The 121,896-nt window shown below is 41.0% G+C and overlaps 2 protein-coding genes across 2 annotated transcripts; both read left to right on the forward strand.

The window, feature by feature from the left end:
- The first annotated feature begins 33,139 nt into the window (after window positions 1-33,139).
- On the forward strand, window positions 33,140-39,766 carry LOC133128844 (prepronociceptin-like). The gene is made up of 2 exons (XM_061242651.1): window positions 33,140-33,265; window positions 38,874-39,766. The coding sequence occupies exons 1-2, from the start codon at window positions 33,140-33,142 to the stop codon at window positions 39,498-39,500; spliced, it is 753 nt and encodes a 250-aa protein (XP_061098635.1). The 3' UTR covers window positions 39,501-39,766.
- Window positions 39,767-57,880: 18,114 nt separating this feature from the next.
- On the forward strand, window positions 57,881-120,301 carry LOC133128532 (serine/threonine-protein phosphatase 4 regulatory subunit 3-like). Its single transcript, XM_061242137.1, has 15 exons — window positions 57,881-58,845; window positions 76,424-76,479; window positions 76,689-76,787; window positions 90,314-90,931; window positions 93,838-93,915; window positions 94,462-94,578; window positions 95,560-95,673; window positions 95,773-95,904; window positions 96,099-96,201; window positions 107,887-108,045; window positions 108,842-109,011; window positions 114,622-114,764; window positions 116,627-116,817; window positions 118,136-118,371; window positions 119,493-120,301. Exons 1-15 carry the CDS (start codon window positions 58,704-58,706, stop codon window positions 119,610-119,612), a joined length of 2,478 nt encoding a protein of 825 aa, XP_061098121.1. The 5' UTR covers window positions 57,881-58,703; the 3' UTR covers window positions 119,613-120,301.
- Window positions 120,302-121,896: the final 1,595 nt, after the last annotated feature.

Below are 121,896 nucleotides of genomic sequence, written 5' to 3' on the forward strand. Positions count from 1 at the left end.
GCCATTTATTGGCCAAAAGTTGTATGTTTCCTTTTATCTTGGTTTAATAATTTCTCTACGAAGTGTCGGATAATATTGCACGAAACGTCTAGTTAACCAGCATCATTCTTTTCCATTTCACTGGTAATTATGCTGCCTGAAACGCATTTGTTCAGCCAAATCTAAAAGAGATGCCAACTCTCTGCCCTCAATACAGTATTTTCATATTAATTTACCATTCCTAGCGAAATTGTATGTTCTCTTAATTCGTGTTTAATGACAAGCCTAATAAACTAACATAGCTGGCGATTTAACTGAAAGTTTTCTATTCATGTAAACCAACGTAGCTGACCTGTTTTTTGACTCACACAGACAGTGGACTGGCTGGCTGCTGTTAGCCCGTGCGTGTCATCTCGCAACGACCTGCATGTGATATCTTTGTTGAACTAAAGGGTCTCATGTTAACACAGCGTTCGAGCAGAGCCACCTCAGACGCTAAAGTTTCTTTTTGACTTCATGTGTTAATCTTTTAAAAATATGATACTCTCCTGCCAGTTAAAGCATGTCTTTAATATTTATTTTAGTTATTCAATTCATGTAATGAAAATAGATGCAAAGAAACGTCGGGCTGGGTGTTGTCAATACATTTTGTCACGTAGGCTGCAGCTGTAAATCATACATCGTTATGCCTACTGGCTCGCTAGAAAGAAAAAAAAAACCTATCGTTGAAAAATCACTTGAAGGAAGAAAAAAATGAAAGTACCACTTTCTGCCAATTAATTGAATCGCCATATCAGAAATGGGGGGAAGTTACAGCGACGCAGTTAGTCTGTGAGTAGAACAGATTGTGTAGACAACTTCACTGTTTCCACAAAGGAAACAAAAATGTGCTTTTTAACAGGACTTGGTCAGTGTAATGATATAAATGCTAGCATTCGATTATGGTCAACGGTACCGAAAATGCCCGTTGCACCAGCCATCATAACAAATGTCCCAATATAGGATCGATTTAAACCTCTATATATTTTTATTTCACGTTGACAGTGTAGGCGATTGTGTGTATTCCGACGCGAATTACATTTAATTGGGTTACGGCATTCACTTCAATCGAATGAAGTCAAATAGAAACGGCTCGAATTCCTTAATAAGGCTTCTTGGTTTTCAAGCTAACTTTCCGAACAGCTGTTTTGTATTGAGTCCTTAAAATGCTACAACACGGTTTTTTTAAACCAAATAACATTGAACGTCATTGCAAGATATATACAATACCAACCTTTGCCAGTAGATGGCAGTCGCGTATTAGAAATGGGAGAGTCATTTGCGACTTGCGTTGAAGTTTTAAGACTGGATATAATGAGTCTCCATCGAAAATAGTGAACTATTATTGCTTAATGGATGTGATGACACTCCAACAATGAACATATGTGAAAAGTTGTAGCCTCAAAATCAGGCAATGTAGAATTTAATACCTTTTTGAAATTATTTAATACATAATTGTATTAAAACATGAACTGTTTGGGCAGCATTACAAGTTAATTTTAAGGCTGACCTTAGCCATACCATTCCAAGATATTAAAAATCAGTTGATAGTTGTGTGTCAGGGCTATAATATCATGCTGACCACATTTTGTGTGAATGTGATGAACCCCCTAGGAAGAGTATTTCCAAGTTTGGTACGTGAAAAAACACTTAAAAACACACAAAATCCAAAATAGCTCACTTCCTGTTGGGAAAAGTTAAGGGATGCAAATGAGAAATGTGTGTGTCTTGAGGAGACCCTTATGCCTACCAGACGTGGTGCATTTACGTGAAAGTATATGTCCACAATATTAGAAAAAAGCCATAGGGGGCGCTGTGTAGCCACGCCCAGATGAATGTGGATATGGATGTGATTGCACTCCAAAAGTGAATATATTTGTAAAATATCAGCCCGATCAGATGATGTAGAATGGAATTAAGCCCAATTCCTGTTTTTGGGTGTAACGTGTGTATTATACGCCTCGCCATTGCCAAACCGTTTGAGATATCAAAAATCCTTTTGTCATTTAGGATCAGGACTATTCTAAGATCATGATGACTTCATTTGGTGTGAATGTGATGAATACCCTAGCAGGAACGCATACAAACATGATAAAAACCTCACTTCCGTTGCCAGATGGTGGCGCTATAACATTGATTTCTTCTTGGTATATGGATGTGATTACACTCTAACAGTGAACATATTTGTAAAATATCAGCCAGATCAGACGATGTTGACCATTAATTTATGGCTACTTCCTGTTGGCGCGGCGTGACATGAAAATTTTACGCCACGCCATGACCATACCGTTTGAGATATCAAAAATATCCTTTGGAATTAGTATCAAGACTATCCTGAGACCACTTTGACCACATTTCGTGTGAATGCAATGAACCCCCTAGGAGGAGTACTTAAAAGTGTAGTACATGTAAAACGCACAAAATTCAAAATGGCTGACTTCCTGTTCACATTTTTGATTTAATGCGAATGAGAAATGTGTTTGGCAAGAGGAGCCCCACATGCATACCAAATTAGGTGAAGGTAGGTCAAAGTGCCTGTCCACAATAGAAGACAAAGCAATAGGGGGCGCTGTGGAGTCCCTCGGCCACGCCCATGTCTGCGGATATGACAGATCCTGAAAGCTGCAACTCCTCATGTGTGTGCAAAATTCTGTGAGTTTTCATTTATGGCAAGCACCTCAAAAATGCAAAATACATTGAAAAAAAAGAGAATAATAATTATAGGGGGCGCTGTCTAGCCACACCCCGATTGATATGTATATATCTGATATTGTACTGCTACAGTGAACATATTTGTAAAATATCAGCTAGATCGGACGATGTCGAAAAAAAAGTCATTTTTTTTGCACGCAATATGTGTACTGTACGACTCGCCATTTCCATACCGTTTGAGATATCAAAAATCCCTTCACAACTTAGCGTAAGGACTATCTTAAGATCATGCTGACCACATTTGGTGTGAATGTGCTGAATGCCCTAGCAGGAATGCATACAAATATGTTAAAGACCTCACTTCCTGTTGCCAGATGGTGGCGCTATAACATTGACTTGTTCTTGGGATATGGATGTGATTATACTCCAACAATAAAAAAATTTCTAAAATATCAGCCAGATCAGACAATGTAGACCATGAAATTATGGCCACTTCCTGTTGGCGCGGCGTGACATAAAAATTGTACTCCTTCCCATGACCGTCCCGTTTGAGCTATCAAAAATATCCTGGCAATTTAGCATCATGAGTATCCTGAGACCATTCTGACCACAGGTGGTGTGAATTCGATGAACCCCCTAGGAGGAGTACTTAAAAGTGTAGTACGTGTAAAACTCACAAAATCCAAAATGGCTGACTTCCTGTTTGGATATTTGATTAGATCCGAATGAGAAATGTGTTTGGACCGAGGAGCGCTATAAGGCCACCAAATTAGGTGAAGGTAGCTCAAAGTGCCTGCCCACAATAGAAGACAATGCGATAGGGGGCGCTGTGAAGTCCCTCGGCCACGCCCAGGTCTGAGCATCTGAGAGATCCTGACAGCAACCACTTCTGATGTGTGTGCAAAATGTCAAGACTTTTTATGCATGGCAAGGCCCTCAAAAAAGCCCATTTGCCTGAAGAAAAAGAATAAATATAGCTGCAAGCAGCAATGAACGGGCCCAAGCACCATGGGCGCAACCGCCTTGGTGGCATAGTTGTGCCAATGACATGTTTCACAATATGTACACACTTTGGAAATAATCACCTTCCTGGACAACGTATAGTGTGCACAGGAATTCCCCTTTGATCAATGAAGATGTTGCTGCTGCTATTGGAATGCATCAATGATATAAGCCTCACTTCCTGTTGCCAGATGGTGGCGCTATAATATTGAGCCGTGTATGGTTTATGGATTTGATTACACTCCAATAATTAACATGTTTGTACATTTTCAGCCAAATTGGAAGATGTCGAGTAAAATTAAAGTCACTTCCTTTTGCCAGATGGTGGCGCTATAACATTGAGCCATTTTTGGAATATGGATTTAATTACACTCCAATAATAAAAATATTTCTACATTTTCAGCCACATCGGAAGATGTCGAGTGAAATTAAGGCCACTTCCTGTTGCCAGATGGTGGCGCTATGCCATTGAGCCTTTATTGGTATATGGATGAGATTACACTCCAAAAATGAACATGTGTGAAGTTTCAGCCACATCAGACAATGTAGAATGAAACAAAAACAACAAACACATTGTGATAACGTGCTACAGTCCTGTATGGAGAGCAGAGATGAATTAATTTCCATAGATTTTACAGCGAGAGGCACATTTTATGCTTGAAAAGTCATTCGGTTATAAATATGCACTCAAAATAAAACCATTGGCTTAAACAAACTATTCAACTTCATTGTGACCGCACTGGGGATAGAACCGCCGACCTTGCATGTCTTCATCCACTGCCTAAACCATTTAGGTATACTGCCCTCTTATACACGGGCGCCATCTATTGGCCAAATGTTGTATGTTTCCTATCATCTTGGTTAAATAATTTCTCGCCGAAGTGTCGGATAATATTGCATTAAAAGTCTAGTTAGCCAGCATCATTCTTTTCCATTTCACCGGTAATTATGCTGCCTGAAACGCATTTGTTCAGCCAAATCTAAAGGAGATGCCAAGTCTCTGCCCTCAATCCGGTATTTTCATATTAAGTCAAAAATTCCTAGCGAAATTGTATGTTCTCTTAATTCGTGTTTAATGACAAGCAAAATAAACTAACATATGTGGCGATTTAACTGAAAGTTTTCTATTCATGTAAACCAACGAAGCTGACCTGTTTTTTGACTCACACAGACAGTGGACAGGCTACGCAACGACGTGCATGCGATACCATTGTTGAACATAACGGTCTCTTGTTAACACAGCGTTCGAGCAGAGCCACCTCAAACGCTACCGTTTCTTTTTGACTTCATGTGTTACTCTTTTAAATATATGACACTCTCCTGCCAGTTAAAGACAGTCATTAAATGTCTTTAATATTTATTTTAGATATTCAATTCAAATAATGAAAATAGATGCAAAGAAACGTCGGGCTGGGTGTTGTCATTTTGTCACGTAGGCTGCAGCTGTAAATCATACATCGTTATGCCTACTGGCTCGATATAAAAAACGAAAACCTATCGTTGAAAAATCACTTGAAGGAAGAAAAAAATCAAAGTACCACTTTTTGCCAATAAATGGAATCCCCGTTTCAGAAATGGGGGGAAGTTACAGCGACGCAGTTAGTCTGTGAGTAGAATATATTGTGTAGACAACTTCACTGTTTCCACAAAGGAGTCTAAAATGTGCTTTTTAACAGGACTTGGTCAGTTTAATGATATAAATGCTAGCATTCGATTATGGTCAATGGTACCGAAAATGCCCGTTGCACCAGCCATGATAACAAAAGTCCCAATATAGGATCGATTTAAACCTCTATATATTTTTATTTCACGTTGACAATGTAGGCTATTATGTCTATTCCGACGCGAATTCCATTTAATTGGGTTACGGCATTCACTTCAATCGAATGAAGTCAAATAGAAACGGCGCGAATTCCTAAATAAGGCTTCTTGGTTTTCAAGCTAACTTTCCGAACAGCAGTTTTGTATTGAGTCCTGAAAATGCTACAATACGTTTTTTTTTTTTAACAAAATACCATTTAACGTCAATGCACGATATGCATTATATGTGTTAATCTTTTAAATATATGATACTCTCCTGCCAGTTAAAACCTGTCTTTAAGTCTTTAAATGTCTTTAATATTTATTTTAGATATTCAATTCATATAATGAAAATAGATGCAAAGAAACGTCGGGCTGGGTGTTGTCAATACATTTTGTCACGTAGGCTGCAGCTGTAAATCATACATCGTTATGCCTACTGGCTCGCTAGAAAAAAACAAAAACCTATCGTTGAAAAATCACTTGAAGGAAGAAAAAAATAAAAGTACCAATTTCTGCCAATAAATGGAATCCCCGTAACAGAAATGGGGGGAAGTTACAGCGACGCAGTTAGTCTGTGAGTAGAATAGATTATGAAGACAACTTCACTGTTTCCACAAAGGAACCAAAAATGTGTTTTTTAACAGGACTTGGTCAGTGTAATGATATAATTGCTAGCATTCGATTATGGTCAACGGTACCGAAAATGCCCGTTGCACCAGCCATCATAACAAATGTCCCAATATAGGATCGATTTAAACCTCTATATATTTTTATTTCACGTTGACAGTGTAGGCGATTGTGTGTATTGCGACGCGAATTACATTTAATTGGGTTACGGCATTCACTTCAATCGAATGAAGTCAAATAGAAACGGCTCGAATTCCTTAATAAGGCTTCTTGGTTTTCAACCCAACTTTCCGAACAGTTGTTTTGTGCTGAGTCCTTAAAATGCTACACTACGTTTTTTTTTAAACCAAATAACATTGAACGTCAATGCAAGATCTGCATTATATGTGTTAATCTTTTAAATATATGATACTTTCCTGCCAGTAAAAGCCTGTCTTTTATTTTAGTTATTCAATCCATATAATTAAGGTAGATGAAAAAAACGTTGCTATGGGCTGGGTGTTGTCAGTACATTTTGTCACGTAGGCTGCCGCTGTTACTCATACATCGTTATGGTTACTGGCTCGCAAAAAGAAACAAAACTTGTCATTGAGAAATCACTTTATCCAAGAAAATTAGAAAGAATACTAACCTTTGCCACTAGATGGCAGTCGCGTATTAGAAATGGGAGAGTCAGTTGCGACTTGCGTTGAAGTTTTAAGACTGGATATAATGAGTCTCCAGCGAAAATAGTGAACTATTATTGCTTAATGGATGTGATGACACTCCAACAATGAACATATGTGAAAAGTTGTAGCCTCAAAATCAGGCAATGTAGAATTGAATACCTTTTTGAAATGATTTAATACATAATTTTCCTGTTTGGGCAGCATTACAAGTTAATTTTAAGGCTGACCATAGCCATACCATTCCAAGTTATTAAAAATCAGTTCACAGTTGTGTGTCAGGGCTATAATATCATGCTGACCACATTTTGTGTGAATGTGATGAACCCCCTAGGAAGAGTATTTCAAAGTTTGGTACGTGAAAAAACACTTAAAAACACACAAAATCCAAAATAGCTCACTTCCTGTTGGGAAAAGTTAAGGGATGCAAATGAGAAATGTGTGTGTCTTGAGGAGACCCATATGCCTACCAGACGTGGTGCATTTACGTGAAAGTATATGTCCACAATATTAGAAAAGAGCCATAGGGGGCGCTGTGTAGCCACGCCCAGACGAATGTGGATATGGATGTGATTGCACTCCAAAAGTGAATATATTTGTAAAATATCAGCCCGATCAGATGATGTAGAACGGAATTAAGCCCACTTCCTGTTTTTGGGCGTTTTTGTTTTTGTGTTTGGCCTGAGGAGTGCTATATGCATACTAAATATGGTGCAGGTAGCTCAAAGTGCCTGCCCACAATAGAAGACAATGCGATAGGGGGCGCTGTGGAGTCCCTCAGCGACGCCCAGGTCTGAGCATCTGAGAGATCCTGACAGCCACCACTTCTGATGTGTGTGCAAAATTCCGTGAGTTTTCATTCATGGCAAGCACCTCAAAAATGCACAAAACATTGAAAAAAAAAAAAAAATAAAAATAATAATAATCCTTCCAATAACAATAGGGTCGTTCGCACCCTACGGTGCTTGGGCCCTAATAATAATAAATATAGCTGCAAGCAGCAATGAACGGGCCCAAGCACCATTGGCGCAACCGCCTTGGTGGCATAGTTGTGCCAATGACATGTTTAACAATATGTACACACTTTCGAAATAATCACCTTCCTTGGCAACCTATAGTGTGCACAGGAATTCCCCTTTGATCAATGAAGATGTTGGTGTTGCTATTGGAATGCATCAATGATATAAGACTCACTTCCTGTTGCCAGATGGTGGCGCTATAATATTGAGCCGTGTATGGTTTTTGAATTTGATTACACTCCAATAATAAACCTATTTCAAATTTTTCAGCCACATCGGAAGATGTTTAGTGAAATTAAGGTCAATTCAATGTTCTAGTTTCCAGATGGTGGTGCTATAACATTGAGTCATTTTTGGAATATGGATTTAATTACACTCCAACAATATACATATTTCTAAATTTTCGGCCACATCGGAAGCTGTCGAGTAAAATTAAGGCCACTTCCTGTTGCCAGATGGTGGCGCTATAACATTGAGTCATTTTTGGGATATGGATGTGATTACACTCCCACAACGAACATATCTGTGTAATATCAACCAGATCAGACCATCTAGAATGAAATTACGACCACTTCCTGTTGCCGCGGCGAGACCTCAAATTGTACGCCTCGCCATAGCCGTACCGTTTGACATATCAGAAATATCCTTTCAATTTAGCATCAGGATTATGCTGAGACCATTCTCACCACATTTGGTGTGAATGTGATGAACCCCCTAGGAGGAGTATTTCAGAGTTTGGTACGTGAAAAAACACTTAAAAACACACAAAATCCAGAATAGCTCACTTCCTGTTTGGAAAAGTTAAGGGATGCAAATGAGAAATGTGTGTGTCTTGAGGAGACCCATATGCATACCATATTCGGTGAATTTACGTGAAAGTATATGTCCACAATATTAGAAAAGAACCATAGGGGGCCCTGCGTAGCCACGCCCAGATGTATGTGGATATGGATGTGATTGCACTCCAACAGTGAATATATCTGTAAAATATCAGCCCAATCAGACGATGTAGAACGGAATTAAGCCCACTTCCTGTTTTCGCTCGTAACGTGTGTATTGTACGCCTCGCTATTGCCAAACCGTTTGAGATATCGAAAATCCATTTGGCTTTTAGGGTCAGGACTATCCTAAGATCATGCTGACTTCATTTGGTGTGAATGTGATGAATACCCTAGCAGGAACGCATACAAATATGATAAAAACCTCACTTCCTGTTGCCAGATGGTGGCGCTATAACATTGACTTCTTCTTGGGACATGGATGTGAGTATACTCACACAATGAACATATTTGTAAAATATCAGCCAGATCAGACGATGTAAACCACAAAATTATGGCCACTTCCTTTTGGCGCGGCGTGACATAAAAATTGTACGCCTCGCCATAACCATACCATTTGAGATATCAAAAATGTCCTGGCAATTTAGCATCATGACTATCTTGACACCATTCTTACCACATTTGGTGTGAATGCGATGAACCGCCTAGGAGGAGTACTTAAAAGTGTAGTACATGTGAAAACGCACAAAATTCAAAATGGCTGACTTCCTGTTCGCATATTTGCATCAATGCGAATGAGAAATGTGTTTCAATTGAGGAGCCACACATGCATACCAAATTAAGTTCATGTAGCTCAAAGTGCCTGCCCACAATAGACAACAATGCAATGGGGGGGGGGGGGGCAGCGCAACAGGGGGCGCTGTGGAGTCCCTCGGCCACACCCTGGTCTGAGCATCTGAGAGATCCTGACGGCCACCACTTCTGATGTGTGTGCAAAATTTCAAGACTTTTTAGCCATGGCAAGGCCCTCAAAAATGCCCATATGACGGAAGAGAAAGAATAATAATAATAATAATAATAAATATAGCTGCAAGCAGCAATGAACGGGCCCAAGCACCATGGGCGCAACCGCCTTGGTGGCATAGTTGTGCCAATGACATGTTTCACAATATGTACACACTTTGGAAATAATCACCTTCCTTGGCAACGTATAGTGTGCACAGGAATTCCCATTTGATCAATGAAGATGTTGGTGCTACTATTGGAATGCATCAATGATATAAGACTCACTTCCTGTTGCCAGATGGTGGCGCTATAATATTGAGCTGTGTATGGTTTTTGAATTTGATTACACTCCAATAATAAACCTATTTCTAAATTTTCAGCCACATCGGAAGATGTTGAGTGAAATTAAGGTCAATTCAATGTTCTAGATTCCAGATGGTGGCGCTATAACATTGAGTCATTTTTGGAATATGGATTTAATTACACTCCAACAATATACATATTTCTAAATTTTCAGCCACATCGGAAGATGTCGAGTAAAATTAAGGCCACTTCCTGTTGCCAGATGGTGGCGCTATAACATTGAGTCATTTTTGGGATATGGATGAGATTACACTCCCACAACGAACATATCTGTGTAATATCAACCAGATCAGACCATCTAGAATGAAATTACGACCACTTCCTGTTGCCGCGGCGAGACCTCAAATTGTACGCCTCGCCATAGCCGTACCGTTGGACATATCAGAAATATCCTTTCAATTTAGCATCAGGATTATCCTGAGACCATTCTCACCACATTTGGTGTGAATGTGATGAACCCCCTAGGAGGAGTATTTCAGAGTTTGGTACGTGTAAAAACACTTAAAAACACACAAAAACCAGAATAGCTCACTTCCTGTTTGGAAAAGTTAAGGGATGCAAATGAGAAATGTGTGTGTCTTGAGGAGACCCATATGCATACCATATTCGGTGAATTTCCGTGAAAGTATATGTCCACAATATTAGAAAAGAACCATAGGGGGCGCTGCGTGGCCACGCCCAGATGTATGTGGATATGGATGTGATTGCACTCCAACAGTGAATATATCTGTAAAATATCAGCCCAATCAGACGATGTAGAACGGAATTAAGCCCACTTCCTGTTTTCGCTCGTAACGTGTGTATTGTACGCCTCGCCATTGCCAAACCGTTTGAGATATCAAAAATCCCTTTGGCTTTTTGGGTCAGGACTATGCTAAGATCATGCTGACTACATTTGGTGTGAATGTGATGAATACCCTAGCAGGAACACATACAAATATGATAAAAACCTCACTTCCTGTTGCCAGATGGTGGCGCTATAACATTGACTTCTTCTTGGGACATGGATGTGAGTATACTCACACAATGAACAAATTTGTGAAATATCAGCCAGATCAGACGATGTAAACCACAAAATTATGGCCACTTCCTTTTGGCGCGGCGTGACATAAAAATTGTACGCCTCGCCATGACCATACCGTTTGAGATATCAAAAATATCCTGGCAATTTAGCATCATGACTATCTTGACACCATTCTTACCACATTTGGTGTGAATGCGATGAACCGCCTAGGAGGAGTACTTAAAAGTGTAGTACATGTGAAAACGCACAAAATTCAAAATGGCTGACTTCCTGTTCGCATATTTGCATCAATACGAATGAGAAATGTGTTTCAATTGAGGAGCCACACATGCATACCAAATTAAGTTCATGTAGCTCAAAGTGCCTGCCCACAATAGACAACAATGCAATGGGGGGGGGGGGGGGGGTCAGCGTAATAGGGGGCGCTGTGGAGTCCCTCGGCCACACCCAGGTCTGAGCATCTGACAGATCCTGACGGCCACCACTTCTGATGTGTGTGCAAAATTTCAAGACTTTTTAGCCATGGCAAAGTCCTCAAAAATGCCCATTTGACGGAAGAGAAAGAATAATAATAATAATAATAATAATAATAATAATAATCCTTCCAATAACAATAGGGTCCTTCGCACCCTACGGTGCTTGGGCCCTAATAATCCTTCCAATAACAATAGGGTCCTTCGCACCCTACGGTGCTTGGGCCCTAATAATAATAATAATAATCTTTACAATAACAATAGGGTCCTTCGCACCCTACGGTGCTTGGGCCCTAATAATAATAATCTTTCCAATAACAATAGGGTCCTTCGCACCCTACGGTGCTTGGGCCCTAATAATAATAATAATAATAATAATCTTTACAATAACAATAGGGTCCTTCGCACCCTACGGTGCTTGGGCCCTAATAATAATAATAATAATAATAATAATAATAATAATCCTTCCAATAACAATAGGGTCCTTCGCACCCTACGGTGCTTGGGCCCTAATAATAATAATAATAATAATCCTTCCAATAACAATAGGGTCCTTCGCACCCTACGGTGCTTGGGCCCTAATAATAATCTTTACAATAACAATAGGGTCCTTCGCACCCTACGGTGCTTGGGCCCTAATAATAATAATCTTTACAATAACAATAGGGTCCTTCGCACCCTACGGTGCTTGGGCCCTAATAATAATAATCCTTCCAATAACAATAGGGTCCTTCGCACCCTACGGTGCTTGGGCCCTAATAATAATAATCTTTACAATAACAATAGGGTCCTTCGCACCCTACGGTGCTTGGGCCCTAATAATAATAATCTTTACAATAACAATAGGGTCCTTCGCACCCTACGGTGCTTGGGCCCTAATAATAATAATAATAATAATAATAATAATAATAATAATCCATCCAATAACAATAGGGTCCTTCGCACCCTACGGTGCTTGGGCCCTAATAATAATAATAATAATAATCTTTACAATAACAATAGAGTCCTTCGCATCCTACGGTGCTTGGGCCCTAATAATAATAATAATAATAATAATAATAATAATAATAATAATAATAATAATAATAATCTTTACAATAACAATAGGGTCCTTCGCACCCTACGGTGCTTGGGCCCTAATAATAATAATAATAATAATAATAATAATAATAGGGTCCTTCGCACCCTACGGTGCTTGGGCCCTAATAGTAATAATAATAATAATAATAGTAATCTTTACAATAACAATAGGGTCCTTCGCACCCTACGGTGGTTGGGCCCTAATAATAATAATAATCCATCCAATAACAATAGGGTCCTTCGCCCCCTACGGTGCTTGGGCCCAAATAATAATAATAATAATCCTTCCAATAACAATAGGGTCCTTCGCACCCTACGGTGCTTGGGCCCTAATAATAATAATAATAATAATAATAATAATAATAATCTTTACAATAACAACAGGGTCCTTCGCACCCTATGGTGCTTGGGCCCTAATAATAATAATAATAATCCTTCCAATAACAATAGGGTCCTTCGCACCCTACGGTGCTTGGGCCCTAATAATAATAATAATAATAATAATAATAATAATAATAATAATAGGGTCCTTCGCACCCTACGGTGCTTGGGCCCTAATAATAATAATAATAATAATAATAGTAATCTTTACAATAACAATAGGGTCCTTCGCACCCTACGGTGGTTGGGCCCTAATAATAATAATAATCCTTCCAATAACAATCGGGTCCTTCGCACCCTACGGTGCTTGGGCCCTAATAATAATAATAGTAATCCTTCCAATAACAATAGGGTCCTTCGCACCCTACGGTGCTTGGGCCCAAATAATAATCCTTCCAATAACAATAGGGTCCTCCGCACCCTACGGTGCTTGGGCCCAAATACTAATAATAATAATAATAATCCTTCCAATAACAATAGGGTCCTTCGCACCCTACGGTGCTTGGGCCCTATTAATAATAATCTTTACAATAACAATAGGGTCCTTCGCACCCTACGGTGCTTGGGCCCTAATAATAATCCTTCCAATAACAATAGGGTCCTTCGCACCCTACGGTGCTTGGGCCCTAATAATCCTTCCAATAACAATAGGGTCCTTCGCACCCTACGGTGCTTGGGCCCTAATAATAATAATAATAATAATAATAATAATAATAATAATAATAATAATCCTTCCAATAACAATAGGGTCCTTCGCCCCCTACGGTGCTTGGGCCCTAATAATAATAATAATCCTTCCAATAACAATAGGGTCCTTCGCACCCTACGGTGGTTGGGCCCTAATAATAATAATAATAATAATAATAATCCTTCCAATAACAATAGGGTCCTTCGCACCCTACGGTGCTTGGGCCCTAATAAAGTCCTGCCTCGAATACAAGCCTGCCCCAAATAAAGGCCTTTGCTTTGTGCAGCCTAAGTAAATAAAAGACCCCGGGCACAATTAGAGGATTTACGGTAATTGTGACCTAACCAATTGAATAGGTTAAATAATTGGCATATGGAAAATGTGTTTTGCCATTACAACTGCCGGTATAATGTGGTATATGCTGACGGTAAAGAGAGAGAGGAACAACTTTGAACAGAGTGTAGCTGTGGTTGAGTTTCTTAGTTTATTGTGTTTTGTTGTCTTTGTATATATGGTTTTTCCTTATTTTTACTGTATTTTTTTAAATACTTATTTCATGTTCATTTTGTCACCTTTTTTACCTGGTTTGGATTTTGTGGAATTCTAGCACTGTAATCTTGCATCAAAGTGCTACTGCGGTGGAGCCATTCTTTTTTTGTGGAGCCTAGACACAGCCAGCTTGGCCCGTCTTAGACAACATCTGGCGTCAGAAGTGGGATGGCCAGCCTCAAGTCAGTGCAGCCTGTGAGGAGGAGGATGGCCCTTAGGTCCCAGAAGGTGAGGCTTCCAGACATTAAGGAAGATGAGGCCTAGGATACCATAGAGGGATACGGGTTTTTGAGAACCAGAGAGCATGCCCAAAAACCAGCACTCCACAGCTGGTGCCTCCCAGACCAGCTGCAGCACCCAAAGTAGATATGAGGCGACATTGGCTCAGGCGGTAAGAGCAGTTGTCTGGCAGTCAGAGGGTTTGCCGGTTCAATCTCGCCCTGGGTGTGTCAAAGTGTCCCTGAAGACACCTAACCCCCAACTGCTATGATGAGCTGTGTGTATGAAGATGCCCACCTACCAACAGGGTAAGGACATTGAGAATTACCTCCCGCAATTTGAATGCATGGCCAGGACTTTGGTGTGGCCAGAGTGGCATAACCCAGACGTGGGCGTGACATAAACCGAAAGTATGTACTGTGTGTGTGCATACTTGTGTGTCTATATGTTTGACTGTATGCAAGGCTCATGCGGAGGTTGGCTAACAATCTGTGGCCGCTGGTGGCCATTTACCTGGGTGGGGCACCATACACAACCATACAGTCTACAGCTCTGGCCAATAGATCTAATACAGTGCATCCGGAAAGTATTCACAGCGCTTCACTTTTCCAACATTTTGTTATGTTACAGCTTTATTCCAAAATGGAATAAATTCTTTTTTTCCCTCAAAATTCTACACACAACACTCCATAATGACAGGCATTTTTTTTAAATTTTTGGCAAATTTATTAAAAATAAAAAACTATGAAATCACATGTACATAAGTATTCACAGCCTTTGCCATGAAGCACAAAATTGAGCTCAGGTGCATCCTGTTTCCACTGATCAACCTTGAGATGTTTCTACAGCTTAATCGGAGTCCACCTGTGGTAAATTCAGTTGATTGGACATGATTTGGAAAGGCAAACACCTGTCTATATAAGGTCCCACAGTTGACAGTGCATGTCGGAGCACAAACCAAGCATGAAGTCAAAGGAATTGTCTGTAGACCTCTGAGACAGGATTGTCTCGAGGCACAAATCTGGGGAAGGGTACAGAAAAATCATCATGCTGTGGGGATGTTTTTCAGCGGCAGGAACTGGGAGACTAGTCAGGATTGAGGGAAAGATGAATGCAGCAATGTACAGAGACATCCTGGATGAAAACCTGCTGCAGAGCACTCTTGACCTCAGACTGGGGCGACGGTTCATCTTTCAACAGGACAACGACCCTAAGCACACAGCCAAGATATCAAAGCAGTGGCTTCAGGACAACTCTGTGAATGTCCTTGAGTGGCCAGCCAGAGCCCAGACTTGAATCCGATTGAACATCTCTGGAGAGATCTGAAAATGGCTGTGCACCGACGCTCCCCTCCAACCTGATGGAGCTTGAGAGGTGCTGCAAAGAGGAATGGGCGAAACTGCCCAAAGATAGGTGTGCCAAGCTTGTGGCATCATATTCAAAAAGACTTGAGGCTGTAATTGCTGCCAAAGGTTCATCAACAAAGTATTGAGCAAAGGCTGTAAATACTTATGTACACGTGTTTTCTTAGTTTTTTATTTTTAATAAATTTGCAAAAATTTCAAAAAAACTTATTTCATGTTGTCATTATGGGGTGTTGTCTGTAGAATTTTGAGGAACAAAATGAATTTATTCCATTTTGGAATAAGGCTGTAACATAACAAAATGTGGGAAAAGTGAAGCACTGTGAATACTTTCCGGATGCACTGTATATTACTTATTAGACAACAAAACATAGATGTTCAAGAATCACAAGCCATCAAAGACAAGACACAGCAAGACCTATTCTCTCAAATTAGGTAGTTATGAGTTAATATTGGTATTGAGTTAATAAATTCATTATGTTACATTATACCATGGTCTAGGTAAATAAAGCTATTTGCATTGAAAAATTGTGAACCGGCATCTGATATAACTGTGAAGTACATTAACGTTACATTGAAATATTAGCCAGCTCTCGTAATGTGTTGCTAGTTTGCTAAAGTTATGTGGCATCCTGAAATGGTTGTTTGTAAACAAACTCTCAATTAGCTATATTTTCCCCTGATACTGGCTATTTCCAACTCAAAATAGAGAAGCTGGCTATGTTGGCTCAATTGTGTTATATTTATGTAATGTGTGGTCCAAATTTTTTTTCTGAAACTGCGAATAGGCAAGAAAGTGCAAATAAGAAACCAACTTAAAATGCCTATTGACCAGGGGCGCAAAAATGTGCACCCTGCTAGGTTTTTGGCAGCAGCCAAATCCGTCACAAATACGTCACAAATACGTCACCCAAAAAAGAAAAATACACCCCTCCAATTGAACATCTGTGTTAACTTTATGTTACCATTTGTCACTGATGTACAGCTACTGCAGCCAATGTAAAAAATAAATAAATCAGATCACGGATAATGATCCAATTACTCATACAACACTTGTGCTCTGAAAAAAGCAAATCATTTCCAAACATAAGCCAAACTTGTGTGAGGGGGGTTTGGGCAGAGAAGACACACAAGGTGGTCTCATATCAATTGGAATGTGACACAACCTTGTAAGATACACTAAGTTCTGAATATTCGAATGAATCAGCCCACAGCTGTTTGTGCTGCATGCACACACACACAGAATGAATGGTTTAATCAGGAGCACAAAATAACATGTATAAGTGTATTAATTTGACACTGGCAGTACTTCTCCATTTCACCAAGCATAAGAATTTTGAATACATGTTTTGCTAGCACACAACACTTAAGCATGTATATGAGATATACTGATACACACAAAAATATATAAATGTCTAAATTAATTCATAAATTATTAATGCAAAGTATTTCTATTTCACTTTTTGCTTGTTGATTAAAACCATCTATGAAATAACCCCTCTCATAAGTACAAGTGCTTTTTATATGGTCAAAATATTTTTCTGCTCTATTGACATGCTCATCAATGTCATGAAGAAGTGACATCAGCACTGCCTCTTGCAGAGCACTTCCCATGGTCACCCAAAGCCAATTGGTAATGGGGGCAAGCAAAAGTACAAAAACAAATCATAAGGCCCAATGTAATCAAAATAGGAATAAGGATTTACACAACCTTGGCACCCCAGGGACCAAACAGTGAAGTTAGATGATCACTAAAAGAATATCCAGCACTCTTTGAGGTCCCAAAAGCATCTGTTATCCTATCGAAGGCATCAATCAACATGGTAATGTTGTCACTTGGGACCTAACCTCACCTTTATGGCCTTATTACAGAAGTATTCGTCAGTAGAATTGTTGGCCATCATCCAAGGCTGTTCACATAACTGCAAACATACAGTCTAATTCACGGCTGTAATCTGCATTGGGTAACATTCAGAACACCTTTTGCATCCGTTGCATTTTGTCCCATTGTCAGTACACACTTGGTTATATCCCCGGATACCGGATTGTCGTAGAGGGGCAGTTGTTCATTGCTAGACAATTCTGATGGCAGGCAGGCCAAACAGGTGCCATTATGGTGCATCTTGGTGTCAAACAGCATGCAGTCGTACCATACATTGTCCTGCCAGTCTGGGGGAGCTCCGAGGTCAGCTGGAGTGTACCAGCAGAAATAACTTTGTGGTGTACTGCTGCCTTTTCTGGATCATCGGGATGTAGTGAAAAGAGCTGCAAGCAAGTCAAAAAATCAGAGCCCTTCACATGTACAGCAGGCAAGACGCCTGAATGGCCCTTGATTTCTGCTTGTTATCACTCCTCCTTGGGCTCAGGTACAATTTGGTGATGCGTGGAACCAGATGTCTCTCTCCGCCACTAGCAGCACCTGGTAGAGCCCTCTCCACCGGGGTTGATGCCAATGCTTCCTCCTGAAATCCTTTACCACCACCCAATCTCCTGGTTTTATGGAATGCTGGGGTTGTGTGGCCGTATCTGGAAGGCCCGCTTTCACCTGGGAGTGAATAGATCTGAGAGAGAGGATTAATGCTCGACAGTGTCTTACCATATACTCTTCTGCTCCATGCAAGGTGACCTTCGCTGGTGCCAGGACCTGAAAAGGTGCAGGCATGGGCCTGCCCATTAGTACTTCAAAAGGTGAGAGACCTATAACAGAATTATTTCTGCCATGCATTGCCAATAGCACAGAGGGTAGAGCAGACACCCAATCTGTTAAGATATACAGCCCGGCATACAGAGGTACTTGCCATACGGTGAACGCCCTACATTGTAAATGAAGCCATGAAGAGTGTAGAACTTGGCAGCTAAGGATAAGCGGTTTCATTGTATTAGCACTGAGCCTGTTCAATCGTAAAAGCTAGTCATGTTGACATTCTTGACCTCAGTGTCTGTATGACCATATCACAAAACACAATCTAATTTTGTCTGCTCCATTGTAATTTCTCTTAGCCACAGACCTCGCATCGCTGGTTTGTGCTTTGCACTTTGGAAATAAAATAGCTTCAAATAAATTCTTTACCAATTCATTGTGGAATTCATTAATTGGAGTCATGCCAGCTGTAATACAACACCTTTGTTTCCAGAGCACTCAAAAATCATGTACTACTCCAAATGCATATCTGTGTACACTTTTACCTAGGTGACATGCTCTGGTAGGCGCAAACAACTCCACGGCTTGGGCGGACAAATCTGATAGCTGTCTAGCACTCTCCACCACTCCATGCAGTGTTACTACTGCATAGGCGATGCGTGGCTCTCTGGTGTCAGGGAGACGCAGGGCTGATCAGTCTACAAAATTACTCAGCATTCTCATTAGGTTCTTCAGTCAGGTCAGGCCTAGGAGACAAGGCTACTGTTATTACAGACAAACAATCATGTGGTTCACCATCATCTTCTGTAGGGAGAAGGGTAGCAGTTTTGAGTACAGTACACCTTTTTAAAGTAACATGAGGCAGAGTAAGCAAAACATTATTGAAGTAATTCTAGCTGGAGTGAGATGAGCCCTCTTAGCCTGTCATAGAATAGCATGAACTGCATGTGGGACATGTACAGTGAGGGGAGAATATAGCACAATGTCATGCAAAGCTTGAACTGCCTCCACAGCTGCAGCCACAGCTTAGAGACAGTAGGGGAGGCCCCATGCTACTGCATCCAGCTGCCTAGAACAGTAACCCATAGGATGTTTCCCCCCCCCCCCCGTGGCCCCATCAGAACAGAAGTCATGCAGCTGTTCTTTTCATCAACAGACAAGCTTTTTACAGTAGACGCCCAAGCAAGTTAGTTGCTTTAATTTCTGAACGGCATCAATCATGTCAGGAGTCCATGTCAGTCCGTCAGTAATTTTTTTTATCGAATTGCCATGAATGGCTTCCTGTAATGGGCGGACAAAAAAATAAGAAAGCCATCATCTGTTTTTTTCGTTGGCTTTGTTGCCTCCAGTATAGCTTTGATCCGGTCATCAGCCAATGTTTGACTGTTTACATTTAGCATGTGACCAAAATATAACACAACACACATACAAACTGCTTCTTGTGTATTTTAATTTCTTTTTGCAAAGAAATAGTAATTCCAATATATCTGCTTTGCATGCCTGCTCAGAAGGAGCACATGAAAAAAGATGTCTACACATTGAATTCAAGTGTTCGCTTGTGTCAGTGCCTTGGTGGTGCACAGCTAAAGCAACGGATCTTGATGCAGGCATCAGTTTGTTACAGTTGCACCTGCCGCTCCCAGGGTGGGGGTAGGGACTCGGTAGGGACTATAGGATCACCGTATACAGTAGAGCCCTGATTGCACTCACCTCAGAATTACGGTCACAGGAACTTGAGATAGGGGCGGCAAGGATGGTGCAGTGGGTAGCACTGCCGCCTCACAGCAAGGAGGTCCTGGGTTCGAATCCCCGTCGGCTGGGGCCTCTCTGTGTGCAGTTTGCATGTTCTCCCCGTGTCTGCGTGGGTTTCCTCCAGGTACTCCGGTTTCCTCCCACAGTCCAAAGACATGCAGGTTAGGCTGATTGGAGAGTCTAAATTGCCCATAGGTATGAGTGTGTGAGTGAATGGTGTGTGTGCCCTGCGATGGACTGGCGACCTGTCCAGGGTGTATTCCTGCCTTTCGCCCAATGTATGCTGGGATAGGCTCCAGCCCCCCTGCGACCCTGTTCAGGATAAGCGGGTTCAGATAATGGATGGATGGATGGAACTTGAGATGATGTGGCTTGTAGAAGGCATATCACTCTCTCATATCCTGATCCTCCTGTATCTATAGCAACATGGGTGAGTGGAATAGATAGGGCACAATTGGCTACCAAACTGGGAGAAAATGGAGAAAAATCTATAACAAAATAAAGAAAATAAATAATCAAAAAATGATATACATATACAGTGCATCCGGAAAGTATTCACAGCGCTTCACTTTTCCCACATTTTGTTATGTTACAGCCTTATTCCAAAATGGAATAAATTCATTTTTTTCCTCAAAATTCTACACACAGCACCCCATAATGACAATGTTTTTTTGAAATTTTTGCAAATTTATTAAAAATAAAAAACTAAGAAATCACATGTACATAAGTATTCACGGCCTTTGCTCAATACTTTGTTGATGAACCTTTGGCAGCAATCACAGCCTCAAGTCTTTTTGAATATGATGCCACAAGCTTGGCACACCTATCTTTGGGCAGTTTCGCCCATTCCTCTTTGCAGCACCTCTCAAGCTCCATCAGGTTGGATGGGGAGCGTCGGTGCACAGCCATTTTCAGATCTCTCCAGAGATGTTCAATCGGATTCAAGTCTGGGCTCTGGCTGGGCCACTCAAGGACATTCACAGAATTGTCCTGAAGCCACTGCTTTGATATCTTGGCTGTGTGCTTAGGGTCGTTGTCCTGCTGAAAGATGAACCGTCGCCCCAGTCTGAGGTCAAGAGTGCTCTGGAGCAGGTTTTCATCCAGGATGTCTCTGTACATTGCTGCATTCATCTTTCCCTCAATCCTGACTAGTCTCCCAGTTCCTGCCGCTGAAAAACATCCCCACATTGGCCAGGTGATGAGCGGTGCCTGGTTTCCTCCAAACATGACGCCTGGCATTCATGCCAAAGAGTTCAATCTTTGTCTCATCAGACAAGAGAATTTTGTTTCTCATGATCTGAGAGTCCTTCAGGTGCCCTTTGGCAAACTCCAGGCGGGCTGCCATGTGCCTTTTACTAAGGAGTGGCTTCCGTCTGGCCACTCTACCATACAGGCCTGATTGGTGGATTGCTGCAGAGATGGTTGTCCTTCTGTAAGGTTCTCCTCTCTCCACAGAGGAACGCTGGAGCTCTGACAGAGTGACCATCGGGTTCTTGGTCACCTCCCTGACTAAGGCCCTTCTCCCCTGATTGCTCAGTTTAGACGGACGGCCAGCTCTAGGAAGAGTCCTGGTCGTTCCGAACTTCTTCCATTTACAGATGATGGAGGCCACTGTGCTCATTGGGACCTTCAAAGCAGCAGAAATGTTTTTGTACCCTTCCCCAGATTTGTGCCTCGAGACAATCCTGTGTCGGAGGTCTACAGACAATTCCTTTGACTTCATGCTTGGTTTGTGCTCCGACATGCACTGTCAACTGTGGGACCTTATATAGACAGGTGTTTGCCTTTCCAAATCATGTCCAATCAACTGAATTTACCACAGGTGGACTCCGATTAAGCTGTAGAAACATCCCAAGGTGGAAACAGGATGCACCTGAGCTCAATTTTGAGCTTCATGGCAAAGGCTGTGAATACTTATGTACATGTGATTTCTTAGTTTTTTATTTTTAATAAGTTTGCAAAAATTTCTAAAAAACTTATTTCATGTTGTCATTATGGGGTGTTGTGTGTAGAATTTTGAGGAAAAAAATGAATTTATTCCATTTTGGAATACGGCTGTAATATAACAAAATGTGGGAAAAGTGAAGCGCTGTGAATACTTTCCGGATGCACTGTATATGAGACGGGTGCGTGGGGGTTGGACCCAAAATGCACGACTCAGAAACAATAGTTAAATAAAGTCCCGTTAGGGCTTTATTCGGGACGAGTCCCAGGAGCGTAGTAAACACAAGCAAAGTCCATACACAAAGATCCAGCCAAACAAATATAAAACAAACAAAAAGCACGGTGCCGAGGGAAGAGGCAATCTCGTAGTCGGTAGACGTGCAGGGAGGTCCGGTAGCAGGAGAGCTGTCAGCGGGGCAGATGAACAGGCGGACGGCAGGCAGAGGCGTAGTCGTGGGCGAAGCGGGAGTCGAAACCATGAAACAATCAGCGGGGCAAAAGTACAAAAACGGTAGGCGAGGACGTAGTCAAAAAACAAACGATGGTCACAAAACAGAAATCAATAAACTATGGTCGGTAAACAGGCTTGGATCGTAACGTGTAATCAAAACAGTAAATGCTCAAGAGTTGCGTGGAAAACAGAGGCAGACAATTTCGCAGTGAACAGTTGCGCGACTGGGCTATAAATGCAGGTGTAGACAGGTGTAGACAATTAGTTAGAGCGTAGCAAGGAAATGGAAAACAGGTGCGATGGATGACAAGTTTAACAAGGAGATTAGTAATCGTTAGTAATAAACCTATCCTGCCCTAGCATTAGTAAATTAGTAAATGACATGCACGAGAAACGTAAGGTAACATGAACACATGATTAGTTTGTTAGTCTCTACCCAATCCTGATCTAGCGTTAGTAGTTTTAGTAAATAGACAAATAGAAACAATTAGGAAGTGAATGACAGAAGGAGAGAGAGAGAAAAGGCGGAACGCAAGGTTTGCGGAAAAACATGTAAAAGTGTATGCATAAACCGTGACCAGTTAACGTAACAATAAACATAAATCAAAACATGACACAACGCGAAACTAAGACGATAACCACTAAACATAACTAGGTAATAAAATCGTACGAAAACATAACTAGACATGACAAGAAAATAAATCGTAACGAGACATAACTAAACAACATGACGAACCTAGACAACATAATACATGATAAGACACTACGTGACTAAGATAACATAAATAAACATAAATCAACATAAAACATGGCGAGACAGACCTGAAACGTGACAGTATAGGCATATACACTCACAGAGCACTGTATTCGGAACATTTTTACTTTATTACGCCTACGTATTAATGCGATTACCTAATCAGCCAATTGTGTGGCAGGAGTGCTCTGCATACAGTCATGTAGATATGAGTCAGGAGCTTCAGTTAATATTCACATCAACCTTCAGAATGGGGAAAAATGTGATCTAAGCGACTTGGACCGTGGAATGAATTTTGGTGGCAGACAAGGTGGTTTGAATATCTCAGAAACGGCTGATCTCCTGGAACACACACAACAGTTTCTAGAGTTTGCAGAGAATGGTGCAAAAACATTTCTAGAAATGTCTGGGCAGCTGTGTTGACTGTGATTTCTGCTGGGTGGCTTACGCCCGTTGTTTTCTGTTATTTAAATATTTACCAATCAGCCACAACATTAAAACCACTGACAGGAGAATTGAACAATGAACAGTAACAGTGAAATTGGCTGGTGAATTTTGGGATGAATTAAAATGTTTTCTGCCCTTCCTGTGCTCATATCAAAGGAAACTCTAAGAAAGTTTGCTGAACAAGATCCTCATTTAAAAACTTTTAAACAAAACCATTATACACATTAGATTTTTCTCTCTCTCTGAGTTAACATTAGCTTGCTTGCTAACAAGGTCCAATAACACTAAAACTTAACAAAAGCTCCAACATGCCTGGGTATTAATGTGCAAAGAAAAATATTTTCTCACCAACTGTCCAATAAAAGGAAATGCCCCTCAGTAAGTGAGGAGGTTCTGACAGGCGCCTCCCTGGATAATATCTTATCTTGGGCGGCCTGTAGCGTAGTGTTTAAGGTAAATGACTGGGATATGCAAGGTCGGTGGTTCTAATCCCGGTGTAGCCACAATAAGATCCGCACAGCCGTTGGGCCCTTGAGCAAGGCCCTTAACCCTGCATTGCTCCAGGGGAGGATTGTCTCCTGCTTAGTCTAATCAACTGTATGTCGCTCTGCATAAGAGTGTCTGCCGAACTTCCAATAATGTCTACACCCCGCTCCATCATGCATACCCTGGTTTCCTGGAAGGGAGCCCAGCAGCAAGTATAGGTACTTCTCGACTCCGGGGCCGACTCCAACTTCATGTCCCCTACTTTGATCAGTCAGTTGAAGACCTCTCCGCATCACTGGTGTTCTTCTGGCTGAATTCGACTACATCACCTCCCCGTGGAGATCCTGGTGCCTGGTAACCATCGTGAAGAGGCGTCCTTCTACATCATGAAGTCCTCTCATGGTTCCCTTGGTGCTGGGCAGACCCTGGCTACTGTTACAACCTGCAGATCGACTGGGTCCAGGAGACGATTACCGGCTGGCTGTCATGTCTCCTGTCTCCACTCTGCTTCCAGCCCTTTGGCTCCTGTTCTGCCAGAGATGGGGCTTCTCTGGGCAGAAGCAGCTCGGGGACTGGAGACGGGGCTTCTTCGGGCAGAGTAAATAAGAATTAAAAACAATAACAACAATAAGTTAGAGGAAAAAGAACAATTAAAACAGTCTGCAAAGATTTAACTATATATAGCGCAGAACATATCTGCTGGGAGTTTGTTCCAGCTGTGTGTAGCATAGTAACAGAAGGCTGCCTCTCCATGTTTTGTTTTAACTCTTGGAATAGCACTGACTCACAGTCTTTTATCCTGCGGACCGAAAAGAATTATCTCTTTGTTTTATTCTTGTTTAATTGCAGAAAAAGTTTCTGCATCCAGGTGTTAATATGTTCGATGTATTGATGAGCCTATTGGACCATTATTATTAGAGAGCTATGTTGTTGACATTATTGTTAATGATTTCAGAGAAAAAAAGGCATTTCTAAATTGTAAAAAGGAAGTGTCTCTTTATATATGTCATAGTGAATTTGAAGGTTTGATTTTCGCCATCTGTGCTCTGCCTTTCGGCACTCACTCTTCATAGCTTTTACCTACATAGCATTTCTCCATGGACCAGAATTTTATTTAAAATAAAATGGCATTCATATAGCATCTTTATCCAAAATGCTGTACAATTGATGCTTATCATTCACACACACACACCAACGGTGATTGGCTGCCATGCCAGGCACCAACCAGCTCATCAGGAGCAATTGGGGGTTAGCCGTGTTGCTCAGGGACCCTTCGGCAAACCCTTCGGTGGGATCGAACCAGCAACCCTTCAACTGCCAGACGTCTGCTCTTACCTCCTGAGCTCATGTCGCCTGAATTTAGTCCTTACAGGTGCAATAGTATCAATAATTTCACTAATTTCTTTAAAATGATCCAGAAGATCGTTTACAGTTGCCAAGGTGGGGGGTTCAAGTCAGAGAAAAGGCCTCCATAAACAATTCAGTAGTATTTTCATTGATAAACTGATTATGAGTTGGCTCATTTACGTGTTGAGACAGTTCAAAAGTATTCAGTAGCATGGAGTGTTCTTTAGCGGAAACGAAATGTATGCGCGGTGCGTACAGGATTACGGCTGCTGGCGCCACTGTCTCCAGCCACTCACTATAATGCTAAATCGTACAAGGTCTTTTGTCATTACAATAAAGAACACAACACAATTTTTAAACGAGAATATTTTTTATGCTGAAAGTGAATGTAAATATCAATGGGCTGGTAGTATTACAATGGCTCACATGGAAGCAGTCGGTTGGCAGTCAGAGGGTTTCCGGTTCGAATCCTGCCCTGGGTGTGTCAAAGTGTCCCTGAGCAAGTCACCTAACCCGCAAATGCTCCTCATGAGCTGGTTGGTGCCTTGCATGGCAGCCAATTGCTGTTGGTGTGTGAGTGTGTGTATGAATGCAAAATGAGATGTTTGTTTCAGATTAATGGATAAAAGGCTAGTCATTTTGGAGACACTAAGAAGGGGACAACCAAAGTCTCAAAATATTTCTAGTACAATAATTGAGTCTCAAGACAAAAAACAGTTATAAAATCTTAACATAATAGGAGGGTTAAATCTTAGAAAGATGCTAGATTCAGGCAAGCACATATCACATACTGTAGGATAATTGAATATTTATCATATGGCAATGTTGGTTATTTCTCTCTCCCTTCAAAGAATTGCATTGTAGCCATCTGGTTGAGATGTTATCAATGTTCCACTTAAGCAAGAAACTCTATCTGTATTTCAAAAATATTTTGCGTTGCAAAATTAAACGAGCAGCAACAAGATCATGCATTAGCTCTTATGGTCAATTTATTTCCTCTTTAGTAAACAACACTGATGATAAAAGACTCTTCTCTCTCCGCCATAAATGTAGCAGTTCTCTATCACAGATGCTTGAACATAGTTGTATACTGTAATTATTTTCAGTAAGCTTACATTAGGTGACTGGATAAGAAAGGACATTTTAAGATTGCCTGAGAAAAATACTAGATCATTTGCACCTACCGCCACACAGTAAACAGAAAACAAAACTGTCCATGATAGTGCTCTTTTTTATTTATGCTATTTACAGTGGTGTGAAAGTGTTTGCTCCCTTCCTGATTTCTTATTTTTTTGCATGTTTGTCACACTTAAATGTTTCAGATCATCAAACAAATTTAAATATTAGTCAAAGACAACACAAGTAAACACAAAATGCAGTTTTGAAATGAAGGTTTTTATTATTAAGGGAGAAAAAAAATCCAAACCTACATAGCCCTGTGTGAAAAAGTGATTGCCCCCCCCTGTTAAAACATAACTTAACTGTGGTTTATCAAACCTGAGTTCAATTTCTCTAGCCACACCCAGGCCTGATTACTGCCACACCTGTTCTCAATCAAGAAATCACTTAAATAGGACCTGCCTGCCAAAGTGAAGTAGACCAAATGATCCTCAAAAGCTAGACATCATGCCGAGATCTAAAGAAATTCAGGAACAAATGAGAAAGAAAGTAATTGAGATCTATCAGTCTGGAAAAGGTTATAAAGCCATTTCTAAAGCTTTGGGACTCCAGCGAACCACAGTGAGAGCCATTATCCACAAATGGCGAAAACATGGAACAGTGGTGAACCTTCCCAGGAGTGGCCGGCCGACCAAAATTACCCCAAGAGCGCAGCGACGACTCATCCAAGAGGTCACAAAAGACCCCACAACAACATCCAAAGAACTGCAGGCCTCACTTGCCTCAGTTAAGGTCAGTGTTCATGACTCCACCATAAGAAAGAGACTGGGCAAAAATGGCCTGCATGGCAGAGTTCCAAGACGAAAACCACTGCTGAGCAAAAAGAACATTAAGGCACGTCTCAATTTAGCCAGAAAACATCTTGATGTTCCCCAAGACTTTTGGGAAAATACTCTGTGGTCTGACGAGACAAAAGTTGAACTTTTTGGAAGGTGTGTGTCCCATTACATCTGGCGTAAAAGTAACACCGCATTTCAGAAAAAGAACATCATACCAACAGTAAAATATGGTGGTGGTAGTGTGATGGTCTGGGGCTGTTTTGCTGCTTCAGGACCTGGAAGACTTGCTGTGATAAATGGAACCATGAATTCTGCTGTCTACCAAAAAATCCTGAAGGAGAATGTCCGGCCATCTGTTTGTGACCTCAAGCTGAAACGAACTTGGGTTCTGCAGCAGGACAATGATCCAAAACACACCAGCAAGTCCACCTCTGAATGGCTGAAGAAAAACAAAATGAAGACTTTGGAGTGGCACTCACTCCAATGTGGCTGAATTACAACAATTCTGCAAAGATGAGTGGGCCAAAATTCCTCCGCAGCGCTGTAAGAGACTCATTGCAAGTTATCGCAAACGCTTGATTGCAGTTGTTGCTGCTAAGGGTGGCCCAACCAGTTATTAGGTTTAGGGGGCAATCACTTTTTCACACAGGGCCATGTAGGTTTGGATTTTTTTTCTCCCTTAATAATAAAAACCTTCATTTAAAAACTGCATTTTGTGTTTACTTGTGTTGTCTTTGACTAATATATGAATATGATAACAATATATGAAACTATGCTCGTATCTGCCCGACTGACGCATTGTAAACGGCATCAGTGCAGCGCAATTTGTCCGACTGTTCACCATATTATTTATGAGAATACATTTAATAACATGAAGTATTGTTTAACAATTCTTCTACATATTTGAGGGATTATTTTACAACAACATCTCCGTTTATATTTATCATCCTAAATCATATTTTTTGGGCACTCCAGGGAGCATCAATCAAACAGCTGTTTGTTTATTCGTTGTAAGAGAGGCTTTTATCCGTTTTTGCAAATTAACTCTTCGTATATGATACGTGAGAGGTAATATTTCATTACATTACATTGCATGGCATTTAGCAGACGCTCTTATCCAGAGCGACGTACAACAAAGTGCAAATTAAACACAAGAACAAGTGCAAATAGGACCTGGGAGGACAGTATAGTTCCGAGTTCTAGTGTAAACATGCAGAAAATCAGAACCCTTTTAGAGTACAATCAACAACAAACTATTTCGATTTATTTTACATTACATTACATTACATTACATTATTGGCATTTGGCAGACGCTCTTATCCAGAGCGACGTACAACAAAGTGCATACCCATAACCAGGGATAAGTTCGCTGAAAGACCCTAGAGGTAAGTACAATTTCAACTGCTACCTGTACAACAAAGAAAAGGACAAGGGCCTTTTTTTTTTTTTTTTTTTTTTTTTTTGAACAAACAAACAAACAAACAAACAAACAAACAAACAGAGCAAAAGTCACCAAAGGTAACTATCCAAACACTGCTTACCTAGCCAACTAAAAATACCGATACACAAAGCAAGTCACAGAGACAACAATTAAGGTTCACAGGGAGGTAGGGAGGGATGGGGAGAGGTGCTGCTTGAAGAGGTGCGTCTTCAGCTTGCGCTTGAAGGTGGGGAGAGATTCTATAGTTCTGCCAAGCGGCCTGTGGAGGCTGAACGAAGAGGTCTGGCAGGGGTGTAGGGTCTGATGATTTTTTGCAGATAAGCTGGGGAAGACCCTTTAACTGCTTGGAAGGCTAGCACCAATGTTTTGAATTTGATGCGAGCCATGACAGGCAGCCAGTGGAGGGAAGTAAGCAGGGGGGTGACGTGTGAGTATTTGGGAAGGTTGAAGACCAGACGAGCTGCTGCATTCTGGATGAGTTGGAGGGGTCTGATGGCGGACGCTGGGAGGCCAGCCAAGAGGGAATTGCAGTAGTCCAGGCGGGACAGAACCATCGCTTGGACCAGGAGCTGGGTCGAGTAGGGGGTGAGAAAGGGGCGGATTCTCTGTATGTTGTATAGGAAGAACCTGCAAGACCGGGTCACCGCCGCAATGTTCTCGGAAAGGGACAGTCTGCTGTCCATCACCACGCCGAGGTTCCTTGCACTGGGTGACGGCGTGAGTGTGGTATCCCCGAGAGAAATGGAGAGATCCAGATGGGGAGAGGTATTAGCAGGGATGAATATCATTTCAGTCTTGCCTGGGTTGAGCTTTAGATGGTGGTTGTCCATCCAGCTCTGGATGTCCCTCAGGCAAGCAGAGATACGGGCTGAAACCTGCGTATCAGACGGCGGGAACGAGACGAAGAGTTGGGTATCGTCCGCATAGCAGTAGTAGGATAGCCCATGTGCAGTGATCACAGGGCCAAGGGAGCGAGTGTAGAGAGAAAAAAGAAGTGGGCCAAGGACTGAGCCCTGGGGAACCCCTGTGGCGAGGGGCCGAGGTGTCGATACCGAACCAGCCCAGGCAACCTGGAAGGAGCGACCAGAGAGGTAGGACTCAATCCAGTCCAGGGCTGTGCCACAGATGCCCGTTGCTGACAGGGCAGACAGGAGGATGGAGTGATCCACAGTGTCGAAGGTAGCAGAGAGATCTAGAAGAATGAGGATAGAGGAGAGGGAGGCTGCTCGTGCGGCATGAAGTGACTCACTGACGGAGAGGAGCGCAGTCTCTGTCGAGTGGCCCGATCTGAAGCCAGACTGATGGGGGTCTAGCAGGTTGTTGTTAGAAAAGAAGGAAGAAAGTTGAGTAGAAGCGGCTCGTTCTATAGTTTTAGAAAGGAAAGGAAGAAGAGATACCGGGCGGTAGTTCTGGATGATGGAGGGATCCAGGGTAGGCTTTTTTAGCAGCGGAGTGATGTGGGCCCTCTTGGAGGATGCCGGAAAACAGCCGGAAGACAGGGAGGAGTTGACAAGGGAGGTGACACAGTGATATCTGTTGTATATCATTTTTGACTTCTCTCGTCGCCAAATGTTGTGTTGCACTTATGAAGGGAGAGAACCCGTATAGCGAGATTCAACAACACAACACTTTAATAAGTATAACAGGGACGAAGCACGTCCTTACAGCAGCCATACCCACTCCCGGCAAATCTTTATACCTTTTTAAATCCTGTTTCACTTCCCGTTTTCCTGGTCTTACATCACGAGCATTAAAGGCACAGTTTCTCATTTCTCCAGTTAATGTGCGTACGCATGGGTCAGAGTTTCCGTGGAGGACCGCACATTTTCCCGTCAAGTTCGTTTTTTATAAATGCCAAAGTTTGCTTAGAAAGTGGCGTACGCATTCTTTTGTGCCTACACAACGTTTATAAATGAGGCCCCTGGACTCTTCTTCGGTTGTTGTGGATATCTGTACCTCTGGCTTGTTGGACTGACCCCCTGGTTTTTGACCCTGGCTTGTTTTTTTGACTCCGCTCTGTCTGCCCCTGCTTTTGCTATTAAACCTGCCATTTTTTCTTCACCCCTGTCTGCTTTTGGTTCCTCTGTTCCCTCAGGCGTAACAGGAACATAACGTTCACTTTTATTGATTTTGAGATGGGACAGTCCTGTTCACTAATGACTTTTATGGAAGTAAACTTGCAGACCTGGGAAAGTCCAGGGTCTGGTGTGAATGGCGAGGACCCAGAACCATTGTGCAATGTGAATGGGTCAAATGTGGGTCGATCCTGGGTTTTCTGTGAAAGGGGTACAGTAGACAGATAGAGCCCGTCCATGGCAGGTATTTTTGCATTTTTTTCAAAGATGTTGTCCTTTAGCCATGAAGTAAGAATACAGTGTATAATATATTACTTTTTTGTGAGATTAGGTCCGGTGGAGAAGTGGATGGTCTCGGGCTTGCCTGTTGGTGGAGATAGCACATGCGCCTGGGTTGTGTGAACTAATCCGCACAGGTGCTTAGAATTTATTTTGTGTTGGTGTGGGTGCTCTCTCTCCATGCGACAACAGGGAAAATTGCGGAAAAGTGCTGCTCCTTCCCAGGACTGTGTGTGACAATTGCTTATAAGAAAAAAATATTCGACAGTTAGATTCAATGAATATAATAAGGCTCCAACCAACACTGCACAATGAAAACCAATTCAATTCATATAATTCATATGTTAACATTGTAAATGAAGTTGCAACCTTGGCCTAACCACTTCTAGGTAAATGATGCTATAATTGTGGAATAATGACCCTCCTCCCTACCTTTTACAGTGGGATGAAAAAGACAACTAGAATTGTTGCTCCAGTTAGAGGTAATAACACACAGGCAGTGTTATCTTCAAGCTGCATATTTTCTGTGGAAGGGAAATTTACTTGATATATACTTCTACACAGTGGTGGTGATATAGGCAGTGCAGCAGGGCCTGTGTCTCTCCGTGTCTCATATCAGTACAGCCGTTTTTTTACAGGTCTTTATAGTTACTGCTTTTTACTTACGATTCACCGGAAAATAACAAGCAGACAAGTGCAACAATGGTGTGTGTTTATACATTCTTAAATAAGCAAACTGATCTCGGTCATGGTTATTACACTTTCTTTGTAGAATCGTCTGTGATCATGCTAAATTTAGACCATGTGTCTGTTCTGCAGACAAAATGTTATATTGTCTAAACTATTTAATGAAATAATTTGTGGCAGGCTAATTAATTTTGTGTTGGTATAATTTTCTCATATGCAAAGAGTGCTGCCGGGAAATATGGTTGTTAGTCTAATGTGTAAAATATTGAGCGCTATTTAGCTGCCTGGTTTGAAAATGCCCTTAAAGCACAAAAGTAGTTTGCAGAAAAGAAAGGATAAAACGGACCAGAAGGAAAAGTTAGCAATGCTACCTAAACTGGATGGATATTATGGCACCCGGAGGCAGCGAAACCTTGCAGGTAGGATAGCAAGCTAGATATATATAGCCTACTGTACTTTTTCAGGTGAAAAGCTGGCAACATTTGGTTGAAAAGTGAAAGTTTTCTAGCAACTAGGACATAGCCATGCTATATCCAGGTAAATCCTGAGCTGTAATGACGTTAACCTAGTCTGTCAAAATGACTCTGAATCTATATTTCCACCCCCTCTCTCTGGAAATCTAGATTCAGGTTTTGCTCCCAGCAGTTACTGTGAATTACATTTGTTTGTTCAATTGCTGGACTGAGTTTCCACCGTGAACTCAGCGTTCCAACAATGTTACGTGAGGGGGCTGTTTTTAAAAACCTTATGACATAGAAAGTATAAATTGTATCGCTTAACATAGAGGAAGCGACCAAATAGCTGTGTGGACATTTCAGTGGCAAGTTTGGTCCGTTTAGTTTTTATCAACTGCAGGAGGAGTTACGTCCATAATAAGAATAAGACCAATAAGTACCTGCAATAAATAGAAATATACTGTTAATTGTTTAAATAATAATGAAAAAGACAAGTTAAAAGATAAAACAAAAGCTATGATTTCAAACATTAATTAATCTTTTATTTAAAAAAGCACATTTAATGAATTAGGCATAAGTGTGTGTGTGTAGGTTTATGCATTTGAGTGCACCTGCGTTGCGTGCACCACTAAAGAAAGAAAGAGCTAGCTTTTTGTTTTTCCTTCTGTCCCCACCCCAGGCTGTGCCCCTCCCCTTCCGTCCCTGTGAGACATGAAGGCACCCCTGTGGACCCTGGTGCTGTTGCTGTGCCTGTGTGTGCCACGACCCTGTGTCTGCCAGAGAGACTGTTTCTCCTGTGGGAAGCTCTTTCCCCAACACCACACCTTCAATTTGCTGGTGGGGCTCCCATCCCCATCATGTACCATCATCCATTCCATCCATAGGCACTTTGCCTGCTCATGCCCAACAGCCAAACACACTGCTGCCCCTCATACAACATATGCCCTCATTCCACATGTTGTATCCTTTAATGCCATATATTACACAAAAATGCATGAAAAATACGTGCTGTATGACACAGTTATTGTATTCCTCTCAAGCAACACGTTACCTCCTCTTATACAAGAAACTTCTTGATCTAATTGTCCCTCACACAACACACATTCTTACCTCACACAACTGACTGTCTCCCCTCACATTACTTTCTCAAAAGTGGGGTAAGTGACCACCTTTTGCCAGTACATGGCATCCGCATATAAGAAATGGGGAGTTAACAGTTAGGGAGTGGGCCGAATAGATTTAATATAAGCCAAGTCTCTGGCAAAGGTTTCATTTTTAATGCATATTTATAATGACCTATCAAGTATTCATTCAGTATTCAGGGTGTGCTGGCTTTTGTTGTTACTTAGCACTTAATTGATCAATTAAAGCAGTTATTTACACAGTTAACCCACCTCACCTGGTTTCTGGTCATTGTATTTAAGGTGAAAACAAAAACCAGCACACCCTGTGGCTCTCCAGGACATAAAATATAGTTTTTTGTGTTTTTGTTTGCAGCTATATGGGTTGCAGGTTGGTTGAGGATATATTTGGCACCTGCACTTCTGAAATGATTCTGGAGCCCCTGACTAACACCCTACTGGTGCCTCTCCAGTATTGATTTTCAGCACACAATTCCTTCAGCCCTCACTCTAACCTTTACTTAACACCTAACCCTTTAACACATCAAAAAAACACCTGTTGTATCTGCACCCATGCACAACTATGTAGCAACTAAAGTGCGGTTGATTTTGTGAGGGCATATTTGTGTTCCTGTTTTAAACTGAATTCCAGCCATTGAGTTGTACCTTGGATTACAATTCCCAGCAAGTTACGAGGAGAAGTATTACAGAAGTCTGTGAAGTATTACAAGTATGGAGAAATAATGATGATTTTCTAATGATTGTTCTGACCCAAACAGCTGTGGCTGCCCTGATTCAGTAATCTTTCCACACAATTACACTGAGTGAAATATCAGCTGGTGAAGTTGGCAGTAATTGACATACAGGTTGGTTTTGGTTGAATATAGGCCGGTCTCCCTTGGGTCCTTTCTTCATGAAATGAGTGATTCCTTCCTAACTCAGAGAAGTCCCCCTGGTATCCTTGTTTAATTTATGCCAGATAATTTAATTTCCAACAATAAATAAGCACTGGTCACCCCTTCCTGCTGACAAGGGTTTTTTTGCACAAGTGACCAGTTGACACATTTCAGAATGTATTGAAACTGAGAAATCTGATGTGAACACTAACCTTTCTGGATCCAGGTTAGTGGGTTCGGTCTGCAGGACTGGTTTTTCAAACAGGCATCTTCCAACACTCCCTCAAGAATATTGATCCACACTCCAATTCGCATTATGAAGTGTACTGCTTGCATGCATTGGTCAACATTTCTAAACCAATCTCAGTGCCATTTTGCAGGTGGGCTACAATCGCCACAGGCTTGCCAAATACTGACTTTGGTATAGCTATTTTGCACCATGTTGTGGATACCCCGAAAGAATTGCATAAAGAATTTTCTTTTTCAAAATAACACATAAGATTTGAAAATAACATTATATCCAACAGATCTTGACACAAGACCCCTCATCCCCTCATTTTGAGGCATGCCTGCTTTTTATACTTTCATGGTTGTAGAATCTATTGCATAAGAATTCCAAATCTTGACTATGTCCCATAACATAGGGAGACCCTTGCTCTGTTGCCAACTACACAAGTGAAGCTGGCCAGGAATTACAGACTTATAACAATCAATATCCAATTGCTTGTGTTTGAAATTTTAAAAAGGTTAACAGGCCACATACTGAAAAAAATTATTTAAGGGTAGACGCTGTTAATGTAAGCTAAAAATGTTAGTTTGGCATGGGTAGTTGATAGCCTGCTGTCAGTAGAAGCACAATGACTTATCTCCAGTTTACAGTGCATCTGGAAAGTATTCACAGCGCTTCGCTTTTTCCACATTTTGTTATGTTACAGCCTTATTCCAAAATTGATTAAATTCATTTTTTCCTCCAAATTCTACACACAATAGAGATTTTTGCTAATTTATTAAAAATAAACAACTAAGAAATCACATGTACATAAGTATTCACAGCCTTTGCCATGAAGCGATGTTTCTACAGCTTAATTGGAGCCCACCTGTGGTAAATTCAGTTGATTGGACATGATTTGGAAAGGCACACACCTGCCGATATAAGGTCCCACAGTTGACAGTGCATGTCGGAGCACAAACCAAGCATGAAGTCAAAGGAATTGTCTGTAGACCTCTGACACAGGGGAACAAATCTGGGGAAGGGTACAGAAAGATTTCTGCTGCTTTGAAGGTCCCAATGAGCACAGAAGCCTCCATCATCCATAAATGGAAGAAGTTCGGAACGACCAGGACTCTTCCTAGAGCTGGCCGTCCGTCTAAACTGAGCAATCGGGGGAGAAGGGCCTTAGTCAGGGAGGTGACCAAGAACCCGATGGTCACTCTGTCAGAGCTCCAGCGTTTCTCTGTGGAGAGAGGAGAACCTTTCAGAAGGACAACCATCTCTGCAGCAATCCACCAATCAGCCCTGTATGGTAGAGTGGCCAGACGGAAGCCACTCCTTAGTAAAAGGCACATGGCAGCCCGCCTGGAGTTTGCCAAAAGGCACCTGAAGGACTCTCAGACCATGAGAAACAAAATTCTCTGGTCTGATGAGACAAAGATTGAACTTTTTGGCGTGAATGCCAGGCGTCATGTTTGGAGGAAACCAGGCACCGCTCATCACCTGGCTAATGTGGGGATGTTTTTCAGCGGCAGGAACTGGGAGACTAGTCAGGATTGAGGGAAAGATGAATGCAGCAATGTACAGAGACATCCTGGATGAAAACCTGCTCCAGAGCACTTTTGACCTCAGACTGGGGCGACGGTTCATCTTTCAGCAGGACAAAGACCCTAAGCAGACAGCCAAGATATCAAAGGAGTGACTTCAGGACAACTCTGTGAATGTCCTTGAGTGGCCCAGCCAGAGCCCAGACTTGAATCTGATTGAACATCACTGGAGAGATCTGAAAATGGCTGTGCACCGACGCTCCCCATCCAACCTGATGGAGCTTGAGAGGTGCTGCGAAGAGGAATGGGTGAAACTGCCCAAAGATAGGTGTGCCAAGCTTGTGGCATCATATTCTATAAGGCTGTAATTGCTGCCAAAGGTGCATCAACAAAGTATTGAGCAAAGACTGTGAATACTTATGTACATGTGATTTCTTCGTTTTTATTTTTAATAAATTTGCAAAAATTTCAAAAACTTATTTCATGTTGTCATTATGGGGTGTTGTGTGTAGAATTTTGAGGAAAAAAATGAATTTATTCCATTTTGGAATAAGGCTGTAACATAAAATGTGGGAAAAGTGAAGCGCTGTGAATACTTTCTGGATGCACTGTATATTATTCAATTCAATTCAATTGTATAGCGCTTTTAACAAAGGGCCTTTGTCACAAAGCAGCTTTACAGAGAAACCAGGCCCCAAGAGCCTAGGCCGACAGTGGGAAAGAAAAACTCCTTGACTAACACTAAGAAACCTTGAGCAGAACCTGATTCAGTTGGGGAACCCATCTGCCGCTGGTTGACACCAGTTTGTAGAAAGAATGGTTTTAAACAGATAAGAACCAATATGTCTGGGTAAGATGTCTTTACTTCTTACCTTATCATTGGACAAAGAGCAACGGTGGATGTTCCTGGCCAGAGAGGAGCTAACCAAGGCTGTCACCATTAGTGTGGCCAGTACAGCCTTCGCCATACTACTTCTCTTAAGTATGGCCATACAACTTTTTGTTCAGAAGTGAAACATTTTGTCATTGGTAAATTATGTGAATGAGTGGTCCCTTGTCCGCTCGCCCACTCCTGGTCCATCCGCTGTGTTGCGACTGACAGCTGAAGGGGCACGATCAGATTCTTTTCAAGAGCCAACTGCGTTAAGAATGCAGTTTGTAGTTATTCCAGTTAAGTTAGCCAGTTATAGTCCAAGTCTTCATTTCATTCAACCCAAAAACTACTGTATGTACTATAATTGGTTCATTTTAAATGGTTGAATCAAAGAGAATATTTGATTGAATCCTCAGCAGCCTGCCCAGTTGTACATATTGTTTGAAGTAGACTACCACAGCAGGTATTAATACATTGTGTGTTGGAAGCCTTGTCAGTGCATAGGTCAAGATAATGTTCTTGGTGCTTCTGTGAATTTCCTGTCTTTTTCGGCTTTTGCCAATCATTATCTCTTCTTTAAAACATAGTTTTTGGGTTGAATTTCCTGTCTTTTTTGGCTTTTGCCAACCATTATGACATTATAGTTGAAGTTATGGTAATTGTCCGGAAGCATTGCGCTTTCAGCTATCTTTTGGCTTGTGCCATTGCAAATGTTTTTTTGTTTTTTTACATTTGTTTTAAACTAACTAGTTAGTTATGTCACAAAACTAGTGCAAAAAGCGAAGAGATGAAAGAGATACATGCACTTTACTTTGTATAACTTGCAAATATTATGATACTAACTACAACACATGCTAGATGCCGAAAGCTGATCGACTTTAAAACACATTCAGTTATTTCAGGGTCACTTAGTGTGTGGCAGCAATTATTCCACAGGGTCAGTTGCAGTTGCTGTAGCTTCACAAATCAGTACCTTTAAATACAACAAAGTTAACCTCAAAATATCTGCTTGTTTGGAAAGCAAGATACATTTTTTCCCTGCATATATAATGCAGAATACTGCATTAGAGTGACCACTGATATAAAGACATAATCAGTAAATATAGGGTGTTACATACACCAGTCAGCCACAACATTAAACCCACCTGCTTAAATCAGTTTTTTCATGATTAAAAATTCTTTAAACTGTATAACCTTGTCCATAAACACTTAATATGTCATTATATGTTATGTGTACTTATATAAGCAGATAATCATAACTGAATTACATTCAAAAGTTTAATTTCTAAATTAAAATTGAAATCCTGTAAGCTCACTGGGCCAGGGGGTGCATTGTTTTATTTAAATATCTTGGTATGTACTAGTGTTCATGATTGCATCTTAACAGGTGCTCCAGGACATGTCAAATTTTGAAAAAATGATGACCACCCACCATATTAAAAATGCATCCATCTAATCCTACATCAGTTTCACCCTTCTTCCCTTACATGGCACTGCATGCGGTGAAACTTCTGTAAGGTTGCGTGAGCATATTAAGTTTTTTCTTTCCAGCTTGCCGTAGCAATATTGCCCAAAGTGAAAAAAAAAACAAAACCCAAAAAACCCCAAAAAACAAGGATAAAAACCAGAATTTCAGACCTGGCTTTAACTCTCAGAGGCACTAGGGGGATGGCCAGCCTTATTACAGAGCATTGCAGGACGCAATTATCGTTTTACACAACATTGCTTTAATAGGCTACGCTGAGCTAATGGCTCTCCTCTGTGTGTCTCTCTGCTGCCATCTCCTCTGTTGGCAGGTTTGTTTGGTGGCATGTGAGGACAAGGTCTCCCCAGTGCTCACCTGGGATCTGTGCCGACAGGCAGCTGAGCAGCTGCAGTTGCCCTCCCGGCCATTGGGGTGCGAAAATCTGACAGGCCAGGAGGAGGCTCAGGCCCTACTGCCAGCAGACCTGGGGGATGGTGGGTTGCTGTACTCAAAGGCTCTGGACCGCTTTCGTCATGTGGTGCAGACCCTGAGTGCTGACCAACCAGGCAGAGAGAGGCAAATGGCCAAGCTCAGCTCTGCATTCCGTTCCCAGCAGCTTGGACCTGCTGAGGAGGAAGGGTTGGAGGAGCAGGAGGGAGATGAGCAGAAAGAGGAGGTAGAAGCTGAGGTGGGTGCTGAGCATGAGGGGGCTGCCATGAGATTTTCCAAGCGCTTTGTGGGATTCCTAAAAGGCAAGCATGGATACAGAAAGCTGATGGAACCTGGGCGGCCCCTGTACAAGCGCTATGGTGGCTTTATTGGGATCCGCAAGTCGGCCCGCAAATGGAACAACCAGAAACGCTTCAGTGAGTTCCTCAAGCAGTACCTGGGCATCAGCAGCCACTCCAGCAAGTACAACAGCCTCTCAGCAGATTTCAACCGACAGAATGAAGTGTAACAGCCAACTGGGGTCCCACCCCCAAAGCCACTAATATCCCCTTCCTTAACTCAAAACAACAGTCAATCTTACAAATTGAAAGTTTACAATTGTCTTGTTTTTTTTATTAATTAATTAATTTAAATTCCATCCGATTTATAAATTCTTTAAAAATACTGTTTGAATAATTTTTTAAAAAACATCCAAAGCTTTCTGTCACAGTCAGTATGAAGATATTAGAAGCCCACACTGTAGCATTGTGTAGATACAACTGATTACCCCTCCAATGATGCATCTGGTGAATAATTACATAATTAATACATTATATGAAAAGTGGATCATTTTCTCATATTTAATATTATGTACACAGAACCTACATTCCTGAGTTTTTCATAAAATCAAATAAAGTACTTGGTTTTTCTTCTACTGACTGGACTGGTGAAAGCTGAAGTAGTACTTGTACAAACACCCTCTTTCAGTTCCAGTCATCGTTCCAAAATAGAGGTTTTCTATTCCAATGTTAATACTGCCCTCTGGTGTTTAGGTATAAAATATTTTAATTGGTTCATTTGATCTTGTGGATTTCTACAGTCCATCAAAAAACAACCGTCAAAAAATAAATTTAGCATTTCTGCAAATGGAACTATGGTTTCAACCTGAATTTTACAAGCATACTCAGTGGAGAGAAGGATTCATTGTGCATGTGCATCAAAATCATTGTATGTTTACCTGTAACTATACGCTGTAGGCTGGATTTGACCTCTGTGACCTCAAATTAAACAAAAACCATTAAACCAGTGTTCCCAGATACAACTTACTCTAGGACACACAGTTTAAGAAAGCAAAAGGAAGTATTGGTTTAAACCAGGGTCAACAATGGAATGGAATGAACAACCAATTTCAATGTGATGATTTATGAAGTAAAAGCTCCTTATTGTAATTATTATTTAATAAAGCTTTTTGTTTGCTCATGACAAAACATGTACATAGGTGATGTTAAAGGCATTAATTAAATAGTTTACCATTTATTTTGGGGGCTGCTATGCAGAAATTAATTGTGTTCTTACACAAACCATTTTTCCAAAAGCAGTCAACAAGAACAACACAGAGGTCATAAATATAAATATTTGTAATCAAGTTTATTAGTTACAATCATGCCAGAGTCGGGATGATAAATGAATCACTGTCGTGGCATTAGGATGGTCCAATTATGGAAAATGTATCAATATGAAAGGGAAAGCATTATAGGAGACTGCAGGGTTGCCAACACGCTTTCAGACTCTGTCTCATGCTTTCATGCAACCCAAACACATCTCACACCAATTAAACACCTTAACAAAGTACAAAGCCACTCCCTGATGAAAGCATAGACAGTCCCCTCCAAAAGTATTGGAACGGCAAGGTCAGTTACATTTGGGGTTGAGATAAAAAGCTGAACATGAAACAAGAGTTCAGAATGTCAGCCTTTGGTATTTACACCTAAATGTGTTGGCCCTCTGCGGCCTGAGGGCAAAATGAGGAAAACTGCTGACTGTGCCATGCTCTGACATTTGTGTCATTTTAATCAACTTTGATTGACAGTGATTCCAAAGTGTTTCATATCATTGTTTTCAGTAAAAACGCTACAATAATATGCCAAGAGTAAGTAGGTCAGAATCATATGTTGGTTGCAAATTGCCCTAGAATCACACAAATTGTAAACAGTAGTTTTGAACACATACAGAACTGTTGTAAAAACACACACTAAACTATTTTTGGATCACTGAAATGTGTTCATCTAGGTCTTGGGTATCAAAATATAACAAAATATTGTAGGAAACCCATAAAATAAATTACAAAACCTTAGTGTTGTCAGTACTATTTTTCAGTACCAGTTAACAATGGGAGAGCTAATGAATATTTATGAGGTATGTGGTCCTTTCAGATAAATAGGCTTTTCACACCTGGCCTGACCACTCCCTACCTCTAAGACAATGCCTTTTCACTTTTCACAATACTCAGTGAGCCATTTAGAAGAAAGAAACAAATTATTTGCTTCAGGAAATTGAAATCTTGAATCTTGAATTGAAATCACCACACAAACTACATTTGATTAGATTAGATTCAACTTTATTGTCACTGCACAGACTACAAGTAATATGCCAATGAAATACAGTTTGGCATCTAAACTGAAGTGCAAAATAATGCAATGATAGTGCCATTCACAAAGACTTCAAAGTTTTGCATGCCATTTTTGGAAACAGTTCCTGTTTTGCTGCAAGTACAGGGGAACATCACACTCTTCCACTGAGTGCTCTGTCTTGCGACCATGACAGTTTTTTGTGCAGAATGTAGGAATTTGTTGCAGCAATGACCAAAAAATTTAAAAACAATTTCTGGTACCATCTCATCTTTTTGTGCTGTGTTGTGTAATACTGTATCAGTTGGTCGGACAGATCAACACCCCCCATGTGTGCATTGTACTCGATGATAGGCGACGGGCATGGAAAGTTCTTGGAACTCCAGTAACCGTCTTGCGTCTCCCTCCATTGAATTGTGTACACAGTGAAGGCTGCATGGATTGTGGAACAGACCAACACCTCTCGTGTGTCCATCCACTTCACAAACACCAGACGACTATCCCTTATCCACCTCAAAGCTCCTCCTCTTGACTTCTTATAGACAGTGCGTGGACAGTCCTTCCTGTTGTCCCTATATGTCCCACAAGCACCAAAGTTTTGTCCATGCAAGTCCCTGAAGAGCTTTGGGCTTGTATAGAAATTGCCAAGGACACATTATATCCAGAACCCGAGTATGCACAATTCACAAGTGACATTACAGTGTTATATGAAAATCATAGTCCTGTCTGAAAGCTGTTCTTTCCTGTGTACACTACAAAATCCATAGTATATCCATTGCTTAAGTCAATCAAGCACAATCAAATTGAAACCCCACTTTGTTGGCTTTTGTTTCATATACTGTCGCAGACCAGTCTTTGCTTTAGTTGCTACCATTCTTTCATCCACTGCAAGGTTCCTGCGTGGATGATAGAAGGCTTGGCAGGCTTGCTGAATTGTCTCCATGAGAGGTCCGACCCGGAAGAGCTTGTCCTGCTGAGGTGTTCCCCGCTTCCTGTCATTTTCTTGGTCCTTGTCTGGATCACTCGTGTACATTCCAGGAAATGGACCTGTATCTGTCCCTTGACATTATGGTTTGCTGGGAATGTGACATAAAAAATATTTTCCTGCCGTCAGTAATCTCTGATTGGTCTGATTGGTTTACATGGCCGTGTAACATATTAGTCCAATGTACTTGAAGAATTCCTCTACTCCAATGTCAGTCCATGTGTACTTGCTCCCTTTTGCACATCACGTATGCATTATTTTGAGATGCAATGGTAAGAGTGTTGGAATTTAAAAACGCACATTTCTGAATATTCCGAATATTCAATTTGAATTACCCACACAAGAAATGCACTTACGCATGCAGTTCATCCTAAACTGGTGGTATACTTTGTGTTTCTTTTGCATCTTCATCTCTGAAAATAAAATAAAAACAAAATTGTTTGGAAATGTGACATAGTTACATCATATAGCCTACAAACCAAGATCACCTCTCCCCATCCCTCCCTACCTCCCTGTGAACCTTAATTGTTGTCTCTGTGACTTGTGTATCGGTATTTTAGTTGGCTAGGTAAGCAGTGTTTGGATAGTTAACTTTGGTGACTTTTGCTCTGTTTGTTTGTTTGTTCAAAAAAAAAAAAAAAAAAAAAAAAAAAAATGGCCCTTGTCCTTATCTTTGTTGTACAGGTAGCAGTTGAAATTGTACTTACCTCTAGGGTCTTTCAGCGAACTTATCCCTGATTATGGGTATGCACTTTGTTGTACGTCGCTCTGGATAAGAGCGTCTGCCAAATGCCAATAATGTAATGTAATGTAATGCCTCTTTACCAAGTAGCCTATGTCTAAGACAAAAATGCAAGGTATTATTTTGAGATGGTGTAGAACCCGCACAGCTAGACCAATGAGGGAATAGCTGGAGGGGAAGGAGCAATGTGTTTTTCCTCTGCGGTGTTGCTGATGCAAACAAGAGATGTTAGTTATTTATCCTCCATTCAGCACAATTACATTTAAGAATATACTGGGTCCATCACCACGAGTCAGATATGAAATTGCCCTGCTCCATATCCTGCTTAAGACAGGCCTGAAACAGATCAGGAAGATTCTTAATATTCGCAGTTCGCAAACAGGGCCATGCTGTCACAGATATATATCCGATCGGTCATCCATTTGTTGAGTGAACAACTACTGGCCTGTCTCTCTTCTTCCCTTTCTCGCTAAAACTCTGGAACGGGCGGTCTGCTCCCAACTGTCCACTTATCTTCTCCACAACAATCTCCACGATTCCAACCAGTCCGGCTTCAAAAGTGGCCACTCCACTGAAACCACCCTGCTTGCGGTCACTGAGGCACTCCACTCTGCTAAAGCCAAACCCTTTCCTCTGTCCTCATCTTCCTCGACCTGTCGGCTGCCTTTGATACAGTCAAACATGAGATTCTGCTCTCATCGCTGACTGGGATGGGTGTCACAGGATCTGCACTGGCATGGTTTTCTTCCTACCTCTCTGGTCGTTCCTATCAGGTGACTTGGAGGGGCTCAGTCTCTGACCCTCACCCCCTACATACTGGAGTCCCGCAGGGCTCAGTTCTTGGTCCTCTCCTCTTCTCTCCATACATCATGTCTCTTGGTTCTGTTATCTCTTCCCATGGCTTTTCTTACCATTCTTACGCCGATGACATGCAACTCTTTCTTTCCTTCCCCCCCGATACCCAGGACACCACACAGATCTCTGCCTGCTTGGCTGATATCTCTGCGTGGATGATTTCCCACTACCTGAAGCTTAACCTGGCCAAGATTGAGCTTCTCTACATCCCTGCTAAGTCCTCTCCAACAATCAACCTCTCACTGACTGTTGAGGACTTTGTAGTTTCCTCCTCCCATACGGCAAAGAATCTTAGGGTGACTCTTGATAACAGCCTCACCCTGGCTCCACAAGTATCGTCCACTGCCAGAACCTGCAGGTTCTTCCTTTACAATATACGCCGCATCCGTCATCTCCTGACGGAGAAAGCCACCCAGCTCCTAGTCCAGGCGCTCGTCATTTCCCACCTGGATTACTGCAGTTTGTGCCATCAAGCCCCTCCAGCTGGTCCAGAATGCTGCAGCCTGCGGTCGAGCTGCACATTCACGCCTGTTTTCCGTTCTGGTTCCTCAGTGGTGGAATGAATTGCCTATCACTGTCCGGATAGCAGAATCCCTCCCCCTATTTCGATGCAGACTAAAAACACACCTTTTCAAACTGTACCTTAGTCCTACCTCCTGACTCCCCGCGCCCCCTTTCCGATATCCCTATCCCCTATCCCTCTTGTCTAACTGAAAAAAAAAAAAATGATTTGAATTGAATTGATTTGCACTTATGATGACTGTATGTTTAGAACAGCACTTCATGTGGATGTGTTGCTTTAACTTGTGGAAGAACCTATACACTTGTAAATCGCTTTGGATTAAAAGCATCTGCCAAATGACTAAAATGTAAATGTAAAAATATATATCCGATCTGTCGTCCATTTGTAGAGTGGTTACCCCCCCCGACTCTTCCTTGTGTGCTGCCATTACCCAATATGTAGCACAATTGCTGAATCTCAGTTCGTTGGAGAACACAGAGGTTGGGGGTCTAGCCAACACAATACATGCATTATATTTTACAAAGATAGTTGTGGGCCCAGGTCAGCATGCATTCAGAAGGCTCCTTAAAGCTAATTTGACAAGAACCGACGTAGAACGTCCATGGGTTCTCTTCACATCAAATCACCAGAACCATGCACCACCAATCCCATTTTACTGGCAGAACTTGGCTGCCTTTCCCAACTTGGGGACTCCACTAAAGTACCAAGCCACTGATCAGTTGGTTTTTGGTCAGAATTGTTCCTCTGAGTATTCAGTCGTAATTTAGGCTGAAAAAGGTATAAGATGGATTTGAGTCATGGAGATCACACAAGTTAAAATCAGAGCAATTTATTAACAGGCAGGTAGGTCATTAGCTTAGAATTCATCAATCAATTACAAAATGCAGAAATTAAGAATAGAAATACAGAGTAAATAATCTTACCCAGCCTGCTTCAGCTACACACAGACACAGAATATGCACGGTGTGGGAAGTCGGATCTTCCCAGATTGCTTGCTTTAGTCTCCTTAAATCCAAAATCAGGTATTTGATCTTAACTGGGTCTGCAATTAACCATCTGGTGTTTATAACCATTTGGAATTTAGAGCCAGGCCTCCCCAGGCAGTGAGATTTTGGTCAGGGGGTGAGGCCAATGGCACAATGACCCAGTTACCTTGCCCGGAAAAGGGAAACCGGGGCCCCCTGCTGGAGCCAGACCCGGGAGGGGAGCTCGTCGGCGAGCGTCTGGTGGCTGGGCCTTATCCCATGGGGCCCGGCCGGGCACAGCCCGAACTGGTCATGTGGGGTCGCCGCCCTGTGGGCTCACCACCTGCAGGGGTCGGCATCGGAGTCAGGTGCTTTGCCCAACGGGCAGTAGGCAAAGGCGGGGATCCAGGTGTGCTGATCCTCGGCATCGCAGACTGGTTCTGGGGACGTGGAACGTCACCTCTCTGGTGGGGAAGGAACCGGAGCTAGTGCGGGAGGCGGAGCGGTACCAACTAGATATAGTTGGGCTCACCTCCACGCACGGTACTGGTTCCGGAACCAAACTCCTGGAGAGGGGCTGGATTCTGTTGTTTTCTGGAGTTGCTCAAGGTGAGAGGCGCCGGGCGGGTGTGGAGATGCTCACAAGCCACCGGCTGAGCGCCACCGTGTTGGAGTTCCACCCGGGGAACGAGAGGGTCACCTCTCTGCGACTACGTGTCGCTGGGGGGAAAGCTCTGACTGTCATTTGTGCTTATGCACCAAACGGCAGTTCAGAGTATCCGGCCTTCTTGGAGTCACTGGGCGGCATCCTGGAAAGGGTGCCACCCGGAGACTTCATAGTTCTGCTGGGCGACTTCAACGCTCACGTGGGCAATGATGGAGAAACCTGGAGGGGGGTGATTGGGAGGAATGGCCTGCCTGATCTGAACCCAAGCGGTGTTTTGTTATTGGACTTCTGTGCTGGTCATGGATTGTCGATAACAAACACCATGTTCGAGCATAGGGTAGCTCATAAGTGTACTTGGTACCAGAGCACCTTAGGCCAAAGATCGATGATCGACTTTGTGGTCGTATCATCAGACCTGCGGCCATATGTCTTGGACACTCGGGTGAAGAGAGGAGCAGAGCTGTCAACTGATCACCACCTGGTGGTGAGTTGGATCAAGTGGCAGGGGGGGCTGCCGGACAGACCCGGTAAACCGAAACGTGTGGTGAGGGTGAACTGGGAACATCTGGCGGAGGCCCCTGTTTGCAAGGTCTTCAACTCCCACCTCTGGAGGAGCTTCTCACGCATCCCGGGGGAGCTGGAGACATGGAATCCGAGTGGGCCATGTTCAAAGCCTCCATTGCAGAGGTGGCAAGCAGGAGCTGTGGCCAGAAGGTCATCGGTGCCTGTCGGGGCGGCAACCCAAGAACCCGCTGGTGGACACCAGCGGTGAGGGAGGCCGTCAAGCTGAAGAAGGAGGCCTTTCGGGCTTGCCTGGCCCGGGGGTCCCCTGAAGCAGCAGACAGGTACCGGGTGGCCAGAAGGGCTGTGGCTTCGGCAGTCGCCGAAGCAAAAACCCGGGTATGGGAGGAGTTCGGGGAGGCTATGAAGAAGGACTTTCGGTTGGCCTCGAGGAAGTTCTGGCAAACCATCCGACGACGAGGGAAAACAGGGCTTGTCTCAGGCTGTTTTCAGCAGGGGAGGAGAACTGCTGACCCGGACTGGGGATATTGTCGGGCAGTGGAAAGAGCACTTTGAGGAGCTCCTGAACCCGAACAACACGTCCTCTGTGGAAGAAGCAGAGCCCGAAGACTCGGGGGAATCTGCACCTATATCCCTGGCGGAAGTTGCTGAGGTAGTCAAAAAGCTCCTCAGTGGCAAGTCGCCGGGTGTAGATGAGATTCGCCCTGAGATGCTGAAGGCTCTGGACATTGTTGGGCTGTCTTGGCTGACACGCCTCTTCAGTGTCGCGTGGAGGTCGGGGACAGTACCTGTAGAGTGGCAGACCGGGGTGGTGGTCCCCATTTTCAAGAAGGGGGACCGGAGGGTGTGCTCCAATTATCGGGGTATCACACTCCTCAGCCTCCCTGGGAAAGCTTACTCTAGGGTACTGGAAAGGAGGCTCTGACCGACAGTCGAACCTCGGATTCAGGAGGAGCAATGTGGCTTCCGTCTTGGTCGTGGAACAGTGGACCAGCTCTTTACCTTGGCAGGGTTGCTGGCGGGGTCATGGGAGTTTGCCCATCCAGTCCACATGTGCTTTGTGGACTTGGAGAAGGCTTTCGACCGTGTCCCCCGGGGAACCCTGTGGCGTGTACTGCGGGAGTATGGGGTACCAGGGCCGTTGACACGAGCCATCCGGTCCCTGTATAACCAAAGTGAGAGCTGTGTCCGCATTCTCGGCACAAAGTCAAGCACATTTCCTGTGGGTGTTGGACTCTGCCAAGGTTGCCCCTTGTCATCAGTCCTGTTTGTGGTATTCATGGACAGGATCTCAAGGCGCAGCCGAGGTGAGGAGAGTGTCCGGTTTGATGACCTCAGAATCGCATCTCTGCTTTTTGCGGATGATGTGGTTCTGCTGGCTTCATCGGACCGTGGCCTTCAGCACGCACTGGAGCAGTTTGCAGCCGAGTGTGAAGCGGCCGGGATGAGAGTCAGCACCTCCAAGTCCGAGGCCATGGTTCTCTGCCGGAAAACGGTGGATTGCTCCCTCCGGATTGGGAACGAGTCTTTGCCCCAAGTGAAGGAGTTCAAGTATCTCGGGGTCTTGTTCACGAGTGAGGGTAGAAGGGAGCGTGAGATCGACAGGCGGATCGGTGCAGCGTCAGCAGTAATGCGGGCGTTGCACCGGACCGTCGTGGTGAAGATTTACTGGTCAATCTACGTCCCAACCCTCACCTATGGTCACGAGCTTTGAGTAGTGACCGAAAGAACGAGATCGTGTATACAAGCGGCCGAAATGAGCTTCCTCCGTAGGGTGGCTGGGCTCAGCCTTAGAGATAGGGTGAGGAGCTCGGACATCCAGAGGGAGCTCGGATTAGAGCCGCTGCTCCTTCGCGTCGAAAGGAGCCAATTGAGGTGGTTCGGGCATCTGATCAGGATGCCTCCCGGGCGCCTCCCTTTGGAGGTTTTCCGGGCTCGTCCAACTGGGCGGAGACCCCGAGGGAGACCCAGAGCCCGCTGGAGAGATTATATATCTCTCCTGGCCTGGGAACGCCTCGGAATCCCCCAGGAGGAGCTAGAATGCGTTGCTGGGGAGAGGGGCGCCTGGAATACCCGGCTTTGCCGACTGCCACCGCGACCCGACTCCGGATAAGCGGGTGATGATGGATGGATGGATGGTGAGGCCAGTGGCTTTCACATGGACAGATTTCCGCTCAGTTTTCCCTAGGTTCCTGGGTGGTTATGATGTCCTCAGTATGCTGCTGTGGAAACTAGCCCATTGAACCAGTCGCACTGAAACAATAAGAATAATACCAATAATACCAACCATTACTATGTTCTGATCTGGGATTGTCATGAAACATGTTTATGCCATATACACCATTTTAGCGCTCCAACCCTGAAAGGAATGTGAGAGGAGGGGGTGATTTACAGGGGGTTCAAGAAGATAATCTGTTTTGGGAACAATGGAGTTTTCCCCCCTCAGGCCCCCACCTGTATGGGTGCTGAGAAACTGGGGCTAAAGATGTATGCTCCTGGGGGGAGAGTTAAATTACTTTACCACCACATATTGCCACCATATCAGAGGAGGTCAGCAAAACTGACGACACCAAATTTAATCATTTCCGCCTTACAATGGTTAAAATCGTTCATAAATTGGAAACTTACAAATGCATATTACTGAATATTCATACGAACACAGAGAGAAGTTGCAATACAGCACACCAATATCATTGTAAGAAATACAGTTCCTCTTGGAGTTGGTCTGTTTAGCTAAGTAATTTTTTCAGCTATTCTGCTACTCTACCACACATCACGTATGTATTCTTTTGCGATGCAATGGTAAGAGTGTTGGAATTTATAAACACACATTTCTGAATATTCAATTGTATTACACAGGCAAGAAATGCACTTACTCATGCAGTTCATCCTCAGCAGTGTACTCAGCTGGATCCTTTTGCTGTTCAAAATGGCACCACTCTTTGTCAGTGTCCCCTTTAGTGTTGGTACAAGGTGAGTTGTTCGCTCACCTGCTGGTGAATAATTATCACCTTGTTTCAATGTAAATGAGATGGACCGGAATTTGTGCCAAACAAAACTCACATACTCATGAGTAAAGATTAAGAAATCGCAGTGGTCTTATTAATCTATTTTCAAAGTTCATGTTATCTGTCAATAGGTGCATTGGGAAGTCAAGATTCTAAGGTTTCTGTCAATATGTTTATTGCATATGTATGGTAAAATCTCACAAAGTTAATCATCCAAATACAAAGGAAAGTTGATTTGATCTTGTCAACCCCAGAGGATTAAACTACTTCGAACATAGCACCTTTGGTATCAGGCCACCCAATTGTTAGGTGAGCAAAAGTAATGGACCAGAGAGTATTTAAGTAAATTAAAGTAAATAACACTTAATATTTTGTAGCATATCCCTTGCTTGCAATAACTGCATCAAGCCTGTGACCAATTAACATTACCAAATTGGTCCATTTCAGGGCGTTCAGAAAAAAAGTCATGGGGATGTACTCGGGGATGTACCTTCAGGATATAGCGGATGGTGTAAACTGGGTCGCCATCAATGAGTTGCAGGGGAAGAGGAGGTTTGGCAGGTGGGCTAAGCCTGGAAGGAACATAAAAGGGCCAATGAATGTTGAGATGGTAAAAGGGCCAATGAATCTAGGGGAATGCTTGTGGCAGGCGGAACGGAGGGGAATTTCTTTAGATGACAGCCAAACCTTCTGGCCCACAGTAGCAGGGAGCAGGGTGATGGCGACGGTCCGTAAACTTCTTCATTTCAGTAACGTGGTGGAGCAGAGTGGTCCCTCCCTTTTCCAGGCCCGGTAATTGTGTTGAACAAGGAGTTCAGCAGCTGGCTCTTCTATGTCCCTTTCTTCCTCAGGAAACAAGGGTGGCTGATAGCCCAGACAGCAGGCAAAGGGGGGCAGAGAATTGTGGGCATATCCACTTTCATCCACTGTCCTATCATTGGACTTTGAACACTTTCAACGTCTGTGACGTCTTGCTTTCATTAAACACTATCGACCCTGGAATCTTGATATGAGGCAAAGGCAATTCTACTGTTGAGCTGGGGTATTTCTCTTCTTATTATGACCAGGCATGACCAGGTATATCCAAGAAGGAAATTATGTTACATATTACATTACAAGGCATTTAGCAGACACTCTTATCCAGAGTGACGTACAATGAAGTGCAGATCGAACACATGTACAAGTGTGAAGAGGACCCGAGAGGACGGTTCCGAGTCCGAGCATGACCATACAGTTATAAAAATCTGTATGGTCCCAAACCAAACAGATTTATGTATTTCTCCACAGACATAGTCCAGTACATACACACAAGGTGGTCAAGCATGAACTGAAGAGACGGAGGCAATCTCTGCCATTTTATAATGGCGGAGTGCCGTTACACCCCCAAACTGTGCCAATATCCATTATATACCACAGGATCTATTTCCATAACGTTTTATCTTTAAAAATGCATCTTTTAAAATTTCACTAAAGAATATATTTTAATGGAATTATGTTTGATGGTAAATGTATTCTTCTGCTGAACAGTAGTTTATTAGTTGCTAAGCAATGGTATTGTGAACGTTAGCAAGCAATAATGTATCCCCACTTGTCGAGGACCCGGCCCTAGGCCCCCCTGATGAGAGATTGACGGGGGATGGGTTAGAAAGGAATGCATTGTTAACCCCTCGCACACGCCATCGAGGTGGTTCAGAGAATATGTGGTTCAGAGAATGAGCAGCCATGCTTGTCAGTAGAGGAGTCTGAAGTCGGGGGACTTAGATTTAGGGTTTTAAGGAGCAAGGTTAAAGTTCTGACTGAGAATACCCCAACCCTACAGGGGAGGGGCACAATGCCTGGCTAAAGAAAAACAAAAATAAGGAAAACGGAAGGGATGTCAATACCGAAAGAAAATGAATGATTAATGGCGGATGATTTACACTCAGCTATTGGCTGGATGTCCTTTGTAAATCCCTTAAGGCGCCGCGGAGAGGGGCACCTGAAGAGGGTGTTGGGATGGTGGCAGGCTTTAACGTCTGGCTTACATGAAATCAAAGTTTGGAGGAAGTCAAGGAAAGATTATGAAACTGACACAGACACCAGTGATGAATAGGTTCATTAAAAACAACATAAGGGCTAGTGTTTTTCCACTCATATATTAAGTTGGGGGAAATTCCCAAACCAGAGGGGCCCATGAAATAAAATATTGGGGACGGTTCTTTGGAGGTATGAGAAAATGACAATTGGAAAAACAGAAATAATTAATATGGTCATTAAAAAACAGGTTATATAAAAGATAAATGTCTTCCCGCTTGACATAATGGGGGCATTTCTTATCAAAAAAGGTACACTTTTGTATGCAAAAAAGATATATAAGGGATAAGCTTTTAGACCTTAGAGCGGGATCCCAGAATTTGGCTTCAGAAGATATCTACGAGCTGGTGAAGAGAGAGCAACACAAGACAGCTGTAGTCAAGCTGGAGTGGCGCGCTCCCTCTGCGCGCCACTCCAGGATATGGATATGGAGAGAGGAGTGACGTACGCGGTGCGGACTCAGGTGAAGAAAGAGCCACGCAGAACAATTATAACAAAGCTGGAGTGGTAATTATAATCTATATTATTTGTAGAAGTAGGAAAAGTAACATATTATAAGTTTACTTTTATATATCTTTTATTTCTTATTAGGATACTATATAAAGTAGAAAAATGTAGAGAAATTATCATATTTAGATAAATATAATATTATAGGAATAGTTTCTTTTTAAACGTCAAGAAGGGGGAGCTATAGGATAAGGCTAAGGCCAAAGAGGATGGATATAGGAAGGGTGTACCTTGATTTTTAAACATCGTGGTGGAAAGGTAATTTAGAAAGAGCTAAGAGGGGTATATGTAACTTGCATGTGATTAGCAAACTGCAAAAGATGATATGTACACTGTAATCTGTACAACTCTATTCTTTTGATTGATTATAATAAAATATATCTTACTATAATCATATGTGACAAAGAGTCTTTAGAGTAAATACATTGAATACAGGACATCGATTACCAGATTTGCATCACACCCTTCACTTCGAGACTGGGCTGGAAGTTCAGTAGAACTTACCAGGGCTCCAGGACGTTCGGAGTACTTGAGTTCGTCCCCGAGACACCTCATGGTGAGGTACTGCTCGTGGGAACGTGAGGTCTGAGCTCGGCAAGGGGTCCGTGGCTCACGACACACTGCACTAACCTTAGCTTAGCAATGCTATTGCAATAATGTATCCCCACTGTATTAACATTAGCTAGCTTGCTAGTATATGTTACACCAGATGACACTGACACACACAAGTCTTTTTTTGTATTGGGACACTGCCAGATAACATGCAGTTAGTGAAATAACTCATAGTGTCATTATGAGTCATCATTTGCTTCGCCTGGGTTTGGTAGTCTTGCTGGTATTTTGATCCGAGGATGTTGCCTAAGTTGTATTTTTTTTGTTCCTATTCCTTTCCAAATCAAAGGACACTTTAAACTCACTCATTTTATTTTACTTTGGTGGGCTACTAGTGGTGAGATGATGATATAGTTACGTTACGTTCATTTTGATAACAAAGTAGATAACAGTGATCTACAAACAACAAGGTGTAATTTTAAAAGATGTGTGAACATTCGATTTAGCTATGCGCATATCGTGGATATTGGCACAGCTGGAACGCAAACTGACCAATAGAGACAGTGGATCAGACCTATCCGTTGTATAAAGACACACCCACACAGATGCAAGCTATATTTTGTCATTTGGTTGGCATTGGGCAGATGAGAGAGAGGTAAATAGAGAGGCCCACATTCCTGGCCTGGATGGCCTGCAGTCTACTGCTTCTCTGCCTCTTGAGGATTGAGAGAATTTAGTGCCCGTATAGAAGTTTCAATTGGTATGTACAATGACTATATACACTCACTGAGCACCTTATTAGGAACACCTGTACACCTATTTATTCATGCGATTATCTAATCAGCCAATCATGTGGCAGCAGTGTGATGCATAAAATCATGCAGATATGGGTCAGGAGCTTCAGTTAATATTCACATCAACCATCAGAATGGGGAAAATGGTGACCTTGACCGAGGAATGATAGTTGGTGACAGACAGGGTGGAAACTGGGGATCTCCTGGGATTTTCATGCACAACTGTCTCTAGAGTTTGCAGGGAATGGTATGAAAAACGTAAAAAATCCAGTGAGCAGCAGTGACTCGTGAACAATAAGAGTCTACCAAATGCCATTGTGGAATGACAAAGTGAATAATCTCACAGCCAATTATTATTTTTCAATCATTTATATTAAAAATTCCACACCCAACATCGTTTTATGCACCACACCATGCACCTTTTAGTTGCAACCATAGCAACACCCCAAGTTGTATTTCTTACAGCATAGCTCACTAAAATTACAGTTCCGCATGTTGCCGCCTTTGAGTTTAAATAATTCAGGCTCATTGAGCCAAACAAAATGATTGCAACTGGCAAAATGTGGAGAATGTGAAGAAGATTCAACAGACAAATTTCAACAGACAATTGAAAACTCATATGGAAAGGTAATTCAGTTCACCAGCACTGGAGCTGATCCCACCGCTGTTCACTGTTGCGTTAATGTAACTCGGTTAAACTGTTGTGTTGGCAAAATGACGTGTTTCAGTATAATGTTCATGTCACAGTTTAATCATCATAACAGAAGTGCATATTTTCTTATTTTGTTGACTGCCAAGTTGTAGCAATGTTAGCTTGCATTTCAAATGGGATTTTGATCTGGAGCCTGATCAGGGGTTGCACTATTTTTAAAACCTTTCAGTATGGTCTTTAAGTTCGATATGCAAGCAGGACAGTGAGTGATTTTAAATTTCTTGTTAGGTGACGTTATGTATTAGTTGCATGGACATTCTTTGGTATTCCAGTGTCATACAAATATGAACTGTATTTTCAGGAGAGCTTGTTTAACATGAAAAGGTACCATAGAACCCGAGTTTTGCATGTAATGTAGTTACATGCAGGTTTTAAATTATTTATAATTCTACTATGCAATCGTGGAATGGCATTCCTCAGGATTCAAGGTTTTCCGATAGCATAATGTAAATGTAGTCCCAAAAACATAACACATCTTGCATAAACAATATCTAGCCTCATTTGATTTTTTTGAATGATTAAAGTAAATGCTTAACAGTTACCTTTCATTTAAAAATTAAAATGTAAGAGTATATTAATAAACCAAGACCTGCGACCAACGTGGTCACTTTGTAACTTTGTTTACAAATTAAGTTATAATTATTCGCAAAATCACAGATGTAGATTAAGCCAATTCCAAGACTAAATTTAATTGGAGATTATCCATACAAAGGTGCATTTAGTCTTGGATTAAGATTAATCTGTGTTCATGTTACTGGCCCCTATTTTGTTATTGACCATCATCTTATATTACAGCCCAGGGTAATGCTTACATTATGTCACATGAGTGGCACAGAGTTCTTAAAAAATAGAGGACGGTTATTCATTTTATCTTGTTTATTGATATATCAATTACCTACCACACCAAACTTGAAGTTTTGGCAAGCCTTTCTCCAGCCATGTTGAGAAAGGCTTTGCCAAAACGTTGGCTCAGGCGTTGCCCCTGATAATACTGCTTCTTCAGTTGTCACACACTTGTTGTCATGTACAAAATATGTTTTCTACACTTCTGGTTTCTATATCTTCAATTAGCATAGGAATCGTGATGAATTTCTATAGCCATACTGTTGCTTAGGCTGCACCATTCTGGAGACTTGAGACTTGACTCTGACTCTAGCTCACAGACTTGAGACTTAACTTGGACTTGCATTTGATGACTTGTGAACATCTCAGTTGAGAAAGGTCAGTTGAGAATGACCAGACTGGTGACAGGAAGGTAACAGTAACAAATAACCACACATTACAACAGTGGTTTGCAGAAGAGCATCTCTGAACACACAACACATCATAACTCTAAGTGGATAGGCTACATCAGTAGAAGTCTAATAATAATAATAAGTCTAATAAATACCTAATAAAGTGCTCACAGAGTGTATACATTTATCAAGTGGCCTCTCTCTCTCTCTCTCTCTCTCTCTCTCTCTCTCTCTCTCTCTCATTGTGGTAAGGTCGCCTATTTGGGCTTTTATTATTTTTTTCAGTCGCTTCGTTTGGGCTCGTTTCCATAGACCTGGGGCCTCATTTATAAAACTGTGCTTAGGATTCACGTCAAAAGGTTGCCTAAGCATGAAACCTAGGACGTGCGTACGCAAAAAAATATTCTGATTTATAAAACAGTGCATACGCACGTCCCACGCCAGTTTTCCTTTATAAATCACAATCAACTCTAAATGTGGCGCAACTTTGCCAGCTTCATATCCCGCCCACAGTTGCCTATAAATAGGCAGTGAAACACCCCTAATGAATATGCATTTCACGAAGACGACAATGGCAAACGCTGAAAAGAAGGCCAAGAAAAGGGATTTCAGCCATTTGATTGCCTCTGAAAAGCTACAGGTGTGGGAATTATCCTGATTGATTGTAAATGACGAACAGTTCTGCACAACGAATGTGATGATGACGATGATAATAATAATAATAATACACGTTATTTGTCTAGCACCATTGAAAACACAGTTACAAAAATGTATAACAATAAACACATTATAAAACATAATATATGAATATGATAACAATATATGAAACTATGCTTGTATCTGCCCGACTGACGCATTGTAAACGGCATCAGTGCAGCGCAATTTGTCTGACTGTTCACCATATTATTTATGAGAATACATTTAATAACATGAAGTATTGTTTAACAATTAGTCTACATATTTGAGGGATTATTTTACAACAACATCTCCGTTTATATTTATCATCCTAAATCATATTTTTTGGGCACTCCAGGGAGCATCAATGGTTTTTTAGGTTTATTTATTTAGCACAAATTTTAGTACAAATCTGTGCAAGGTGGGAGCGAAGCCCTTACAGGCTTGTACAGAGCTCCACACCTAGCCAACACTTATTACATTTAGTACATTTAGCGGGCGAAATAAAATGTAGCCAATCCAAATCCAACATAGGATGATACGAGAAAGAAAAGAAAATAGAATGTTTAAGGATTAAACATCAGTTGATACGAGAAAGAAGAAACAGACAACATAGGATGATAATTAAATATAAGATGATATAAGAAAGAAGAAACAGACAACATAGAATGATGATTAAACATAAGATGATATAAGAAATATGACCATCAATCAAACAGCTGTTTGTTTATTCGTTGTAAGAGAGGCTTTTATCCGTTTTTGCAAATTAACTCTTCGTATATGATACGTGAGAGGTAATATTTCATTACATTACATTACATGGCATTTAGCAGACGCTCTTATCCAGAGCGATGTACAACAAAGTGCAAATTAAACACAAGAACAAGTGCAAATAGGACCTGAGAGGACAGTATAGTTCCGAGTCCTAGTGTAAACATGCAGAAAATCAGAACCCTTTAAGAGTACAATCAACAACAATCAATTTCGATTTATTTTACACAGTGGTGTTGTTGTATATCATATCATTTTCGACTTCTCTCGTCGCCAAATGTTGTATTGCACTTAGGAAGGGAGAGAACCCGTATAGCGAGATTCAACAACACAACACTTTAATAAGTATAAAAGGGACGAAGCACGTCCTTACAGCAGCCATACCCAGCCACAAATCTTTATACCTTTTTAAATCCTGTTTCAGTTCCCGTTTTCCTGGTCTTACGTCCCGAGCATTAAAGGCACAGTTTCTCATTTCTCCAGTTAATGTGCGTACGCATGGGTCAGAGTTTCCGTGGAGGACCGCACATTTTCCGGTCAAGTTCGTTTTTTATAAATGCCAAAGTTTGCTTAGAAAGTGGCGTACGCATTCTTTTGTGCCTACGCAACGTTTATAAATGAGACCCCTGGTTTCTTGTTTCTCTCGCGAGATCTGGCAACACTGATTATTATGCAGTTGAATGAGTGAAACAAATCTTTCGGGGCAATTTTTGAAGGGTGGGCAGTTGATTTGACCGACGTCAAATGGGAGGGGGGAGGGCGTCAAATGAGAACGCGGGCTGCTGTGTAAAATTGTATTGATTGGAGGGGAACAGAAAACGGACAGAAGTTTGATCGACGTCTACGTCCACTGGTACAGGATGATGTAAAATGTGTAGTTATCTATGTAATTCTTTGGAATGCACGAGAGATCAGGCGCAGTAATTGTATTGGTTACGCTCTATGAAATTGATTTATTTTAATTCTGAAGTTTAACGATTACCTAGCTACCTGAATTGATTTTATTTTATTCTGAAATGTTAAATTACAGAGGAGAGGCTTCTCTCCACGGCCCGAGGACAGAACATGGCGGAACTGTCGGCCAGGATTTAACGCTAACTAGCAACTAACTAGCTCAATAATATCAACAGTAACACATAGCTAGCTAGCCAGATAATTATACATAATACTTGAAAGTAAAATTGTCTTCGTAGTTTACACAAAGAAATCGCGTCTTTGTGAGAAGAATGAATTCGACTTATCCAGTTGACTGTGGATCCACGTTAAACGTGGCTCGCCTACTAGCTAGTTAGCTTTCGAAAGTGCATTGAAGTGGCCTGCTAGCGCTAGTTTGGCAGTATAGTTCACATAAAACGAGTGTAGCTATGTGGTGGTACTGCTAGCTAGATACATGGGGTTATATTTTCTTGGAAAGTGGGTAACTTAACCTAGTTAGCTTGTGGTGAGCTTGGAAAGCGCTGCAAGACTCGGAAGATAAGAAACTTCGGTAACGTTACAAACCACGAAGTCGATCTGCACAATGACAGATACACGTAAACGAGTGAAGGTTTACACCCTCAATGAGGACCGACAGTGGGACGATCGGGGAACGGGGCATGTCTCATCCGGTTACGTTGAGAGGCTGAAAGGCATGTCCTTGCTGGTTCGTGCCGAAAGCGATGGTAAGTCGATAGTGTCTTTCATCTGTGGAGTCTTTGGTTCTAATTTTAAGGGTCGATGCGAACAATGAACTTGTTTTTTGCGTTGTATCACTCTTTCTTTAACTGCAGTTATGTGACGGCAAGATAGCAGTCTTACTCAGTTGTTGGTTCCCATGACGTTAGCTCGCTAGCTTGTGAGGTAAACAATCAGGACGAGTATATTATAGTTCAGCCGTGTAATGTTAACATTAGATAGTTGGCTTTTTGCATGAGCTAACGTTCGCTATTTACAATTAGTAGCGCACACTGCAAAGGAACTAGTAGGTAAATGAAGACCTCACGATTAGTGATTAATTATTATGATGAAGCCCCCAAACACCTGTGTGACAGATCAGAAACAGTCTTCAGGAGGCAGGCATGAATATTTCAGTGACTATGGTGCGCAAAAGACAAGGACTACAGAGGCTACACTGCAAGATGCGAACCACTGATGTTAGTTTGCTGCAAAAACAGAATGGCCAGGTTACAGTTTGTACATAGACAGATGAGACCAATGTTGACTTGTATCAGAGTGATGGAAAGAGCAAACCGTGGAGACTAAAAGGAACTGCCCTAGAACCAAAGCACCCCCTCATCTCTGAAACATTCTGATGGGCGTCTCATGATTTAGGCATGTACTGCTGCCACAGGTACTGGCTCACTTCTTCATTGATGGTGTAATTGCTGATAGCAGCTGAATTAATTTTGAAGCCTCTTATCTGCTAAAATTAAACAAAATTCCTCTAAACCCATTGGACAATGCTTCATCCTGTATCAAGGGAATGATCCTAAACAGACTACTAAAGCAACAAAGGAGTAAAAGCCAGAACTAGAAATTTCTGACTGGCTAAGTTATTAGTCTGATCTGAATCCAATTGTAGATGCATTTTATATGCTGAACAGAACTCAAGGCAACTAACCCCTGAAAAATGCAGAAGCTCAAGATGCAGTACATACCTGGAAAAGCATCACCAGAGAAGATATACTGTATGACAAAGTAGTAAGCACTACTTTATTTTACATAACCTTAATATGTCCAAAATATTATGGTGCCCTGAAATGGAGGGCTACATTGTAGTCTGCAAGTGTGGAAAGTGGTACCATTTGTTTTTGTCTCTGTACTCCAGCACAATGGATTTGAAATTAAACAATGAATATGAAGTTAGAGTGCAGACTGTCATCTTTAATATGAGGTTATTTACGGCCATATCATATGGGTGATCCCAGTAGGAATGGCATCAATTTTAGGGGTCTGGCTGACATTACTGTAATTAATATGTGTGTGGAACAAGTCAGACAGCAAATGGTGAAAATACCTTTTTTATAGTCAAATCTACCAAGGTTTGTATAAATATGTCTTTTTTTAATTTAGTGGTTAGCAGTGACAATGTAATACCTGAAAATGTATAGCTATAAAGTCACTTAAACTGGACGTTAGGGACAATTGTGTACTCCACAATTTTGTAATCACACAGTGCACATGCTAAACATGCAGATTCTCGGAAAGGGTATTTCTTTTTATCATTTTAGTTTCACCGTATAGAAATTACGGCACCTTTTATACATGTAGTGAGCTCCCAATTTTTTTTCCTGGACTGCACAATTTTAGATTTGTAATCAGATAATTCTATTCTCGTAAAGCCGTGCATATAAAAAAGTTACTATTGAAATAAACTCCAGTATGTGGACGAAACAAACTATTGGGCCGAACAACGATATTTAGTGTTGGATGTTATATTTTCATGTGATTTGTTGATTTGCTCAGTGTAAAAGGGAAACTTTGCGCAGTTTCCTGAATAGAAATACTAGCTAAAGCACAACGCATTACTTCAGTCCAAATGTTCTCTATTGCAGGACAGATTAGAAAAAAGGAACCAATCATAGATCACAGATCACCTCAGTGAAAGTTAGCTTTGCATATACATTTTTAATGCAATCCTGTTTCAAACACCTGTTTTATAGAAACATAAATTGCATGACGTAAAATTAACGGTTGCAGTCAGCCTCTCACCTTTACAAGATTATAGAATTATCAATTCAAATTAACGCTTTTAAATTAAATCTATTTTCCTCAATTTCATTAAAAAAACCACTGGGGCGCAAAAACAAGTTCAGTGAGCTCTTTCAAAAAGCCACTCAATGTAGTCGACTGAAAGCCTATTTTTGTGACAATACATCCAGCACTATAAGGGCAATAGCATGCTGTTTAATACAATGGCCAAATTAAGTCTGTTCACCAAAATATACACAGGGTAAATGTGAAAGAAGTCTAATTGGGAAATCATTCAGTTTATTTTTTCATGCTCAGGTTGGCATTACTGTGGAATTGCCCCTATATTCTGTTAACTACATTAAGAATAACAGTGCGAAATGTCAAATAAATTCAGAAAAGAACATTCATAAAACAAAATGATCAAATGGAGAAAAAATGTAACCTTATAGTGTGGGTGGGTTTGGGGTAGTTTAGGGCAGTGGTTCTCAACCTTGGTCCAGAAGGGGCCCTGTTTATCCAAATTTGCAATCCCTGAATTTAAAAAGGCTGTTAATGTTACTTTATGTGCTTTTTATGAGAAATGATTTACCCTCTTCAGACATATCATGTGAGAAATAGCTATGCATGGTGTGAAGAATACAAATCTAGGCTGTGCTTATTGGGCCATATAGCAAATAATTACTTAAAAATAGTAACACAATTTTAAATCAAATTAGGATAATTAATACACTCATAGTTAACACATATTTCAATCTGATCATATCTTTCCTTAAACCTATTAAAACAATGCAGATTTGTGTCTACCAAATTATCAGTTTTAGTGGCCGTGTGTCCTTTCACCTGTTAGGAGCCAATTGATTCACCCTAGGCTAGTATTTATTTAAATCAATGAAATAATGTTGTTCCCTCCAAGTAATTGTTTGCAGTATAGCATAATGAGCACAATCTGGACATCAAACTGTTATCCTTCATGGAGTGCTTAGATATTTCTTACAGGATCTGGCTTACGAGGGTAAGTAAACCCATCTTGGCATGAAAAGCACCAAATGATGAAAAATATTTTACATTACATTACATTAATGGCATTTGGCAGATGCTCTTATCCAGAGCGACGTACAACAAAGTGCATACCCATAACCAGGGATAAGTGAAAAGACCCTAGAGGGAAGTACAATTTCAACTGCTACCCGTACAACAAAGATAAGGACCAGGGCCTATTTGAATTTTTAATTTTTTTGAAACAAACAAAAAAACAAACAAACAACAAAGCAAAAGTGACCAAACTTAACTATCCAAACACTGCTTGCCTAGCCAACTAAAAATACCGATACACAAAGTAAATCACAGAAAGACAACAATTAAGGTTCACAGGGAGGTAGGGAGGGACGGGGAGAGGTGCTGCTTGAAGAGGTGCGTCTTCAGTTTGCGCTTGAAGGTGGGGAGAGATTCTACAGTTCTGACCTCAATGAGGAGTTCATTCCACCACCGTGGAGCCAGAACAGACAGTAGTCGTGAGTGTGAGGTGGAGGTTCGGAGAGGGGGAGGTGCCAAACGGCCTGTGGAGGCTGAACGAAGAGGTCTGGCAGGGGTGTAAGGTCTGATGATTTTTTGGAGGTAAGCTAGGGAAGACCCCTTAACTGCTTGGAAGGCTAGCACCAATGTTTTGAATTTGATGCGAGCCATGACAGGCAGCCAGTGGAGGGAAGTAAGCAGGGGGGTGACGTGAGATTATTTGGGAAGGTTGAAGACCAGACGAGCTGCTGCATTCTGGATAAGTTGGAGGGGTCTGATGTCAGACGCTGGGAGGCCAGCCAAGAGGGAATTGCAGTAGTCCAGGCGGGACAGAACCATCGCTTGTGTAGGAAGAACCTGCATGACCGGGTCACCGCCGCAATGTTCTCGGAGAGGGACAGTCTGCTGTCCATCACCACGCCAAGGTTCCTTGCACTGGGTGATGGCGTGAGTGTGGTATCCCCGAGGGAAATGGAGAGATCCAGATGGGGAGAGGTATTAGCAGGGATGAATATCATTTCAGTCTTACCTGGGTTGAGCTTTAGATGGTGGTTGTCCATCCAGCTCTGGATGTCACTCAGGCAAGCAGAGATATAGGCTGAAACCTTTGTATCAGATGGTGGGAACGAGATGAAGAGTTGGGTATCGTCCACATAGCAGTGGTAGGATAGCCCATGTGCAGTGATCACAGGGCCAAGGGAACGAGTGTAAAGAGAAAAAAGAAGCGGGCCTAGGACTGAGCCCTGGGGAACTCCTGTGGCAAGGGGCCGAGGTGTCGACACCGTACCAGCCCAGGCAACCTGGAAGGAGCGATCAGAGAGGTAGGACTCAATCCAGTCCAGGGCTGTGCTACAGATGCCTGTTGCTGACGGGGCGGACAGGAGGATGGAGTGATGCACAGTGTTGAAGGCAGCAGAGAGATCTAGAAGAATGAGGACAGAGGAGAGGGAGGCTGCTCTTGCGGCATGGAGTGATTCACTGACGGAGAGGAGCGCGGTCTCTGTCGAGTGACCCAATCTGAAGCCAGACAGATCTAGCAGGTTGTTGTTAGAAAAGAAAGAAGAAAGTTGAGTAGAAGCGGCTCGTTCTATGGTTTTAGAAAGAAAAGGAAGAAGAGATACCGGGCGGTAGTTCTGGATAATGGAGGGATCCAGAGTAGGCTTTTTTAGCAGCGGAGTGATGTGGGCCCTCTTGGAGGATGCTGGAAAACAGCCAGAAGACAGGGAGGAGTTGACAAGGGAGGTGACAAATGGGAGAATGTCAGGTGTGATAGTCTGGAGAAGAGAAGAGTGGATCGGGTCAAGGGCACAGGTTGTAGGGCAGTGGGAGAGCAGGAGTTGAGAGACATCAGAGTCTGTAAGGGGGGAGAGAGTGGAAAAGGAAGGGATGGGCCTGGGGGGGGGGGAGGGCGCAGAGAAGGGGGCGGTGGTTGTAAAGGATCTGCGGATGTCTGTGACCTTCTCATCGAAAAAATCAGCAAAGTCATCAGCAGCGAAGGAGGACTGAGGTGGAGGAGGCGGTGCGTTGAGGAGAGAGGAGAAAATAGAGAACATTTTCCGGGGGTTAGAAGTAGAGTTCTGAATTTGTGTTTGATAGTATTTTGCTTTGCCGGCAGTGACAGCGGAAGAGAATGCCGCCAGGAGAGACTGGTAAGTTGTGAGGTCTGAAGGGTCTCTGGATTTTCCCCAGTTCCTCTCCGTTGCGCGGAGGCTGGCCCTTGAGGTACGGAGATATCAAATGTCAGATATCCAAGGACGGGGGGGGATATGCGAGGCGGCTTTGAGACAGGGGGACAGAGAGAGTCAAAGGCGGAGGAGAGAGATGAAAGGAGGGTGGCAGATGCAGAGTCAGTGGGGAGTTTGGAGAAGGATTCGAGAGGGGGGAGTGAGGCGGTGACAGTACTGGCAAAGGAAGAGGGTGAGAGGGAGTGGAGGTTACGGCGGGCTGAGGAAGTGTGGGTGGGAGGAGGAGGGGGAGGAGGATGGGAAGGAAGAGGGAGGGAGAATGAGATGAAGTGATGATCAGATGTATGCAGAGGGGTAACCGTGAAATCGGAGCATGAGGAGTTCCTCACAAAGACAAGGTCTAGGACATTACCTGCCTTGTGGGTTGGAGGAGAGTGTTGCAAGGAGAGGCCGAAGGAGTGGAGCAGTGGTAGGAAGGCAGCAGCCTGGGAGGCATCAAGGTGGATGTTGAAGTCTCCAAGGAGAATCAGTGGGGTGCTATCCTCAGGGAAGGAGCTGAGAAGGGTGTCTAGCTCATCAAGGAAGCTTCCCAGGGGCCCTGGAGGACGATAGATAACTGCAATAAAAAGGTTAGTAGGGTAGGATACTGCAACAGAATGGAATTCAAAAGTGGATATGGACAGGTCAGAGAGGGGGAGAACAGAGAATTTCCATGAGGGGGAAATAAAAAGACCAGTACCACTGCCACGGCAGGCCGGGGGGTGTGCGAGAAGGAGAAGGAGGATGAGAGGGCAGCGGGAGTGGCGGTGTTGTCAGGTGTGATCCAGGTCTCAGTAAGGGCAAGGAATTGTAGGGACTGGAGGGAGGCATATGCGGGGATGAAGTCAACCTTCCGAGTGGCAGACTGGCAGTTCCATAGTCCTGTGACAGCAAAGTCCTCACAGGGGGTTTGACGGGTTCCGACGCCGTGGAGGCCCACGTAGCAGGGGGTGTCTTCGAGGGAGAGAGCAGACTGGGATGGGGTGAAACATAACATAACAAACTGGGACGGAGCGTCGCTCTGACACACCTATTTAAATCATCTACAATCGCCCATAAGCAATATCAAATCAAAGCTAATCTACTGATGAATTCCAGAGCTATTTAAAACAAACGTTCAATCACTTGACAGGTATGCAACCAGTATAAGTGATTAACACAGCAATAGAAACAAACTAGCTCAAGCCCTAACCTCTGCTGTTCAAAATAGCAATTACAAATCAAACTTTACCGCGTCTAGTGGACGGTCCGCAGCGATACCAGCACACCTGGTTAAAATTATGCACTTAATGACTAAGGACAACTTTCGCAAGTCTAATATACGCTAGCGTCACTCTGACACACCTATTTAAATCGCCTACAATTGCTCACAAGCAATATCAAATCAAAGCTAATGTACTGACAAATTCCAGAGCTATTTACACCAAACGTTCAATCACTTGACAGGTATGCAACCACTGGAAGTGATTAACACAGAAATAGAAACAAACTAGCTCAAGCCCTAACCTCTGCTGTTCAAAATAGCAATTACAAATCAAACTTTACTGTGTTTAGAGGACGGTCCGCAGCGATACCAGCACACCTGGTTGAAATTATGCACTTAATTTTGAAAATAAACATTCAGAAAATCAAGAAAATAAATACATAAGAATAAACATTCTGTGCTTTATACCTAGGTTCATGATTGGGAACCACTGGATTAGGGTATATTGTCTCATGTTTCTCAAAATAATTCTGCCCTGCTTTGTTGGGGTTTTTGTTAAAATTTTCAATAGAATTAACCATACAGGATCTCTATTTGGGTCTGGGGTTCGAATCCCCGTCAGACAGGGCCTCTCTGTGCGGAGTTTTCATGTTCTCCCCGTGTCTACGTGAGTTTCCTCTGGGTACTCCGGTTTCCTCCCACAGTCCAAAGACATGCAGGGTAGGCTGATTGGAGAGTCTAAATTGCCCGTAGGTATGAGTGTGTGAGTGAATGGTGTGTGTGCCCTGCGATGGCCTGGCGACCTTTCCAGGGTGTATTCCTGCCTTTCGCCCAATGTATGCTGGGATAGGCTCCAGCCCCCCTGCGGCCCTGTTCAGGATAAGCGGGTTAAGATAATTGATGGATGGATGGATGGATCTCTATTTGTAGTTTATCCCATTTAGTGTACTCATGCTTCACAATAATATATTGCGATAGGCAAGATCATACTGTCAAAAATGCACGAAATTCTAATGGGAATTTTGACTCCATGGACTGACTGACTAATTGCGCTTCTGTCATGTTTCATCTTCTGGGCTAAATAATGAAGTTTGTCTCTTCTTCCAAAGAGAGAAACACAAACATGTAGTGGTCGAAAGGCCAGATCTTTTTTTTTTTTTTTTTTTTTTTTTTTTTTTTATAACTACCTAGAACTTTACTACCTCATATCCAGCATTACAGCATTGGTCTCTGCAGCCCGATTTCATACAGATGTATGGAGAAGTCATGGAAATAATTTAATTTTAATATGAATTTTATATAATTTTAATATTAAAGACACTGAACAGAAGTTAGAGCAGCACTAGCTTCCCTGAAATGATTTGAGCTGAATGTTCATTTGATCCAAGGACATGCCCACTGGTACAAAATGACATCAAATCTTGTTAAATCTTGTTTTCCAGGAAGTTGATGGAAAAAAACTCTGGTGTGAAAACACACAAGTATTAAAATGTTATGTTTTTGGAATATATGCTTCAAGCCTTTTTTGCTTAGGAAGAATTGACTAAATTGAGGAAAAAGTTCATTTTGATTTACATTACATTACATTACATTATTGGCATTTGGCAGACGCTCTTATCCAGAGCGACGTTCAACAAAGTGCATACCCATAACCAGGGATAAGTTCACTGAAAGACCCTTCAGCGTGTCTTTAAAGTCCAAACACCTGATGGCCTTTCTAGTGTTAAACTGCCAGCCCTTTGTATCCATCCAATCTATTCTCAATATGTTCATGTTTAATGTATGAGGCTCCATTTCTTCAGTCAGATTTCAAGTGCAATTATAGTCTTTCCCAGTATTTAAAATGTTCACATTATGGAAATTTTGAATTCTTAGTAACTGAATGAAATGTGTTGAATTCTAACTACATCAAATTAATATAATATGAAATAGAAAATGCTCTAAAAAGTTGGCAGATTCCGTCTCGGCTTAATAATGACCAACTAATTAGTCACACAATAATAGACCTCCAGAGTGAATAACTCAATTATAGTATAATAAAATAAGGTTTTCTTTTCAACTACACTTGTCAACTACACACAAGCTAATACAACCATGTCATTATAAATAACGGCAAACTGATTAGTCTGGTAAAAATAGGACACTATAATATGATTTACAGTATGATAAATTTACGTTATCATCGCTCAGATTTTCTTTTAAATTAACTGAAGACGGGTGTCTCGGTGGCGCAGCCTGTTGAGCACTGACCGCATGCTCATTGCGAGCCGCGACGTTGGCGGTTCGAATCCGACCGTCTGACATTTGAAAAAGGCCTAGGTATGGTCATTATACTATTGTACAAGCTTTTTGTGTTTTAAGGGGTGCAACAGCATCCAGGGTGTGGCATAGTGGCATAGTGTGAGCTCAAAGCTGTCCATGACTTGACTACATTTACCCAAACTAGGGTTTGCAGTTATGATAAGAGAGTCTTAGGAATCTGAGTTCATGTTACAGGCTCATGGGAAGTTGAAAGTTACAGGATTGTGGGGCGTAGTAGCTAATGGCTCATTTCAGCGCCATACGTTAACACCAGAACGGTATGGTTGCCGCAATGTGCGCACTAATTTCCAAACTTTTTACTACAATTGCAGTTTTACATTACTAAAATAAAACACAGTTATTGTGTCTGTTTTTATTTTAAAGTTTGTTTTGGTAGGTGTTGTAGGCTATGTAGTCTAGTGTAGGGGGCGACATGGCTCAGGCAGTAAGAGCAGTCGTCTGGCAGTCGGAGGGTTGCCGGTTCGATCCCCCGCCCGGGCTGTGTCGAAGTGTCCCTGAGCAAGACGCCTAACCCCCAAATGCTCCCGACGAGCTGGTCGGCGCCTTGCATGGCAGCCAATCGCCGTTGGTGTGTAAATTTGTGTATGAATGGGTGAATGAGAAGCATCAATTGTACAGCGCTTTGGATAAAGGCGCTATATAAATGCCAACCTTTTACCATTTCGTCTTTTTACCCACATCTGACATTGTTGTTACCATAACAGGGGAAGGTGTGCTGGGTATCAGTATACTGTTGATTCTGCAATCCACATAGGTTTAACATACTGTATGTAGCTTATTAGTAATTAGCTACAATGAAACCAAATCTTCTATCCCATTTAAATTTAGATTGCGCGTGCGTTAACTCTCATGACTACGGTCACAAGCAAACAACTTTTGTGCTGCTGCAACTTCGGGGTCACTTGGCATGATGGACTGGTGATTGACAGGTTTGTGTAAGATTTGATAGAGCAGTGCTCAGTTTGCTGAACAACATTATTTGGGCTAGGAACTTAGTTGTCTTCATACTGAACTGCCAGCAATATGGAGTGGAGGTGCGCAAAAGCTCACAGGGAAGCAAAAAGTTAAAACGCTTTGCAACTTCTTTAATTGACAATGGCAGTGTATGTGTGTGTTCCTCCGTATTTTGTATTTGTCTTCCTGCCAGCCAAGAGGGTGTAGGCAGAACCAGGGAATGGATGTGACTGTTGCTTTATTAGCTATACGTGTTTTATTTTTTTCTAATTCTCATAGGCTGACTGAAAGCTACAGGGTGATAGACATAGACAGGGAGCATATAAAGTAAATATTTTCTAGCAGGTGAGGGAGGGGACCCTACTGTGTCTGCACTGCAGCACAGGGGCTGCAGGGGTGTCTGCTCTGCCAGTGACTTTAAATAACTTATTAAATATGTAATTTCATATCAAATGAACAAATTTGCATGCAACTTTCAATACAATAATCTGTTCAATACAAAAAAGGAGAGATTTATACATTTTTATTTTTAACTATGTTTGTAGCATTTTTGCATTCAGCATTTTCAACACAATTTGAAGTGTAAAAGTTCTTACGTTTCTCTCTATAGTTTAACTCATAAAGGATAGTATTGTGTACATTTATTTTTTAGGAATAAAATACTTTTTATGTCATAAATGTGTTTTGGACTTGAAAATGGCATTGATACATGTACAAATATCTAAAACTTAAGGTTAATCACCTGATTCATTTTAAGTTTTTAATGGAAGAATGGTCTCAAGACTTGCACAGACAAAAAAAAAAAGGATCAATATCTTCAAAATGAAAATTTAAAAAAATTTGAATTCTACGTACTATGATCTCCTGAGATCGCGAATATCAAATGATTTAGCAGTTTGCTTGTAAAATAACGGCCATTAAAGAATAACATTTCATGCACTTAGGCACTTTTTAAGTGATGGCCACTGAAATTTTGGAAGGAAAAAAAGAAGGGTCTAGCAAGCCTCATCATTGCCTATCCCCACACAAAAAATTTTTAGAAATTGAAGAGATGCTGCGGTGCACTTCATTTGAGTTGACACGGAATGGCTCCTGTGTTGCACTGACCAGCCCACCATGTACTCAGAAGTCTGCTGTTGCTCAACCAATGGCGGGCACAACATAAGCACATCACAAGATATACAGATATACAGAAATGTCCTATAACATATTAAAAATGAAAAATGGGAGTTTTTGGGATATTAAAGGCCCACCTAGTAATTTCCACAGAATGTTGCTTGCACTGATGTCTTGGTAACCTGGGCAACTTTGCTTAGTTCCCTGGGGCCTCATTTATAAACGTTGCGTAGGCACAAATGAATGCGTACGCCACTTTCTAAGCAAACTTTGGCATTTATAAAAAACGAACTTGACGGGAAAATGTGCGGTCCTCCACGGAAACTCTGACCCATGCGTACGCACATTAACTGGAGAAATGAGAAACTGTGCCTTTAATGCTCGTGACGTAAGACCAGGAAAACGGGAAGTGAAACAGGATGTAAAAAGGTATAAAGATTTGCCGGGAGTTGTGGCTGGGTATGGCTGCTGTAAGGACGTGCTTCGTCCCTGTTATACTTATTAAAGTGTTGTGTTGTTGAATCTCGCTATACGGGTTCTCTCCCTTCCTAAGTGCAACACAACATTTGGCGACGAGAGAAGTTGAAAATGATATACAACGGATACCACTGTGTAAAATAAATCGAAATTGATTGTTGTTGATTGTACTCTTCAAGGGTTCTGATTTTCTGCATGTTTACACTAGGACTCGGAACTATACTGTCCTCTCAGGTCCTCTTTGCACTTGTTCTTGTGTTTAATTTGCACTTTGTTGTACGTCGCTCTGGATAAGAGCGTCTGCTAAATGCCATGCAATGTAATGTAATGTAATGTAATGAAATATTACCTCTCACGTATCATATACGAAGAGTTAATTTGCAAAAACGGATAAAAGCCTCTCTTACAACGAATAAACAAACAGCCGTTTGATTGATGCTCCCTGGAGTGCCCAAAAAATATGATTTAGGATGATAAATATAAACGGAGATGTTGTTGTAAAATAATCCCTCAAATATGTAGACGAATTGTTAAACAATACTTCATGTTATTAAATGTATTCTCATAAATAATATGGTGAACAGTCGGACAAATTGCACTGCACTGATGCTGTTTACAATGCGTCAGTCGGGCAGATACGAGCATAGTTTCATATATTGTTATCATATTCATATATTATGTTTTATAATGTGTTTATTGTTATAAATTTTTGTTCGTTTTATCTCTTAATTTTGTAACTATGTTTTCAATGGTGCTAGACAAATAACGTGTATTATTATTATTATTATCATCGTCATCATCACATTCGTTGTGCAGAACTGTTCGTCATTTACAATCAATCAGGATAATTCCCACACCTGTAGCTTTTCAGAGGCAATCAAATGGCTGAAATCCCTTTTCTTGGCCTTCTTTTCAGCGTTTGCCATTGTCGTCTTTGTGAAATGCATATTCATTAGGGGTGTTTCACTGCCTATTTATAGGCAACTGTGGGCGGGACATGAGGCTGGCAAAGTTGCACCACATTTAGAGTTGATTGTGATTTATAAAGGAAAACTGGCGTGGGACGTGCGTATGCACTGTTTTATAAATCAGAATATTTTTTTTGCATACGCACGTCCTGGGTTTCATGCTTACGCAACCTTTTAACGTGAATCCTACGCACAGTTTTATAAATGAGGCCCCTGAACTCTATGATACTGAGCTTTTGTTGCTGTTGCAGTTAATCTGTTATTTTTTATCAGAGAATACTTCTATACAATTGTAACATAGCTTCGTCTTTTTGCTCGTTATAATCCGTTAGCATTATATTAGCAAAATTACTAAATGGGCCTTTAATGTTTAAGGAGCAAAATTCACCACGTATTTATTCATTTTGGGCCAAAAGTATTGATATTCTGGATAACATTGTTTTTATGCTTTCTAATGATAAGAGAACCATAGTGTTATGTTTATTTTTGAAGAAAATATCTGTGTCCTGTGTCTGTGACCCATATTGTGGAGGCTTCTCCTGAGTGATTGGTGATTCAAACACTATAGCTTAGCTTGTATAAAAAACTATTCAAATCAAAAAGGGTTAGGTCAGAAAGGGATTCATTTCTGATGGAATGCCCCATTGATGGGGGTGGCATGCCTTGCTCCGAAGCCATTTCTGTGCCCCAATCTGAGCTGAGATGAACTCCTGGATTTCAGATGGTAAATAATTCTGGAATAGGTCAGTCATGATACATTTACTTTTAGCACAAGCTTCAGAGCCACTTTCACAGCTCATGTTCTTTTACATATAATCCATTGATACAACTTGATATTTACTAAAGCAGTTCAGGACAGGTACCTTACCTCAAGAATGCAACAGCATTGCCCTACCAGCGACCCGTCAACCACAGAGAGGCAGCAGTCATATTGTCGGTGTGGGAAGGAGCAATGCACTTTTCATGTAATGGCATACTATACAGATTTCTTTAGTTGCTTTCCTTCTGTGTTTACAAACAAGAAACGTCTACGCCCCCATTCTGAACCCTGCCAACACCCCCAAAATGACGAAGCTCACCCACCTATAAAAATATTTTGGCTAGCTGTTGGTGGCTTTGTTACATTGTATTGCAGTCTACTGTGATAGCTGTGATTGCAACGAGCTATGGAAATCATGGTAAAACATTGTTTAATTTAGTAGTCGCAGCGGCAGCTGCCCAATGATACCAAACACAGGCGCACCACTTAACGGTATATTAGGTAAGATTTTTGTGTTAAAGCATTGTTACAAGACCATTGTAAATCCCTTTCTATAATTGAAAAAGGCTCACTGACATGTTGACTCACCCCCTCCTGTGGTTATAGTCCTTAAATTCAGGTTTCAAAGTATACATTTGTTGGGCTGTCAAATGTATCAAAACATTGCACAGCTGTACAGCAATTAAAGCTCATTGGTTGAAAAATGGTTCCAACTGCCACAGCCAATGGCATTCTGGAGGCTTATTCTGATCGTGTTAGTTTGTGTGCTGCCCAAATTACACTCCAGACAAGCTTCAATAGTACACTGAAACTCTGTGTACTATTGCTTATTGACCAAGCGAAGACTAAATATCTAGTTATAATACAATACCAGTGTCATGATGGAGGTAATGACCCATGGTGACCACCAGAGGGCTGGGGCTCATTGGTTTCACCTGGACTTCATTAGCGCCAGAGGATTTCTCCTCCTATTTAAGGCCAGGGCAGACAGTCCTTCAACGCTTTTGTGTTCAACTGTTCGCTCTTGCACAAAGCCAGTGAAGCACAAGGTAGACTGCAAACTTACGAGTCAGGTACTGTGCTGGTGTGTGTTTCCAATTCGTTGGAGAAATGAAAAGGTAAGGAAGGCGTTCAGCTGGCTAGTGTTGCGTTCAATGACGCCTTCCTCAAGGGTCTAGGTTTTCTTTTTCTTTCGGGCTCGTGTGAGCCGGTGGTAGAGGGACGTTATCCCCGGTAATGTATTTTGGTTTGTTTCGTTTTCCTGAGCTGCGTCTCAAGGATTTTATTTTTTCGCTAGGTTGTACTTTATTTTGATCCCCGGTTTGCGACTGTCAGTGCTCACCTACAAGCACTTGGTTTGGTGGAGTGGTTTGCCCTGGTTTTCTAAGGGTTGGTTTATTTTCTACAGCCGTTTTGGGCTTTATTTCTGTTTCGATTGGAAATCTTGTGTGGGTTATTTTCTGTCCCTCCCCCTGTTCCGGGAGAAGATCTTATTCTTTTATCTGTGCATCCCTGTCTTTTACCTCCCGGGATTTAGTGGCGAACACGTTCGCGTGTTCGCTTAGAAGGGTTATTCCCTTAGTCGCTTCTGGCTCTCCACCCAGCCCCGACCTCACAACCAGTTTGTTTTCGGTAGCAACAAGCAAATTATCTATTGTTATCTTGAAGAATTTACCAATATCCACTTACAATAAAATATAGGCAATATGAACATAGTAGCAATTGCACAAGCATTGTGCTTCAGGTGGATATTTGTACATTCGGGAAGCTAACTAGTAATCGCTATAGTATACCGAGTTTCAGTGATCGTTTGTCTGGAGTGCAATTTGGGCATTTACACTATTATCTCTTTACCTGTTCAATCTGCCGTAAACCTTTATTTCTCTCAAACTGTAAGTTGCAGTTGCGTGGTTTGTGGTAGACTATCATATCTTTGTTATATAGCCAGCTAGTTACGCAGCCAAATAACGTGCTTGCTCACATTATAGTTGGTTAGCTAAAGTGAAAACTGTAAATAGTGGTGTGTAACCAAAGTCAAGATCTCATCTTTTCTTACTAGAACAGAAAAAACGGCAGGCTCTGTTGCGTTTGTCAGTGTCAGCTTTCCAAAACAGTGCATGAGAACACTGAACTGTATAATAAAAATGTATATTACACGTTATATTCATAGACTGTGGGAAGCATAAACATTGTTGTGATTTGATGTTGTCTGTTGTTGCAATTCCTCTCTTGACCGTTAGGAGTCCGAAATTACCTATTGTACCTATTACATTTAGCCACTAAGGCTATCTCTTGCAATCCCAACTAATGCAGCACTGAAGTATGCTATGCTATGCCTCCTCATACCTCACATCCTGGCTACGAAGGCTGCACCCGCCTCATCCAGACGGTCTCAGGATTGGAAGGGAGAATATCCGTTCTCCATCAGATCAGGGAAGACGAAAAGACCATTGACTCCATTGTGTCCTTTGGCACTGCAAATGGTGGCTGTTGAAGAGATGGCTCCGACTGTCTCTGCCCCGACCCAACCTCGAGTCCCGTGGGATGAGCTTGGCACTAAACCCAAGACCGTGGTTTTCAGAGGACTCCCATGCACTCAAAGACATTTGTAGAAAATTTGAGCACAGGTGGCATATGACAAAGCAAGAGATTTCTGGTCTTGCCTGGGTCGACAGTTTTAAGAAGTATAAACGTGCACTCTCAGCTGCTCGGACTGCATATTTCCCTAACCTGATTAACATTAATAAAAATAATCCATGGTTCCTGTTTGATACTGTTATTAAACTCACACAGAATACCCCCGCCAATAGCTCTTCATTCAGTGCTGATGATTTTCTGAAATTCTTTACAAATAAGATTGATGCAGTTAGAGATACCAAGCCTTTACCAGTTTGGTAACTGCTTCCAAATCTACAACCTGCATACTAGACCTTATACCGTCTAGTCTTTTTTTAATTTAAATAGTCATATTCTTAATGTTGTCAAAAAGTTGCTCTCCATGGGCTCTGTGCCCTCAACTTTTATAACTGCCATTATTAAACCGCTGCTTGAAAACCTGACATGGATCCACAAATGCTGCGTAGCCATCCATCAATAATCTTTTTGATAAATTTCAATTTGGCTTTCGGTCCCATTATTCTACTGAAACCACATTGACCAGAGTAATCAATGATCTGCTGCTTACTGTTGATTCTGACATCATCTGACATCATTGTTGCTGCTTCTTGACCTAAGTGCAGCTTTTGACACCGTGGACCATAGCATACTTCTCAGCCATCTGGAGAAGCATACTGCCTTGCAGGCAACGGTGCTTTCTTGGTTTCATTCTTATGTAGCAAATAGAACTCATCATGTGATTTACAATAATACAATCTCTGAATTTTCTGAAGTAAAGTTTGGTGTACCACAGGGATCGCCCCTTTGCTTTTTTCTATTTATATGCTTCCCCTAGGTGACATCATTTGCAAATATGGTATTAAATTTCATTGCTACGCTGATGATATGCAGCTATATGTACCTGTAAACCAAATCACCTTTCCCAACTCCTAAATTTAGAAGCATGCGTATCAGAAATAAAAAAATGGATGGGTATGAACTTTCTGCGGTTAAATACTGATAAAACAGAATTATTAGTTGTTAGGCCAGCCAAACATGGACTCTTGAGAATTTGAGTGTTAACATTGATGGCTGACATTCCAGCCTCATATCAATCATGTTAGCATATTTTCATATTAGTAATATCGCAAAAATTTGACCTATTCTTTCACTGCGTGATGCTGAAACCTTAATACATGCATTTGTATCTTCTAGGCTTGATTATTGTAATGCCATACCATATACACCAGCACGCCCTCTTCGCTCTCTCGATGCTGGTCTTCTGGTCATTCCTTCAGTAACAAAAAAATCTGTTGGTCACAGAGCATTTGCCTACCGTGCACCTTATCTCTCCAATGGCCTTCCATTACATGTTAAAGAAGCACGTTCAGTTGAAACATTTAAATAAAGACTAAAAACTTACTTTTACTCACTTCATTACAGCCAACCCTAGAACTGCATCCCTATAACACTGGTGGCAGGTATGGCTGTATTGCGTTTTGGTGTTAAACACTGTTTAAATATTGTGTTTTAAATACTGTTTTAAATGTTGCATGGTGATTCTGCACTTTAAATAAAATTGATTGATTGATTGATTGATTGAAGTAGCCAATCCATACACATCTTTGTTTGCTCTTTCCTGCCTATTGGACACATGCTTTTCATATCCAGTACAGAAAGAAAAAAGGGCCACTCCCAGCAATGTCTCAAATGGGTTTCTAGAATAACAAATGCAGGCAGACAAGCACGTTATTGGGTAGAGATGGACACAGTTTGCCAGTGTATCATAGTGATGACTGAGCATGTTTGTTTTATAATATTTGTTAAGGTGAAAATCCTGTATAGTATGCTTTTAAAGACTTAAAAGTAATAGTCTTGTAGTTTTGTCACATTCCAGTTAAATGCGTCATTAGATAATTATTATTATCATTGCAGGTTCTCTACTTCTGGAGTCAAAAATAAACCCCAACACTGCCTACCAGAAACAACAGGTTAGTGGCATCATTATAAAAGGAATCTATATCATCAAACACACGGATAATATTAATCTGATGGTAGTAACGATGTGCCTTGTCCCAAGCAAACCTGTATTGTGCTGTCACAAGCTAACCAGAATGATAATTTAGGATAATGTCCAGCTGGGAATTGAACCCTACATGGCTGGGTCATGACTTCAATACCTTTGTCCTCCCCCTCCCAGGACACATTGATAGTGTGGTCAGAAGCAGAAAACTACGACTTGGCCCTGAGTTTTCAGGAGAAGGCAGGGTGTGATGAAATCTGGGAGAAAATATGCCAGGTATGATGTACTTGCACCTTGAGCCAATTCTTATTGTATTGAAATGTTAAATGCAGTGTCTGTAATTATTTGGACTGTGTTACTATTTCTGTAGTTTTGGCTGTGTACTCCCAGCACTTTTGATTTGAAATGAAACGATATGAGATCGGACAGTCACCTTTAATTTGAGGGTAGTTACATCCATATTGGCTGATCTGTGTAGGAATTGCATCCCTTTTTATACATAGTCACTCTATTTTAGGGACCAAAAGTCATTTTGGAAATTTGGCTTCTCAGCTGTTTCTGATTTGTCTGATTCCTTTATAAGGTATAAGAAGGCTTTCAGTATCTAGTCTTGATTTAAGGCTTTTGATTGCATTTGGAGTCAACAGGACCAGAGTTGTGCCAATGACAGTCAAGGACGCCATTATAAATCTGAGAAGTAAGATAAAAACAGACATGTGCCAAACTGTAGGCTTAAGGAAACAAAACTGTTTCAATGAAAACTCTCTAATTACTGTTGGTCCCCTAAAATGGGGTGACTGTATGAAAAGGGATGCAATTCCTCCACAGATCTCCCAATATATGGATGTAAATACCCTCAAATTATAGGTGACAGTGTGCGTTCTCTCATATTTCATCCAATTTGTACCGAGCCAAATTGAAAAAATTTGTCTAATGTTTTAAGAGAGCTTTAAAACTTTCAATCTGTTTTAAAAGTTTCTGTGTTGTACAGTTGCAATCAAAATTATTCAACCCCCATTGCACACTAGGTTTATTGGCAAAATATACAATTTCTCAGCTGTTTGCAATAAACAAATTACACAAGAACTGTTTAAGTAGTTCAATGAAACATAATATTACAAAATATTACAAGGGTTTTTATCTACATTCAACACAAAATGCTACTTTTAATCACTACTGCAGTCTCAAAATTATTCTACCCCCTGTCTCAAGCACACCTGATGCAACTAATCAAAATTACCCAACCCCCTGTTTCAAGCACACCTGGTGCAATTAATTAGTTCAGGTGTGCTTGAGATAAAACACATAAATACCTGGACTGGCTAGGGGTTTGTTGAGAGTGACGTTTGATTGCATGTTAGAAATAAGTCGAAAGAATTGTCCAAAAAGTTCAGAGAAGAGATCATTGCCTTGCACAAACGAGGAAAAGGATACAAAAAGATAGCAAAAGCACTGAATGTTCCTAGAGATCAAGTTGGAAGCATAGTTCGCAAGTTTAAAGTTAAAGGAACAGTGGCTACACTACCTGGACGTGGCAGAAAGAGGAAGCTATCAGCGGCTGCCACCAGATTCCTGAGGAGGCAAGTGGTCAAAAACCCTAGAGCAGGGGTCGGCAACCCTGGTCCTGGAGAGCCGCAGGGTGTGCTGGCTTTTGTCGTTACTCAGCACTTAATTGATCGATTAAAGCAGTGGATTACACAGTTAACTCGCCTCACCTGGTTTCTTGGGTATGAATCAGTTGCTGGTATTAAGGCGAAAACAAAAACCAGCACACCCTGCGGCTCTCCAGGACCAGGGTTGACGACCCCTGCCCTAGAGTGACTGCAGAACACCTGCAGCAAGACTTGGTGGCAGCAGGCACTGAGGTTTCAGTAAGGTGCACAGTAAGGCGCATACTGAACACTGAAGGGCTCCATGCCCGGACTCCAAGATGTACACCACTACTGACCCAAAAGTACAAGAAAAGTCGGCTCCAATATGCTCAAAACCATCTAAATAAGCCACAGAAGTTTTGGAATTCTGTTCTGTGGAGCGGGTATGTCTGGAGGAAGAAGAATGAAGCATATGCTGAAACGAACACCCTGCCTAAAGTGAAGCATGGCGGTGGCTCAGTGATGCTCTGGGGCTGCTTTGCTGCCTCTGGCACTGGAAACCTGCAGCGTGTGGAGGACACGATGGATTCAGTCAAGTATCAGGAAATCTTAGGGAAAAACCTCATGCCGTCTGTGATGAAGCTAAAGCTTGGGCATCATTGGACCTTCCAGCAGGACAATGATCCCAAGCATACCTCAAAGTCCACCAAGGCTTGGTTTCAGAAGTAGAAATGGAAGATTCTAGAGTGGCCGTCACAGTCGCCTGACTTGAACCCCATAGAAAATCTCTGGTGGGATTCGAAGAAGGCGGTTGCCAAACACACACCCAAGAATATTACTGAACTGGAGGCCATTGCCCATGAGGAATGAGCTAAGATTCCTCAGGAACGCTGTCAGAAGCTGCTGTCTGGCTATGCATCGCATTTGCAGCAGGTCATAACAGCAAAAGTGTGCTCTACTAAGTACTTAAGATGCTTGTCATGAAGGGGTTGAATAATTTTGTGACTACAGTAGTGATTAAAAGTATTTTGTGTTGAATGTGGATAAAAACCCTTGTAATATTTTGTAATACTATGTTTCATTGAACTACTTAAACAGTTCTTGTGTAATTTGTTTATTGCAAACAGCTGAGAAATTGTATGTTTTGCCAATAAACCTAATGTGCAATGGGGGTTGAATAATTTTGATTGCATCTGTAACTGCACATTACAGCCAATCACTTGCATAACTGATCAGTTTGGTGTTAAAGGTCCCCCCCATTTCAAGGTACTACATGTATTTGTTGAATTGGCTCCATAAATGTATTTCATTAGGCAGGTGTATTCATTTGTATTGTTAGTAGGGCTGCAATTAACGACTATTTTGATAGTCGAATAATCTATCAATTATTTAAATGAATAATCGACTATTCGGATTATGAATCGCACAATTACTCAATGGCTCTTATTTAGCCATCAGCTTTTACATTTAGCGTGAGGTTTTAGGCATGTGCTAACAATAAAGACAATAAAGATGAATACTTCATTCAAAAAGACGTTTTTAATTAGCTTTCCGCTGATACAAAAGATAAATAAAAATTTCTATATATTTTTTTAAATAATTTTATTTGTGAGCAGGATCATTGTGAATAATAGGTTGTTATACAAAGGATAGGTCCGGTCCATTGCCTCTATTGGTCAATTTGCATTCCAGCCGTGCCAATATCCACGATATACGCACGGCTAAATGGAATCTTTTAAAATTACTCCGCGTTTGTAGATCATCTTTGTAATCAAAATGAACGTAACTTAACATTATCATTATCTCGCCTCTTGTAGCCTACCAAAGTAAAATAAAATGAGTGTAAAGTCTCCGTTGATTTGGAAAGTAGGAACAAAAAAAATACTACTTAGGCAACATCCTCGGATCGAAATACCTGCAAGACCAGCAAACCTCGGTGAAGCAAATGATTACTCATTACGACACAGAGTCATTTCAATACCTGCACGTTATTTGGCAGTGTCCCAATAAACGTCTACAAAAAAACAAACAAAAGGCTTGTGTGTGTCAGTGTCGTCTGGCGTAACGTAAACTAGCAAGCTAGCTACCGTTAATGCAGTGGGGATACATTATTGCAATAGCATTGCTTAGCTAAGGTTAGTGTGTAGGGGAAAATTTACAGAACGAAAGATCTCCCTCCTAAAATCATGATAACCAATCACGAGTCAAAATCAGACTCCGCCTTAGTGAGCAGGCTGGTTCCTCCAAAACTCTCGACGATGTGTGCTAAAAGTTTATCAATATATCTGTATTAAAGTATGATATGTACCCTGTATAGTTTCAAACTGATTAACTGCTAAATTGTGCTAGGATTACACAGTGAGCTCAGCCAGCTGGCAGGGCGGGGCCCGTCTTGAACTGTGTAGACCAAACTGTCAAGGACACGGGCAGAGCAAGATATGACTGTACAGCTGATTTCTCCGGGACTCTCAATGTTTTATGCCAGGAGTGTATCTATTTGACCTAGAACATTAATTATAGCTGAGCTTATGAAAACGCAAGGAACCACAGTGAAAACTGTTGAAATGAGAGCAAAGAATGCTACGTACATTTATTCCCTTAGAAGAGAATAATTAATCAAATGTTTAGTATGTCTGTATATTTTCAATGATTACTGCTGCTTAGTTTGTCTTATAAAAGCGAAAGATACAGAGTGACGTGTATGGATGACGTGTTAGAGGGAGGGCATCCAGAACTTTATGAGGTCTGGTTGTTTGCCAAGAGCAGGTGCGGGGTGAAGTGAGGACACGTAGTTGGCAGAATGCCCTGAACTTTGTACAGAGTTGGCAGAGCATAAGGACCGTTGGCAATTTGCCACAATGACGTTGGGGGAGGAGCGTTGGGAGGAGTTACGATAAGAAAAGTGTGGGTGATTAGACACGACAAGTGCAGTACCTTATTCCTACTAACTTTAGCTAACGTTAGTACCGTTGCTTCAATTGTGGAGTAGATGATACATTACTGCTAGCTAACATTCACTGTTCCGTTGCTTAGCAACCAATAAACTACTGTTCAGCGGAAGAATACATTTACCATAAAACATAGTTCCGTTAAAAATACATTAATTTAAAGTTTTTCTTGTCTTTCTTTAGTGAAATTTCGAAAGATAAATGTGGTAACCTCTGTATAAAAGTGTTATTGAACTCAAACCTGTGGTATGTGGTGGATATTGGCACAGCATTGTAAAATGCTTTGGATAAAAGCAGTCCATTTTCCATTGACATTAGCAGCTAACAGCTTGTGAACTAATCGATCGGGGAGCTACCCACTGAACGAGCTAGTGTCTGAACGTTCAAGGAGCTGTGTGTTGCAGTTTGTGAATGATATAGACTACTCCACACTGCGAAACCCAACCCTTAATTTTACTCAACACCTTAAAACGTGAACTATGAATGCATTTTTAAGGGAAAACACACTTTAAGAGTTTAAGGGGGGAATTTGTTTTTAAACATAATTTTTAAAAAAAGTATATATATCAATTAGTGAGAGAATCTACTCGCCAACTTACCATATTTTTAAGCCAAATAGTTGTGCAAAAGCATTGAATGACACGATTTTGCAGGACAGTATAAACTCGGGCAAATGAAACAAGCAGTGATATCACAAGGAAAGACATTTAACTGGGACATGCGTTCCCTCGTCAAATTCAGCCCCATTCAGCTGCATAATTCTCAGCACAAACATTAATAAGCGCTTTCACTTTCAAATATATGTCAAATATATACTCAGTGAGCACTTTATTAGGTATTTTAGCTAGCCTATCCACTTAGGGGTTTGACGCATTGTATATTTCATAGATGCTCTTCTGCATACCACTGTTGTAATGTGTGGTTATTTTGCATTACTCTCACCTTCCTGTCAGCTGTTTCTGAGATACTCAAACCACCCTGTCTGGCACCAACAATAATTGTCACTTTTCTTCCCCATTCTGACATTTGGTCTAAAAAACAGCTGAACCTCTTGCCCATGTCTGCATGCTTGTAGGCATTAAGTTGGTGCCACATGGTTGGCAGATTAAATATTTGCATTGACAAGCTGGTGTACAGGTCTACCTAATAAAGTGTTCACTGAGTGTGTATATATCTCTTTTTCGAAGGATTCTGTAAACCCAGCACCTCATTACTGTTGGGTCCTCTCAATGCAGTGGTTTTGTGTTTCATTTGGAGGTTTGCTTCTGCAGTAAGAAAAAATACTTGCAATGTTCCCACAGTAGGGGCCGTTGTGTTGCATTTCGGCCTGTAACAGGCAGAGCAGTCATTTGTCACAAGATGCCCATAATTCATAGTGGTTTAGGGCAGCCATTGTCCACTGGTGGGCCCGGGCTGGAGAGCACTACCCAGTGGGCAGTGATGGTATTGCCAAAATAGTATTGCACTTATCCCTGGTTATGGGTATTGTTGGTCACACAAAGTTTTACCAAATAATTAAAGTGACCGTTTTCTCAGGAAGCAGCAAATCTGATGTTTGTGTCTTGAGTCAGGAAAGTATTTATTGCAGGAAGCCAGCATGAACCGAACCATTGGAGTTCGGGGACTTTATACAAGTACATTTGCATGTATTCAAATTTGGGTGCTAAATACAGTGTGACCTCTGATTGGTCATTCGTTATACAGGGTTGCCTTATAGGCTGCAATTTCTACCGCTGTGTTTTATTGGTTGTCTGTAAAACAATGGAAGCTTCCTGCGGACATTAACATGTATATATGAAGTTTTTGTAATACACAAATCTGTCTGTCTCCCAACAGTATGCACTTTGCACTTTGTTGTACGTTGCTCCGGATAAGAGCGTCTGCCAAATGCCATTCATGTAATGTAATGTAATATAAATGGCCCCAGGGATTTGTGTTAAAATTTAAATTCAATAAATTTAAGAAATAAATGAAAATAACTGCACATGACTTGTCAGCAGCCATTTTCAACCATTTCAACCATTGGCCCCACATTACATTACATTACATTATTGGCATTTGGCAGACGCTCTTATCCAGAGCGACGTACAGTTGATTAGACTAAGCAGGAGACAATCCTCCCCTGGAGCAATGCAGGGTTAAGGGCCTTGCTCAAGGGCCCAACGGCTGTGCGGATCTTATTGTGGCTACACCGGGATTAGAACCACTGACCTTGCGTGTCCCAGTCATTTATCCTAACCACTACGCTACAGGCCGCCCCCCCCCCCCCCCCCCAACGCCCCACGGCATGTGACTCGAGTGTCAATTCGATCAGTTAAAGACAAACGTGTTCGCCACTGTTAGTTCCAGTTTCTGAAGGAGAGCGCATTTCATTTTGACGACAGTAAAGCAATGGTAAAAGAACTGATGGAGGCGAGACTTCTGCAACCGCTAAGGTTCCGAAGCCTGTGGTCAGAAAATACGACCCTGAATACGATGTTTTGATTCACAATGGCAGGTAGTGATGTAGAGCCAAAAGCACAATGTGTAGAATGTGGTGAAGTCCTCTCAAATGAAACATTAAAATCATCAAAGCTGCAGAGACACTTAAACAAAAAACAACCTGGATGTGTTGGAAAACCAAAACATTTTTCCAAAGGAAGCAAGACAATCTTCAAGCACAACAGAAAGCCATAAGTATGCTAACGATGTAATCGAAAGCTGTTTAAAAGCGAGTTACCTGGTGGCTGCTCGAAGCAAGAAAGCATTTACGATCACAGAGGATCTCATCTTGCCTACCGCCGTGGATATGTGGCGAGAGTTATTGGAGGAGACAGCGGCAACAAAAATCTAGACCATGCCACTATCGAACAACGCAGTGAGTAGGAGAATTGTTGAAATGAGTGATGACATCAAAGGCCAACTTCTCGAGAGAATAAAGGCAAGCCCACATTTTGCCATACAGTTGGACGAGTCCACTGATGTTAGCAACGCAGCCTTATTGTTTATGTGAGATACAGCTGGGACGGTAATTTTCTTGGTGAGTTTCCACCAGAGCCATGGAAGATGAATGCTTCCACTGTCTTGATAATTACTTTACTGACAAGGGACTCGATTGGAAACATTGTATCAGTGTCTGCACGGATGGCGCTGCATCGATGATGGGAATACATTTGTTGACAAGTGGTTCCTCTGAGCGCCATTGGATAGTCCTAATAGATGTGTGAACTCCTGCCAAATTTTGGTTTTGCTTGTCTGGGTGTTCATCCTGACTGTTTTAATCGAATACAGAACACTACAGATAACGCAGATTAATTTTATAGTACATTACTTTGACGTTTACATGATGGATGGTCCCTCACGTTCGCATAAACCGGGTTCCAGCCGATGTTAGGTGGATAGGTCTGTAATATAAGGTAGGCTACCTGGACACGTGATTAATCATCACTCCTATCACAGCGTTATCATCTGTAATATAGTATCATTTGCAAGAGGAGATAAAATGGAGACAGCAGGTTTCTATGGCCAACAAGCTGTTTTTTGATTTATCTTAACTTTAGGCAGTTTGTTTCATTGTCTCATCCGACAGTCTACCATAGCGACGTGAAATAGGCCCATAGGAGGAATTCTAGTTTGTTATCGTATAACGTGATATCCATTGTAATTGTATTAAAGACAGGCTCCTTATAATCGCAGGTAGTTTCCATCCCAAATTTGGAAATGCATTCAATCAATCAATCAATTTTATTCTTATATAGCACTCTTCACACCAGAGTGCTGAACAATTAAAATCAAATAAATACACAGCGTCAAAAAAATGTTTTCAACTGAGATTTCAAACCATCGTTTCAGCATATCTAGTCTTAACTGGAAGAGAGTTCTACAATCGGTTGGCATAACAGATGATTGCTCACAGACCAGCTAACTTAAGGTGAAACCTGGGTACCTGGGTAGGAGGGCCCTTTCCCATGTAATGCCTTGTAAGTTATGATTGCAATCAATCAATACGCTGTTTAACAGGCAACCAGTGCAATGATCTTTGGCCAGGCGTGATGTGTTCAGGCTTGCCTGTGTGAGTCCATAGCCTGGCAGCAGCATTTTGGACAAGCTCCATCCTATTTAGTTTTCTGTCCGATAATCCAGCGAGCAAAGAATTGCAGTTGTCCAAACAGGACATTATAAAGCAGTGGATCAGCACCTCTAGATCTTTCTTCTCAGACATGGGGTGAGTTTTGCAATATTTCTCAGATGACAAAAGGCAGTTCTAGTTATTTGAGATGGTTGTGAAGTGAAAACTCAGAATCAAAAATGATGCCCAAATTCTTGACCTGGGGGGGCAAATGAGATTGGATTTCCTTCAAACATGATTTTAGATGGATGGCTTTTCGATCCAATCAGGAGTATCTCTGTTTTATCTGTGTTTAGCTTGAGCCAATTTGTCAATTTGTTGCCAACCAAATTTATACTTTCTGATTCCGAGTGGTAACATATACCAGGGCTCAGTTCTCAGGCACGGTGCCGGATTTCTGGCATTTGGCCGTTTTTCCCACAAAATAATATTCTTGCAAAAAAAATAAATCAATAAATAAAAGAGAACACAACAAACCACTCCCTGGCCGAGTCAAGATAATGCATAACTTTGCTACTATCCCCATACAATTATAGTATACACAGGAGGAATTTAATTCTGTGTAACATATCAATATGATAACATCCTTTCTTTTGTAACATGCAACACAAGAGATCTTAAAACGGAAATGTCATAACGCGATCCCACTTGTCTTTGTTTTTGTTCTGGATGCGTCCTATCCAATCACGTTTATTCTTTAATTACCAATGGTGTGCGAGTAAGGCAGTTTTTCATCAAATCAGTAGGGAGCTACTGTCAGTCTGTCAGTCACCGTGTCAGTATTTGTGCTGCGCACAAAATTCAAAGTATCCGTTGAAACATGGAAGCGAGGTTAATTCTAACTCAGGAAGACACGAGCCTAATTGAGAGGGGAGTGAAAAATGAATGGAGATGGGCTTGGGTTGAAGAAAATGGTTTTGATTGGCAACCGCTTATGATGATGATCTTGGCATCATCAGTTATAACACAGCATCTAGCATATTCAGTGTTGAAAATCGATTGGAAAAATACGAAATAAGAAATATGACATTGGTTTAAAATAACCTTACACAGTTTGTCACTGAATCATGATCAAATTAAGTGATTTATCGTAAATCCATTAAATACCAACATAACTTCTAATATTTCACTAATTATTAACCTAATTGTTTTGTGATGGTAATGCAAAACCATGGCTTTTGCACATCTGTTTGTCAACATTTATAAGTAGACAAGTGGCTATTTAGAGTGTACCCCAGTAGTACAGAAAACCCAGGATTAGCGCTTAGATTAGTTTGCCAACTCTGAAATCTCCTTTCTCAACCTGGTTTGACCAGGTGAAGCTATATATATATATATATATATATATATATATATATATATATATATAACAGATGGTAATTTATAATTTCTGGTCATAGCTGTAATTTCTCTGGAAAAAAAATAAATGAAAAAAGCTGCCAGCTGGCCAGGCAAATCTCTGGAGGCAGAAGGGCCAAATAAAACACGAAAACACTGAAGTACACCGAGTGTACTACAGATAAAGTGGTGTGAAAAAGTGTTTGCCCCCTTCCTGATTTCTTATTCTTTTGCATATTTGTCACACTTAAATGTTTCAGATCATCAAGAAAATTTAAATATTAGTCAAAGACAACACAAGTAAACACAAAATGCAGTTTTTAAATGAAGGTTTTTATTATTAAGGGAGAAAAAAATCCAAACCTACATGGCCCTGTGTGAAAAAGTGATTGCCCCCCCCTGTTAAAACATAACTTAACTGTGGTTTATCAAACCTGAGTTCAATTTCTCTAGCCTGATTACTGCCACACCTGTTCTCAATCAAGAAATCACTTAAATAGGACCTGCCTGACAAAGTGAAGTAGACCAAATGATCCTCAAAAGCTAGACATCATGCCGAGATCTAAAGAAATTCAGGAACAAATGAGAAAGAAAGTAATTGAGATCTATCAGTCTGGAAAAGGTTATAAAGCCATTTCTAAAGCTTTGGGACTCCAGCGAACCACAGTGAGAGCCATTATCCACAAATGGCGAAAACATGGAACAGTGGTGAACCTTCCCAGCAGTGGCCGGCCAACCAAAATTACCCCAAGAGCACAGCGACGACTCATCCAAGAGGTCACAAAAGACCCCACAACAACATCCAAAGAACTGCAGGCCTCACTTGCCTCAGTTAAGGTCAGTGTTCATGACTCCACCATAAGAAAGAGACTGGGCAAAAATGGCCTGCATGGCAGAGTTCCAAGACGAAAACCACTGCTGAGCAAAAAGAACATTAAGGCTCGTCTCAATTTTGCCAGAAAACATCTTGATGATCCCCAAGACTTTTGGGAAAATACTCTGTGGTCTGACGAGACAAAAGTTGAACTTTTTGGAAGGTGTGTGTCCCATTACATCTGACGTAAAAGTAACACCGCATTTCAGAAAAAGAACATCATACCAACAGTAAAATATGGTGGTGGTAGTGTGATGGTCTGGGGCTGTTTTGCTGCTTCAGGACCTGGAAGACTTGCTGTGATAAATGGAACCATGAATTCTGCTGTCTACCAAAAAATCCTGAAGGAGAATGTCCGGCCATCTGTTTGTGACCTCAAGCTGAAACGAACTTGGGTTCTGCAGCAGGACAATGATCCAAAACACACCAGCAAGTCCACCTCTGAATGGCTGAAGAAGACTTTGGAGTGGCCTAGTCAAAGTCCTGACCTGAATCCTATTGAGATGCTGTGGCATGACCTTAAAAAGGCGGTTCATGCTCGAAAACCCTCCAATGTGGCTGAATTACAACAATTCTGCAAAGATGAGTGGGCCAAAATTCCTCCACAGCGCTGTAAGAGACTCATTGCAAGTTATCGCAAACGCTTGATTGCAGTTGTTGCCCAACCAGTGGCCCAACCAGTTATTAGGTTTAGGGGGCAATCACTTTTTCACACAGGGCCATGTAGGTTTGGATTTTTTTTCTCCCTTAATAATAAAAACCTTCATTTGAAAAAAGGGGGCAGTTTTGGGAAAAGGCCCATATAATCTTGCGCACCTCACTACTCTGGCTCTGTGGGCCACCCGATGTAGCAATGATAATCAATATACACTCACAAGTACACATTTCTACTTCATTATGCCTACTTATTATTATACTTATTTAATCAGCCAATTGTGTGGCAGCAGTGCAATGTATACAATCATGTAGATATGGATCAGGAGCTTCAGTTAATGTTCACGTTAGCCATCAGAATGGGGAAAAATGTGATCTAAGTGACTTTGACTGTAGAATGATTGTTGGTGGCAGACAGGGTGGTTTGAGTATCTCAGAAACTCCTCTCCTTGGATTTTCTCACACACTAGTCTCTAGAGTTTGCAAAGAATGGTGCAAAAATAAATAAAAAATGCAGTGTGCAGCAGTTCTGCAGACAGAAACACCTTGTTAATGAGAGACGTCAGGAGAATGGCCAGACTGGTCAAAGCTGACAGGAAGGTGACAAAAATGGAAATAGCCAACAATGGTATGCAGAAGAGAATCTCTGAACACACAACGCTTCATAAATACCTAATAAAGTACTCACTGAGTGTATATGTATTATGTCAATAGTTTCTTTAACTTTATATTAGGTATTCTTTTTAAGATATTGAGTATATTTCAGCCCCTGCCCCCACATATTCTACCCATTGACTCATTGAATTGCATTGTTGTAATATAATTCAATATGTGTTATATCAAAGTTATTCAATAAATTACTTCATAATAATTTTCTGAAATAAATATGATCAATACAGAGGAATTAGGTATCTATTAGACTTATTTTTTTCTGCTGCTGTAGCCTATCCACTTAAGAGGTTTGAAGCACTGTGTTTTCAGAGATTCTCTTCTGCTTAGCACTGTTGTAATGTGTGGTTATTTGGATTGCTGTCACCATCCAGTCAGCTTTGACCAGTACAATTGTCAGAAAATAAATTAACATTATATAAATTCTTTTTAAATCACACTACACGGATTTTCACACACACACTAGTCTCTAGATTTTGCAAAGAATGTTGGAAAAAACTAAAACAAAATCCAGTGAGCAGCTGTTCTGCAGACAGAAACGCCATGTTAATGAGACGTCAGAGGAGAATGGCCAGACTGGTCAGAGCTGAAAGGAAGGTGACAGTAACAAAAATAGCCGCCATATTTATATATTTGCTTGCTATTGTGTTTGCTGTTCCAAACCTTATCTTACTAGCTTATTAGGTTTTATCTGAGAACTCTGTGACAAATTCGTTTTTCAAAGCTAAAATGGTCAATTCTTGAGTGGCCAAGCCTGAACCCAATTGAGTATGCCGTTCATATGCTGGAGAGAGAACTTAAGGGGACTAGCCCCCGAAACAAGCATGAGCTGAAGATGGCTGCAATACAGGCCTGGCAGCGCATCCCCAGAGAAGGCACCCAGCAACTGGTGATGTCAATGAATCAAATACTTCAAGCAGTCATTGCATGCAAAGGATATGAAACAAAATGACTACTTTCATTTACATAACATTGCTGTGTCCAAAACATTATGATGCCCTGAAATGGGCAGGACTATGTATAAACACTGCTGAAATTTCTACATGTTAAAAACTAAATGTATAAAAATGCCCTGTGCACTTTAACCTGGTGATTTTTTACATTATGAACATTATGAACATTATGGAGGGCACTGCATGTTACCAGGGAGCATTAACAGCAGTGTATGGGTAGCCTATTACTTTCAAGCTGTGTGTTCTTCTCTTTTTACCTAGCTAGCCTGCATTGTATGTGTGCCTGCCTCTATTGTATTAACTTCATACACACTCACATAGGCTATTAAATATGTTTCAATGTGTCGGAAATAGACAGATTATTATCTTACAAACAAAATGTGCCGTGACAAAACCGCTAGAAATGACATTGATTTGGTTTACAGTAGCCTACCAATATATATATATTTCTTTTTTCTCTTTTTTTTTCAATTAACCATTAGTACTGTAAAGTGCAGTTTAAAAGGAAAACAATTAATTTGGTTTGAATCCAGGCTCATATTCATTAACCAATCGTTCAGATTTTGGAAGGAGCTTTGGCTTTTTTTGAGTGGTATTACACGATAACGTGTGGGTTATAATTAGCCTATTTATTTTTGGTTGTTGTATGTGTCCATTGGTAACCAGGTCCAGGGCAAAGACCCTTCAATGGATATTACCCAGGATTTGGTGGACGAGTCAGAGGAGGAGCGCTTCGACGACATGTCATCCCCGGGCTTCGAGCTGCCGCTGTGTGAGCTGAGCCGACTAGAGGATGTGGCCGAGCTGGTGGCCTCCTCATTGCCCTCACCTTTCCGTCGTGAGAAGCTGGCCCTGGCTGTGGAGAACGAGGGCTACATAAAAAAGCTCCTGGAGCTCTTCCATGTGTGTGAGGACCTGGAGAACCGAGAGGGCCTCCACCACCTCTATGAGATCATTAAGGGGATCTTCCTTCTCAACCGAACTACACTCTTTGAGGTCATGTTCTCAGAGGAGTGCATCATGGACGTGATTGGCTGCCTGGAGTTTGACCCTGCTCTCCCCCAGCCGCGAAGACACAGGGAGTTCCTGACTAAGACTGCCAAGTTCAAGGAGGTCATCCCCATTTCAGACCCTGAACTCAAGCAGAAAATCCACCAGACCTACCGGGTGCAGTACATTCAGGACATGGTCCTCCCCACCCCCTCAGTTTTCGAGGAGAATATGCTGTCCACTCTCCACTCCTTTATCTTTTTTAATAAAGTGGAAATTGTTGGAATGTTGCAGGTAAGTGGTTCATGAAAACTATTACCTATATGTGTTTTGAATTATTACGTATTTTAATGCTAGCAATACATATTTCTGTTGAGACAGAGACCCTTGGTATTAGGAACCAGGGTTGTGCTTCAGATTAGGGGCAGCAGATGTTGGCAACATAATCTTCTGTTCATTTTACCTATTTTTTTTATGTGTGGCAAGGGTTGGCCACCCCTGCCCTACACAAGTGGTTCTCAAACTCTCTCTTGGGCAATCCTTGTGCATGCTGGTTTTCATTCTAACCACCATTGCAATCACAGAGTGTTAACAAGCCATGTTTTGAGGGATCATTTGCCTCAAGTCTTTTAGTATATTATGTCAGAAATGTGAAATGAAATGCTGAAAACTTAAACAATGGCCCCATTTACTATTTTCACAATATAATCCTGACAACCAGCATGTCACTTATGCTTATCACAAGCTTGATATGTTAGCTAACTAGCTAACAATGTAGCCAAACATAGTTTTTTGTTAGGCTGCAGCAAGAGTGGATGCTATGCGTTGCTGTTCAAAGTATGCTGAAGAAGGCTTGTTGAGGCAAGAGATTTTTGCCAGACCTGGTAGGGACTCGCTTATAATCGTGATTTCTCTTATGTAGTGACTGACAGCATGCACGAGATGGCTTACGCAGTACATGTGCTGTAGCTTCTGGGTACGGAAGATTTGGAGAACCGTAACAAGATGGCAGAGCAAACGGCAATGTTGCGTCGAGAAAGCTAGCAATTCATAAAACAGTGCAGATTGCAGTAAAAAATATCAGCGTCTCAGTTTCAATCACATAGCGTTCTTTTAATTTGCAAGTACTCTACAATGCTTCTCTTTATGAATAGCGTTTCCGGAAGCCCAAAAGTAGCTTGGTTAACAGATAAGTGGAAATATTTGCAAGCTATTGAGTTTGTTATTGCAAACTTTAGCTAGCTAGCTTGCTTGCTTATTAGGTTGTATCTGAGAAATCATTTTATATAACATCAGCTTATCATTATCTTCTATAGTTCGGTAGTTTGAATTTCATGATACCTGGGTAGCTAACTTTATAGCTTTCTCAGTTAAAGGTACAATTGGTAAGATTTTTGTGCTAAAACATTGTTACAATACCATTGTAAACCTCTATCATTGAAAAAGGCTCACTGACATGTTGACTCACCCTCTGCCTGTGTTTATAGTCCTTAAATTCGGGTTTCAAAGTGGACATTTGTAGGGCTGTCAAATGTATCAAAACATTGTACAGCTGTACAGCAATTACATTTACATTTACATTTTAGTCATTTGGCAGATGCTTTTAATCCAAAGCGACTTACAAGTGCATAGGTTCTTCCACAAGTCAAAGCATCACATCCATAACTAGAAGAATACATAGGAAGTGCTGTTCTAAACATAGTCATCATAAGTTAATTATTATTATTATTATTTTTTTTTTGGGGGGGGTTAGACAAGAGGGATAGGGATATCAGAAAGAGGGGCGGGGGAAATCAGGAGGGAGGGCTAAGGTAGAGCTTGTCACTGTCAGTTGACAGTGACAAGCACGCCAGAGCCTGCTGTCTTTTCTTAGTGTTCTAGTAAGAAAATGTTCGCTGAACAGGTGACTTTATGAAATGTTGACTTTAGTGTGCTGCACAACACTATTTATATGTTTTGTTGAAGTTTTCACTTTAGCTAACCAACTATATTATGAGCAAGCAACTTATTTGGCTGTGGAACTAGCTGGCTATATAACTAAGATATGATAGTGTACCACAAACAATGCAACTTGGACGTGTAGCTTCCCAAATTGTACTACAGACAAGCGATCACTGAAACTCTGTAAACTATTGCTTATTATCCAAGCGAAGAATACATATCTTGTTATAAAACGATACCAGTTCGTTATCAGTAGCAACAAGCAAATTAGCTATTAGCTTGCCGAATTTACAAGTATCCACTTGAGACACAACGTGTGCAACAATGCTCACAACGCTCACTATTTTGAAGTGTCCTCTTCAGATCTCTTTCCCTACCATTGCATTGTACTGTGACGAACAACAGTTAAGCAAAGTATATACGCAGCGAGTGGCAGCAGCAAATTTTAATTTCTTAAAGTTAATTAATTCCAAGTAGATTTAATTTCAGGTTTCATTTAGTGATTTACCAAATTCTGTTTTTTTCCAACCATGGGTAGGTCTAGCTAAAGTTAGCAGCAGGAGGGAGCCACAGAGTGAATGAAGTGAACAAGCACAGAGACATTGGAGGGCAACTCCAATCTTCCAGGAGCCTAGCTGTTGTTTCTTGCTGTTCCTCAGCTACTGTCCTATAGGCTATTTATTATCTTTTTGTTTTTGCCTTAAATGATGACATACCTGTTGTGCAGAAACATATCTCATGTGCTATACTGAGTTGTATTGTTTTGGCTGTGGTACCGCCTAGTGGACCCAGTGAAATGTAAATGTTGTTTAAAGTACAGTAGACATTTACAGAGCGATAGCAGTTGTCAAGGATCTGTCCTGATGTACCTTGATGGAAAGCAGGCTGATGTGAGCGTTTAATTTCATAGCTTTCGACAAATGCAAACATTTCATTTAAAGGGTAGTGTTTTCTGATAAATAAATAATTATGAATAGCTTTGCTTGGTATATTGCAAATCCCATTACATTTTTGCTTTATTATGCTCAATTGCTATCTGTGCTGGTGAGCTCTATGGCATGGAAACTTTTCATCAACGTTCAGAGGGTTCTGTTGTCTTGCAAATTCTCAAATATCATCTTTCTGCTTGATTCCCTTCATAAGAAATGCCATTCAGTAGACAACCAGACATGCAGTTTGAACATTCTTACTGAACACACACCGTTCAGTAAGCCACAGCCACCAAAGCAGTGACAGACTTCTCTCTCCTTCCTCATCAGGATGATGAAAAGTTCCTGACTGACCTTTTTGCACAATTAACCAATGAAGCCACCGATGACTACAAGAGACATGAGCTGGTACTAAGTCCCGACCCTCTGCTAAGTATACTAAATGGAGTTGTAGGGAGACACAAATGTTGTGCCTTGGGTGTTCCGAGCAGAGTGGCAGGTTGATGCAACTACAGTGGTGCAGCTCCTGCCATGAGTCCCATGGGCATTACAGTGGCATTATAATGGCATTATTGAGGAATTCAGGGTGGGCACAATTCAGCGGGGTAAACCCCTGCCTCATTACTCACTAATGAAATTCTGTTTCTCTAGTCCACCTGCCCCAGCTATATCTGCTGTACAGTTGCAGCATGCTTTTTCCAGTGCTCCAGTGTTTAGCCACTGCAGGCAAAAACATTTTTCCTTATGTTTGACTTTTGCTTATGTAAATACAATTGTTACACTTTTTTGATTTCACAATTGTTACAAGCTTTTTATATTTTGTTTTGTTTTAGTGATTCCTGAGCTCGCTAAAATAAATGCAGGTTTTCATTTAATGCAAAGTCAAAGTTGGACGAATCCATGCCTTTGTCTGACTTCTTCTGGTCATCAAGTGCTGTTTCTTTTCTTTCACAGGTAAACTTTCTTAAGGAATTCTGTGCATTTTCTCAAACATTACAACCTCAAAACAGAGACGCTTTCTTCAAAACATTGTCAAACATGGGCATACTACCAGCACTAGAAGTGATATTGGTAAGCTAGGGTGGGGCAAAAGCTGTGCAATAACTGACATGTGTTGATAGCAGCTTTTACTGACCTACTTGAACTGTAATAAAAGAGTGCATATGTACAGATCAGGGTCTGCATTCATAAAGCACCCTGGAGTGCTGATTGATAATCAGTTTTGCTTTTTAGCTCCAAATGTTTGGATGGATGTTTACAAATAGTGCAGAGCAACACTTCCAACAGCTATTCCCTTTTAACAAAAAATGTTTTCCTTCTTCCATAGACTGTATGTAAACAAACATGTTTTTAATACCTGCCTGTACCTGTTTTTTTTAATCTGACATAGATAGATAGGTAGATAGATAGATCTTCATTTATAAAGCACTTTTCCAAACAGATGTTATAAAGTGCTTTACATAAACAAGCATAAAATCAGGATAAAATATACCAAAATATACATATTATTTTAGAATGGCAATAAATAAATAATGTAAATGCTGTAAATGGAAGTAGCAGTGGTAAAGTGGTGGTAATAATAATAATAATAATAATAATAATACCAGCAACAAGAAAAATAATAAAAACATCAATAAAACCAAATAAACACGTATAAAACAAACCAGGGAAAATACTATTGTACTAAATAAATGCATGTTGAAAAAAGTGGGTTTCAGTAGTTTTTTTTATATATGGTCTTAAGTGTTGCTCCTCCCCCATTTTGTAACTGAAAGCACCTTCACTTCCAGCTTTCCTGTGGGAAACACAGCATTATTTTCTGTTGTGCTCTATGGTATTTTTGACTTGTTATTTCAGGTCAAACTCTTATCTGGTTTTGGTGGGTTCGCTTTGGGCTTTATGGATATCAGGCTTAGGCTGGTTCAGTCCTCATTTCTAGCTCGATGCAGGTCCCTCTACTTGTACTCTGAGATGCTTTTTGCATATGATCCCAGGCCTTTATCAGATCTTTTTTGATGTGAAATGCATGCTTCCTCTCCTGGTTTTTGGCAGGGAATGGAGGATGTTCAGGTACGCTGTACAGCCACAGACATCTTCTCCTACCTGGTGGAGTACAACCCTTCCATGGTGCGGGAGTTTGTGATGCAGGAATCCCAGAACGACGATGTGAGTCATGAACCACATGCTTACTTGATTCTGGTGATCCAGTATTGTCCTTCAGTGTCCTCAAAAGGATAACCGTTCCATGACATGGTTTTTCCCCAGGACATCCTTCTGATCAACCTGATAATGGAGCACATGATCTGTGACACTGACCCGGAGTTAGGGGGTGCAGTGCAGCTCATGGGGCTGCTGCGGGCCTTGCTGGACCCTGAGAACATGCTCGCCACCGCCAATGTGAGGCACCCACTCCCTCTACCCCAGCTGCACAAAAGCTAGTCAAAAGCTGTGCTTTACCTGAGGAACATGGTATCAGATACCAATGAACCATTTATATGCCGTATCCCAGTTTCAAGAATTTGATAAACATGTTGATATACATACAACATGTGTGATTGCTTTAGAGGCTGATCACTCTGTGTATCCTGCAGAAAACTGAAAAAACTGAATTCCTGAGCTTCTTCTACAAGCACTGCATGCATGTGCTGTCTGCTCCACTACTGGCCAATACCACTGACAAGAAACCTAGCAAAGGTAAGTTCTCTCTCATTGTTGTACCTGCCCCCTTGTAGTATGAGCATCCTCTCACTGTTACACATGCTCATGTAGTAGTGCTGTCAAAATATAGATTTCACTGGTGGTGAATTTCTTGTAATGATACATGTGTATGCCAAAGAATCGATACTTAGCTGTGCTATTTTACCAAGTAAAGCAGGACTATTTGTACTGTGGAAAGACAAGATAAGAACTTGTATTTTGTTCACTCCAACAGCGATACACAGGCAGGGAAACGCACAACTGCTTCTCCAGTCCAGCTCAACCTCCTACTCACTGTGCTGTTCTTCACTGTGCTTCTCGACTTCACTTTTCCAGGCATATGCGGCAGATGTTAATTCGTCATGCATTTATAAAGTTTTTGCAAAAAACATTCACCCAATGGTGTCATTGGTTGCATAGAATAAATGGCTGACTATGCAAAAAAATGCTTATAGTGCCACAATTTATATTCCGCTAACCATACTATTGACGTCAAGTCGTCAGCAGCAAAAAGCTCAGTTTTTTTAAACTGGTTTGGATTTCCAAAATCCTGCCCAAATATCACTTATTTGCAATTGCCAATTAAGACAAAATAAGAACAAGAGGGGGTAGGCTGAACCCGTTATGTGACCTGACGCAAGTAAATCCACATCACGGCGACATCTTATTTTTACAGGAGAGCACAATACCGTGGGGAGTTGGTATGTGGTCAAAAATGAGAGCGTGGTGGAATCAAATTCCTGAAGTGCTTATCTATGATCCCCCTTATTGCTAAAACTGAAAGTGATTTGTAAATATGAACACAATTATTAAAGGCCTGCATTAATATGTTTTCAGCCTCTCATATCATCCTGGAGCATTTGATTTATCTTAAAGAAAAAAAAAGAATTTTGGTCAAAGTTTGCATATTTTATGATATGCATCCCCCCCCAACTCCCTAACCTCCTTTTCTCCCCTCTCTGACGCTGACACATTGAAACTCCTTACATCCCACCGCCCGACCACCTGTCCTCTTGATCCCATCCCCTCTCCCCTCCTACAATCTATATCCGATAACATTCTCCCTTTTCTCTCCTCTCTAATCAACACCTCCCTCTCTTCCGGCACCATGCCCTCTTCCCTGAAGAGGGCCAGAGTCACTCCCCTGCTCAAAAAACCTACTCTTGACCCCTCTGCCCTGAACAACTACCAGCCTGTCTCTCTTCTTCCCTTTCTCGCTAAAACTCTGGAACGGGCGGTCTGCTCCCAACTGTCCACTTATCTTCTCTAGAACAATCTCCATGACCCCAACCAGTCTGGCTTCAAGAGTGGCCACTCCACTGAGACTGCCCTGCTCGCGGTCACTGAGGCACTCCACTCTGCTAAAGCCAAATCCCTCTCCTCTGTCCTCATCTTCCTCGACCTGTCGGCCGCCTTCGATACAGTCAACCATGAGATTCTGCTCTCATCGCTGTCTGGGATGGGTGTCACAGGGTCTGCACTCACTTGGTTTTCCTCCTACCTCTCTGGTCGCTCCTACCAGGTGACTTGGAGCGGCTCAGTCTCCGACCCTCACCCCCTACAAACTGGAGTCCCGCAGGGCTCAGTTCTTGGGCCTCTCCTCTTCTCGCTATACACCATGTCTCTTGGTTCTGTTATCTCTTCCCATGGCTTTTCTTATCATTCTTACGCTGATGACACCCAACTCTTTATTTCCTTCCCCCCCGACACCCAAGTCACCACACAGATCTCTGCCTGCTTGGCTGATATCTCTGCGTGGATGACTTCTCACCACCTGAAGCTCAACCTTGCCAAGACTGAGCTTCTCCACATCCCTGCTAAGTCCTCTCCGTCGATCGACCTCTCACTGACTGTTGAGGACTTTGTAGTTTCCTCCTCCCGTAAAGAAATCTTGGGGTGACTCTTGATAACTGCCTCACCCTGGCTCCACAAGTATCCTCCACTGCCAGAACCTGCAGGTTCTTTCTGTATAATATACACCGTATCCGTCATCTCCTGACGGAGAAAGCCACCCAGCTCCTAGTCCAGGCGCTCGTCATTTCCCGCCTGGATTACTGCAACTCCCTCCTAGCCGGTCTCCCAGCGTGTGCCATCAAGCCCCACCAGCTGGTCCAGAATGCTGCCGTCCGCCTGATCACCAGTCAGCCCAGGTCGGCTCATGTCACCCCGCTTCTCATTGGCCTCCACTGGCTTCCTATTGCCGCATGCATCCGTTTCAAGGCCCTAGTGTTGGCATTTCAGGCTGCTAAGGGGACTGCCCCACCTTACATACAATCCTTGATCACTCCCTACTCCCCAGCTAGACCACTCCGGTCTGCCAGCTCTGGTCGCCCTATGGTTCCCTCTCTACGTGCACCTGGCGGTCGAGCTGCACGTTCACGCCTTCCGTTCTGGTTCCTCAGTGGTGGAATGACTTGCCTACCACTGTCAGAACAGCAGAATCCCTCCCCCTATTTCGACGCAGACTCAAAACCCACCTCAAACTCTACCTTAGTCCTCCCTCCTGATTTCCCCTGCCCCTCCTTTCTGATATCCCTATCCTTGTCTAACCCCCCCCAAAAAAAAAAAAAAAAAACATTTGCACTTATGATGACGACTATGTTTAGAACAGCATTTCATGTGTATTTTGCTAGTTCTGGATGTGATGCTTTGACTTATGGTAGAACCTATGCACTTGTAAGTCGCTTTGGATTAAAAGCATCTGCCAAATGACAAAAATGTAAATGTAAATATTATGATCCAAGAGATATTGTTACAAGCTGTTCATAAAACGATTTCCCACATGACATTAGCATAATTTGTTTTTGCATAATTATCGGATGATGTTACTAAGTGCCTCGTAATCTGACTCTTTGAGACTGAGCCAAAAATGCCTTTCGACACCTTTTGAGAACCCTGTTAATGCGTGTGCACGTCTCTACGAACATATGCACATTTTTGTGTCACGGTCGGCAATGATGAGGAATAGAAATAAATTTGAGCTTCTTATCCTGTTTTGTTATTGTGCTAGAGCCTTCTAGAAGTTAGAGGGCCATCACTTATAAAGTGGCAAGCATTCACAAGTGTGTAGAATATAAATATGCAGTCTTAAAAATGATATTTTCAAGGTGTAGTTTGTCTCAACCCATTTTTGGTGTACATTATTTTTGTCTGCGGAAGTCTTATTGAGGCCTCCTTTAAAAAGTTTTAAGTACAATAGGTGATTAACAATGATGATATAGCTCATGTAAATGCAATTAAGTAAGCAAATGCCGAAAGGGGCATGTACCACCATCCTTAACTTTGCATATGTTGAAGATCAAGACCATCTTTTATGAAAAAATGTTTTATTGTGTCGTCATAGGCTTGGTTTCTATGGCAGCTTCAAAAACCTTACTCATCGATTAGTTTGTATATGAAAAAGCGAAAATGGAATAGTCCAAAATAACTTTTGAAAAATCTTTTAAGACTACTGTTATGTGCCTTAGCCACAAGGCTACAGGCTGCCCCGCAGATTGTGAGAATTTACTTCAGATGCATCACCTGCAGATTCATTTGTTTATCATTATATGACTGTGCGTTTCCCTAGATCTCGCCAATGGTTATTTAAGCTGCTTAAAATGAAAGGCTGACAGTGCAGAATTTTAGGCCTTGATGCAGCCCTTTGTTCACATCCAAAAACGTCTCCGCCCCCATTCTTAACACCATCAAGATGATTCTGGCCATTGCAGACTATGGTGTGTTAGGAATGAGATAAGAACCTTGGGTCTAATATGATCCATAAACAAATGCATTAGTAGCTGTTTTCCATTCCAGAAGACATTTATCTAGCCTTTTCACAGATCTTTTTATTATTATTATTTTATTTTATTTATTTCAGATTTTTCCTTTTTTCCTCCCAATTTGGTTGCCAAGTGTACCCTATCTACACCAATTTCAGCAGCATGAATGGATCTGACAATCTGGAGAGCGACACGCCTTCTCCAAACCTGTGACACTGAGGCGATCGGGGCGCTTTTGCTGTATGCCACTCCCCGCAAGCCGGCCAAACTCAGCCTTTGGCAGGACCAGTAATAGAATCCCAGTCCTCGGTGTGCAACTGCAACGAACTGAACTGCAACAGCAAGGTTTGCTGCCTCTTAGCCTGTTGCACCACCACGGCTCTAGAAGCACAATTCTGTAACATAAGCCATCAGACATCTCAACTCTTCTGAAAGTCTGGGAGGCTAGGCATGAGGCAGGAAGAGGAAATATAATGTAATGTATAATAAATAAGCCTGTATAATTTTAAATGAATAAAAAGTCACGCTCAGAATTAGTGTTTTTAGAATGACAAATACAAGTAGACAAGCAAAGTATTTGGCCTAACAGATGTCATGCGCCACAGTGGGAATGATATATGCTCGCAACTATAGCAACAGTTGGCTAACTAGTGCTTGAAATTTCTAATAAATCCAAAAGAGATTTTGATGCTCTTGGCTAGCCTATACAAACAGCTTACATTGATGCATTAATCATTAATTCGGTCCATCAAGGAAAGAAAGAACATGCTTGAAAATATACAACAGAGACAGTACACTGGATATGTAGGATAGTAGGCTCAACTGTGACATGCATAACTTGCCCTCAGCCTGTTCGATTTCATCAAGCGGAATGCTTATCGGTTACATTATTTGACTTATCTAACACTATTTTAAAGACAATTGTTAATATCCAGTGGATAGGCTACTGTATGACTATTCTGAAAGTTCATCAGTGTAGATTGGGCGATTATTGTCATTGCGAAATTTAGGCTACATCGTGACGGCAACATTTTGTTAGAATGTTTTACTGTTGTTGCTGCGTTCCTTGTTGTTCCACTTAGTTGACAAAGAAGCAACAATGTATAACTGTATGGGCTTGATAATAACCAGCTGACAGTAGCATTGAAGGAGTATTTCACAAAGCATGATTACAGTTTGCTAGGCTAGATAACTGCACTGAATAAAATACTGAACTCTACCGAATCGGCAATTTGTGAAATACTGCCAGTTCAGATGCAGCAGATACTGTCGCTAAAATTGTATGCTGTGCTATACATACATGTAGCAACAACAGCAATAAGCCAACAGGGTATACCAAGATAAATAGTCCACCAACGGTCAAAAGAGGAATTGCAGCAACAAACATGCTCAAACCACTGTTTATCCCAACCCTTCTCTGTGAACGCGCTGACGTTGAAATGCCATTGGCTGTGGCAATTGAAACCAATTTTCTACCAATGAGCTTGAATTATCGTAGTTATACAATGTTTTGGTACAGAGTGCCTGCCCATCAACTGCATATTTTGTAACCCGAATTTAAGGACTATAAACACAGGCGGAGGGTGAGTCAACATGTCAGTGAGCCTTTTTCAATGATAGGAAGGGATTTACAATGGTCTTGTAACAATGTTTTAACACAAAAATCTTACCTATTCTACCTCACTAGCTAGCAAAATTTAGCTATGTTAACATTATAGCAAGCAATCCACTACAAACAACTTCAACAAACAAATCAAGGAGATGGCTATAACCCAAACTTGTCATAGTTATGTTCAGCACAATTAGCTACCTAGCTAGCTAGCTACCTTACATCTTAAGCAAAAATAATGTCTATGTCCATGAAATTGTGACCGTATCATCTGTTCTTACAACTGACTTATGCATTTTTTTAAACTTGGCTCATTTATGTTTAACCCTCCTCGGTAGCGTAGCTCATTTGAAGCACATGGTTTACGTTTACAGCATTTAATGGGAAGATGCCGGATTTGGAGTTCAAGTTATTTTTGAGTAGGGGTCAACGCCGCCAGGAGGACAAGTATTTTCTTTGTATCTTTGCTGCCTTTGTTAAACAGCTAATATTAGTTGGCTGTTGTTGGGAAAACTGAAATGTCTACCTTCTGAAAAGTATGTTCATTTATGCACTCAATACTTGGTTGGGGCTCCTTTTGCAGAAATTACTGCATCAATGCAGTGTGGCATGGAGGCAATCAGCCTGTGGCGCTGCTGAGGGGAGCCCTGGTTGCTTTGACAGGGGCCTTCAGCTTGTCTATATTGTTGGGTCTTGTCTCATCTTCCTCTTGACAATACCGATTCTCTATGGGGTTCAGGTGACTTGGCTAGCCAATCAAGCACAGTAGTACCATGGTCAGCAAACTAATAGTTTTGGCACTGTGGGCAGGTGCCAAGTTCTGCTGGAAAAGGAAATCAGCATCTCCATAAAGCTTGTCAGCAGATGGAAGCATGAAGTGCTCTAAAATCTCCTGGTTGACCAGCAGAAGACACGACACCCCAAGTCATCACTGACTGTGGAAACTTCACACTGGATTTTAAGCAACTTGGATTCTGTGCTTCTCCACTCTTGCTCTAGACTCTGGGACCTTGAGTTCCAAATGAAATGCAAAATTTACTTTCATCTGAAAAGAGGACTTTGGACCACTGAGCAACGGTCCAGTTCTTTTTCTCCTCAGCCTGATGTTGTCTCTGGTCCAGGAGTGGCTTGACACTGGGAATGTGACACTTGTAGCCCATTTCCTGGACACATCTGTGCTTGGTGGCTCTCGATGCACTGACTCCAGCCTCAGTCCACTCCTTGTGAAGCTCCCGAAGTTCTTGAATCGGCTTCGCTTGACAATCCTCTCAAGGCTGCGGTCATCCCTGTTGCTTGTGCCCATTTTCCTACCCCACTTTCCATGAATATGCTTTGATACAGCACTCTGCAAACAGCCAGCCCTTTCATCAGTGACATTCTGTGGCTTACCCTCCTAGTGGAGGGTGTCAATGAGTGTCTTCTGGACAACTGTCAAGTCAGCAGTCTTCCCCATGATCGCCCGAACAAGTATTGAGTGCATAAATGAACATACTTTTCAGAAGGTCGACATTTCTCTATTACCGTAAATCCTCAAATTGTAGCCGGGGTCTTTTATTTACTTAGGCTGTACAAAGCACAGCCCTTTATTTGGGGCAGGCTTGTATTCGAGGCAGGCCTTTATTTCTTATTAGGCTTCTGTTGTAGAAATTTATTCTTAGAAATAAAGTAAAAGGCTACACTTAAAGTGGGCCAACACTGTTCAACACTTCCTGTAACCGTTCAGAAATGCAACTTAGTAGCTCAACCATTAATGAAAGCCAAAACAGATGCGTCTTCATAAAATAACAACTTGCCAGACACGCCTTCATGAACAATAACAAATTAGCGTAGATAACAGCAAGTTAAGGTGCGTTTTATTGTGAGACATGCGTTTCGTTTGGAGTAGCATTCTGGTAGGCTATCAAAAGATTTTTGCTTTGGTTTGGGATTTAATTTACTTTTGGACTGTTTGATTCTGTTGCTAAATGTTGGGACTGATGGGCACTGAAATATGGGGGGTATTTGATGGTTCACTGTTAAGTTTTATGTAGCTGAAAGAGTGTCGGGATTTCCACCCGTCTGTTTATTGCGAGTCAAGGCAGCCGCTTTCATTCATTCATTGAACGTGTGCTGTGCTGTAAATACATGGAAACCTTATTGCGTAGCCAAGTAGCCTAAATTGAGTTAATTTTTAATTTTGCCTGATTTACTTTTAATTAAAAGGCTGGAATGCCTCGCGGAAACAATTGTGTTTAAATGTATACTGCTTCAGCCTCTGGCAAGCTACTCAGAAGGGGGCGGCAAGCGACTGGTAGCTTGAGAGCAACGTGTTGGAGACCCATGGTGTAGGACAACGACTTTTCATTGGCAACGGTATTAAACCAACCAACAATATAAAATAGTAAAGTGCTCATGGACTGATAGCCCTACTGGTAGGCAATATTACCCCGGCTTGTATTTGGGGGCCGGCCTTTATTTGTCCGAATCGACCATGCCCCCAGCTATTATCCGAGGCCCGGCTTCAAATAGAATCAATAGACACAATTTGAGGATTTACGGTATATATCCTTTTTTTGATTGGTCTTAATTCATATTCTAATATTTTTAGATACTGGATTTTTTATTTTCATGAGCTGTAAGCCGTAATCATGAAGACTAAAACAAAAAAAGGCTTGAAATATTTCACTTTGTGTAATGAATCTCGAATATATGAAAGTTTTACTTTTTGAATTAAATTACGGAAAAAAATACTTTTCCACGTTATCCACATTTTTTGAGATTCGCCTTTATATATAACATAGCTACTGGCAAGAAACTGTGACTTGCTAGTTTCTGAGCACCATGAGCTTCGCAGCTACTTTGGAATGTATGCTGTTTGTTGGGAATATTAAAATACACAGCCTATTCAAATTGAATTAGGATGTTGATCATCGTTAACAACATAGACATTTGAATCATGGTTGTTTTTTGTTTTTGTTTTTTTGCATTTTTACACTCAGATAAACAGTTTTAAATATCAATTTCTTTGTAAGGGGAGAGCTTTCTGTCTTTTTCCACAGAATGTGTATGAGACAGAAATGCAAAACCATCTCTCGCAATAAACTGAAAATCAACAGCAGTTTTAATTCTTTCAGCTTCAGTCCTTTTGCCCTGCTGTTCTAGATATGTTTGCTATTCTGTTTGCAGAAAGTAATTTTTTAAATTCTAAAACAGGTAGGTAGGTGTTGGTGTATTTAGGAAAAGTAATGAAAGGAGGCAGCAGTGTGACCCTTCCTAGGAGATATCAAGGTACAAAATTCGAATGACTACGCTTGGGCCCGTCTGGGTTCCAAGCAGTTACAATCGTAGAATTTTAACAAACTTATTTTTTCTTTATTGGGTGCTTTTCATGTTTAGAGGAATTATTCACCATCTTAAGCCATGTTATGCCAGAAAGAGCTAGCTATGCTTGGCATGGAGAATAAAAATCACATATTTTGTTCTGCATGGGCCATTAGAATGACCAATGTGCATGTGCTATTAATACATAATTGTTATTGTTGTATGCAACATGAATAAATGATTGTGCATGCTCCTTTAAAACTGTGCACTATAAATATATAATGGACTTTTCATCCGTTTTTCACCGTTAATGCATGTTATTATTGTACCTGGTATCCTAAAATTAGCAACACGTGCACCACTAATACCGAATGTCTGTGCATACACCAGTAATACCAGATTAATCTGCATGCATCACTGATACATATTTATTCTACATGAAATGCAAAAAACGTTATTTGCTTGTAGTGAGTGTGACGCTTGTTAAATCTGGGGTGAATTTGGATTGCTGTAGACTCAGCTGTTCTTTCAGGCAGACAGCTAATAGTGCTATCTTGCAAACAATTGGCCTACATAAAAAGGTAACGACATATTTAAACGGATGTTTCAGTTTGTCCATATATATATTTATAACTACTTTTTAGTACAATGCAGGTTTGTCACGTTATCATTTGCTTTTGCCTATTTTACCAAATTATTAGTTTTAGTGATCATATGTCCCCTCGTTCATCACTTAACTTGACCACCGTCTTTAATTTTATCAGTTAAATGCGGTTGGAAACCACTGGTCTTTTTACTATTCTGCATGATCTGAAACCTCACTTTGTCCCTCCCATAGGTTCCCAAGACAGTAAATCCAAAACCAAAACAAACACTATCATTTTTTACCGGTTACCAGATTACCCACTGCAACAGGAATAATGTAATAACACTTGATTTTCCTTTCTTTGCAATTTGCGTTGAAAAACTGCAAAACAAGCTTTTTAAGAGTATAACAGAATTTAAATAACAAATGATACTGGGACCTATTATATATTATCTGTTCTGCATGTAAATGGATGTCAAAACATAACAACACAAAAGTTATTTGCAAACGTTAAAAAAAAACATGTGAAAACATTTTGAAATATAGCCGCCCACAGTAACTGACTTTTGCAGATTAGCTATTGATTTAGCTAGACCTATATTATACTGTTAAAAGTTACATGGGAGCACAGTTAACAAGTAATGTTACTGGTACCTTTGTTGTTCGGTCAGTGTACATGTGTACAGATCAAGTGCCACTTGAATGTGCCGCATTGTTTGCTTTTTGCTGCACGGCAACTCCCTACTGTCGAAACCTTACAAGTATTTTTTCATGGCTGGTGGCATTTTAACTTGTAATTTTACTTTCTTATCAATCTTATCCTTTCTTAATTGGTTTTTATTATTTATCTTGTTTCACTGTTTTCTCTTAATTTAGCTGCACAAGGATGCACGCAGGCTAATGTTAAGAATTTCATTGCCAGCTAATAAATGCCTTTCTGGCTGCTGTTAATGGTGTATTTGATAGATAAAGATTGATTTGATTTAATCACTTGGATAACTCCAGTAATAGATTGCCTTTAAGAAGATATTTGTTTCTATACGGTACATGACTGACACTGTTGACGTTTCATCGTTTATTGATTCACCTACAGAAGTTACGTAACTTTGTAAGCTTTGGAACTTCTTTGCTTGTAGCTACTTCTGTGAGGTTCTACCATCAGCCACACTGTTATCATAGAGTGACTGTTTCTTGATTGCTCTTGTTCTGTGTAAATTAAACGCTGCTTTGTTTGCTTCACAAGGTCTAAGTGCACCACTGAAATTATCCAGAATGAATGTGTCTGGTCACAATTAGACTTATATTGTTTGTTTGCAGGCTACAAATTGAGTTGGCCAACTACATTGTTAGTTGTATTGTGCAGGTTCAGTAACTTGTACGTTTGCAATAGAACAGCCAAACGTAAAAAATGTCATGTTATGCGTCTGGTGAAACTGGCTGAAAATTTAATGTTTTGATATTTTGGCCAGATCACCCACCACTAATTGATGCTAAGCATGACTAATTTGGCAAATGGCCATTTTTAATGCACTAAATTGAACCCCCCTGTAGCGGTATCAGACCTGAGAAAGAAAAGAAAAGTCTACAGGTCTTAATAGGAAATCACTTGAATCAAGAGTGATAGATGGTTTTGGAATTGACAACTCACCTCTATAATGAATCTACAGGTAAAAATAGACTCATTGTCTTTTGAAAAAGAATGTTGCTTTGCACTACCTCCAGTTATCTATAGAATATCTGTAACTTGTGAATAGTTTATCTTTTATCAAAAATAATTTTTTATGTCTTATGGTGCGTTGATATCAGTCTTTCACATCGCTGTGGAGGAATATTAGCCCACTCTTCTTCGAAGAACTGATTTCATTCAGACAAATTTTCAACAGCTAATTTCAGGTCCTGCCCCAGCATCCCTGTTCATTAACTAGCAACCAGTTACTCACTTTCGTGTGATTTGTTTTAATGAAATGGTCATTTAAAAAATGTGTTTTGTGTTTACTCTGGTTCTCTTTTTCCAATGTTATATTTTGTCTGAAGATCTGAAACCATTCAGTGTGACAAATATGCAATAATGGAGGAAATCAGGAAGTGGGAAATACTTTTTCACATCAGTGTAGTAAGCAAATTTCCTCTCGCTATTGCTCCTGTCTGTGTTGGTTGTTCAGCTCATCTTGGTTATGGTAACAATCCTTTCATCAGCTAGATTGAGTGTCTGATGTGCTATTTTCTGATTTTAAACTATATTCAAGTGCACCCACAATTGCAGTTTATCCAAGATTATGAATAAATAGGAAATTACGCTCAGTATAATCTGTGTTGTTTATTGATTGCCTTGTGTCAATGACTGGCATGGGAACTGCTCTGTTTACAGCTTGTTGGTTTCACCTGAAAGCAAACTGATGGCGTTTTGCTTTCATTCTCCCATTCAGATGATTTCCAGTCATCACAGCTGCTGGCTCTGATTCTGGAGCTGCTGACCTTCTGTGTGGAGCACCATACCTACCACATAAAAAACTACATCATCAACAAGGATATCCTCCGCAGGGTCCTTGTGCTCATGGACTCCCAGCATGCCTTTCTCACACTCTGTGAGTGAGCAATCCCGGCTATATGTGGCATGCTTCAGTGCTCACCAGCTCCCTTTTTTGTGTTGATGTGATGCGTTTCTGCTTGTTGGGAGCCTTCTGCACCCAAAATTGTGAATTGCAAATGGCGAGCATTTACAGATTTGCTCTTACAGCTTGGCAGGTTGTCAATCACAAAATTAGGTTTTTGTGTGTAGTTGCTTAGCAGTAATCGATTTTGTATTTGATAAAACATCAGACTTTGATATGATTTATGACTCTATGTATAATATAAACAAAGCTTATTGCCAGATGTCACACCCTTTTTCTGAGCATTTGACTAAATTGTAAAAACAGTGTTGAGGTCTGCATAAGTAGATTTAAGTACGGAACAATTTAGCCTCTTGGTTGCACCTCTCTCAACTGTTACTCAGTGGCTGTAAACAGTCCCTTAGGTATCGCCCCCTTTTCTTACCGCAAGCTTGAAAATGACAATAGCCAATATAAAATGCTTACTATTCTTGAACTCTCTCGACTACAGACATTATCTTGGTCTCTTCTCAAAAAAGGTAACCAATTGGGGTTTGTTTTTTGAAGATTGAGAATTACTCTAAATGTTACAAAGAAAGTTCCAGAAGCTCCCAAGCTGTAAGATGACTTTGCCTGTGATTTCCTACGTGGCATTCCTCAACAGCAAATTCCTGTTTTTTGGAACAGTGTCGAGTAATAGTTTCGAGTAATAATGTTGGCTACTTCAAGTAACTTATTGTTAAAGTGTGTTTTCAAGTGAAGGGCACCGTTATCTATTTCATTCCAACAGGTGCACTTCGATTCATGAGGAAAATCATTGGCCTGAAGGATGAGTTTTACAACCGCTACATTATGAGGAACTTTCTTTTTGAGCCAGTGGTGAAAGCCTTCCTGAACAATGGTTCGCGCTACAACCTCATGAACTCTGCCATAATCGAGATGTTTGAGTACATCAGAGTGGTGAGTACCCAATTCTCTGCAGCCAGCATGGCCAAACAACTGCATCTGAATTTCTTGTGTTGCTGCTTTTTGTAAGATATACAGTTAAATGCAAAGGTTTTGGGATAGTGTGAAATTGATTGTTGTTTTGTAATAATCACATTTGAAAGAAATAAATATATACTTGAATAATGTTTCAATGGAACCAACCCAAATCAAACATTCTTTTAATAAAAAATATATATTTTACAAAAATCTAATAAAAAATCCACCTCTGGCAAGGGTAACAGCATGGAGCCTTTTCCTGTAATGCTTGATGAGGTTAAGTTCATTTCTATAATTGTATTATTTATAAAGCATTGTTTGTGCAATGCCAGCCAGGGGCGCCAATAGTTCTGTAGTCCACTGTATATTTGCAATGAGTGAAGTCCTCCTATTCCAAGTCAGCATAAGTATTGGGACAAATAACCATCAGCTGTCCTCACCGAGGACTTTATTAGGAACATTTTTACTTTATTACACCTACTTATTCAAGCAATTATCTAATCATCCAATTGTGTGGCAGCGGTGCAATGCTTACAATCATGTAGATACGGGTCAGGAGCTTCAGTTAATGTTCACATCGACCGAATTGAATTGAATTGCATTGTTGTAATATAATTCGAAATGTGTTATATAAAAGTTATTCAATAAATGTTGACATTATGACTTAATCATTTACTGAAATAAATATGATCAATACAGAGGAAAACTCTGTAAATAAATTAACATATATATATTTTTTGAAATCACACTACACGATTTTGGAAATAAATCGTTATAGGCTACATTGATCTTGGTTATGAATTATTTGATTGCTATTGAAGAAAAATAAATGGAAACCTGCAGCTGGCTGCTTTATGCTCCCATTTTTCCAGCGTAGATCTGCTGGCCGCTGCACAGGCTATGTTTTACAATTTTCTGGCACAAAGGAAAATGATAGCACATTCAGAAATCTCTATTTAATTAAACATGTTATTCAGTTAATTGCTTAACAAGAAACAGGTTGAGAGTAGGGCTGGATGAGTAATTCAGCTTCATCAATCCCCCAAAGCCCAACACACACACAGTATGACTTAAATACAGTTTTCAGTACACTGACCAGAAGGGGGAGGGGACATAAATAAAAAGACATGCAGCTGGCTGCTAACTTTTATCAGTATTTTGTCTTCACTTCCCTTGTTGGCCTTGCTGTAAGACCGGAATGTGCTAGCTACCCCCTTCTAGGAGAAGCAGAGACATTAAGGTGAAAGGCTGCCTGCCTGCTGGGAGAAAGACTCCTAGTAAAGACTTAATTCAGAAAGTGGTCTAATAGTAATAAGGAATATAATAAAAGGTTATTTTTAATCACGTGATTTTCTTTACGTTGACACAATCTGTCAATTAAGAATCAATTACAAAAATTACCATTTTACATTTTTCTGGTGGTAGAATACTGAGCGTACTTCAGAATTTCACTCTGGCAGTTAAACAAACAAGTTACATTACTAAGCAACAACAATGATTCTACGTTCTACACAACACATATTCTTTATGTTGACAGCAACAATTGTTAACAGTTGCTAGGCTAACAAAGAAATTGAGTGGCCTGAATATTACGGGAAAATGCTAGTTCATTTGTTTATGTTCCCACAAGAAAATGACGAAGTGAATAATGTCACAACCAATGATTATTTAAAAATTATTTATATTAAAGATATTCCTTAGTTAAAACACGCGCCTTTTAGTAGCAAACGTAGCAACACCCTACGATGTATTTCTTGCAGCATAGCTCACTAAGATTGCAGTTCTGCATGTTGCAACCATTAAACAGACATTTGAAAACTCATATGGAAGTCAGTTTACCAGCACCGGAACTGATCCCACCTCTGTTCACTGTTATGTTAATGTAACTCACGTGTCACTCAGTGTAGATAATGCTCGTGCCACCATTTAATCAGCATAACAGAAGCACACATTTTCTTATTTTGTTGACTGACAAGTTGTAGCGATGTTGGCTTGCATTTCACATGGTTAATCTTGAAAAGCTATCCAAGCTAGAGAACCACGAGCATAAGGTACAGTAACGTTAAAACAAACTTCTTCAGGTTGTCTTGAAAAGCCCTGTGCATTTTCATTGTCAGATGTAGTTCACACAAGCAGTTATGGGATTGGGATTTTGATCTGGAGCATGATGCACTATTTTAAAAACCTTTCGGTATGGTCTTTAAGATCGATATGCAAGCAGGACAGCGAATGATTTTGAATGTCTTGTTTGGTGACATTATATACTATTTGCGTGTATTGTATTTTTGAGAGAGCTTGTTTAATGTTAATTAACTGTATTTTCGACAGGGCTTGTTTAATGTTAATTGACGTTAACATTAAATGCTACCGTAGAACCCGAGTTATTAAGTATATTAATAAACCAATACTGCAATGTGATTCAAATTTCAACACTTTGTAACTTTGTAAGCCTAGTTTTAGACTAAATTTAATTGGAGATTATCCATAAAAAGATGTGTGGCAGTCCATTGATATATGAATAAATAAATGAAATAACCACTATCTTTTTGTGTGCCCATGATAATACTGCTTCTTCAATTGTCACGTGATGTCATATACAAAATATGTCTTCTACACTTCTGGTTTCTATATCTTCAATTAGCATAGGAAACATGATTAATTTCTACAGCATACTGTTGTTTAGGCTGTACCATTCTGGAGACTTGAGACTTGACTTGGACATTTGATGACATCTCTACTGCATGGCTATATACAGTATTTTTTTTTCAATTGCAATGTTCTATGGGAACCCTCGCATTATTTGTATCCAAGGAATATTCCATAATGTGATATGTGTACTTAATTCAAAAATGTAATTTTTAAATGGAAATCACGACTTTACAAGATTTCCATTTAAAATTACATTTTTGACTTTCACTTATGATTATCTGCATGTATACCTTCATATATCAGATAATGAAATATTAAGTGTTTATAGACACGTTTATACAGTTATACATTTTTAATCATGAAAAAACTGGTTTAAGGGTTAAAAGGTAATAGATTTTGACACTTTTGTGGGCTACAGATTGTTATCTCTAAAACTTTGGAACATTCATGGATATTTCCTTGTTTCATCCATTTTAAATTCTGCTTTAAATTCTGCAACAGTTTCCTATGTCTTGTCCAAACAGATGGACTTTAGGTTTCTGCAAAAAAAACACAGATGAACAGGGGTTTTGCAGCAAAAGGCAAACAAATGTGATAAAAAGATTATTACATATTCAGTGATGAATAACCTCTTCATTGCAATTAAAGTGAAATTAGTGAACCTAAACATACAAACCGAATAAAAAATAGCTAATTTAAAACAAAAGATGTCAGGTGGACTTAAAGCCTTTTTTTTTGGGAGGGGGGGGGGGGGGGGGGGGTTTGCATTTGAAGTCTTCAAATGATCTACTTGTGGGTCCACTTCTCCCCATCTGCCAAGCATTTGCCTAATTCACGTTTTCTCGATTTCCCCGTCTTCATCTCGTTTTTGCACTTCCTTTTTCTTTCTACAAACAAACAGAAGCTGAATTCACATAATTTTACACAAGAAGCCATATTCAAGATCTCAAAATTGGTCTTATGAGACCTACCTCCTATAAAAAATTAATAACAACGATGATATAGCTCATGAAAAATGCAATTTTGTTAATTTACGCATTAAATTAACCACCCACAACCTTGGATATGTTAAAAGATTCACAAAAAAAATTGATAGGTTTGGTTTCTATGGCAACTTCAAATCCCCTAATCTAGCCCCTAATAACCCTAGTTATTTTGGACTATTCTATTTTCTCATGTTTGATATACAATTGTGTTCAAGCAAATAGCAGTACAACATCAGTAACCTGATGGACCACTGTTATTAGTAGTAGTGATATTTCTGCATGGCAAATACTTGACTTGTAGATGTAGTCGTGTTAAAGAAAAACAAGAGACTGTCATGACATGCACGCTGCTAATTGACTCATTGAAAGGGGCTTGTTAAAAATAATAGCAGTGTGGAGTTTAATTACAGACTTCATTCATTCATTCTGTGAAAAAATAGGTGTCATTAATTGTCCTTTATTAAGGAAGAAGGGAAGCAAATGTTTCACACATTGTTATAAAATATATTTCCTTCTGAATTGCAACTTAAAATGGGCCATTCTAAACGTTGTTCGGAGGAACAACGTCATTTGATTTAAAAGTTTATTGGAGAGTGGAAAATATATAAAGAAGTGCAGAAGTGGATTTTCAGCTAAAATGATTGATAATGGCAACAAAAACCTGAAACAAGCGGAAGAAAACGAGCAACTACTGTTAAAACGGATCGAATAATAGTCAGAATGGCAAGGATTCAGCCATTCATCAGCTCCAGAAAGATCAAAGATGATCTGCAATTACCTGTAAGTGCTGTCACAGCTAAGCTATCAGCAAGAAGCCCCCTTAAAGCACCATTGTTGAAAAAAAGGGCATTGATTGGCCCAAAGAGAAATGGCGTTACATTCTATGGACTGATGAGAGTAAAATTGTTCTTTTCGGGTCTAGTGGTCATCGACAGTACGTCAGACGACCCCTGGGTACTGAATTCAAGCCACAGTACACTGTGAAGACAGTGAAGCATGGTGGCGCAAATGTTTTTCAAATACTTGAAGAGATTATGTTGCCGTATGCCGAAGAGGAAATTCCCCTGAAATGGGTGTTTCAATAAGACAACGACCCCAAACACACAAGTAAGCGAGCAACATCTTGGTTCCAGAAAAAAAGGATTGAGGTAATGGAGTGGCCAGCTCAATCCCTCGACCTCAACCCCATTGAAAACTTGTGGGGTGACATTAAAAATGCAGTTTCTGAAGCAAAACCCAAAACTTCACAGGAACTGTGGAATGTAGTTTGTTCATCCTGGGCTGAAATACCTGTTTCTAGGTGGCAGAAGTTGGTTGACTCGGTGCAACACAGATGCGCAGCAGTTATATAAAAACAATGGTTATGCAACTAAATATTAGTTCAGTAATTTAAATTGAAGTTAAATCTTTTTTTTTTTTTTTTACAGATTCATATATATATATATGTATATATATTCCTTTTCTTTGCTTCCTGTAAAAGAGTAACACAGACTTGATAAAATTTGCTAATGCTTTGATTTGGAATTGAATGTTTACTGTTTCCACTACATTTGAAATATTGAACTAAAAGCTAGAAAAAAATATTTGCACTTTATTCGCTATTTATTTGAACACAACTGTAACATTTATGAAGTTAGGGTTTCTGAGGCTGCCATAGAAGCGTTTGCCTAATTCATGTTTTCTCGATTCCCCCGCTTCACCTCCTTTTCTTGCTTCCTTTTTTGCCTCTCCCAATGGGTGGAGCTAGGAACATGAAAAGGAACATGGGAAAAATAGTGAAAAATAAGTGATTGGAAAGAGCCCCTGTGTGTGTGCCTAATTAACTATGGCATCTTCCTCCGATTGCCTTGCCTCCTTCCTGCAAACCCTACCACAAATGTATTTAAAACTAATTGATGGTAAATTTGAATGTATTTTTTATATATACATGTTGCATATTGTTTCTGTCCAGGAGGATGTGAAGTCTCTCACTTCCCATATAATTGAGAACTATTGGAAAGCACTTGAAGATGTGGTCTATGTGCAGACATTCAAAGGGCTGAAGCTGCGTTATGAGCAGCAGAGTGAGAGGCAAGACAACCCCAAACTGGACAGGTGAGTGTGGTGCAGCTTACCTGAGCAGTACACAGGGATTTTCTGAACAATTCAGAAAATCCAAATTCTTCCTCCAACACTTCCTCCAAATTCTGTATTCCTGGTCATATCAGTGGCATCACTGCAACATTAGTTGGAGAGCGGAGACCGGATCCTCCAGTGTCCTCGAGTCTTTTCCGCTGTGCACTATGTGCAGTTTCACTCATTTTATTTAAGATGAATATAACAGCAATTGGTCTGGTTCTGAATGTAAAACAAAAAAAAAGTTAAGCATAATTTTGATTATCCAGGATTTCCAATGTCCTCTTCAAGCATCCTATCAAGAGTTTGAACTCTTGGCCCCGAATTGAAGACTAAGCTTCCAGTGTTTCAGTTTGAGTGCTTACAATACAATTACAATTACAATATCTCTATGTGCTAATGAGAAATGTGCTCTGTCGCTTGTCACTGATTATTGCAACAAAAAAAATTAACCTTCTTATCACTTTTTGAAAATATTTTCCACAGTGCTTCAGTTATTTTTTTGCCTGATGTGTGGACGATTCTGGTTTTGGTTCTCTTCTAACTTGAAGTGTGGTGAATGTGTTGGTTTATTTTCTGTTCTAACCTGATGTGTGGTGAATATGTAATTTTGGGGCCATTCCGTGAAGTGCACCGCAGCATCTCTTCAATTTCTTTTATTTTTTTGTGGTGGTAGTCAAGGATGAGGAATAGAAATCCTAAAAATGTGAGCTTCATTCACTGCTTTGTTTTTGTGCTCGAAATGTAAAACATTTAGGGGGGCATTATTTAAAGTGTGCCTAGTTGCATGAAATCCCATTTTTAAATGGCTTTAACCCCTTATGGGCAAATGTGACCTGCACATCACATCTCCTTTAACAGATGGATGTGACGTCAGTGTTGTATTCGATCATATGACTGTTTTTCAAGACACATGACCGTTGAAATGTATTGTGATTCCTAGGCCATTCTATGGGTTTTCGATAGGGTGCCTTAGTCCATAATGGGATAATTCTGGAAGCAAACAGAAGCATGTAAAATTCAAATAATTCCAAGATGTCATATCTCAAAATGAAACCCATTTTTGTTTTCCATTTTATTGTCTGTGGAAGTCTTGAGAATGAGACAGTTAATTTTCGCATTGGGGCTTCAGGAAGACGCAACCATCCTCAACCTTGGATATGTTAGATTAAAAAAAAAAATTGTCATGGCATCTTGATAGGTTTGGTTTCTGTGGCAGCTTCAAAAACCCAAATCTAAACCACAGTTATTTGAACTATTCAATTTTCTCATGTTTGATAGTATATATACAATACAAATAAAATAATATATTCGAATTTGACTGATTTGAGTTGTACATGCTCCCAATATGCCCAATATGCCAAATATCATATATGTCAGTTTGTTTGTAGAATTATAGCCATTTAAAAATATATTTTTCATGAAACTAGGCACTTTGATGTCCACTTAAAGTTTAGAAGGCTTTAGCACAAAATGAAGCTGCATTTGAAGCTATATTTTCAGGATTTCCATTCCTCATCATTGCCTTAAAAATGGAAGAAATGCTGCCGTGCACATTTGAGTTGATACGGAACGGCCCTTTGGTTCTCTGCTAGCTTGATGTCAATTTGGAGGATTGTTTAGTTTTGCTTCTGCTCTTTCTTGATGTGTGGTGAATGTATCAGTTTAGTTTTGATTATGTCCTAGCCTGTTGTGTGGTGACATGACATGACAGATTAGTTTTGGTTTTGTTCTCGCCTGAGTGGTGAATGTGCTAGGTTAGTTTTGGTTCTCTTCTTGCTGATGTGTGGTAAACATGTCTGTTTAGGATGGTTTAGTTAAAATTTGTATTGTGTGTGCAGCACGCGCTCCACCATCCGGAACCATCGGTACCGCCGGGATGCACGCAAACTGGAGGACGAGGAGGAGATGTGGTTCAACACAGACAAGGATGACCTGGAAGATGGAGAAGCTGTGGTCCCACCTTCTGACAAGATGAAGAGTGAAGAAGACCTCATGGACCCCATCAGCAAGTTTATGGAGAGAAAGAAATGTGGGTGCTTAGAATTTTACCCTTCACCAGTGTTTCTCCCTTTTAAACTCATTTTCCTTGTGTTACTTACACAATCCTATATTTCCAACTGGAATTTTGGAATTCGTGGGATTAATATTATGGGTGGAAAGTATTTACTGTTCTTTTGTCTTTAAATAAGTAAATGTGCAATTAATATATTTTGGTTATTTGTCCTACCCAGCACACCACACAAGATTGGTTGAGTACCTTTTTGAAACCATATGATTATACACTCAGTGAACACCTTATTAGGTATTACTTATTTTTTAGACTTAAGTCTTTTGCTGCTGTAGTCTATCCAGTTAGTGGTTTGACGTGTTGTGTGTTCAGAGATGCTCTTCTGTATACCACTTGTAATGCATGGTTATTTGCATTACTGTTACCTTCCTGTCAGCTTCAACCTGTCTGGCCCTTCTCCTCTGACTCTTATTAACAACACATTTCTGCCTGCAGAACTGCTGCTCACTGGATGTTTTTTGCACCGTTCTCTGCAAACTGTAGGGACTAGTGTGAGAGAAATCCCAGGAGATCAGCAGTTTCTGAGATTCTCAAACCACCCTGTCTGGCACCAACAATCATTCCGCAGTCAGTCACTTGTATCACATTTGAATGTCTGAATCAGTTTTTATGTTTTTATGCGTTTAGTTGCTGCCACATGATTGGCTAATATTTGCATTAACAGCTGGTCTACAGGTCTACGTAATAAAGTGCTCATGGAGTGTATACATCGATCAGCCACAACATTAAAACTACCTGTTTAAACCAGTTGATTAAAAATGCTTTAAACTGTCAAAACTTTATATTCTATAAACACTTAATATTGAATTATGTGATATGTAATAATTGCATTGGAAAAAAAAATTGGAAATGTTGTAAACTCATTCGGGGGGGGGGGGTGGCATTGTTTTGTTATTTAACTATCTTGGTACGTAGTGGTGTTCATGATCTTCACGTCTATCTTTACAGGTGCTCCAGGACCTGTAGCATTTTTCATATCTAAAAAAAAAAATACAGACCACCTGCCATATTTCAAAATGCATGGGTTCTATTCCTACCTAAGTTTCACCATATGCAGTACCATGTAATTTCAATGGAGGGAAGAAGAGTAAAACTGATATGATCAGATCACATAGAACTGCCTCTTTGTGCTTTTGTTTTAAAATGTTCTGTTTACAGGGGTCATTTGTTTTTACCTAAATTATTAGCGTATTGGTGAGACTGGTGTCTTTTGTTTTGCTGTTGGGATTTCCTGGGAAAGCATTCATGACCTGTCTTCTTGTTGTCCCCTGATGCACAGTGAAAGACTGTGAGGATAAGGAAGTACTGGGGAAGTCAAACCTGTCTGGTCGCCAGAGCCCCAGTTTCAAACTGTCCTTCTCTAGCACCACCCTGTCCAGCCTCACCAGTCCCACCCCTTCCAGCAACCACCCAGAGTCACCTGGGTCGCCTGGATCTCCAGGCTCTGCAGAGTCCCCTGGCTCTCCTGGTTCTCGAGCCAATAATTCACCCCCTATGGCAGCTATCACAACCAAGGTACTCCAGAACTGTCTCCCTCATGTGGCTCTGCTTAAAGCTGTTCTGGGGCTTTGTGGCAACCTTAAATAATCCAGAATTAGTCAAATATGCAGCTCTTCCAATGCTTGTTCATTTATTTTTGCCATGCCATGCCTGCTTTAACCCCTTGGGTATCACCCCTTTTCTTGACACAAGCTTGAAAATGATATACCCATAATAAAGAGATTACTATTCTTGAATGCTTTTGACTACAGGCATAATCCTGGTATTTTATGAAAAGTAACCCTTTGGGTTGTGTTTTCCAAGAGTCAGAATTCCTTGGAACTCCTCCAAAGGAAGTCCTATATTTAGACATGGCATCGTAAAATAAATTATTTGGTATAAAATGTCAACCTTTTTTGGCATAAAATCTCAGGACTGTTTTTGCCAAAGCGCAGTCTCAGTGTACCTTTTAAAATGTTTTGTTACACAGGTGAAAAATGCTGCTGTGTTTTATGCAAGCCAAACATACTATAAACCATTGCAAATGTAATGAGCTTTTTAGTCGTCACTTCAATAACATGCCGGTTGTCGGTTCTTTGATATTGGTAATAATTAATTTTGACACGGATGGGGGTTACGCATTTTCTCTGCAACTACATTATCAATACTGGTTAAAGACCAGTCATATTTGGGTTCATCGTGTTCGACAGCCTATACAAAACGTAGCTAATAGCATTTCTAAGTATAAGTACTTTTGTTGAAGTTTACACCAGCAAAACAGACAACAATAATTCCTCCAGAGAAATGATATGTAAACAATGGACAATGGATGACGTTTCTCAGAGTTAGCACATTTTTAGAATGAGAAACTATTATGCATTTTGTCCGGTCGACCCGCTCGACCCGACTCATGAAAAGGACACTGACATTACCATATTTCTTGTAGTATCTTTCCAAAATGCAGAGAAGGTGAGGTCGCCCCACGCTTGTTTTACCACCCACATGTTACTAAATAAGGTTACTAAATGTTGTCGCAATGGCATCTTAAAATAGGTTATACAGATATAACCGTGAGTTAACGCTATCAATGGATTGAGAAAGAAGTAGTAAATCAATAAAAGCAGACAAATGCTTACTTGCATTTCTTGTTCCCTTAGGGCGGTTTGGTTGGGCTGGTGGACTACCCTGACGACGATGACGATGAAGAGGAGGAAGATGACATTGAGAATAAGGAGGAGAGCCCACCCTTGTCAAAGAAGTCCAAGGTGTGCTCCTAAAACAGGCCTTGGAACAGCCCCCCACCCAGCAGGAATGTGCCACAGGACTGAGGTCTCACAAAACCATCACATAAAGCAGTGGGGAGGAAGCACTAGTGTAATAACACAATATAATTGCAGTCCACATGTTTTTTTTATATCGTGATGGTGAGGTGTGGGAAGAAATGGAATCTGGGGGTCAAACCCATCTTGTGGAATTCTTTAGTTCAAAGTGCCAATCTGAGGAAGAAACAAAGAGTAAAGGAAGACATTTCACCATTTTCGAACACTGCAAAGAAACAAAATGGAAAGAAAAAGCTGAGGGGGAAAAATGGAACCGGACGCCTGTAACGTGCTGTAGGGTTCGGACCACACTCACTGCCCCCTACTCAGGGATGGACCACACAGCAACTCAAAAGAGCCTGTGAATCCAGAAACTCACCCTTCACCGATTCAACTTTCCCCCCTTTGTTTTCCTCCTCGTCCCCCTTATTTTTTACTTGGACCAGACTTAGTCAACTGGAAGAAGATCAAGGCGGTTTTCACTGATTTTGGAAATTTGTCACCCCTTCTTGATTAAAGATTGACTGGAATTCTAGATGCGATTTTGTCTTAATTTTATTTATCCTTTCATGAGTGTACACTTGGTGAAGTATATTTGAGACCATTCTGAAAATATATGATGATGTAATATAATTTTTACGACTGTGCTGGTACCTGCATTCATTTCATTCATTTTTCTTTCCTTTTTCTCTCTTGCACCTCAAGGTGATCCAGTTGTAATTAGGCTGCTAAAGAAATGCATCCAGTAGCAATACCATTTTGTGACCGAATATTTTATATTGAACTTTGAAGGGAAATGTCTAAATTCTCAACAATAAAACAGTGCGAAATGTCTCAGGCAGTAATTCTAAAGCATTTCACAGAATTTTGGAACACTGAAGAAGAATCCCACACACTCTTACATGCAGCACCATGGATTTAATTATGCTTTTTGGCTCTTAACTGCGGTTTCCTTTGTCTTCCAATGGGTTTATTGGCCAGTTCATGTCATAATCTAATGAATGCCCACATCTACGGTGGTTTTGTGTTTCATTTGGCGCATTTGCATATATTGTTTTGTTTGCACAACCACCACCATTTGACAAAAGTGAGCACATCCATAGTAGTCTGAAGCACTGGCAGGTTCCGACAGTAGGGGGGCAGCAGTGCCCTTTTTCATGAGTTGCTTGCGATATTATAGAGCTGAAAATACAGTATCACCGCATATAAACCACAACAAAACACATTGTGCTTGTTATGAAATGTATTTTAAATCCCTGAAGTTGATTGAGAAGTTGATTGAGAATCAGATTTTCCGGCCAGTTCGAAATGTGAAAATGGGGCTGGTTTCACGAAAGCGTTTCTTGAGATTTTTCACATGCAGATCACAATATTTTATCAAAACGCATTTCAGGAAAATGCATGCCTCACAAATCGCATATAAAACTGCAACGACTAAATTTTTTCCTGTCTTCTGATAGTTCTGAGATCCTGTAATCACACCCACCCTTTAGATACTTCTGGAGTTAATGAAATAATTTCACGATATTGATTTCCACAGCAGGAAATATTATGTTTATGCAACCTTCTTAACAGGTCAGTCACTAACAGGAGTATCTTGTTTCAAGTGTCCCCTTACAAAAATTTACTTCTGGAAAGTAAAAAAAGAAAGTTAACTTTAAATACCCAAGCTACTCTCTGGGATTTAGTTCAGGTCCATCACCTTTCTATGGCTTATCAGACAAAGCAATGAAATAAACACCTTCCATCCAGATAGAGTGACAATGTATTATGAATACGGATTTCATTCATTTTCCAGAGCCTCAACACAGGCGTTAATTGATAGTTTACAAATTCCAATCATCAAGGCACCGACTGAGAACAAACACTTTTGTGTAGAAGTAGGTAGGGTTCAACTCTGTAAACGGCCAACAAGTTGCATGTGATGCCAGTTACAGAATAGGCTGGGCTATTATCTACTGTGGTCAACCTGGGAGCACACACAGCCACATTCGGAGTAACTGATTTGTGTCACCGCTTCGTCACAGGTGACATTACCAGGGCTTAAAGTTCTGTCATGGTGCTGGATTGGCCTGTAGTGTAGTGGTTAAGGTACATGACTGGGACATGCAAGGTCGGTGGTTTGATCCCCGATGTAGTCACAATGAGATCCGCACAGCCGTTGGGCCCTTGAGCAAGGCCCTTAACCCTGCATTACACCAAGGGAGGATTGTCTCCTGCTTAGTCTAATCAACGGTATGTT

The sequence above is a fragment of the Conger conger genome, chromosome 5 (assembly GCF_963514075.1).
Source record: "Conger conger chromosome 5, fConCon1.1, whole genome shotgun sequence".
Classification (NCBI taxonomy): domain Eukaryota; kingdom Metazoa; phylum Chordata; class Actinopteri; order Anguilliformes; family Congridae; genus Conger; species Conger conger.

Bases quoted from the DNA above. Each gene is read 5' to 3' on its own strand.
- LOC133128844 (XM_061242651.1), top strand. From the start codon at position 33,140: ATGAAGGCACCCCTGTGGACCCTGGTGCTGTTGCTGTGCCTGTGTGTG. The intron at 33,266-38,873 runs GTGGGGCTCCCA...CTCTGTTGGCAG, and splicing joins ACCACACCTTCAATTTGCTG to GTTTGTTTGGTGGCATGTGA.
- LOC133128532 (XM_061242137.1), top strand. From the start codon at position 58,704: ATGACAGATACACGTAAACGAGTGAAGGTTTACACCCTCAATGAGGAC. The intron at 90,932-93,837 runs GTAAGTGGTTCA...CTTCCTCATCAG, and splicing joins AAATTGTTGGAATGTTGCAG to GATGATGAAAAGTTCCTGAC. The intron at 108,046-108,841 runs GTGAGTGAGCAA...TCATTCCAACAG, and splicing joins GCATGCCTTTCTCACACTCT to GTGCACTTCGATTCATGAGG.